Here is a 142723-nt window from a genome sequence, read left to right on the forward strand (position 1 = left end):
AACCGAATATAGGTTCATATTTCTTGATTTTTTTTTAAGTACGCTGTTCATATCTGTCCAATAGACTAACATATGATCGTGTTTTTGTCCATAGAAGGCAGTGCATCCCCATAATCATGAGGGCATACTATATATTAGTATCAATAATATTTGGGAAATCTTTTTTTTGAAATCATACTGTACCTTTAGGAATACATTATGTATGGTCATTTAGACCTTTGACCAAAGTGGGTTTCATGTTCAAAGAAAGATGTTAGAACTATCATTTTTATTTGACCTTTATTTATTTAACCAGGAAAACCAGTTGAGAACATGTTCTCATTTACAACTGCGACCTGGCCAATAATGACCAATAACTGCGACCCTGGATAATCGTTATGACACAAGTATCCATATGATATTTAGATGGCACATGATCTGTGTAGGTTATATGTAAATCCAAGTTTTAGATAAAAAGAGGTGTCATCTCAGGCATGTTAGACTTGCAAATGCTGACAGTAACTGACAGGACTCAAAAGGGACTAGTGCACTGATCAATCATCCTACTCTCTGTGATCCAACATCAATGTAAAGAAACTCAATTGGACATCAATGAGGGAGATTAGAAACCAGACCATAGCTGGCTCTTTGATGTTAACTGTGGATAAACTACATGTAACAATGAACTCTAAATGGAAGAGTATGTATAAAACACAACAACTTGAATGAAGTGATCTGTCTCCCAGTGGCAGTTTAATGTTTAATGAATGGGATTATATGGTTAACATAGTAATTTATGTGTTTACATTGTCTTGCCAATTGCAGTATCCTACAATGTAACATTTTACATACTGTGAAAGAAAAACACATGACATCCTTGCATGTGAAACCTGACATCATTACACGAACACAGTCAGACAGGAGAAAGAGTGTCAGGCCTGTGCTACAAGGATTCATTATTACTACTGAGTACTGTAGTTTCAAGGCTCAACCTCTGAGAAAATATTACTCTTCAATGTCAATTTACTTCACCTGACTTCCTCTGCCGGCTGTGAATGATTTGGACAAACATTCCCTTAACAAGACTCACGTCATCACTCAGCTTCCCTGTCTGCATGCACTGAAAGTTTACTATTCTAGAGTTTTGGGCTTTAACCCAGAAATGACCTTATTCTCATAAAGATGACCTACATGAAATACAGAAATAAAATGTGCATCTTGTGCAATATGCTACCATCAGGGTCAATCTCGTTAAACTGAATAATCAAAATACAGGGAGTCTTTTTTCCTGATGAGATGCCTCTGCACCAATCTATCAGTCATACATAGTCTGTTTGTGTGGCAAATTGAGAGACATCACTGGTCAGCATCAGCATTCCTCCCTGACAAAGAACAGCATTGACATGTTTTTTTTTAAGTCATTGACTCCTCTAAGATTCATTCAGCTAGGCTAACCAAGGCTTCTACCTGACCTGATCCAGCTAAGTGTAACGCTAAAATATTTACTCTTGTCTGAGATGAAGACCGGAGCTGACAGCTTTTCCAATGGGAGTAAGAAACTCTACAATAAGGAGGGAGGGTTCATGTAACAGAGATATTTTTAGTGTTTACTATTGGGTTTAATTTGTGAAAATTATAGCCACTTGGGGTTATTGAGAAGACGTGACTTATTAAACCTGGACCTTGAAAACAATCTTAATGCCTGAAGAATAGCTTACATCCTGTCAGTGTGTCTCACACTAGTAATATATATGTAATAGCTCAGTAATGATAGTATTTTTCTCATGTTTTCAGCTCTACAAATCAATGCCGGTGACTTAATCATAATTTATCTTCAATTCGTCACCATACAAGGAATGTGAATATTATATGAGTATCGCATCAAGTATGCATTGAAAAGCAGCTCAAATTGCCAGACCGCTTACATAATGATTTGACTTATCAAAGATTCAATGTGCCTACCTACTATCTGTCTTGTGTAGTGCAAGCTATGGGCAGTAGGAGGCAATACACATGCCCAAAAATGATAATACTTCCACAGCCATTACATAACATTCCATGCTTTAGGGAACACCTATAGATGTGCTAAGTCTAATAAAGGCACCAGACAAAGTCAGTCACAAAGATAAGGCTGTGACTTACATTGGAGTGCCCAATTAGCATAAACAGCAACAGAATAGGGGCACCATTTCATGCTAGGTTAATAGGCCACACCAGGGACGGACATTTTGTGCCCTCCTGGGAGGACTCTCCATAAATGGAAGGGATCCGCTGGCAGGGAAATGAGTGTCCCATCTACTCTGCCATTGACTGCCAACCTTGCTCCCACCCTATATATTGTATGCCATGTCACCCGAGGTAACGCAGTGTCCAGTTCCTGATACTATCTGTACACTACATATCTCAATGGAATTAATTAAGTTGACCACAGAAGACTAGGTTTCTTCCTTGTGTCTCAAGTCAGGTAGGAAAATGATCCAGTCAGGGCTGTACTTCCTCTGTATTGACTACTGAGATGCCATGCCATTCTGTCTGTGGAGCTCTGATGACGAACCTCATCCCTGCACCCTGTCGAAATTAAATGAAGCCTCACCTTTCCGCCTCAGTGGCTCTGTGCTTTTTGCTACTCTGGAAAGGCCAATTGGAGAGCCCACTTCCCTTCCCACTCCAAAGCATAATTAAAACAGAGAGAGAAGACGGAGAGTAAAACCACTCTGATGCATAATTACAGTGTTTTTTGTTCATAATTAGCAGAGTGGGTAATCCATTCAGACGTGCTCACTGAGTTATCTCGCACGCCTCGTCCCTTCCCCCATCTCCCCCCTCCCCTTTTTAAAAAGAGATTTGACGTTAGCTTCGGTTGGAGAGCGGGAACGCGGTAAGCATATAATCTCTCTCACTCACTCCCCCTGTTCCTGCTGAAGCACAAACGAAAATCGTCTGACTGAGCCCTCCTCTAAGACATGAGCTGAGAGAGTGAAGCCATCATCTCAGATACTGAAGTGCAAGCCTGAATATGTCTTTCTCTCTTTCTCTCTCTCTCTCTCTCTCTCTCTCTCTCTCTCTCTCTCTCTCTCTCTCGCTCTCTCTCTCTCTCTCTCGGGCTGTGTCTCGCTCCACACTGAGGCTCTGTAGCCTGTATATGTGACTACAGTGGGGTGAAGGGCTCCCAAGTGGCGCAGCGGTCTAAGGCACTACACCTTGGTTTGAATCCAGGCAGTTTTACAACCGGTTGTGATTGGGAGTCCCATAGTGAGGTGCACAATTGGTCCAGCGTCGTCCGGGTTTGGCTGGTGTGGGCAGATAAGAATTTGTTCTTAACTGACTTGCCTAGTTAAATAAAAAATGTAAAAAGTTTGCCTTGCTGATGCCTCTCCTTTGTTTCACTGTAATCAACAACAAAGGGTATCCTTGGGGAGGGGGGAGGGGCTGCCTATTAGTACAGTGTGAGTTAATCTGCTGTGCCTTCTATTATGACACAAATACAATTACAATGCACCCTGAATCTGTATAGATCCCATCGTATTTCACTGTCCCCTAAAGCCATAGGGTCTACTCTAAACCATGGTGTTTATGAGTCACTTCTTTATATTAGTCAATCCACTATTTCTGGAGGCCTGATATTCTCTGTGTTCAAGACAACTGGGGTGAAAATGATAGTATACTCATATGAGTATAAGATGACTGCAATTTAGAATGAACATCTTATGCAATTCACTTCAACCTCTTTTTATACCATCCTTATGTAACTGGCCTACAATATGCCTTCATTTGAATAATAACATATAGGGGGTAGATGAGCCATGCCACAGCCTGTATAATACATATAAACATTTGCATTTATTTCAAATGATCCAGACGTCTCATAGATGTTTTTTATTACAGTCTCAAAATAACTTTTGAGGAAGATATTAGTTTAAAAAAATAATCATTAAAAGAATCTCCAATTTAATTGTCCACTGTATTTTTAAGTTATTTAAGAACGGATTTTTATTTGAGAATTGTCAGTACGTGACACATTTAGGTAGACGGAAGTTTAACGCAGGTGAGTACTGTATGCGTTTGAGGGGTGTGGTTTCAGACTACCTGTGACAGGTCAAGTTACCTGGTACATTCTAAACACCGGCGTGCTCTTCCGATAGTGGTTACGTATATCAAGAGAAAGCAGATCAACTTCACAAATGACATCCTATGGTTGATGATTTAAACGTGCACAAATTCCCTCCGAATTTCGAGTAGGTGTTTATCATATTTAGGCATCGAGCAAAATGGGGCTTCCAAGTGTCAGGACCTCCCAGCTGCATCAATCCTGCCTGTGAATCCGGACGAAGCAGAATCGTAAGTTACCTGTTTGTTTCCCTGTCTCAATGCTATTGATGATTTTTGACGATAACATAGTTTAAACGTTCGAGTGGGCCTATTAAAATATAAAATTACATGTTATTTCATTCAAGTTTTGTTTGGCGAGAGACAAAGTGGGTCATTAACAAAACATTCAACATTTCGTCAATGTTATTACTATATCCAAGAACATGGGTGGTGTTTATCTCCGGAAGTACCAACTTGTAGGCCTAGAGTGCAATTTCCACGTAAATTGTTTTCAACGGGAACTGTTACTGTCTGTCTGGCAGCTGTGTTATACAGTATGCATGACTCATTGTTACAGGTGGATTCCCTGTCATGCCTTGAGGTTATTTTTTTTGAAGGATGTGGCATCAATAGTCTTACTGTTAGACTTACAACTTATAGTGGAACCAAATGCTCCTCAACCATCTTAAGTTTCACTGAAAAATTGTGTTCTTTTCACAAGGTAGAAAGCACTTTTTACCCAACAAAATGCACTTCACTTTTCAGGGCCAATGTCTAAAAACCTAGTAATGCCAATGAATGAACCAAGTTTGTATAGGCCTAATGGGAATGACTGTGTCTTCACAGCCCTTTGACAGTCAGTTTTTCATCAGTGACCAGTAATTAGATAAAATGATTCTGCTCTTTTGAGCAGTGCTTGACCAGAAGAACTTGGTGTCAGCTAATTAACTACTGAATCAGTCAGCAACATCCCTTGGACAAGTGCCAGGCCCGGGCTCAGAAGGCTGACAACGGGCTGTGAAACCCAACTCATGAGTTTGTGAGCAGTCATGAATCAGGATATCTTGGAAAGCTATCTAATTTACTATTCCTGACCAGAGATAAAGGGTGTAAGGACAATAAACAGAATGAGAATCGCAGGCCTTTCTCATGTCGGTATTGATATGATACCCTCGTCATTCAAGGTTACAAATCGTAGTCACACAATGTCCCCTCTTCAGGGGCTCAGGTCCTCAAGAATAGCGTCTGGCAGTAGAGTATCCCTCCAAGCTCACTACGAAGAGTGAGAGGGAAAATAGACAGGAAAAGGATTTCTGAACTGGATTAAAGGTCAGATTTATTTACCTGATGCTCTCCTATTAGCAACATTTACTGTATAACAGGAAATTCTCAATGTTGTGATTATTTTTCATTCCATCCAGACATCCGTTTTGATGAAGTCTATCTGTCCTTCTATGCCCCGCTTGCAGACTTCCATCGCAGGCCTCTAAATTGTTTCCCAAAAGGTTGTTTGTGTGTTTGTTGGCATTCATTCCAGTCAATTTCCGTTTCATTTATTAGCTTGCTCTCTTAGTTATTTAGCCAAACACATTTAATTCTGTTCATTTCCCCTGATAATGTCGAATAAAGGAATTGTAGAACACAAGGAACATTGTAAGCCACTGAGTCTAATTGAGTGAGTCCTCTAACCCTCTAAGTATATATATATATATATTGTGTGTGTGGATGCTCACCCTAAAGAGAGGTGCGGTCACTAATGGAGGAATGTGTTCTGCATTTGGACAAAGATGACCCCACAAAGCCATTGTACTCTACAGTGCTGGGCTCTCTTATTTTTTTTTCTTCTCTCTTAGCAATAGTATAGCCACGATATCCAGAGCACCAGTTTCCCATGCCTGATCAAGCACTACATTTTAGATACACCCCTCATTAAAGAGATTGTATTTGACACCAAGGATAATCTGTGTAACCTAAAGTGTACTTGGCCACACAATCTCTGCCTGTTCCCAGCCCAGCCTCTTGTTCCTTTGTGTTCACATAATTTCTCTGTTTTCTGTCCTTTGTTGTCTTGTACTCATCACCTACTTTAGGCCTGTATACACTATACAGACACTTGAAATCTACAGACTGAGGTATTGCTGTTGGAAACGTCTAGTCGGATTTCACCAACGTAGCATTGTATTCCAAACACACCTTTTTAGTTAATATTAGTAAGAAATGCTTGGTAATTTTAGCAGCCTATGAAAGATGAGAGCTTTTGTAGTGTATTTGATGTTTACCCATGTTTTTATTAGAGTGCAGTAGTGGTGCAAAGTAATATTTGTCTTTCAGTCACTGAGGGCATTGTCCCAGGGACTTGCGGCACACATCTTGCCAGAGTGTTGTCTCGATACTACAGTACACAACTCACTCACTCTATCATGATTTCTCCTATCTGTACCTCTCGGTCTTTCAATCTGTTCTCTCTCTCAATTCTTCTGCTTCGCCCTCCATTTTGTCTCCGCCATTTCTTTCTCTGTCTCCCTCAATTTAAGCAGAGCCTAGTTAATGGTGAAAGAAAGTTTCCATCCAGGGTCACCAGATCTCTCCTGGCCCGGACCTGCTCCGTTTCTCCCCCACAACTGACCGTGTTAAGTGTTCTGATCTTGGATCAGTTTGGGGTGACTGATGGGGGAGTTTCTCTCCCTGGCTGCGTCTATCTCTGTGCAGATAGTGGGATAGATCAGGTGTCCCAGGCCTGTCTTTCGCACTCCATCCGGACAGCAGAAAGGCACATTTGTTCACTTTGAGTCTTTTGTGCTCCCGAGACAATGGCCGCAGTCTCTGGTCCATGGGGGGGTGAGGGGAGAGAGTTTGAGGGGGATGGGTAGGGAGCAGCAGAAGACGTGAAGCCACGCTCCATTTTTCTCTCCTCCTCGCTGGCTGTCCCGCCAACCTGTCACTGGAAACACAGATGTCCCCTACGGCTGCTGCTCCTGACTCTGCCCGTGTTGTGGCACAGAAAGGAGTGGGCAGGCACGCTGCAAAACATAGACGGGTACTGTGGACGTGTCAATGGGCACGCTAAATGTTGGGATGAGAATAGATGTAGGTGTTTTGTAAAGATGTCATTATTTCAGCTATGGTGACATGCACAGTTGTCACTCTTCACAATTAGTTATGTTTCCCATGGCTCTGTGTGCTTGCTATTTGTTTCATTTTGCGTACTGTGCCTGGTCCCTTTGATTGGATTGCCCTCAAGAGTTGTCGAAATACTGAACTAGTTGGCATGGACTAAAAAGTGCTGCAGTTAAGGTTTGTTGAGCAAGACTAACTACGTGGTCACTGGAGGTGCTGTAGATCCCATCTAATACTATCCAGGCAGATAAATGTGATTCATGCAGCGGTGTGGTGCCTCGGTCTGTTCAGCCCTGAGCCTCTGCTCCAGGCATTGGACCTGCATACCAATAACGTTTTGTTTTTTTTCACCATCAGAAGAGGAGGAGAGGAGCTGCCTGCCCACACCCAGACAAAGAATGACTTGTCCCAGCTGCCTATAAATGTTTAGTGTCCACCGCAAATCAGACGGCTAAAGGGATGCAATTGCCAATTATTGTCCCCGGACACTGTCCCACTAGACGCAGGCCTGGGCAACTCCAGGCCTCAGGGGGTCTGATTGGTGTCACACTTTTGCCCCAGCTAACACACCTGACTCCAATAATCAACTAATCATGATCTTCAGTTAAAAATGCAATTAGTTTAAATCAGGTGTGTTTGCTAGGGATGGAGGAAAAGTGACACCAATCAGGCACGTGAGGACTGGAATTGCCCAGGCCTGCTAGAGCATGTAGCCAGGAGTACGTGAGCTGGAGGTTGAGTCAATGTTAGGCAAATGACAGTTAATACGTTCTGTCAAGGACTGAATAGCAGACTGACTCCATAGGTTAACAATCCTCTTTTCCCTGGTAATGTTCCCGCTCCCGGCCTGTCCGTCAGGTGATCCAGGATGCTACCAGTGTCAGCTGACGAAGCATTCATCAAGGCAAGGAAATGTCAACTGGCCACTCACACTTTAATGGCTGTGTTGACGATGTCATTATTTTTCGTTTGTCTCGTACAGCAGCAGGGCTCGTCTGGGCCATAATTGGCTGATGACGTCAGCAGCTCACCTTTTGTCTGAGCAGGAGAGTTTTAGTTTTTTCTTCCATAGCAGACAAGCAGTTTCACTGTTTGTTTTTATTCAGCTCCGTCTCACTTATTAAAATGCGGGTATTGTTATGGAAAACTACCAAGATGCACCTGCTTTGCTCCACCCCTACCCCGACAGAAAAATGACGCATGCACATTGTGGGCGTAAGCTGGCATTAGTTTACTTGTCATATCCCTATTCATGTGTTCATGGGCAAGTTGTTGCTCTAATCTGTGCTGAAATGGTGACTTGATATCCAGTCTCTTTGGACTGCACTATATACTATATACACTGCTGGCCTTTGCCATACTCTAAAGAGCAAGGTTTAACAGAGTAAATGTACTGTCATTGAGAAGTAGCCTATTGGGACAGTATCATCACCTGCAGCCAGTGAAGCCCCCTGTCCTTTGTGCTGTCTAGGGGGGGACTGAAACCTACCCAACCCTCTCTCTCTCTCTCTCTCTCTCTCTCTCTCTCTCTCTCTCTCTCTCTCTCGCTCTCTCTCTCTCTCCCCGTCCCAGCCTGCAGAAATTACATGAGTGCCCTTTCGAAGCTGTGACATCTGCAGGTTCCATTATTGGGTGAGTTCCCCTAACAGTAATAAAACTGCTTTCGATTTTCAACTCCACCGCCTCGAGGTCCAATCCAGTGACTCTGTGCCCTCTTGTGATGGAGCAGTCAGCCACACACGCTTATGAATGTTGAGATCTGACTGACGCTGCTCTCTCATGAGTAAAAAGAAAAGGACGTTTCATGTTCTTCATATTTAACTAATGGCTGGCTAGCAGCCATTTTGAAAGCCCTGCTTTCTCTTCTATCTGAATATGAAGAGGAGAAGATGGCTGTTGATAAATCTGTGTCTTGTTGGTAGTGTTATTCCCTGTCTCGTTAGTCTAAGGGCAGAGGTCAATCTCAGGCCGGTCGGTGCTGCAGCAGTCAGTCTGCTGTGCTGGATTATCAAGTGTGACATTAGCCCAGAGGGGTTCGTTGACTTGCCGATGATTAACAATAGGCCCTCGGTAGCAGAGTAGCCGACCTTCCATGGCGCATTCAGCAGGTAAGGGACCGGGGGAAATCTATTTGGCATTTTCTTCTGCCAGGGCCAGAGTGGTGCCCTCATAACTCTTCTGGGCACAAATGTGAAGTGATTTATTGGCCTCCAAGGCTGAGGGAATTCTTAAAGAGCCTACAGGCTACTTCCACTGTCTGGATGTGTATTTAACTCTGCATTAAAAAAAATAACTGCCATGGAAAAGAACACTCCTGTGTTAACTTGTGAAGTTTTGAGTCTCCAGGGCATCTCAATTAAGTTGTTTACGGGACTTTTGATTGACAACACTAGTAATGTGAGCAGATTGGGTTGGCATAACTCCATGGTAACCATGTGAACCTTGTGCCCCCTCTTTGCTGTCTCAGTGAGATAAGCACTAATTACATTGGGGTGATAAAATCATCCCCTTTTTTTGATGTGGTCCTTAACTGTATCACACATGATGATAGCTGTTATCAGACTCCACCCGCAGCCTGGCCTCACATCTGCCCTGCATAAAGTTTATCTTGGCAGTCTCTGTGACCTATGGACTTCAGTTTAGTCATTAGAGCTGTGGGCATGCCACTCTCAAAGGTTGGCTGAAATGGAAAGTATCTCGCGGCTTTGTGCCACACAAATGAACCAACCCGAGAACTACATAAGAAGTTTGCCAAGAGTTCCAACTTGATCGTGGAATCTGTGCTTTGACTAAAGAACTTCTGCAATCCGGAATGTTCCTCAGGAGGATATGAAAGGAATATTAAGTGTAGATATTTGGGTCGATGGACTGTCACAGGTGGGATTGTAGATTGCCAGTGACGTGTACGTGTATTGGAAACATCCTCCACACTGTTCTACTTACCCAGAAAGTAACTGTCATTCCTTTTCGCATATCGACATGCCTTCCGCCCTGAAGCATGGCAACATGGAATTACTTTTTAATGAATGACAATGAGAAGACTGCATCAAAAAATATCCTCGGGAGCTAATGAATGGAACATCTCTTACTCTAAATCAGTGGTATGCAAACTTTTTTAATAGGGACTTAAGTCTGTACATTTTTACATTGACAAATAACCTTCAATTCAATACATCAAAATGAAAAGAAACCAATAAATACAAATATTATCTTTCTCAAAAACATTTGTATATTGTCCCATACAATATGTACTCTTAAGTCTTTGTTTAGTTTTTGGCGACCCCACTGAAGTCCCCCTGACCTTACTAGGGGTCAACACCCCAAAATTCAATGCCACTGCTCTAAATGGAATTTAGATCAACTGAAAAGATCAGCAAAAAGACTGTTTATCAAAGATCTGACCGCCTCAGAAACCTGTGCCCACTCTGAAACGTTATCTGACAGGTTGCTGCCCAGTGTGCTGTCCAGTCACTGAATAAAAGTGAAGGAAAGAGAGAAACTATACTGTAGAGATGACAAACAACCAGGATTAAACGGACGGGATCAGACAAGTGCATGTTTCAGATGAGTTTAATTACACACGCTCAGCTTTTGTTGTAGGATTTTTCTAAAGGCAGGCAGTAATGGATAATGTTATTATCAATGGGACCAAAAGACTACTCTGTTATAATTTCCTATTCAACATTCTGTTTTCAGCTCCTAACCCCCTTTAGAATGGTCTGAAGTGTGGAACTGCTGAGTCATAATTCATAAGAGGGATTGCTACTGCAAAACGATTAGATGGCCCAGAAAATAACCGATTGGCCATTCGGGTAGTTGCCTCACTTTGGGAGAGGCATTCAGCTACTCGCCATCTGCGCTGTCTCTCTCAATTCCTGGGCAGTCATTCAGAACTCTATTTGTAATGACTTGTATGAATAACCCATCAGGGTGAACTCAGGTACTCACCCAACACTGAGTGTACTCAAAGACCCCCCCCCCCCCCCCCCCCATGATAGTTTTTTCAAAGAGGGCACCTTTAGAGTGCATTGAAAGCATGTAGGTTCCATCTGATAACATACTATAGACATTATGTTACTGTGAAAAATTCACTCAACGTAATTCATTTGGAAGTATGTGTTAATTGTCACCTCATTTCGGAGTGTTGTAATGCAGTGACACTTTCGCACGCAAAACAGGTGGAGTCACCCAGGTGACAGGTGGAGCCCAAGATGCCTGTGGGGGTGCCACTCCCAGCCGGTAGTCATGGATACCATTGTCCCTGCACCACAAGAAGTGACACAATGTCGGAAGAGGATGAACGTGGAGTCGCTACCCAGTCTGTGAACAGTCCCTTGGGATTGGACCTGATCCTAGAACACACTGAGCCCCTACTTTCCGAATACCACTTCCTGCCTCTACTAGAGATCAATGAGGAGCCCCAAGACCGTCTGCCACTGGGAACCTGCTTGATCCAAGATGGAAGCCCGTCTCTGGATGGATGTGTCCAGTGAGTGTTTCCCAACTCAAGACATTTGTTTTCTCTTCTGACCCCAATGTGGTTTTCTCAAGTGTATTTGCTGATTGAAGGATTAAGACCTAATTAATGTGGACAGTTAATTAATGGATAGTAGATTATATTGATCAACTGTAGTGAACCACACTACTCTAATTAATGTGCTTTTCCATTTACCAGTCTGGCCTTTGTTTGTTTATGTATCTCGCAAAGGTTAGAAAGAAAATGGGTGCTATGGCATGAGTTCATGAAGGAGTACTCCTCTCTCAGCGATTGGCTTCAATTGGCTGAGAAGGCTGCCGACTCCCCCAGATCTGCCCATGTGCTCTTTGTCACTGCCAAGGAGGAGCTCGAGAAGTTTGAGGTAGGAGACCAGATCTGACCATCTACAGCCCCATGTTGGTGTTTATGTCCTCAGTAATTGCGTAGACACACTGTCATTGTTATTACAGATTTAATAGAGATGATATTTCAGAACTGTTTCGTTCACCTGTATAATAGAACAAGTATCTTTCTACTGTTCGATCTAAACCCCCAGTTGTTGTGCACTCCCCTACCAGAGCCTGAAGACCCAGGCTGGGGCTCGGCTGGTGCAGCTAGACAGTCTGACTCTTAGGAACAGGACCTTGACCAGGCTCTTTGATGGGGCCATGCGGTCACGCCTGGTGGGCATGGCCAGGGACTGTGGTCAGCGCTGGGACCGCCTACATGGGACCATTGAGAGTGTTTGCCGCAGACTCAAGGTAAGAGGTGCAAGATGCCCCTTCTTCCATCACACAGATGTCTAAGGCAGGGGGACGTTTTCTTTTTTGAGCTACATCTGATTCCTCCCAAATGTATTCAGATGCCAGCATTGCTCGGAGGACTAGACTATTATTCTGTATCTATATTGCTATACCTCCACCTCTCTTCGCTTACAATGTTTTATTTCCCCTCTCTTCACGTGCTCTTTCCTACCCCGTCTCCTCCTACCCTGTCTCCTAGCACCGTGTGTCCCAGCGGGAGGAGTTTGAGGGCCAGAGGGAGGAGATGGCTGTGTGGCTTGCTGACATGGACCTTAGGCTGACCGAGGTGGAACACTTCTCTGGAAGGGACACCTGTGACAAGATGTGGGAGCTGCAGGTAAAGGACATGGCCTAGGACTGTACTGGACAGGACTGACCAGCCAAGTAATCTGACCAAGCAATCAGTGGTCCTCACTTTTGCCTAACATAATTTTGCATCTGCTTTACCTGGTAATTTATCTGTAATTCCCATTAACTGTCCCTGACTTGCCTGATACGCTTCTACCTGATTCCAGTACCCATTCTTACGGCCCTTCCCCTAGTAAATGTCTCCTCCCTGATTGGCTGTGTGTGTGTTTGGCCTCAGAGCTTCCAGGGGGCGGTGGGGGAGACTGCGGGGCGTCTGAACGGTCTCCTGGAGCGGGGCGAGGCGCTGATCCAGAAGAGCGAGCCAGAGGACGCCCAAGACATCGAGGCGGGGCTGCAGGAGCTGCTGCTCTACTGTGCCCACGTATTTGAGGGAGTGGGACGTCTGCACACACGCCTGCTCAGCATGAGACTGGTAGGCTTCGCTAAACCTGTATCTTTAAGTGCACCAGCCACTCTAAGGCCCTGCTTTTCTGCACAATTTCTTCTCTTCTTCTAAGCTTCTGTCCACTGTTCTGAAAGGCCTATATGGGTTAAAGGAAGCTAGTGAAGGAAGGAGAGGGGATTTGGGGTTGTGGAATATGCCCATGTTCTCTTTTGGCTCTGATCAGCTGTTCCAGGCCAAACTGAGAACAACTCTACCATTAGTGTGTTTTTATAGCATCCTGTAGTAGTTCTCTTCCATTTATACGTCCTCCTTTCCTCCCTCCATCTTTCCTATGTCAGGTGTATGAGGATGACTGGGTACTGACTCAAGCCTCTGACTCCGGCTGTCCGTCTGAGGTCCTGTTGGAGCAGGATGGTGTTTTTGAGAAGAGCAGCGCCCCAGACCTGCAGAACCCCCCCAACCTAGACCACATGGTGCTAGAGTGGGACCCCTCCGTCGACATCGGGGGCCCCGTCTCCCAATCAGACGCCGACTTGTCATATTTCAGCGCCAACACAGGTAGGCGATTTTAAATAATTGACTATGGATTAAAATAAAAGTTAATGACGCCGATGGAATAATCCACTTGTTCTATCCTCATCCATTGGGATGCCATGAGAACATTTTTAAATGATTAACGCTGTCATTGTTTGCTTGGCACCAGATTTGAGGTGTGCTTGTTTCATTCAAACAGATCGAGAAAAGCCACTGGCCAGAGATGGTGTAAAGAGGCGGAGTTACCTCGGCTCCATAGGCTCTCAGTCTGATATAAATTACAGAGCAGCAGAGGAAATGGTGAGTAGACCGAGCTCCTCCTACTGATCTTTATTCTGGCTCTTCGCTCGACCGCTGTTCCCTTAGGCTCAGAGGCACACGCAGGTCAACATGTTTCTGCAATATTATCAGGAATGTAAACTTGTGTTCAACCGGCAAAGGAATTTGAATAATGCATTGGACAGTTTATACTGAAGTATGTGTGAAACGCATGATCCATTGAAATGACACACAATGTTGTTCTTCACTTCGATTAACAAGGAGTTATTGTGTGTGTGTGTGTGTGTGAGGAAAAAGCTATCTTAGCTCTTTTTTTATTTTATTTTTTAAGATAAGCCTAAAGCCAATACTTCCATTATCATCGGTGTCAGTACAGAGAAGTTTTGTTTTGCTGGTGCGACTAATAATACTGATTGTGTTGAACACCAAACCCATTGGATTTAATAGTGGAAGATGCAGAAATGTAGGACTGATTTTAGCATCTGATTTAAGCCAGAAATATAAAGACTTCAAAGACTCCTCCAGGGTTTTTGCATATTAAAACCAAAACTCTCAATGAAATGTGTTAGTTCATTCCAGGTAAAATGTACACAATCTATCCTCAATTGTGGCTGGTGTTTCCAGAGGCCGGAGAGGAGGTTTGAGTATGCAGGCCCAGTGGTGTTCTCACCTCCCACGATCCAGAGTGTCAGAGATGGCAAACATCTACTCTCTGGCCACTGGACGACCTCCATGCCCGACGGACCCTCCCAGGAGCCTGTGAACTTTGACCCTGATCGCATCAGCGCCTGGCTGGGACAGACGCACGGACACACCGTCCCCTCTATAGCCCCCTCGGTCCAACCGCACAGAGCCTGCTCCAAGGCTGTCCAGACCAACAGTACTTGGAAGGTACACCTTAAACCCAGTAAAACTCCTCTGCCTTTTAACAGACTGGTCCAGTGTCCCCTCTGAACCATAATATCTCCTCCAAATTAGAATGAATCATAGTCTCAGTTAATTGGTGACAACACTGTCTTAGACAGAAACCCTCTGATCCTTTGAGGACATTCAACATGGCCCACACCCAAAAAAGAACAGCCGGCGCAGTCTGAAACGGGTAAAGTTGGAGGAATGAGATGCTAGCAACAGTACCTTTCATTAAGCAGCATACTGCATCACATGAGCATCCTCTAGCTTTCTGGAATGGCTGAGAAATGTGCCCTGGAGCCTCCATAAGACTCCTGACCTTCCACACTGATTAGGTTCTACTTGTGGTCCAGAGAGGAGCGTGTACTGTACAGTGAGACATGCACACGAAGGTGTTTGGTTATATGCAGACCTGTTTGTTGGAAAAGGCTCACTTTTACTGCGAGAAGAGTCGACTTTAGGAATCGACTTTCCCATGCATTATTTGCAAAAATGCATGGAGAATTTAACGCAGGCGACACCACGAAAAAGTAAATATTCATAGAATCATGTCAATCGACAATTCAGTGTTTTTGTGTTATTGCATGCAGCTTTAAATGCATTGCCCCCTATTTTGGGTGTGTCACATCGTCTACAAAGTGTCTATTTTATACCTCGTCCTGCTCGTAAACAAATCAATAAGATGGTGATTTAGAAATGCATCGGTGTAGCAGAGGCTACGTTTTTAAGTGTCACAGAAACAGCCCAGGAATATTCCCCCCTTCTGTTTTTTGGGAGAGGGACCTTTTTTCTTTCTAATTAAGCTGTCTGAAGCCCAGCCTGATTAAAGCATTCTGTTTGTCAGAGGGGGGGGACGCGTCCGTAAGGAAGTGAATTGCTGTGCTGATGGAAAGCCTGATTTCACTGCAAAGCCTCAAACCTTGCGGAGGAACCATTTCCATTTCAAAGGGGCTCCTTTAATGTCTCTGCGCTCGAGGCTTAATTGGCTGCTTTACAGGGACGGCGGAGAGCTCTGGCGTTAACTGGCTTTTTAATGTCTGTCGTAATTGCAGGCGAGAACATAAAGACCAGACACACCATAGGCCACGAGCGTTAGTCAAAACCCAGTGAGAGGATAGAAGAAGAGCGGCGGACAAGGGGCTGATGGGTTGGTCCCATGAGAGAGGGGGGGGGGGGTGTGTGGCAACCTCATTGGACCGCATCTATAAGTTTCTTTTGATTTACAATTGGCCTTTGTTGCATAGAAACACTGTCATGTAGAATGAGTCTAGCCTGTGCCGTAACCCAAACTGCTTTGTTTATGTGTGACAGTGTGCTGGTTGCTCTGAGGGAAGCCACAGTCTCAGGTACATTCCTGTTCAGACACACCCCCAGGAGCTGTGTTTGACCCCCTACACCTTACAGTCATGTGACCTCCAGCTCAAGTCTGATAGGATGGCTTGTAGACTTCAGTTAAACCCACAGGTAACAGTATCACATCACATTGCATTGCTTGCTGTTTTGGGTTTTAGGCTGGGTTTCTGTACAGCACTTTGAGATATCAGCTGATGTATGAAGGGCTATATAAATAAATTTGATTTATTATTGCTGTAACTGTTAATGGCAGCTTGTAAGATCAAGTTAATTCATCTGTCTTCAAAATGTACAGCAATGTACTGAAGATGACAGGTTGTATGCAGATCACACTAGAAGTCAAAAAAAATATTATAATAATATCTTTGCCAGCTGCCTTGTAAAAAGTTGTGTAACCAAGCCTACAGTGCGGAGGCCAAAATTAATGCATCCCCTGTCGGGTTAAGTGTGTGTGTGTACACAATCCTTCTCTCTGTTGATTCCTCTTTCTCTGCCAGTCTCCAGAGGAAGAGCCGCACTGCAATGCCTCATGGGAGGTGGTCCATAGTGAGCAACGGTGAGTAAAGTCTTATTCACGTGGAAACTATGGCTGCCTTTAAACAGGCAGACCAATTCTGATCTTTTGCCCAATTTATTTATATTTTGCCCAATCAGAACTTTTGCCAATAATTGGGCGAAAGATCAGAATTAGTCTGCCTGCGTAAATGCAGCCTATATGTTTTAATATTCAATGCTTTGGTTCAATGTATATTACTGTACTTACTGTACTATCATATTTTTTTACTTATAAGCGTATTTGAGTGTATCTATATAATAACTTACATAACGACAACACTGCAAATACCTGTTGTGACATTTGATATTCCAATCAATACCAATTAGACAGTGATAGCAAATCTCACTCCTCCATGTGATTTATTGAAATTAAAAACGGCACACACTCCCAGTCCCCAAGGTCAATAACAACTCCTGGCTTAAACGATGCTGCGACTTAGAATTACAATCACGCTCCTTCTATCCACGCTCCTCCTGTAGGCCAGATGAGTGCCCTAACAGACAAACCAAGTTCCGCTTGTGGCCCCTGGGGGCCGTGTGGGTACTAAAGACTCTAAGGAGCCCAGTGTTCCTGGTCGTCCTGCTGGCTGTGTTCCTAGCCCTGCTGGTCTGGCCCACAACACTCCTCATGGACCCAGAGTGCCACCGCTCCAACTCCCTGGCCCGCTCCTTCCAACTGGCCCTGAGCTATGTCAATGGGCCCCCGCCAACCTGAGGGACAAAAGTGTCACAGAGGGGGCACAACACACCCCTGGTGAGCCTGGAACACACCTGATTCAGGGGTCGGACAGTCCCAGAATGCCTTTGCATTTCAGAGCCTTCCGTAATGCATTAACAAGGAGGCTGTATGAGAAAAGCGAGAAATTAAGAACTGTTGGGCCCAATCAAAAGGTTTGCTTGGTATTTATCTGAATCCCTCCACCAACCTGCTGGCAGAAGTGGCCCATGACTTAATGGGCCTGATTTGTAACGCTCTCTAATGGCATTCATAATGTGTCTTACTATGCCAGGGTAGCACTTTTGTTGATTGGTCTGTCATGATGGTTTTGTAACTTCTTTATGTGGGTGATTTATAATCTATATGGAAGACTTAACGGCAAATGCTTTGAGCATTTCTCTTTGGGCATTTGATGAGACAAAGTACACATTTATCTGCATTTCAATATTTATTATGTCAAACCTAAAGAGAGCTTTTGATTTATCCGGTTCTATCTGCATTTATGTCAAAATTGAGTTATTGACATAACCTTGTTCTGTTCAATGTTCTCTACCTATTTAGTACTTTAAATACCCCAATTTATGTTAAGTTCGAAAGAGTGCAAGATAACATTGCTGACGCCATTCAAACCAATGCAGGTTGAGGAACTTTTTAAAGCCAATTATCTCAGAATTATATTTTTGCAAATAGATCATTTTAGTCCCAAGCTCTCAATTTCTCATGGGATTTCTGCAAATGAATGATACTGAATGCCTGAGTTCGGATTTACTAGGGAGACGTGCGGAAATGCCCCATGTGTAAGTAATTTGTAGGTCAATGGGATAGGTGACCTGGCTAATGCACTTACAGTAGGATAAATTAGCAGTCATTTTGTACTGCTGCATGTGTGCGATCTTGTTTTGCATGTGTGAGGGTTGTTAGTTAGTATATACTCAATAAATGTATTTTACATATGCTGCGATGCCAAAGGGGTACAGCTGGAAACCAATCAGCCAAAAGCCAATGCATCTGAGGCCAGTGAAGACGGTGTAAGCCTCTAAACATAATGTATGTGTTATGTAATGGTTTATGGTCAGTGCTTCTATTTTTGACACAGTGGATGCAATCCTGGGTCTCATCTATACAATGTCAAAGTCTGATGTAAATAAAAAATGTAAAATGCATTTTTACTCCATAATATTATGAGGTACATGCACCTCATCTGGAAATGTTGAAATATGTCTGCCTTGTGCTTGTGTTTGTGGGGGAGTGATTGCACAGAGTTTTGATTCTTGTCCGTCCAGTGTGTATCAGCGTGGAAATGTTGCGAAATGTAACAAGTCAGATGCCTCCGCTTCTTGCATTAATGGAGGATTTTTAATCTTCCGCTTTATACAGTAGAGAGGATGTCTTTTTTTTTATGTGGAGTTCCAGATCTGTACATGCATCATGAAATAAAAGAACAGTGTGAGAACAGAGGGGTATAGATCTTTTTCTTCTCTGGAATGTGTGTGGAATGGTATGTCGTGTGATTCTGATTTCGCGATGGCTTGCAAGTATCTGGGCTAGTGGGTTAACTGAAAGGGGGTTTTGTACTGGCGCATGCAAAAAAAAAAAAAAATGCACCCAAGAATGTTTTAAATTCAATTAGTTCGCAAATAAGTTAATTTTGAAAGAATTTGCAGATGGCCTTTCAACACCATGGCTTGCCAGTGGAAATGGATTCTAACAGGGTCACTCAGTTCACCCATGCTAATAAGGCACATTGCAGTGTATTCAATCTGTTGTTTGTCCTGTTTTCCCAATGACTTGCGGAGAGGGAGTCGATTTATTGAGAGCGAATTGCCTGTTTGTGTGTGTTTGGCACAACTGTTAACAATACATTTTAGGATCTGCGTAGAGACTGAGGGGCATGGCGCACTAGATTGGACTCTGGACAGTGATATACTGCCGGGTATCTGGTGCCACCAGCCAAATGACTGTTTAAAAAAAACAACAACAGAACAACAGAACAAATAAATGCTGCCCTTTTCCCTTGAAGGACAAGCATTGCGGGCCCAGGGGAGAAACGGGTGTCTGCTCAGGCGGCTGAGTAAATGAGACTTATCCCCCGAGACATTCTGAGTAAACAGACCTTTCCAGCTGAGGCACTGACACGCTGATGTACCTCTTGCACAGCAAGTGTGCGTACTGTAAGAACCAGTGTGAAGAATGTCTGCTCTATTCCCCTGTATTCTGAATTCTCTAACTGTACAGTACTGGCCAATGTTTTTAGACCAATCTAGTCAAACCTGAGATGAAAGGGACTGTTTTTGTGTTTCGGTGTGGATCTGTTTCTCTGCAGCAAAGTGATTTGTTTTGCTATGTTCCTGCTAAAGCACCCGTAGTTAATTTCACAGGCTTGGAACCAAAAAAAATTATAAAACTATCCTGACTCACATTAGTTACCATCGCTAACTGAGCTCAGGCTGTCTATCGAGGTTTGGACTCCAGAAGGAGCCACCGACTTTGCAGAAGGAGCGAGTGCATTGATACCGACAGTACCACATCTCAGCGCTCAATAGGGGCCTTGCCTGAAGTTTTCCCACTACAAATCACACACCGCATCACCAAATACTTTGAGATTGTTTTTATCAGAAGTTAAAACCTTCCTCAACTTAAGAGAAGCAAAAAAAATGATAAGTTATTGTGAAGCTGATCTCTTACTGCCCTCTTGAACTAGGTAGCCAACAAAGCTCTAACAAGGAGGCCTTGTTAGCACTGTAAATAAAAACAAGTTCATTGAATTACAACACAAACCAAACCACAGAAGCCCTTGGGCTTTCTGATTGTAATCCTTTACTTTACTGCATCCTTTGCCTTGAATTTTATGGTTGAATTATCAGCAATAAAAGTAGCATATTAACTTTCATATTTAATATTTGTGTAGCCATATAAAATAATTATACATCTACATTTTTTTTATAGTATGAATCCAGAAAATCTACCTATATATCAGGACTGTGACCTGATATGGAGGGTAGTGAGCAAGTGTTGCTGGCTCACTTGGTTAGTCGTTATGATACTTAGTGAGAGTAACTCCTTAAGCCTGCTTTCTGTACTACACCAAGTGGGTTACAGCTAAGCTAATGAAAATGCCCAGCGTTGGAGGAATATGCACTTGTTTACCTCGTGAGATTTAGAGCACAGGGTTTACAGTTTCCCCATCTGTGGAAAGAGGTGTTTCACATCCACTAGGGTTGGCAGAGGGACTGACAAACAAAATGGTGTGTTTCACATTTGTGTAGCTCTGGCGTTCCCTAGATATTCTGTGACAGGTCCCCTCCCCTGTGTTACAATGGAGAAACCCATGGCCGGACCCTATCCTATCTATGCCCTCTGCCTAGCACTGGTGGGGGGAGATGATAATGAGATAGCATACAGCTAATCGACAGAATGGATCACCATTGGCCCAGCGGGAGGCTGGCACAACAACAACCGTGATTGAGATTGACAGGTTGGGCACACATAACCAGATTATAGAGAAATCCCTGGGAAGGCATCCCTTCAGGACAGGAGTGTTTCAGTATTGGGTGGCTATGACAGCTGCAACTCATAGGTCTCCCATGCATGAGCAGAGGCGTTGGCGTCGACTCCGCCGTGAGCAACACATGAACTAATCAGCACATCTTGAAAGGTCAACGTGCTGTGCTGTGTGTGGAAGTATCTAAATGCATTGTGAACACAGATTTGGGGAAAGTGCCCATAAATCACCTACAGGTGGGGATGGATGGACATGTGAAGACACAGTCATGGCATCCATTTTGGGGCGGATGAACTTTGAGCTTGCAGTTGGTTTAGGTATGGGATGATAGTCTATGGTTTACCCAATCGTTGGTTTGTTTGGTTATAGGATGGTTGATTGGGATGGTCTGGCAAACCACCTCCCTCATTTGCATAGCTAACCAGAGGCGTGTTCCATATTTGCCTCAGCAGTGAATCACAGTACATCAGCGAGTCCATCAGAGTCGCCATTGTCAAACAGTCATGTACTCCATTGCTTCCTCCCTGCTCTCGATGAGCACTGAATTCAGATGATAAGAAAGAAAGTAGACAGGAGAAAATAATGCGTTCCACCTATTTTCCTCCAGGGCAGAAAGTGCAACAAAAAAAAGCATGGTACCCTAGCCAGTCACGATCTGCTTCGGAGGAGAGTGTGGCTCAAACCTAATTACACAGATTAATGTCCCGTGGAAAGTGACATTACCTAAATGGACCCAAAAAAAGAGAGTGAGACTGCGCACATCAAAACCCCAACATTTTCGGTCTAAATGCTAATGGATGTCTCAAATCAGCCAGACTAAAATACACCGATATATCTTTGCGGTGCCTTGCTCTCTCCTGAGTCAGATAAGATTTTCAAGCACTCTTTAATTCCAGTGCACAGGCTACCTCAGGTGACAATGACTGTAAGCCCAGATGACTTCCCCCTCCCTATAGCCTCCACTCTGTTTGAATTCGTATTGAGAAATATTTGGGGCTGGCTGAGGCATGCATCAAAGCACAAGCATTGAAAAGTACCCCCTCCTCCCCCTCTCCCCCACCTCTCTCTTTAACTCTGACTCCTCCTCCATGGTCTTCCTATTCTTCGTCATTGTTTCTGCAGTCCACATTGATTAAATGGAAGGCTTAATCCATCTGTAACCCCACACATTTATAGACAGTGGCGTCGGCCTGTTGTAAATCTATGTGCAGTAAATGAAGTGGCTGCAGATGCAATTCGATTGGTTGCCTGCGCCTGTGTTTACGGCTGCGTGTCAGAGCACGTGCTGGTCATCAGGCTGCAGAAACCGGCTTCTTAAAATAAGACCTTGTCGCCCTGGACAAGAAAGCGGGAACTGGAATTGACAGGTAGTGTTGTGAGCCAGACACGGCCTTCAGCTGAGCCTGCCAGAGCTGAGGCACCCAACACCCCCACACACACACACTTGCTTCCTGACGCGCACAGCAGGCGTGCACGCTCAAATACACACACGCACACGCTGTTGCCAGGCGTTAGGGAGGCAGAGACAAACACCTTGTGAGCACTGCCTATGCCATTCACAACGCACTCGCAGCTTCACTTAAATGTGTTGACACTGAAATCCCTCCACTGCTTGGGGTACATTCGATTTTATGTTTCAGTCCCTGTAGAGGGACTCTGCTGCCTGCTGGTTGTGGTATGTCTGGGTCTGAGAGCAGACAGACATCCAATGCAGAATGCCAAAAACTAAAGCCATTAATATGACACTGTTCAAAGCTCCCATCCCTTGTAGGTTGGCACTTAATTCACACTGTCTGTGATGGTGGCAGGTAGCCTAGCGGTTAATAGCGCCACCGCCACCGCTATTAACCGCTAGGCTACCTGCTACCATCACAGACGGTAACCGAAAAGGTCAATGGTTCGAATCCCTGAGCCGACTAGATGAAAAATCTGTCGATGTCGCTCTTGAGCAAGGCACTTAACCCTAATTGCTCCTGTAAGTCATTCTGGATAAGAGTGTCTGCTAAATGACTGAAATGTAATGATGTATCTGAATGGGTGTTATTTATGATCAAGCCCTTGAATGACAAATATATCATTACCCTACACACACTTCAACAGAGCCGGCGAGAGCCTCTCCAGGCACAGACAGCTTTCCCTCTGCCTGTCTGTGACATCCAAATGACATTGGGCTTCACTCAGATAGCAGGTGAAAATAATGTATACTCTGATTGGATCAGCCAGTGGTGGAGGGGAAGGAATGATGAAATATTTCGGGCACCTTGGCTCCAGCCTGGTCAGAGGCATGGCAAAGCCAACCATTCTAGCTGATGATTCCACACAAAAGACAAACACCCCACTCTGGGGTTAATTGGCCACCCCCAAAAGAACAGCTAACTTAGGGTTACTGGGGAGAGCCCACTGTGTTGTTGTTGTTGAGGAAGCATGGATGGTCTGGGTAGACTAGAGTGTAGAAACTCCACTTAGTGTAACAGAGAGCCATCCATCCACCCTCCCAAGCTCAGCCCGCCAAATGATTTATTGAGCAGAACTTTGGTGACATTCTGAATTCCCGCTTCAGTTAATGTATGCACCTTTCTTAAACCCCTTGATGCACATGGAGCCATGCATGACACAGCTGCACTGTGGCCTCCTGTGCCCTTAACCATAAAACCGATGCCTAGCTGACTCAAAGCCAGCAGTGTAGCCTAACCTGCTCAGACAGACACGCTGGCATCCTCCACAAGGAAATTAAGGCTCAGGGAGCGAAAGAGACCAAGTCCTTGCAGATGCACTGTCTTATGAAATATTAATCACGCAGCAATGCTTTTCCAGTGCAGCACACAATTTACTCTATCAAGGGGACACATTTAGTCCAATATTAAAACTGAGAGGCACAGACAAATATGATGTTGGCATCCATATGTTGATGATGTAAAGAATATTTGCTGGTCTGTGGTGCAATGAGGAGCAACCAGACACTGCACTTGACACATTTATGAAATAGGTTATTCCAGTTACAAATAAGCACACACCCATTAAGAAAATGACTGTAAAAACAGTTAAATCCCCTTGGATTGATGAGGAATTTAAAAATGTTATGGTTGAGAGGGATGAGGTAAAAGGTATGGCAAATAAATCTGGCAGCCCAACTGATTGGCAAACGTACTGCAAATTAATAAATAATGTGACTAAGCTAAATAAAAATGTACTATACTATGAAACAAAGATAAATGATATAAAGAATGATAGTAAAAAGCTTTGGAGCACCTTAAATGAAATTTTGGGGAAAAAAGCCAACTCGGCTCCATCATTCATTGAATCAGATGGCTCAGTCATCACAAAACCCACTGATATTGCCAACTACTTTAATGACTTTTTCATTGGCAAGATAACATGCCAGCAACAAACGCTGACACTACACATCCAAGTACACTGCTCAAAAAAATAAAGGGAACACTTAAACAACACAATGTAACTCCAAGTCAATCACACTTCTGTGAAATCAAACTGTCCACTTAGGACGCAACACTGATTGACAATAAATTTCACATGCTGTTGTGCAAATGGAATAGACAACAGGTGGAAATTATAGGCAATTAGCAAGACACCCCCAATAAAGGAGTGGTTCAGCAGGTGGGGACCACAGACCACTTCTCAGTTCCTATGCTTCCTGGCTGATGTTTTGGTCACTTTTGAATGCTGGCGGTGCTTTCACTCTAGTGGTAGCATGAGACGGAGTCTACAACCCACACAAGTGGCTCAGGTGGTGCAGCTCATCCAGGATGGCACATCAATGCGTGCTGTGGCAAGAAAGTTTGCTGTGTCTGTCAGCGTAGTGTCCAGAGCATGGAGGCGCTACCAGGAGACAGGCCAGTACATCAGGAGACGTGGAGGAGGCCGTAGGAGGGCAACAACCCAGCAGCAGGACCGCTACCTCCGCCTTTGTGCAAGGAGGAGCAGGAGAAGCACTGCCAGAGCCCTGCAAAATGACCTCCAACAGGCCACAAATGTGCATGTGTCTGCTCAAACGGTCAGAAACAGACTCCATGAGGGTGGTATAAGGGCCCGATGTCCACAGGTGGGGGTTGTGCTTACAGCCCAACACCGTGCAGGACGTTTGGCATTTGCCAGAGAACACCAAGATTGGCAAATTCGCCACTGGCGCCCTGTGCTCTTCACAGAAGAAAGCAGGTTCACACTGAGCACATGTGACAGACGTGACAGAGTCTGGAGACGCCGTGGAGAACGTTCGGTGGGTCAGTCATGGTGTGGGGTGGCATTTCTTTGGGGGGCCGCACAGCCCTCCATGTGCTTGCCAGAGGTAGCCTGACTGCCATTAGGTACCGAGATGAGATCCTCAGACCCCTTGTGAGACCATATGCTGGTGCGTTTGGCCCTGGGTTCCTCCTAATGCAAGACAATGCTAGACCTCATGTGGCTGGAGTGTGTCAGCAGTTCCTGCAAGAGGAAGGCATTGATGCTATGGACTGGCCCGCCCGTTCCCCAGACCTGAATCCAATTGAGCACATCTGGGACATCATGTCTCGCTCCATCCACCAACGCCACGTTGTACCACAGACTGTCCAGGAGTTGGCGGATGCTTTAGTCCAGGCTGGGAGGAGATCCCTCAGGAGACCATCCACCACCTCATCAGGAGCATGCCCAGGCATTGTAGGGAGGTCATACAGGCACGTGGAGGCCACACACTCTACTGAGCCTCATTTTGACTTGTTTTAAGGACATTACATCAAAGTTGGATCAGCCTGTAGTGTGGTTTTCCACTTTAATTTTGAGTGTGACTCCAAATCCAGACCTCCATGGGTTGATAAATTGTATTTCCATTGATTATTTTTGTGTGATTTTGTTGTCAGCACATTCAACTATGTAAAGAAAAAAGTATTTAATAAGATTATTTCTTTCATTCAGATCTAGGATGTGTTGTTTAAGTGTTCCCTTTATTTTTTTGAGCAGTGTATATCTGACCAAATTATAAAAGACAAGAATTGTACTTTTGAATTCCGTGAAGTCAGTGTGGAAGAGGTGAAAAAATTATTGTTGTCTATCAACAATGACAAGCCACCAGGGTCTGCCAATCTGGATGGAAAATTACTGAGCATAATAGTGGACGATATTGCCACTCCTATTTGCCACATCTTCAATTTAAGCCTACTAGAAAGTGTGTTACCTCAGGCCTGGAGGGAAGTCATTCCGCTACCCAAGAATAGTAAAGCCCCCTTTACTGGCTCAAATAGCCGACCAATCAGCCTGTTACTAACCCTTAGTAAAGAAAAAATGGTGTTTGACCAGATGCTATTTCACAGTAAACAAATTGACAACAGACTTTCAGCACGCATGTAGGGAAGGATACTCAACAAGCATGGCACTTACACAAACGACTGAGGATTGGCTAAGAGAAATTGATGATATGATTGTGGGGCCTGTTTTGTTAGAATTCAGAGCAGCTTTTGACATTATCGATCATAGTCTGCAGCTGGAAAAAATGTATGTGTTATAGCAGGGGGTGCTTTACACCCCCTGCTATAACGTGGATAAAGAGTTACTTGTCTAACAGAACACAGAGGGTGGTCTTTAATGGAAGCCTCTCAAACATAATCCAGATAGAAGCAGGAATTCCCCAGAGTAGCTGTTTAGGCCCCTTGCTTTTAAAAATCTTTACGAACGACATGCCACTGGCTTTGAGTGAGGCCAGTGTGTCTATGTATGCGGATGACTCAACACTATACATGTCAGCTACTACAGCGGCTGAAAAGACTGCAACACTTAACAAAGAGCTGCGGTTAGTTTTGGAATGGGTAGCAAGGAATAAGTTAGTCCTAAATATTTCCAAAATGAAAAGCATTGTATTTGGGACAAATCATTCACTAAACCCTAAACCTCAACTACATCTCGTAATGTGTAAATTGAGCAAGTTGAGGTGACTAAACTGCTTGGAGTAATCCTGGATTGTAAACTGTCATGGTCAAAACATATTGATACAACAGTAGCTAAGATGGGGAGAAGTCTGTCCATAATAAAGCGTTGCTCTGCCTTCTTAACAACACTATCAACAAGGCAGGTCCTACAGGCCCTGGTTTTGTCGCACCTGGTCCACTGTTCAGTCGTGTGGTCAGGTGCCACAAAGAGGGACTTGGGAAAATTGCAGTTGGCTCAGAACAGGGCAGCACAGCTGGCCCTTAAAAGTACATGGAGAGCTAACATTAATGACATGCATGTCAATCTCTCCTGGATCAAAGTGGAGGAGAGACTGACTTCCTCATTACTTGTTTTTGTAAGAGGTGTTGATAAGCTGAAAGGTCTGTTTAAAATACTAGCACACAGCTCGGACACCCATGCATATCCAACAAGACATGCCACCAGAGGTCTCTTCACTGTCCCCAAGTCCAGAACAGACTATGGGAGGCGCAAAGTACTACATAGAGCCATGACTACATGGGACTCTATTCCACATCAGGTAACTGATGCAAGCAGTAGAATCAGATTCAAAAATAAGGTAAAAATACACCTTATGGAACAGTGGGGACTGTGAAGTAACAAAAACATAGGCACAGACACATGCATACACACACATGATAACATACGCACTATACACACACGTACATATCGATTTTGCATTGTAGATATGTCGTAGTGGAGTATGGGCCTGAGGGCACACACTTAGTGTGTTGTGAATTCTGTAATGAATGTATTGTAATGTTGTTTTTTTTAATTGTAGGACTGCCTTAATTTTGCCAGACCCCAGGAAGAGTAGCTGCTGCCTTGACAGCAGCTAATGGGGATCCATAATAAATACAAATACAGACTGCCTGAGCACACAGCATAATGTTCCGCTGCATCCTCCCTCTGCTCTGGCGCCCCAGGCCCACTGATGGAATATTTGTGATAGGCTATTTCTCTCCATACACCTTCATTTGTCTTCTGTTTTGCAGTCTCACTGTATGGCAAGCACACGGCCACTCGGCTCTCCAACATGGCTGACTCACTGAATAATGCTGCTTGGTGAGATGAAGGCTGTCACATAGTGTGGAATCAAGAGATGGTTTCCAGAAGAGAAAAAAGATGCTGTAATAAAAGGGATTTTCCTCTGTGTATTTCATTGGTGGCGGACACTGTGTTAGATTAAATACACTGACATTTCAATGGACAGTCAATTGGTGGGCAGTCCAGGTGTCAATTCTTCTTCATGTGCTTGAAAGGTCATTGTTGCCAAGTCACATGAGTTCAAGACAACGATTCAAAGCAACGGGCTTTAAATCGCACCGTTTTACACAAATCAAATGCAAGTGGCTCTGAGCTCTGACTGGGCAAATTACTGAGGGAAACAATTTCCGACCCGTACTCTAACCCTCTTAGTGGTGGGGGTGGGGTGATATCCATGGTTGCTAAGGGCAACGGGGTGAGATAGATGGTGTGCATTTGCGGAGCGCAGCTGCGCGTCTGTTAATACCCACGCGACCCTCACGTCCCCGCGCAATTCTCAACACTGGGTTGGCTGCTTCAAGGCATGAGGATGCGAGCGGGGATTTAGTTTCAGTGTCTTTTACCGTCTGGAGCTGTTTATTACCTTTCTCCCGCACACAGAAACGGATTTAGACACACGAAACAAGGTTTGTAGATATTATTCGTATTTTTTTTTTCCTGTAGCCTATTATAGTGTTTGTTAAATGCGATATTAAATGCATATAATGATTAACTTCTGTGATTTCCATTTACCTTTTAATTAACCTTTATAGTCATACAATATGGCTATTGTTGATGAAACTTGGATGGGGAGCTCATCTTGGGTTTTGTTGGAGGATCTCAACGTTAAGGGACTGTGAACAGGCTGTTGATACGTGCTCGCTCTACGCATATCAACTCTGGGTACATACGATAGCCTACATAAATTAAATGTTTGTCTTTTTCTGGCATTGCTTCGTTTCGATAACCATTTGTTTGGGAAGACAATTGTGCGCTCAAAAACAATGTAATTTGGTGCCATGAGTCCCTGAGGCTCCTCATTCAATCAACCTCCACGCCATTCGCTAGACTGCCCCCCCACACATAAGACAGACTGCCCCCTCACACATTATAATTAAACGCATTCAAGTGTGAATTTAAACCGGGCCAAGTAGGACCTCAATTCCAACATACAAATGAATCTCTCATGAGAAGGAAAAGCTGGCGCTTGGGATGGAGGTTTCGAGAATGTGTAGTCTAGTCTCAGCTTCACCACAACAGACAAGCGCTGCATTTGTTGGGAATTTGGCGCTTGAGTTGTTTTCCTCTGAGGATTTCATATTATATTAATCACGTCTGTATTGCTTCAAGAATTCTCTTAATGTAATATCGCCTCATTCATCGAGAAGATGACTATACATAATTTTTTCTCGACATTACTTTTGCGTATGATGATGCGTTTACGCGTTATAACGCGGCCCAGCTTTCTCAATAGGCAAGCCCATCTATTGTTCGGAATGCGTCTTGGCAGCAACTTGGAAACCATTTATGTTGTTGTGGTTTAATTAACAGGTTGAATTCCCTTACATAAGCTATATAGCTCAAACATTTCGAGAGGAAACTATCAGTAAAAACATTTCGATAGACTCTTATTTTAGGCTAGCCTACACAAAATGGGGGGGGGGGGGGAGATTTGTGAATCACGTTAGCAATGCAAATGAGCGTTTGAAAAGGACGGGCACCTGCTGTCTCGAGTATTTGCATTGGCTTTTTCACCAGTGGGTCGTGAACAACATTAGCGTGAGCAACAATAGTGGAATCGGTGGTTCGCCTTCAAAATAGAAGTCCCCCCATTGAAACCTATTCAAGTTCGACTACATATATAGATAGCCGTGGGAAGTAGACTTGGAAAGTCATCTCCCAAGTTAGTTTATTATGCGCAATACGAGCTAATATTTGTGTGAACTCTACATAATTGGGTTCTGTGGGTGTCACTGAGTAGGCTGATACCCCATTTCATGGGTACACAATCCATAGGGTAGGCTGTAGAGTGCATTATGAATATTCAATACGCATAATAGACTAGTTAAATAAGGGTTTAAAAAAAAATAGGAGGTGATTTTCCACGGTCAAAGTCCCACAATAAGAGCTAAGATGCTAATATGTATGTAAACTCTACAGAGTTATGTTCTGTGGGTGTCACTGAGTAGGCAGATACCCCGTTTCATGGGTGCACAATCCATAGGTTGTACAGTACAGTGTATATGGCGGTCGGTGCCATTTAAGATGAGGGTGGATGATTTTTTTGTAGCGTGGCCTTATTTATATTACAGCATATTGGATGACTGTCATTCATATTCCATTCACCCAGCTCAATGTAACATCAATAGGTTTAGCCTACTATACGATACTCAACTTTTCCCTGTACCCTACAACCTAGTCTATGAATGAAAGTTTACAATGTAGGTGCACAGCTGGTCTAGGGTGTAATCAATAGTCCAACAGTTACAAATTAGTTTCTATTGGACAAATTCAGATATGTTTATCCCAGTTTCCTTCCATTTGCTTCTGTTGAAGAAACGTTTTTTCAACAGAATCGGCAGAATAAATACACCCTTGATCACACGGAAACACAGATCACTTTCATAGAAGCGACGTCAAAACATCATGATTACTTTGCTCGCTGTATACGGTTCCTTCGGAAAGTATTCAGACCCCTTGACTTTTTCCACATTTTGTTACATTACAGACTTATTCTAAAATTGGTTAAATATACTTTTTATCTCAGCAATCTGCACACAATACCCCATAACGACAAAGCGAAAACAGGTTTTTAGATGTTTTAGAAAATGTATTAAAAATAAAAAACAGAAATACCTTATTTACATAAGTATTCAGACCCTTTGCTATGAGACTCGAAATTGAGCTCAGCTGCATCCTGTTTCTATTGATCATCCTTGAGATGTTTCTACAACTTCATTGGAGTCCACCTGTGATAAATTCAATTGATTGGACATAATTTGGAAAGGCACACACACCTGTCTATATAAAGTCCCACAGTTGACAGTGCATGTCAGAGCAAAAACCAAGGCATGAGGTCTAAGGGATTGTCCGTAGAGCTCCGAGACAGGATTGTGTCAAGACACAGATCTGGGGAAGGGTACCAAAAAATGTCTGCATCATTGAAGGTCCCCAAGAACACAGAGGCCTCCATCATTCTTAAATGGAAGAAGTTTGGAACTACCAAGACTCTTCCTGGAGCGGGCCGCCTGGCCAAACTGAGCAATCGGGGAAGAAGGGCCTTGGTCAGGGAGGTGACAAAGAACCCAATGGTCACTCAGACAGAGCTCTAGAGTTTCTCTGTGGAGATGGGAGAACCTTCCAGAAGGACAACCATCTCTGCAGCACTCCACCAATCAGGCCTTTATGGTAGAGTGACCAGACGGAAGCCACTCCTCAGTAAAAGGCTTATGACAGCCCACTTGGAGTTTGTCAAAAGGCACCTAAAGACTCTCAGACCATGAGAAACAAGATTCGATGCTCTGACGAAAGCGAGATGTAACTCTTTGGCATGAATGCAAAGCGTCACGTCTGGAGGAAACCAGGCACCATCCCTACAGTGAAGCATGGTGGTGGCAGCATCTTACTGTGGGGATGTTTTTGAGTGGCGGGGACTGGAAGACTAGTCAGGATCGAGTCAAAGATGAACAGAGCAAAGTACAGAGAGATCCTTGATGAAAACCTGCTCCAGAGCACTCAGGACTTCAGACTGGGGCGAAGGTTCACCTTCCAACAGGACAACAAACCTAAGCACATAGCCAAGACGTCGCAGGAGTGGCTTCGGGACAGGTCTTAATGACCTTGAGGGACCCGGACTTGAACCCGATCAAACATCTCTATAGAGACCTGAAAATAGATGTGCAGCAATGCTCCCCATCCAACCTGACAGAGCTTGAGAGGATCTGCAGAGAGGAATGGGAGAAACTCCCCAAATACAGGTCCCGTGTGGCTCAGTTGGTAGAGCATGGTGTTTGCAACGCCAGGGTTGTGGGTTCGATTCCCACGGGGGACCAGTACGGAGAAAAAATGTATGAAATGTATGCATTCACTACTGTAAGTCGCTCTGGATAAGAGCGTCTGCTAAATGACTAAAATGTAAAAAATGTACAGGTGTGCCAAGCTTGTAGCGTCATACCCAAGAAGCTGTAATCACTGCCAAAGGTGCTTCAACAAAGTACTGAGTAAAGGGTCTAAATACTTATGTAAATGTGATATTTCAGTTTTGTGTTTTTAATACATTTGCAAACATTTCTAAAAACCTGATTTTGCTTTGTCATTATGGGGTATTGTGTGTAGATTGATGAGGGGGAAAAGTGTTTTCATCAATTTTAGAATAAGGCTGTAATGTAACAAAATGTGGAAAAGGTCAAGGGGACTGAATACTTTCCCAATGCACTGTATATAATTCCTCCTCACCTTTCCTTCACTTGTAGACTTCAGTGCACAACACATCAGCTGTCTTTGACCAGGCGAAAAAACCTTTCCAAGCCAAACCTTCATATCATGACTGCTAACCGCTACACACAGTCTACATCGTTGTCACCATATTACCTAACATGTAGTCAACATAGCTACGAGAACTAACGTGTTTGTAAACCTGCTACAATCATGCAGTACAGTCATTAAGCAGTTTAGCAGTTTCACCGGTGGGCCCGGTGGCAATAAATAAATTAAACCAAAAGCTTACCTTGACTTGGAAGAGTTTCAGTGTTGGATAACCATGGCCAGCTAGCAAACATAGCATCCCTCTCTGTTTGAGCCAGGTTTTGAATAGGTTAAACTAGCTAGCTGTAATTACTAGCTAAGTGAAAGTTGAAAAAATACAACCAAATGTAGCTAGCTAGCTCTCGCTCTCTCTCTCACTGGCTTCTCCTTAATTTTGGAATCAATTAATTTGTTCAAAACTATTAAATTATTGTCTTTCTCTCCAATTGAGTCAACTACTCACCACCTTGTATACACTGCAGTGCTAGCTAGCTGTAGCTTATGCTTGCAATACTAGATTCATTCTCTGATCCTTTGATTGGGTGGACAACATGTCAGTTCATGCTGCAAGAGCTCTGATAGGTTGGAGGACGTCCTCCGGAACTTGTCATAATTACTGTGTAAGTCTATGGAAGGGGGTGAGAACAGTCAGCCTCCTAGGTTTTGTATTGTAGTCAATGTACCCAGAGGAGGACAGAAGCTGTCCTCCGGCTACACAATGGCACTACCCTACAGAGTGCTGCTTTTCTACTGAAGAACTTCATTGTAAAATTGTGTTTTAATCAACTATTTGGTCACGTGAATATATGTAGTATAGTTTTATCTAAAAATCCTAACTTTTTTCACTATTTTTATTTTTATGAAATTTACTGAGGATGGTCCTCCCCTTCCTCCACTGAAGTAGCAGTGGTGGGAAAAGTACTCAGTTGTCAAACTTGAGTAAAATTCCTTATATTAAGGAAACCATTCGGCACAAATGTTTTATTTATTATCGGACAGACAAGGGCTTACTCCAACACCCAGACATAATTTACAATCACAGTATTTGTATTTAGTGAGTCCGCCAGATCGGAGGCAATATGGATGACAACACGTAAAATAGTAAAGTAAAGTATAAATACCCCCAAAATTACTTAAGTAGTAGTTCAAATATGTTTTTTCTTACATACTTTACACCACTGTTATAAGTAGGCTATGCAGTGCAATTTCAATATATGTATATATTTTTTTTGGGGGGGGGGGCTGCAAATTAATAATTGCATTTTTGTTTACTTTATATAACAACATTCCTAATAATAAAAACATTATCTAGTCCAACTGTAGAATCATTCCACATTTCTTTATCCGTTTGCTTCATTTTCAATGGGGGACTTTTATTTTGAATGGGAACCGCCGATGCCACTATTGTTGCTCACGTTAATGTTGTTCACGACACACTGGTGGCACCCCCAACCCCCTTCCTCATTAGAATGATCTTCTCTTTCGGCAGCGCATGATTGGAGCTCACAGCAAAACTCAATCGCAGGGGCTTCTAAACCCCCTCGGGCTCACTGCTGGTTTAACGTAACAAAGGGGGAAGAGTGCTCAGATGAAAACGGGACAAAAAGGCTAAAGCGCGCGATTGTCCTTGTGGCAGGACATGTAAGCGTGGTCTCCACACCCTCCACAGACGCTCGTTCCTTTTCACGCAGTAGTATCCTAACTCGGAAATCCGATTAAAATGTGTTATTGGCATCGTGCTCCTCTCAAAATACAAAACAATTGTATTACAATGTATGTTACTATACTCATTTTACGTCACATGCATCCACAGGGTCCTTTTGATGAATCGAATATTCCAAAGTATGTGACTAGCTTACATCAGAAGGTGCCCCTCTGGTGTTTTAGAGACTAAATAGATTCGTTCAAATTCTCAGCTGGGTGATTTAGAGAAATCTGTACTAATCTATAAAAATAGTATAACCATGGATGACATAGCTATGTTACAAAATAACCCACTGCCGACTGGAAAACAAGGTCAGCACTCCACAGCACATGATGGGAGATAAAGGGGTTGTCTCTGGTTGAAAGGGGGGAGGGGGGGGGACTCAAGTCTATAGAAAATCATTGCCAGAGAAAATAGGGCATTTGCTACTTTCTGTTTTGCCTATAACCTTTATTGATGTTACGATGCAATTATAAAAAAATTCCCTGATAAACATTATCAAGGTGGCTTTTTATGTCTATAAATGTTAAAATTAGCTATGCCTTGTGTAGATTTTCGTAAAATAAAATACAAGATTTCCAAGCTTTTTCTTTGTCATTGTCCTTTATGGAGATTTGCTTTAGATGTTCTATTTTTCACTCGCCTCTGCTGTCATTGCACGTTATTGTTCAACCTTACTAGGATGTCAGCTTGTTTTTCCTGGATACTAAAGCCCAGACAAATCTCTTCAAATGGTGCTGAATTGTAAACAAAACCACAGATCCTATTTTCTAAACAGCAATGCTCTCTAGCATCTAGGTGACAGGAGTCAGACCCTTGTGGCAACATGAGATTATCTGGAGCACGTTATGCCATGTGTTTATTTCCCTACGACTGCTCTGGGCCATACATGTCACTTCCTCATTCTTCAAAATGGCCATCACCTCTCACATAGCATTTGACACGTTACATTATGTTGGTCTGTGCTTGGATGCATTGGCTTTAAAACCCTTTGAGCAGGCCTTTGCTGTTGTAGAGATGCACTGTGTATTCCATCAGCTCTGTCTGGAGTATCCAAGACTAAGTAATGGACTGTCTGTGTTGTTGATTTATACATTTAATCCCTTCTCATTTAATTTCCACCAGGTTCGTGGCCATCATTCTCACTACTGAATATGATGCAGAGGCCCTCCTCTCCAAAGGGAAGTTGGATGGGAATACTGCCATACGTTTCAGCTCGTGATCAATGAACTCAGTCCATTCAATCACAAAAGGAACTAACCTGAACTACTGAAGCAAAAGAGGGGATATAACGACACAGACATCTTTTTGAGGATATGGCGGCGACAGATGCATGTTCAGCGCCTGTACAGGAAGATGGCACCACCACCACCGAGACTAAAACAGAGGTGGAGCCCACAAACTCAGAGATTGTCACAGAGGCTGTCACGGAGGCTGTCACGGAGGATGTCACGTCTCCACCCGAAGAGGCACATCCTGCATCAGAGACCAAACAGAGCACAGAGCAGCCGGCCGATGGCAAAGCTAAACAGGCCTCTGAGAATATTTTCTCTTCCTTCCTGAATAAGAGTGGGCTGGGAAAAGTCATGGGAGGGAAGAAGAAGAAGGAGCAGAGCGCAGAGGCTGTGGAGGCTAATGGAGAGGGCAACACAGAGCAGAAAAAGGCCTCTGACCAAGCAGATGAGCCGGCAGCCAATGGCACAGAGGCAGTGGCTGAGGACCAGGCCATTGAGAAAGCTCCAGAGAACCAGGTGAAGGTCCGATCCAAATCCTTGGACAGGTTAGAGGACCCTGAGGCCCTCAATGCCACAGTGGACCAACTGGAAGATGCCCCGGCAGCAGAAGGGTCAGAGAAGCCAGCGACCAAACACATTAAACGCTGGCATTCCTTTAAGAAGCTTATGGCCCAGAAGAGTCACAAGAAGAGCACAGAAGAGTCTAAGGAGGCTGAAGGTAGCGAGGGTGCATCTGGGGGCACTCCTGGCGACACAAGTACACTGGACTCCAAGGCTTCAGAATCCAGTGGCCAGAAACGGTGGAAACTGAAAAGGTCATGGACATTCCAGGGGCTGAAAAGAGACCCGTCAGTCGTAGGCATCAGCAAAGCCGCTACGGGTGAGAAGGCGGAAGGTGAGGAAAATGCCACAGAGAACGATGAAGCGGCTGCGCCTGAAACAGACGAAGCCAAGGCGCAGGTAGACGGCAAAACACAGGAGAAGACAAACACAGACGGAGAGGAGGAAAAGGGAGCCACCGCCGCCCCACACAAATCAATGAACCAACACGCAGATGAGATCTGGACCTCCTTCAAGAAACGTGTGATCCCCAAGTCCAAGCGGTCAGCAGACATGGTGGCTGCCAGCGGGGGGGAGGAAGGTGCTGCCGCATCTGAACCGGCCGAGCAGACGGAAGAGGCAGGCAAAGAGCAGGCCAAGTCGGCCAAGGCCAAGCGAACACACTTTAACCGTGCCGTTTCGCTGAAAAACTTCATCATGCGAAAGGGGAAGAGCACCAGCGTGGACCAGGGAGACGGAGCTCCGAAGGAGGGTAAGGAGGTGGCAGATGGGGAGGCGAAGGACACAGAGGACGCGGCTGCCCCAGCTGGCACGTCTGACAGTCAGCAGGCGGCAGACGGGGAGGCGAAAGACACAGAGGACGCGGCTGCCCCAGCTGGCACGTCTGATAGTCAGCAGGGAGAAGCTGACGCTGCCCAGGGCGAGAGCAACGACAAAGGAGAGGCTCAGGTGGCCAATGAGCACACAGTCGCCGACGGAGAGGCAAAGGAGCCCGCAACGAGCACACCGTCTGGTCCTGAGCCAGAGAAGGCCAACTCAGCTGAGCCCGCAGCACCGGCAGAGCCTGCGGCAGAAGTGAAAACCAACGGTGAGAATGGTTGCTCGAACGGCACGCCCGAAGAAGACGCCATACACAATCATGAAACGACCCTAAAAAAGGACGGACCAACAGACGAGGCCAAACAAGAAAACACCAACTCGTCGATGGACACCAAGATCCTAAACCTCGGCACAGGAAATGCAGTAGCCCAAAGCGGTGAGTTTGCAGCAGAAATAGACTGTGGTGATGATCTCCAGCAAAATGGAGCTAACATGATGACAGAGGGCAAATTAGAACTAGGGACTAGCTTTGAGTTAGAGGCCGGGGGGGAGGGACCTTCTCAAAATGGAGGGTCCCATTCTGAGTCAGGGGAGACCAACGCTGAGCCACATGACCAAGAGGAAGCGCGGAAGAGGATGCTCTATGAAGCTGCTGCATCCATCATACAGACAGTTATGTCAGCGGCCACTGAACAGTTAGAAAATGAGAAGAACTTCCTGGACAATGGTCTAACGTGTTCTCATTCTGCCAATAATGGGAATTACCCCAGATTTCGTCATTGAGCTTTTACTCATTGAGCAGGTTTCCCCCCAGTTATGGTGCTGGGTGAAGCTTTAAGTGGAAGCGTAGTGTAGATATGTGATACTGAAATCTATTCACCTACTTTGATGCAACACGCTGAAATCCCTTTAAGAACACTCAATTTTGCAGTAGGTAACATGAAGCATGTAAATAGTCAGCAAAAGAACCACTGAACTTAAGGATTACTCATAGGTATCCATGTCACCGCACACAATAGAAAGGTCACTGTGTATAACAGGGCCTCTTCAATATTCTAGGGAAAGTGGGTCAACTGACATCAATAATGTTTTGTCAATCAAAGGATTAGAAGTATAGTAAAAAAATAAAAGTGTCACTTGGGCTGTCTAGGAACAAGATGAAGCACCTTTCTCCCTGAGGTACCAGTTTATCGATGAAAGTAGTTTTTACCTCACATGTTTGATTCACAGTCTTCAGTCAGGGACCATGTCTACAATATTGTTATTTACCCTATGGAGTAAGTAGAATATGCTGTGAATCTGTGTCCAATAGTCTTGAGTAATACTAACACTTAAAACCTAAGATTATCTGTCAGCACCTTGTCTGCTACTAATTAAACGTTTTCTTTGAATGTTATGATTTAAATATATATTTTAATATATTCAATCTTTTCTGTTATCATTCACCAGAAAAAAAGGCGGGAAACGTGTGACGACACACAAAGAGGATTAGATCTGCATGGGATTCGTTCAGCGAGGAGCTTTGACCCCCCCTCCCCCCCCCCCCTCCCCCCAAAACTGGAATAATCACATGTTTACGCCACAATTCACCATGGTGAGAGCAATGCAATCCATATAGATGAAAAGATACTCCAAAGCAATAATTCAGTCATCAATCAGTGCAGTTCTTGCTTACCATTCCATGATCAATGTAAATGTTTTGCTTGTCCTCTACTAGTGAGATTATATATTGTCAAAAAAAGGAAAACGTTACATCCTTGTCAAATGTTCATCTCTATGATCTCTCATTCCAGAATAAAAAAAAAGACTTAGTTTTATATCAATTGCCATTTTATTTGTAGTTTTGTCAATAGATATTTCAGTGCACCCGAGAACACATTTGAAATGATTGCCCTACAGACTGCCCCCCCCCCCAATGTGGATTAATGTGTTCTAATCTCTTTCTGTGTTAATGTTTTTAGACTGTTGTGTACATGAATAAACCACCATAAAATATTAGGTCAAAATGTTTTTTTTTTTTCTAAACACATCTCACTGTAAAGCAGATTGATCTGCCGTATTGATATATTTTGTTGATGAATGATGTCACATGTTCGCTAGCAAATTGTCAAAAACTAGAACAATAAAGATGAAACTCGAACAACTAAAGAACCTTAATTGTGGAGGCTATTTATGCATAGAATGTTGATGTACAATAAATGGCTGCTTACATATGCTTAGGAAGGCATTATGTAAATGCTATTGGTCATTCATCTCTATTATGATAATCCTACATCCTTTTACCTAATAGCAGATTTGTACATTATGTATTAGCTGGAGTACTTCAATTTCACATTGAATAGCGTCAAGTGATGTGCTCACTCAGAGTAAATTACTTGTTTCAGAAAGTCATGTCTGCTAGTCTGTCACTGCCCTGGCAGTTGAGGGACATGTCTCTTACCGTTCTGTAAATGCGCTTGTTACAGCACTATCCATGAAATCACCACCATACTGTTGTCTGTAAAAACTAAATCTCTGGGATTAAGTTATTAGAGAGATGACAGACAGAGCATATTATAACAGATATTAATCCAAGATAATAGCTACATGTTATGTGACGTTATTGGCTAGCTAAACATACACGGAATGTGCATAAAATGATAACTTCCAGTGACAGACAAATACAGGGTGGCATCATTGACATGGGATGTTACCCACAAGCCACAGCCATCCAAGGAATGTAGACCTCGTTCACCTAAAGGTGTTCATGACATGGATCATTACATTCCGGTTCTGCCAAATGACAAATCAATCAATCAGGACAAATAAAGGTGATATTGTTGTTTTCATATGCGTGTTAGCGGTTCATTTATTAACAAACAAAAGCTCACAATATGACTTAAAGGTATTTTTGGCAATATAACAACTAATACAAAGTGGCAGCTGTAAGGAAAACACCATCATTATTGGATGTGTTGACCAGATAGTTGGTTGTTATCAGTGGGAACAGACATAATAAAACAGTCCTGCAGTGATGCTGCCCTGCCCTCAGCCAAGTCCACTGTGTATTGACTATGTCTGGAGAATTACCCCGCTTAGATAAGTCCCTCTTTAAAAGGCTGCTGTATGAGAAACAGAACAGTGAGATGTCACTAATGGGCATTTTTGTAGAGGAACGAAAGAAAAGGGTGAACCAGGGACTGTAGTGTAGTGTGTGTAACAGTGAGAGAGAAAAAGAGACAGACAGTCAAAGAGATCAAAAGAATGAGTGTGTGTGGGGAGAGTTGTAAGGGATATTGTGCTGCATATTGGAGGAAGAACATTGCGGAAATCACATTCTGCACTTTAGCTACGTAAACAGTGAAAGGCAAGATACCATTTGTAGTAAAGAATCTAAAAAAAATGATAATAAAAACATCCATGAAAATATAAATAAAAAGGCATACAAAAAAAAGAAAGAAAAGTAGTCTGCTCATTACGTCATAGTTTATCCCATCGTATTTACAACCGCTGCTTACAAAGCTCATAAGGAAGGATAACAATATCCTTCATACACAGACGTAGGGTTGTCCAACGTGCTGCACTGTCTCTGTCTGCAGTACGCATCGTCTCCCTGCGTCTATTCCATTTTGGACATCTCAAATTTGGTTGTTATGGTCTCCTGTGGGGGAAATAACGGCATAGTTGGAATGACTTTCCAAAAGGGACAGGAGTGTTATCTTGTCATCTTCTCTAAAATATGAAATAATAATCATCGGAAAATATCCCTTGCATCGATAGTCCTACTAGCTTTATTTGATGTGGGGGTGAAGAAAAAGCAAGACAGAAAAAGCTCCACCAAAATACCACCCTTCCGCAACCTCTCATTGTTCAAGCCAGAAAGAAAACAGGGTGGAGGTATAAACAGGCTGATGTAAACATGACGAGCTACTGCTCTTTAATAAGCATGGAGCTGGCACCCCCTGCAGTTCACACCAGGAATAACACCTTGTCTTACCTCATCAGAGTCCAGTAGAGGTGGGAGTGCACTGGGACAGAAAGGAAAACATGTTCGATTCATTTACGTCGTCTTCTCATCAGAAAATCAACTATCCTTTCTGTGCTTGTTTCACACATCGTCATAGAATGTAAACAGATTTCATAACTTGAGCGTTTCAATGTAATTACTATGTAATAACCACCATGAAATACATTTCTAGTCAAAGTGATTAGACTATCACTGTCAATAATGGTTAATGTTACTAACATTTCTGCAACTTCAATTTGTTTGCACTTACACATCTGCCATTGAAGAGGGGATATTCTCTTCGACCCATTTCAGATCCTCATCCTGGGGGAGGGAAAAAAGCATTTCCTATCACCAAGACAACTTTCTCTGAGACATAAAATGTCATTTATATCCTGTATTCTTAGCATGGGTGGTACCCTGTGGTATGGAGAAGGCCCTTACCACTTTGTTGGGCTTGGCTGTTCCATTTGTCTCGGACTTCAGACCCCTCATCTTCACCCCCTCTGGGAAGTACACAAAATTAGGACAGGATCAGAATCACAGATTACTGTTGCCGAGTCAAATTGCGTTCTATCCAAAATGGTTGCTGGGGGAGAAAACCAAGGTACATTCATCCCATAGACTATCAATACACTATGGAAGTGTCACAACTAGGCCAAAGAGCTCTAGCTAAGTATCAAGCCATAGAGTATGATACTGTATTTCCTCCTCCAATTAACCATACGCAGCACCAACTTGTGTTCCTATGAGTGAAACACCAAAACAGCCTAATACAGCAGTGACCCTTACCAAATGTATCGTTCATCAGCTGTTCCTTTTCCTCGTCGTCACTCTCATCGTCCCCTAGGGGGCTGAAGGCATATCTAAGGGGAACAGGACATGACATCACAGATCAGGGGCATGTTCAACAGGACACAACGTTGTTGGAACGTTCAGATAGAAATATGCTACGTAGAACAAACATTCTTCTCTGACATACAGAATAAGGAATCACGTCGGCTCTATTCATGGGATTCCTATTGGCAACGTTCGACAACATGGTCCACTTCGGCTCAACTCCATCTCAATTCATTACAGTTGATTTGGACATCGGATTTCTCCATACGACTGCAATTTTATGTCCTGAACTGAACCTAACTTTGCCACAGATGTCTCTGGCGACATACTGAAGGATCCTAGCCAGTGCCTCAATCCCTAGATTCGAAATCAAACACGACTTTGGTTTGTGACAGGGTTGAGAGGATCTTGGCCGTGTGTTGATTTGTTGAACTGTTTAGCTGTGACCTCTAACCTCTGGTTGTTGGCCGAAGGCCTCCACAGGAACATGATGACCAGAAGGATGGTGGAGAAGAGGAACCGCCAGAAGGCATCTTCTATCCACAGCTCCTTCCAGTCCTAGAGAGATAAGCAGAGAGAGTGAATAAGAGAGAGACAGGAAGAGAAAGATGATCTTCCGAATGCCAAATACCAGTTCACTAGAGGTCAACTGTGTGTATGTATGCTAGCCTCTCGGATTTGGTCTACCAACGAGGTCCAGAGGGCCGCACAGGAAATTGGTTACATTTCCACCCTGTCAAAATGTGTGAGAAAATATCCTTTTCGATGCTCCCTGACTGTCTAGCTTTCATTTCAGTGATTGTTAGCGAGCTGGACAAAGTCAAGAAACTTTATGAATGTACGTCCATTATCCTTTCTACCCAGTTTCGATTTTAGACATTTTTAAGTATATTTAGTTTGATTGTTATTTTTAGTGAAGCCGCACGCGGGCTGGATGTGGGCCGTATGTCGGACACCCGTGGCTTATTAAGTAACGTAGTAAACAAACACTACTCACCGACTGGCACTTTGAAAACTTGAAGGTCTTTGTCGTCCAGATAATGAAAATGACTGAGGCTGCAGAGTAAAACAGTGACAGGCCAAATATATTAGTGAATGCTTGTAATCATGGGCACACCCGGGGGTATAGTACATAATGCAGGAAATGTCTCTGTTAAGTGGTTGCAGTAGCACAGCCGCAGACAGCTCCTTACCAATAACGGCGAATATGAGGGTGTTGGTAAAGTGGCGATACAAGGAGAGCTTGACCACGTTTCTTCGGAGGCGAAGGAGCTTCATGGTCTGGGCCAGGCTGATAAAGATGTGATTGGCTGTCAAGGACTCCAACATAACCCCAGGACACACCCCACTAACAAACAGCCCACCTTTGAAATACAATTCTCAACAGAAACAGTTTACCCAATAATACCAGTCTTCTCTCATTGACTGTCAACACAACCAACACAGAAGAGTTTGCCTACCTTGTCAACTGAGCTGATATACCCTAACGTAACCCCAAGCTAATCGGGTTGTAAGGGTGTAAGTGTCTGAGGATAGTCAGCCATTATCTCATTACTCAGGAGGAGTTGAGCTCCCCTCTGCCCTCTATAGCCAGGTTAAGCACAGCTGGAAAAACCTGCTATGGTCTTAGTCATCACTATACTAACTGGTTTTCTGGCTAACTAACTGAATCCACTAAAACACTGTTCTGTCAAACTGCAGGAGAAAATGATCGTCGGTGAGAATAAAATAATACATTTGTCAAAAGTCAGCAGTGCCTCCGAGCTCTTCTAAATGAAGTTATTGATAGCCTTGATATGTGGCCCTGTAATTAAAAATGTCATTAATCCAAGGGACTATGGCTCCCTCTGATGTCTAAATGATTCTTTGTGAGGCGCAGCATATTTTCTGGAAATATTCCCTTCTGGGTTATTCCCTTCTTTGATACAAAGGCAGGCGAAAATAGAAGGAGAAGGGCTAAAACCAACTACCACCAAGGCACTGGCGCACACAGGGATTACAAGAAGTGAGAGTGCTGGGAGAGGAAGGCAGAGGGGGAGGGAGAGTTGTGCAGAGAGGTACAGTACAGGATATCCACCAGCAGAGGGTAGTGTCGAGCACAGCCAAAGGAATGGCAGCCAGCAGCACCAGATCATCTTCAGCCTGAAAGGGACAGAGAGGGGAACGGAAACACACAGCGGGGCAGCAGGAAAGGAGGGAGTGACAGAGGGAGGGATCACCATCACATACTCTTCAGGCAGCCATGCAGATAGATAAACACCAAAAAGGTGTAGAACCAAACTGCCACTCAAAGAGGGTTGGAATAAAACTGGTTTGATCAATTATGAGAGACACTGGTTAAAGGGAGGAGGATATCGGAGTAAGCTTAGAAACACAACTCAATACAAGCATGCCCAGAGAAAGGAGGGGAAAAAAAGAGTGTGAAAAAAAGAGCTCTTAATACTGACAGACTATCTACGTACAGTGACTACTAGACTAACACGCTGACTGGCAGACAGGCAGACTGATGCATACAGTGACTACTAGACTAACACGCTGACTGGCAGACAGGCAGACTGATGCATACAGTGACTACTAGACTAACACGCTGACTGGCAGACAGGCAGACTGATGCATACAGTGACTACTAGACTAACACGCTGACTGGCAGACAGGCAGACTGATGCATACAGTGACTACTAGACTAACACGCTGACTGGCAGACAGGCAGACTGATGCATACAGTGACTACTAGACTAACACGCTGACTGGCAGACAGGCAGACTGATGCATACAGTGACTACTAGACTAACACGCTGACTGGCAGACAGGCAGACTGATGCATACAGTGACTACTAGACTAACACGCTGACTGGCAGACAGGCAGACTGATGCATACAGTGACTACTAGACTAACACGCTGACTGGCAGACAGGCAGACTGATGCATACAGTGACTACTAGACTAACACGCTGACTGGCAGACAGGCAGACTGATGCATACAGTGACTACTAGACTAACACGCTGACTGGCAGACAGGCAGACTGATGGCCTGATGTCTGACCACTCCAAAAGGATATCCACCACACAACGCACGAGTCAGTGAGCGCCAGAACAATGTCACACAGTAGTCTGCTACTGCCCCCTTGACCCTGTGAGAAAGACAGGCAAACACTGACAGTGGAATGACAATACTACTACTACTACTACACACAAGATTCCTGGCATCCTTTGACCAAAGATGAAGATATTCAACAATGGGCATCATGGCATTGTTTGGTTTAGCTCCATATCGAAAACTTACCAACATGGTTGAAGAGTCTAGTTACAGCTAGTGCAGGTGGACTATATATTTTGGGGGAATACTGAGGTAGCATATTGATCAGAAAGGAGAGAGACCAGACTTACCGAATTGACCCTCAGGATTCCCTCGACAATGGAGAATACAAGGTAGAGCAGTCCCACCCCAACCACCCTGTGTAACAATGCACCAAGCCTTGGCCTAGGGAGAGAGAACGAGAGAGACAGGCAGGCAGGCAGAGAGAGAGCGAGAGACAGACAGAAATAGACAGCGAGAGAGAAAGAGAGAGGGAGCGAGAGAGAGAATTGGCAATAGAGTTTAACACTCTCCATTGTCTTCTTGACCTGTTATGAAGGGACTGACTCACTTGACAATTCCATAACCAAGACTGGCGATGATGACGAGCACACGGGCCAGGGTCCTCTTCACTGCTGATAGGACCTCCGCAAACACTACTGCCCCCTGGACTGTTGGGAAGACACGGAACACAAGTAATGCTTATTAAAAGAGTACTACAGCACTTTTGGCACCACATTAGGATCTACTGCGTCTTACCCAATTCCAACCATGCCCACCAGGAGGATTTAGCTAGAAAACCATAGATGTGTGCTTAGGTATGTCCATGAAAAATGTGCACTTAAACCACACATAGACTCCCTTAAAAGGCCCAGTACAGACAAATATGTTTTTTTTCTACCCGTACAGAAAAACCCTGTACGGGTGTGTCTCTCTGCCTCCTGACCTGAGAGGCCATCGTAGCGGATGCTCTGGAACTCGGCGTAGTACACGGCCTTCTCCAGCATGCCCAGGAAGATGACCCCGCCGATCCAGAACTGGATCCTGAGCAGCTCTCGCCAGTAGCAGGCTGACAGGCCCAACCACAGAAGGCCCAGCAACACATAGATGATACACATCACCATGTAGAACTGCAAAAGGGGATAGTTAGGTGAGCTGGCAAGGAACTAGAGAGTCTGTATTGTCTGATAAGCTATGTTCTACAGGACCACAGCTTAGATGCTATGTATCATACTACATGTAATGAAGCTGTAATATAGAGTGTTTTCCATGTAGACAACTTATCATGGCAGAATTGACTTACGATCATAAGAGGCCATTCTGAAGCTGAGATGTAGTCATGGGGTCCTTTCATACTGACTTGCACTGCAGGGGGGTGAAGAACATAACAGTAATAATAGCCTATTAGCTAATGTAGTTTTGATGTATTGGACTCATGTGAGTGGTGGAGATCCTTACGTTGGATGTCCCAGTTCTGTGTTGGGACAGAGTCAGTGGCGGCGCTGCTCTTCTGCTTGATCTCTTGGATGTGGACGATGAACATGTAAGGGCCATCATCCCAGGTCTGGGCCACTGCATCAAATTTCTGGGATGCAAACTGCTGAGGACCCAAAAAACGTGACTTTTTTTTTGTTGCACTGAAACATGCCAAAAAATTCCCTGCTCGGGGGAAATGCAGGTTTTAACTAATTAAACAACAAAGAATATTATCTACATGATCAGTCTCTGTGTGTAAAATAAAAAAAAGTGGTTAATGTGAACCTAACTCACAGCTAAAAAATGTAAAGAAAGCAATCCAATGTTATTTGTTGTCTAGACTTTACTGCAAATGACACTCAAGTCGTGAGAAAAAACAATACACTAATATTGCAGTTAGCCATGACAGCCTTTATAATAGAAGGCTTGTGACCCCACATCTAAATATTGCACTTGGGAAAAAAATATTTTAATGTAGAAATAGAATGAAACAAACAGGTATTCTATTTTTGCTCTATTATAGTGGCCACTATAGACATCGATCAAGTGCACAAGGCTACATGTGTGCAAAAATAACATTTACTGAGTAAAAAAAAGTATAATCCTCCCTCACTTTCTCACACACACACACACACACACACACACACACACACACACACACACACACACGCTACTGTCATGTTCAACACAACATAAACAATATCTTTGGGCTACACTGCATATTTTTACATTGTACACTTTCTGACTGTGGACATCTGTTCTACAATGTGCCAGCTAAGGTGAGAAAGAGGGAAAGTGTGGTGTTCCTTTCACCTCTATAGTGGCATCCAGCTAAAGAGCCCAGCTACACTTGATCCCTGAATCCACTTGTTTAACAAGCAACGCCACATTTACACCTAATTCTCTCATTCTGAAAATTATCCACATTCTGTAGAGGGAAAACATTAGTTGATAGATAGTGGTTAGTTCGTTAGCTAGTTACTAGTTAACATTTCCCACATTTACCAGGGTCCAGTAAGCAACTAACGCGTTATAACTTGAGGAACGGCAAAGAGTGGTGTACCAGTTAATACTACAGCGAATTGGTTAGGTTACTAATGTTAGCTAGCTAACGTTAATTGTCTGACTTTATTAGCAAGCACATTTTCACACCATAAACTCAATTATTTGATCAGATAATGTTGCTCAACATTTCTCTGGCTAGCTAACGGAGAACTCGATCTAGCTAGCAAGATACTTAACAATGATAATACTTGTTCCACCACACCTTCTCCCTCACCTCAAAACGTTCCAAATGCCAGTTGTTTTTCAGTTACAGCTCATGAAGTACTGCTTCATCACCTTCTCACCCCTGTCTCCGTGGTCAGGCTTCTCACCTAAAGTTACCTCTTCGTTATCGTTCAGGGGACGCGCTGCTCTAACTTGCAAACGGACTTTCCACAGTGCGCCCTGATGCTGTAACTAGTAAATTGGTTGTCTCGTCTTTCTTCAGTCGGGTGCTGCGCTGCATTCTGTTGTTATGTGAACGATTGGCTGAGCCTTGGATACAGCCAGTACTGCTCCAAACGCGCATCACTCGTTCGCTTACAGCCAGTAGTGATCCAACACCACCCCCCCACACAAAACTTTTCTCATCGGATCTACACGAACCACGTAAGTCACATATTTTGGATTCAAAACTGCGAATTTCGCCAAAAGGTGACTAGTTTGCATCCCTGAAAGTGGTGCTGGGGAGTTTAGGAGCATAGAGTAACATGATAGGATCTCTATGTCTTGGAGAAACAGGCAGATGAGTCAAAGAACATTAGGAAATAGCTAGCTGAACAAATGTTTTCCCTGCGGTACAAGAAATGAAGTAAGACAATGAAAGAAAGTGTGTACGTGTATCAATATCCAGGCACACTGTTTGTTTAGCCAACAGGTATGTAAGCCATACATATCTGGCTCTTACGGGACAAGGAAACACTCACCACTTCTTTCTTTGCAGCGGGGGCTGGGGCGTTCCCTGTGGCCACAGTTGCCTCTACTTTGACTGAGGCATTTTTCTCAAGTGCCTAAAAGAGATCAAATATAGTGATTCACCTGAAATGGAAGCCTTTTGCTAGACTGGGAAATCACAGCACCCACTTGCCTTATTCAAATGCATCTACAGTACATTTTCATACATGTTGTATATATTTCATTATGATATCAGATTGTGTTTGAATTGTGGATTTACCTCCTTTGGATCCTCATTGCTCCTTTTCCTCACCTCTTGGTCCTTGTCAGTGACAGGCTAAAACCGGGGGATACAGAGACAGTCATTCAAATGACACCTTGGTGAATTACTGTGTTACTATATGCACCTGCATGCTCTATTTGTATGCAAAACCTGTCTTGTTTTAGCCCACTGACCTGTTCGTGAACTGGTTCAGTAAGCCTAGTCGGCTCCTCAAATTTGTTGAGAGAGAACTGTTACAGAAAACAAAGCAGAGTAGCAACCATTAGACAATGATACGCCATGAACACCTCCATAACATAGCCTCGCCATGAGCGGCATTGTATACGAAAATACTTACTCAGAATTACAAACCCTTCCTAATGATCAGTTACAAGCTGCTATATTCAGGTCACACTTTAGTGAACAAACAAACTCAGGAAGACAACATGAAAGAGTGAGGTGGAACATATAATGAGGTTGTGGTATTTGCAGTATGCTTTTTCCCACACTTTATTTCACTGTACTGATTCCACTGGCTCTACCTGCCATTTAATAGGAAGTTAGCTACTAGTGAAGTGCTGTTATTTAGAAACAAAGAAGTAACGCATAGGACATTAATGTGTTAATCTCACAAAACCAGACATGTAGCTCTGAATATTGCATTATGTAGCATTGCTGTAGTCTGGCTTTACTATGTAAATAAAATGTTACCATGTAAATGCTGGGATATTTCTGTAAGGTACTGTAAAATAATGTGCCACCATGCTTTCTTATGAGACCCTCCATTGCCACATACTGTACCTCAATGTGGGTCATGGTCTGTTTGCACTCAATGGCAGGGTACTGATGGAACACATAGAACCCACTTCCTCCTTCCTGTTTCACATCTGTCATCCTGAAGTAGCTCCCTGCCTGCAGAGGCTGCAAATCAAACAGGTATGATAAACTTAATAAGTATTTGCACAAACCACACTGTCTATGCAGTCATAAAACAAATCATAAAACATGAATGACACCGTGCCCCCACTATCAAGACACTATTGGCGGTTGTTAAAAGGAAAAGCTGGAGAGTTTATGGAATACAACAGGTACAGTTAGTCCAGCTTGAAATAGCCCATTCAGAGTGCAGTTAGTTTCCAAATGAGAGAGAGGAACTCACGTCGAGACCGAACACCTCGTCGAAGCAGCGGGAGCTCCTTAGGTACCAGGAGATGTTGAGTTTTACCGGAGGGTCACAGTGTTCCGTCAACCCTGAAACAGTAGACATGTTATGAAAACAACTTAGTCACAGAGCTCTCACCAGATCTGTTCCTGTCTGAGGGCCAGAGTCAGGGCCAGAGGCTACTACTTCCTCCCCCAACAGGTTTTCCCATGCTCTTACTGTATACACAATAAAGTAGCGTATTGTATACAGTAATGCTATCATACAAATATCCTGCACTGACAGAATACCATCCTACAATACTAGTCATAGGAAGGGGCAATCATGTTCCTGCAATATGATATTCTATAAGATTCAGTAAATAACTGAGTTTTATCCTAACTTGCAGAACATAAGCGAGGTTATGGCCTACTTACATTTCAGCTGAATGCCAGTATTGTTAAACATTGTCTTGGTGAAGAGGAAAAAGCTCTGCTTCTTTGTAGTTTCCTGTAACACAAGCGGTGACAAAATGTCAAACATCTGAGTACTGCAACATTTAGATAGTCAATATTCTGATTAAAAAACCTGTTGTGTTTTAAATGAGCTGAACAAAATAACTGAATAGTTCATTAAGATATGTAGGTAGGCGTGATGGTGTGCCAATATGTAATATTTGCCCAGGGGCAAGTAGTCTATGAATCAATGGATCGGATCACTTATTAATACTTGTATTGACTAGTTACAACACCAAATTGACTAACACCGACAACACCATATTGACTAACACCGATACGGATCATTTGGCCGGCCTAATCAAGTGAGAATGATACAGTGTTACATTGTTTATAATACAGTGGGCGCGGTTACAATGTTATATTGGTGTAATCACCAGAACGGTGCATGGTACGTAAAACTGAGGCAAGTGTTGTCTCAATTCCTTCCGTATATTGCGACAGTATATCAACTGTTGAAATAGTTTAACCTGGCTGAACTAAACAATGTTCTTAAACAAGATATCATAGCGTATCTAGGCTACAGATAATGCTTTGATAGCATGATATTATACGCACAAGACAACTTACACTGTTGACGTTCAAGGTCCATTTACCCGGCTCTGACACTGCATTTAACGGGCGTGTAAAGTGAATACAAATTAATAAGAATAGCACTTTTGTCAAGTCCCATTTCAATAACCCTGTTTTCATGGCGCTCGCCATTTGTACCAGGAAGCAGCCACACGACAACGTCGCTCCTGCTCCTGCTTCCTGATTCGGTCCTTGGTCTGACATAACCATGTAGGCGGTCTTCCGTTGACACCAAACGGAAGACCACTTCTTCAAACGTTTCCCCTCGTTTCAGACATCTACATTGTATGGAAAAATTCCATTCTAGCTAACATTTAATATGGCATGAAATCCTACATGAAAAATGTTTGTAAAACAGCATCAGTTAATGCACTGAACATTAGGCCGATGTACCCTCATTTCATCATTATGTTAAATCTATGTGAATCAAACATAATAAAAGTGTCCTTAAAATGTTCAGAATAAGTCTCATCCGTAATATCATCAATAGGGAAATGATAGTCATTCTTGACATCGCGCTACGGGTTATAGGACCCGAGAGTCATTCCCGACCTGTTTCTCCCGATGGTGCGCACTTCTCTACTGCGCAGGGGTGTGGAGTGATGATGCATTGAAAAAATAACTCCTTGCAAAACAGTTTTTTGTACCCAATAGGAGTGCCATCACGTCAGTCTCTGCCGACTTCAGCGAAGCATTTGGTCCCTGTAAGTATTCTTCTCAATTTAAGGCAATCAGATTTCCTTCATACGTTTATCTGACTGTTTCACGTTTGTTTGTTTTGACTTCTTCGTCACTTTTGACATCTGCTGCTGAGGTTATACTGTTTGTGCTGCTTGCCAATACAGGCCAGTGAGAAAAGTTTTCAGAGGGAACACCAAAACCAATAGCATATTTATTTCAGCCGGACATACTGTATTATATTTTGCTTTCTCTGTTGTCGCCTTTTTGTTTAATCGATCAGATGTTTGATGATCGAACTCTTATCATTTTTTTCTCTCTTGACTTTTGTAGATTTTCCCCGCTGTTCCTCATCAAGATGTTTCTGGCCAAAAAACTCATTGGTGGCATCCTGGATGTTGTGAGGTAGGCACAACAGGTTCTGTCGGCACTAACAAAACTCGTTTTGACACACACACCCCCACACACACAGTCATCACACTGACTTCATTCATGACTTTGCACACAGTTTTTCTTAAATACAAATGGGTCCTTGTATTCTCCAACAGCAACATCGACCCCAGTCAATTTGTGCCATCAGATCCTGTGAGTAAAACCTTTTAGCACCTATTTTCTTTCATAACAAGTTAAGAACATCATAGTGTTATGAACGTTTTAGAAGTAAACACTACTCTTTTGAACAAATTAGCCACAGCTCTTGGTGTGTGTTGGCTTGCATGCCAGACTGCAGTGAAGTGGGATGTGTGTCAGTGCTAACAGAACCTGGTCTGTGTTTGTGTCCTAGCCCCCACCACGCAGACCTCTGGCCTACGCAGAGCAGAATGAAAATGACGAGGAGAGACAGTTTCGCAAGGTGTTCCAGCAACTCGCTGGGGATGTAAGTACTTATTGTTTTTCAACATGTGTCCTTCTACTACTCTCATATCTATTCACATCTGAACCTACTGCCCTTTCCTATCCTGTTCAGAGAACAGGCCAGATAAGTCAAGTCGACAATGCCTCTCATGCTTGTTTCTAACTGAGTCATTGAGAGATATTCATCTTAGGCTTTTGGCCATCAAATACAGTGCTTTACGTGTGTCATTGTATAATTAGGCCTCTTGTTGAATGTTTTAAAGAGGCTGTTTCATTATGTGGATTTCCACAAGGACAACACACAGTTGTTAAAATAATTGACATTAACCCACCGTTAGTGGTTTAGTGAATCATCTTTTGAAGTAGGCGCAGCCAAATATCCATGGCATGGATGGTATTTCATTTATTGGCTGATGGTACGCTGGCACAATCAGTGAAACCCTGTATCCCAGTTAAGTCTTGTTTGCATTCCAAACCCTTCCCTCCACCCATTCACCCTGCTTCATCTGGAGCCAGTCTTCAGAATGTGATTCATCCAGCTATCCAGACGTGGTGAATTTGAGGCTTCAACTGTGCTGTCTGTCATGCACTGCTGCCAACCAATAGAAGCCTTTTGGAAGAGTACAGTAAAGAGCTCCGGTTGGCTTAAATCATTGATTCCAGCCCATTGGTTATGGTGATTTAAGCCCAGGGCTCCACAGACAATCCCCTTCTCTACAGCTATGCTCACAACGATTCACTGCTGTTGGATCAGACAGTGGTGGAGTTCTGTTGACAACCCAACCCTGGTTTATTCCACGGACAGGAAGCTGGACTGGTTCCTTCTATGTGCCTCCTACCATTGTCTGACAGGGCAGCTCTCCTGCCTGGTTAGTTTTGTGTGGGGGTGTAGATTGTGTGAATAATAGATAGGGGTGGATACATGTTCTACTGGTATAGTCAGCTGGTAACGATTGACTTTAAATTGATGACTAGCTGACCTCATTGAGGCCTTACTCATAAGGGGAGGGAACACAAGATGCATATGGAATGAAACCTAAAAACATACTGTACCTGCTGCAAATGTATCTGCCAATGTTATGAAGTTGTTACCATCACTTTGGTTGTTCTGATATGTCACGTAAACACACAAATACAGAGAGAACTATGTATTTGGTCCATGATTGGACCCATAAAACACCTGTGGAAATTACTTATAATTTATTACTTCATGATAAAAATCTGTCGTTCTGCCCCTGAACAAGGCAGTTAACCTACTGTTCCTAGGCCATCATTGTAAATAAGAATTTGTTCTTAACTGACTTGCCTAGTTAAATAAAGGTAAAATGAAAAATAACCAAAAAACAAGTTGTTTCAGTGTCCTTTTGTGAGCTGAGTTGTGACCCAAATACATGTAGGCATATACAGTGTATGAAGATTTACTTGTGTATCTGTGTATTATAGGACATGGAGGTGAGCCCCACTGAACTGATGAACATCCTCAACAGGATCATTGGCAAATGTGAGTCCTATTCTTACACACACACCATGCTTGTGTCTACAGTACACTTGTCATTGTATTCTTTATAGTATTTATACCTCTGTGTGCATGTACCTTTTTGTTCGACAGCATGTCTATGCATGCCTTTTTGTATCTATGTGCTCTCTGTATGTACACACACACATTTTACTCATATCTAGATACCTGTTGCACATAATGGAGTCTAAGCACAAGACTGGTTCCATGGAATGGTTTACTTTGTTGTATTGAAGCAGTGGTCTGTGTTAATTTCAGGTAGTGACCTGAAGACTGACGGCTTTAGCATCGAGTCATGCAGGGGCATGGTGGCTGTCATGGACGTATCCTTCCACATCAATGTTTGTATTAGGATGGAGGACTACACTATACTGTCAGAGTAGTTGATATTACGTTTTACCTTAACCCTGAGGACACAGAGCGACAGCACAGGAAAGCTAGGTTTCCATGAGTTCAAGTTTTTATGGAACAACATCAAGAAATGGCAGGTGAATTTCAGTTCTCTTGTTCCATTTTTTGACAATCGGCACTGTATTAACAATTGTGTTAAATCATGGGCATTTTTGTGAAACGTTTGCCTTGAATTACAAATGATTTACATGTATTTGCAAGGCATTCATATAACACCCCATACAACTTCCAATAGTCCTCTTACTCCACTACTGTAAGAATGTTGTTTTATAAAGGTCACGTTAATACTCTTAATAAAAGGTGCTGCCAACTTTGACCTCTGCGGTGTAACCTTATTTCCGCTCTGTTGCAGGGCATCTACATATCAAGTGACGCAGACTGCTCAGGGGTCATCTCCTCACGAGAGCTGTCCGCTGCCTTCAAATCTGCATGTGGGCTTAGAAATCATGACAACCGGAACATGGAATTGCATATTTCTTTATCATAAGGGCTTTATAACATCAAATAGCTGATGAAAGCTAGCTTTTTTCCCCCTGCATATGTGTTTGGTCTCATTGGCGTCTCTCTCCTGTTATGTCCGTGTGCAGGCTTCCCTCTCAACGACCAACTATTCCAGTTGATTGTCCGCAGGTACAGTGACGAACAGGGCAACATGGACTTTGACAACTTCATTGGGTGCTTGGTCAGACTGGACGCCATGTGTCGTAAGTGAATCCTCAATACTCCCCTGCTCAGTCCGATTATGTTCTTGTTTTCAGACTATTTACTTTTCATTACCCTTCAGTAATAGTGTTTTGTGCATTTCCAGGAGCCTTCAAGACTCTGGACAAAGATAATAATGGAAGGATCAAAGTCAACATCCAGGAGGTATATTAGTTTTCACTATTTCCTCTGCATTTAAACGGTGTGTTTAGGTTTAGGGACCATTTTTAAGATTAATGACTGGATATATGCACTGAAATTAAACCTAAATAACCACACCTCTTATTGTGTTTTGCTTTCTCCCCAGTGGCTTCAGTTGACCATGCACTCATAAAGCATCAGGGAAAGCCTACAAAAAGTCTGCATTCATTTGTTCATTCATTCATCTCTCTCTCTCATTAAGATTTTTATTTCAAAGTACCATTGTTATTATTGTTTGCAGACATTCGTGTCGGTCAGTCATGAATGTTAATTACATTAATCACTAGATGGCAGCATTTGCAGCAACACCGGGAAAGCACAAATCTACTTTCTCTCCATTAGGCCAAATGGGAAAAAAATATATAGAAAGGTAGTTCAGTTTTGTTTTCCTTTTTTTCTGGCAACATATTTTTGGTCAAACATTCCATACTGCTATGTAATATATATATATTCTAGTGCTCAATAAAGGGACAATATTATGCAATACTTGTAGCCGTCTCCTTACCATTTCTACATTTTCTGCTTTTGCTTATTAAAGAATTGACCTCTCATATGTTTGAAGATTACTTGAATCTTTTTGTTGTATTGTGGTTATTTGACTGATTTTTGAAAACCAGGTCAATAATAAAGTTGATTGTTATTCAGTTATCAAGGACAACAACCACCCGAGCCACTGCCTGTTCCCTCCACTACCACCCAGAAGGCGAGGTCAGTACAGGTGCATCAAAGCTGGGACTTAAACAGCTTCTATCAAGGTCATCAGACTGTTAAACAGCCATCACTAACACAGAGAGGCTGCTGCCTACATACAGACTTGAAATCATTGGCCACTTTAATAAATGTATCACTAGTAACTTTAATGTTTACATATCTTGCATCACTGATCTCATATGTATATACTGTATTTTATTGCATCTTGCCTATGCCACTATCATTGCACATCTAAATATTTATATATTCTTATTCCATTCCTTAGGTATGTATTAGGTAGTTGTGGAATTGTTAGATATTGCTGCACTGTCAGAACTAAAACCACAACCATTTCACTACACTCGCAATAACATCTGCTAACCACGTGTGTGTGACCAAAACATTTGAGTTATTCATCAGCACCACTCTTGACTTCCACCTCTGCCGACTAATAGCCAAATCTTGGCTGCCTGTTAACTTAATTTACACACTGCATGGGAAAAAAGGAAAAGCACAGTGAACAGCGACTGATGATGTGAGAGCAACGAGAGAGCGGCTGTTCAAGGAAAGGGCCACGAATTGGGTGAGCAGATGGTGATCGGGGCATGTCATCGACTGGGGACAGAGCGGACCTTGAAAGACCATAAATCTCAACAATGATGCTGAGGGACCGGGTCGATCAATGAACAAACAGGTGACGGATGTGCTCTGTTCATAAAGATTGGTGGGCAAAGTCGAGGCAAACCCGACCACTCATAAGTTAAATTCCCCTCTAAACTTACCTTTAACTGGGTTTATCACTTTATAGATGTAGGCTTAAGTTTTGAGTGCTAATTCTAAGCTTGACCCACCGCATCAACACTGTTAATCTATTTATAGTGAACAAAAATATAAACGCAACATGCGACACTTTCAACGATTGTACTGAGTTACAGTTCATATAAGGAAATCAGTCAATTGAAATTAAATCATTAGGCTGGGCAGAGGCACAGCCATGGATGGGACTGGGAGGGCATGGGCACAGCCATGGATGGAACTGGGAGGGCATAGGCCCACCCATCGGATGGACATACTGCCAAATTCTCTAAAATGACGTTGGAGGCGGCTTATGGTAGAGAAATTAACATTTAATTCTCTGTCAACAGCTCTGGTGGACATTCCTGCAGTCAGCATTCCAATTGCACCCTCCTTTAACTTGAGATATCTATTGCATTGTGTTGTGTGACAAAAGGCACATTTTAAAGTGGCCTTTTTTATTGTTCCCAGCACAAGATACACAAGTGTAATGATCATGCTGTTTAATCAGCTTCTTGATATGCCACACCTGTCCGGTGGATGGATTATCTTGGCAAAAGAGAAATGCTCACTTACAGGGATGTGAACAAATCTGTGCACACAATTTCTGAGAAATAAGCTTTTTGTGTATATGTAACATTTCTGGGATCTTTTATTTAAGCTCATGAAACGTGGGACCAACACTTTACATGTTGCATTAATATTTTTGCTCAGTATATTTGATTATGATATCAGAGGGTGTTTGAGTTGTTGATTTACCTCCTCGGTGCTTCTTTCCTCATCCCAGAGACAGTCATTCAAATGACACCTTGGTGAATTACTGTGTTACTATACGCACACGCATGCTCTATTGTCAACTTCTCTAACAAAAACAGATCTGTATCTAATTTTTAATAAAAGATTAATGTATATAGAAGGATTTGTATGCAAAACCTGTCTTGCTTTAGCCCACTGACCTGTTCGTGAACTGGCTCAGTAAGCCTAGTCGGCTCCTCAAATTTGTTGAGAGAGAACTGTTACAGAAAACAAAGCAGAGTAGCAACCATTAGACAATGATATGCCATGAACACCTCCATAACATAGCCTCGCCATGAGCGGCATTGTATACGAAAATACTTACTCAGAATTACAAACCCTTCCTAATGATCAGTTACAAGCTGCTATATTCAGGTCACACTTTAGTGAACAAACAAACTCAGGAAGACAACATGAAAGAGTGAGGTGGAACATATAATGAGGTTGTGGTATTTGCAGTATGCTTTTTCCCACACTTTATTTCACTGTACTGATTCCACTGGCTCTACCTGCCATTTAATAGGAAGTTAGCTACTAGTGAAGTGCTGTTATTTAGAAACAAAGAAGTAACGCATAGGACATTAATGTGTTAATCTCACAAAACCAGACATGTAGCTCTGAATATTGCATTATGTAGCATTGCTGTAGTCTGGCTTTACTATGTAAATAAAATGTTACCATGTAAATGCTGGGATATTTCTGTAAGGTACTGTAAAATAATGTGCCACCATGCTTTCTTATGAGACCCTCTATTGCCACATACTGTACCTCAATGAGGGTCATGGTCAGTTTGCACTCAATGGCAGGGTACTGATAGAACACATAGAACCCACTTCCTCCTTCATGTTTCATAGCTGTCATCCTGAAGTAGCTCCCTGCCTGCAGAGGCTGCAAATCAAACAGGTATGATAAACTTAATAAGTATTTGCACAAACCACACTGTCTATGCAGTCATAAAACAAATCATAAAACATGAATGACACCGCGCCCCCCATCAAGACACTATTGCCGGTTGTTAAATTGAGAACATGAAACTAGCTGAAAAAAGGAAAACATGAATGACACTTCGCTCCCTATCGAGACCCAAAATCTTTCATTGCCTGTTGTTAAATTGACAACAAGGAACTAGCTAAAAAAAGGGAAATGCTGGAGTTTATGGAATACAACAGGTACAGTGTGAATGACCAGCTTGAAATAGCCCATTCAGAGTGCAGTTAGTTTCAAAATGAGAGAGGAACTCACGTCGAGACCGAACACCTCGTCGAAGCAGCGGGAGCTCCTTAGGTACCAGGAGATGTTGAGTTTTACCGGAGGGTCACAGTGTTCCGTCAACCCTGAAACAGTAGACATGTTATGAAAACAACTTAGTCACAGAGCTCTCACCAGATCTGTTCCTGTCTGAGGGCCAGAGTCAGGGCCAGAGGCTACTACTTCCTCCCCCAACAGGTTTTCCCATGCTCTTACTGTATACACAATAAAGTAGCGTATTGTATACAGTAATGCTATCATACAAATATCCTGCACTGACAGAATACCATCCTACAATACTAGTCATAGGAAGGGGCAATCATGTTCCTGCAATATGATATTCTAATAAGGAATATAGCTAGACATGAGGGCAGGTGGGCTATGAATGAATGGATTAGATTACTTGTATTGTTTAGACGTGAAACACAACCCCATTGCAAAACCCGATATGGTACAAGAATAAGGATACTTTGGCAGGCCTAATCAAGACAGAACGATAGTGTTACATTGTTTATAATATAGTGGAAGCTGTTACATTGTTGTTACAGACCTTTCCAGAATGGTGCATAGGGCGTAAAACTAAAGAAAGGCAAATGTTGTCTCAATGCCACCTTCTGTAGATTGCGACAGCATATCAACTATTGAAATAGATTAATCTGGCTAAATCAAGAATGTTCTAAACGAGCTCTAAGTATATGCCGATTATGTTTTGGTAGCCCATGATGATACGCACAAGACACTGTTGACGTTTAAGATCCATTTCCCCGGCTCTGACACTGCATGTAACCGGCGTGTAAAGTTAATTAAAACGAATAAAAATAGCACTTTTGTCAAGTGCCCCGTCATTTAATTAAACTCAAGGAAAGAAAGAAGAAGTTGATGGATGCAAAATGCTACGACAAGAGACATCGGGTGAGAGACCTTTCCAGACTGTCACCAGGAGACAATGTGTGGATCACTGAAGCAAAAGCACAGGGCTCAGTGACATCTGCACATCGCATTCCCCGCTATTACCTTATCAGCAGGCCACAAGGCACCCTCAGTATGCCTGCTTCAAAGACCAACTGTAAAAACAGCCAACAGTTGTAACTACCTTAGGAGGACATGCCTACCCTTCCCAGGCAGACTCAGGTGTCTACCTCTATGTACTGTCAGGTCACACCTGCCTCTGTGAGAACGAGATCAGGCAGAGAAGTGATAAAACCAGAGACTTGATTTTTGAGTGACTGAAAGTAACTTGTATAAAAGTTTATAGTGCTGGGGACAGTTCAAGAGAAATAGTTTGCTTTAAATGTTCACTTGATACTGAGCTTTAGTTAAAAAGCCAGACTTGGAACAGGCCTGTTTTACATGGGCAGAATAACCCCTTATGACCTCCTGAGACAAAGGTAGACTACCCTTTGTTGTCCAGAAAGGGAGATGTGGTTTAATGTTGAGCAGTAACATAGGGAGCAAGGAGGTCACGGGGTGAAGGCGGGAACCTATAAGGATGTTTTAGCCAGCATGTGTGTTCAATAAAAGCCTTTTATCACTTTATATTAAACAGTATAAACGTACAGAAGTAGTCCGTGTCTTCGTAAAGTAACCTACACTGTAGGCCTAATGTTCAGTGATTTACTTATGCTATTTAACAAACAAAAAATGTCATGCGATTTCATGCCCTAATAAATGTTAGTTAGAATGGCATTTTTCCATTCAGACTATAGACCTATTTGCCTAGCCTACAAATTGCATGGAATGTTGATGTCTGGAACGAGGGAAAGCGTTTGAAAAAGAAGAAGCTAGACTGTGTGAACTTTAATTTTCGTTCCCCAGTTGAAAACGTTTTCTCCCGTTTGGTGTCCACAGAAGACCGCCTACGTGATGACGTCAGACCAAGGACCCAAGCAGGAGGGTGGTCACTAGTTAACACAGCCACAAAGTCATAATTATGTCTAAACTGTAGAAACAGGAGGGGGTTATCTTCTTAAAATCTGATTTGAAACCTAACCCTGACTTTAACAACACTTCCAACATTATGCCTAACCCTAACCTTACGTTAGGACAAAACATACATTTTTATTTTCATAAATGTTTACGATATAGCCCGTTTTAAATTTGTGGCTGTGGTAACTAGTGTCAACCAAGCAGGAGCGCTTGGTACAAATGGCGAGCGCCATTGAAACAGTGTTAACTCTCCTGAGGTCTGGAAGTACTGGTTCCAATGTAGCTGGAAAGGTAGTGTTAGGTTCTGAATATCAGAGTAAGAACTCGACGGACACTATGAAAGTTTAAACCAAGTTAATTCATCCCAAAGGATGGAACAGCTGAACAGACAAAGACATGGTTCTACCAGTGGTGGTATATATACCCCAATTTGGGGTGGAGTCTCCTTCTTGCTAAACATTACATCTTTATTGCTAGGCAGGAAATTAAGTAATAAGGAAAATAAACTGTTACTTCTCCCTTAATGTGATGTGACCTCGACCCCATCCATCACTAATCCATGGCTTTCTCCCCTTATCAGTGCCTGCCACATGTGATCATTTTTCCTACACTCAGTACATTCCAAGCTTAATTGCACCCACCATTTACCTTCCTCCTACAGATAACCATTCACTTCTGGTGTAAACCCTCTAGACCATAGCACTCAATGTTTCAATGGGATACCTGATAATTAACACTATTCCAAGTTTTAGGAGTCAGAACCCAGAATCAATCAGTAGGTAAGGTAGTGTGCGTAGGCGATGCCCCATAAGAAGTTCTGCTGAACTGTATCAGAGGTGTGGATCTGTAGGCGAGCAATGCCAGATATGGATCAGCAGCCTTCCTCAGCAGGTTTTTGACCGTCTGAAAGGCTCGTTCAGCCTCCCCGTTGCTCTGGGGAAACCGAGGTGCTGCTCCCTGAGCTCCCTCAGATAGTGACCACTCGCAGGTAAGTTCTCCATTAGTGTCAACATAGATGTCTGTATCCTCCATCAGTTCCCCATCTGTTTTTATAATGCACACCAGATGTGCATTGAAGACTGCAAAAAAATGGCATAAAAACTTGTAACAGGTTATAGTGTATTACAGTGCAATAATTGTATCCTTTTATCCTTAATGAACATTTCAGACAGTGAGTGATCACCACGAGGTAGCCAAGCGTTACATTAAACTAACATTGCTTCTGTAACCATTCCCTTCAGTAAACATTCAAATCATTGATTCTTAAGATTTAATTTCGGAAGTTTATATAGTCGGGTGGCAGACACACACACACACACACACACACACAGTCCTACTTGGCCTCTGCTTAATAAATTATCCTATGGATGTGGAACCTGACGGCTGCTTTTTTGACAATGGTCAGCCTTTTCATGGATGGGAGTAAGCTTTAAAAATATATATATATATATATATATATTTTTAAATAAGCTTGTCCTCATCCAGAGGGGCCTGGATAGGGTCCTGGGTGGGTGGTGTTGATGGTTGACCCTCCGATGCCTTCCTTGCTACAAGGACCCCATTTCTCGAAAAGAGTCATTGGTTTCTGGGGTGGGACTCGTCTCTTGACAGAGGCTTGTGGCTCAGAACTGGGAGGGAGCACTGAGTTGCTTGTGGTTGACCACGTCCCTCACCATCACTATCCTCACTCTGATGCTGCGGCTTCTCCACCGCTCCTCCTCCTCCTGCCGCTGCTCCTATTTCTCCTCCTCCTGCCGCTGCTACTCCTGCTTCTCCTCTTCCGTGCTTCTACACCTGCATTGCTTGCTGTTTGGGGTTTTAGGCTGGGTTTCTGTACAGCACTTTGAGATATCAGCGGATGTAAGAAGGGCTTTATAAATACATTTGATTTGATTCCTGTTGCTGCCAATGCTGCTCCTCCTCTCCCTGCCACTGCTACTCTTACTTGCTCCCCTAACCCCTTCAGCAATGTTGGAAGTGGTCTGGCGGGACTCAAGGAAGGGGTTGAGGAAACTCATGACAGCCATGAAGCGCCATGACTGGTGTTGCACTGTGGCACAGCAATCTAAGAAAAATATCACTGTTGGTGCTGACAGTCGACGCAGCAGTTCGTTTCTGTACCATCTTCCAAACCTGAGCGGTTCTGCACAACAGGTATGCAAAGTGTTTTTTTCTGACAACATTGGGCTACCACCCCAAAAATGACAGGCTGATTGTCACGATGATGGGCAAGTCAATCACCACCAAACTGATTCCACCAAAGGATCAGAGGGGAAAGAAAGTGTCAGCGAGCAAATTGAACATGAATCCAATCCTGCAACACATTGAGTCCTTCCATCCCCAAACCAGCCACTACAGACGAGAGCATGCCCCACGTCGCCTCTACCTCCCTAGTTACGTCAAGATTCGGTTCATGCATAATGACTACAAGGAGAAGAACAAAGATGCCAGCTGCGGTTACGAAATCTATCGCAAGGCGGTAAAGGGAAGGAACATCAGCTTTGTGAAGCTTGGAGAGGAGGAGTGCGAGCTCTGTTTGGTGCAGGGTCATCATCTGAAGATGGAGCACAGGGAGAATGAGGCCATGGAAACCCAAGCCTGCCAAGACAACAGCCATGCGGTACCTGAATTCACCATCACCAACTGCATGCGATGTAGGAAATATGAGGAACATAAGAAGTCTGCAGGGCAGAGCAGAAGCCACTATCAGGCTGATGCTGTCACGCTCTGACCTATGAGAGCTGTTTTTTTCTTTGGTTAGTTAGGTCAGGGTGTGATATGGGTGGGCAGTCTGTTTTGTTCTTGTTTTTCTATTTCTAGGTTGAGTTTTGGATGAGCTCCAATTAGAGGCAGCTGGTTCGTGTTGTCTCTAATTGGAGATCATATTTAAGTTGGGGTTTGTCTATGGGGTTTTGTGGGTAGTTGTTTTCCATTTTGTGAGTATCGCCTGACGGAACTGTTGGCTGTCGTTTTGTTGTTTTTGGTATAAGTGTTATCATTAAAGTAAATATGAGCACTCTACACGCCGCACCTTGGTCCCCATTATACGACCCACGTTACAGATGCACAGAAAGATTGGCCTGAGGACTGGTCTGTGAGGAGTGTTAATATGCAAAAAGTCATCATGCTCCCTCGCATGCCAGGTGTGAAAACAGCATTGTTCACAAGAATCGTTGTCATGAGACATTCGCCAACATTGGAAAGAAGTCTCAAAAGAAGAAAACAATCTCAGTGGTATGGCATGAAGGAATAGCTGGTCGGAGGGCAGAGGAGATTACTTCATCTTACGTAACAGCACTGGAGAGGTAGAGATGTGGATAACTGCACTTCAACAAAAAAAGCAGGTGCCTCCTAATATCACTGGTGAGTGTTGTCAATGCTGACTCAACTTTGATGGAGGACATCACCCACAAGTTCTTCGAGCCAGGACACACCTTCATGAGTGCAGACAGTTTCCACCATGGCGTGGAACAGGAAATTAAAGCTTGACCTGGAGGTGTAGTGTACGACTACGGCAAGGTGGAGGTGGTAGAAATGAAAAAGGAAAACATCCTGCCATGGAAAGCTGGCCATTCCATTGTCAAGCTGAAGAAGGCAGCAGCACCAAAGCTAGCAGAGATGGCTGAGATCCAGTTGAGGCGTGGATCCAGGAGGCTCGTCTACAAAGTCTCCCATGAAGAAAAGGACTTCACAGAGCATGAATTTATCATGTAGAAAGTCACTCTAGAGACACCCTCGACACTACGTACACAGGATAGAAGAGTCCAAGAAGATGGACATAATCACCAAGCTGTGTCCTCTGATGCCTGCCAAGGCAGTTCTGGAATGCCTTGGCTGTGAACAGCATTGCTGAGGATGAGGAGTGATATGGAAGAGCACTGAAGAAGTTTTACTTAAAAATGAAATGTAACTACTCAGCATTTTATCAATTGTAGCTAAATGTCATTTGGGTCCTCTTATGAATATGTAAATAAGTATTTAAAAAAATATATATATATATATTTTATTTTTGCATTTTCCAATTAAGAACATTCAAAACAAAAGTGAAAATATGTTAGACAACAAAGGACAAAGTGACGGTAACAGACGAGCGTAATAAAAAATATATATACGGGCATACATAATACATAAAAAATATACATGATACATAAATCATAATAAAATAAATATTAATAATAATAATAATAATGAGACATTGATTCATATGGTCACCTGCTGTAAGCTACATATTATACATTACGTGTGAAACATTATATAAGAATTATATAGAGATTCAATCAATGTGGTGTGGGGGGAGATTCTCCATATAGTCAATAAAAGGTTGCCAAATTTTGTAAAATGTCTTTAACTTATTCCTCAAGCAGTAAGTGATTTTCTCCAGTGGGATACAACTATTAACTTCCGATAGCCACATTGCCACTGGTAGGGGGGAATCCGATTTCCATTTCAAGGCAATACATTTCTTGGCAATCGCTAGCAATATTTCTGTTAGCTTTATAGTATGACTTTGCCTAAGATTGGTGTTAGTATAGTTACCCAGTAGGCAGACCTCGGGGTCTAAAGGGAATGCAACCCCGTGGATTGAGGATATGGTATCTCATACCCCCTGCCAGAAACCGTGTAGTTTTGAACACTGCCAAGTGGAATGGAGGAATGTTCCTTCATCTGAGCCACATCTAAAACATAGGGAGGAGATATCAGGATTGAACTTGTGCAGTCTAGATGGGGTGATATAGAGCTGATGGAGGAAATTAAACTGGATCAATCTGTATCTGGAGTTCAATGTGGATGTAACACCATCCCTGCATAGGTCACTCCATAGGCCCTCATCAAGATCAATACCCAGATCTTTTTCCCATCTAAGTCGGGGTTTATCTAGCTCAGGCAGTGTTAGTACTGACATTAGAGCATCGTAAACACGGGAAATGGTCTTGAATAGTGGTTGGTCTGCATGGCAGAATTGTTCAATAGGTGACATCTTAGGTAGGTTCCATTGTCCCTTGAGAGTCACCCTAATAAAGTCTCGTAGTTGTAGGTAGCTAAAGAAGTCCCTGTTAGACAAGTGGTATTTCTGTTTCAGCTGTTCAAAAAACATAAGAACTCCCTCCTCATAACAGTGTTCCAGAAGAGTGATCCCCTTATCAGACCATGGTCTAAAGTTACTATTCTGGAAAAACATAGGGATCAATCTATTGTTCCATAAAGGGGTTTTAGGGGAGAGAAAGCCCCCTCGTCCGAACAGCTCATGCAGTTTACACCATGCCAGGACAGAATGTATGATTAAAGGGTTGTCTGTGATGGTTTTTATAGATTTTCTGTCCCATTTGTAAAACAATTCTGCCCCCGTGTCATCATTCATCTCAAGCTTTTCAATGTTCAACCATGAGGGGGAGGGACCATTGTCAAACCTCTGAGCCAGAAACCTAGACTGAGCAGCCCAGTAGTACATTCTAAAATTGGGGAGGTTTAAGCCCCCTTGACCGTAATCCAGGGTCAGTTTGTCCAGGCTAACCCTCGGGGTTTTGCCATGCCAGATAAACCGTCTGGTCAGCTTGTCAAGAGAGGAAAAGAATGCTGCGGGCACAGGGATAGGGAGAGATTGAAACAAATATAGAAATCTGGGCAGGATATTCATTTTAATCACATTGATTCTACCCAGTAGGGTGAGAGGCAAGTCCATCCACCTACACAGGTCACCCTCCACCTTCTGCAACAAGCCGGCCAGATTGAGTTTATAGAGGTTGTTCAGGTTACCATCCACCATTATGCCCAAATATGTGAAGCCCAGAGGCGACCATCAAAAAGGAAACTTGTGCTTGATGGTATGATGGTCAAAGACAGACAGCGGTAAGATTTCGCTTTTATCGAAGTTAACCTTATATCCAGAGAAAGAGCTATAACACTGTAGTAGGATCTGCAAGTGAGAGAGGGAGTGTTCTGGGTTTGTTAGAAATAAGATAAGGTCGTCCGCAAAGAGTGATAGTTTATGGGTATGGGGGCCCACCTCAAAGCCATGTATGTCCGGGCACGATCTAATAGCCTCAGCCAACGGTTCGATGGCGAGGGCAAAGAGGTGGGGGCTAATTGGGCAACCTTGTCTGTTCCCCCTATAGAGAGGGAAAGAGGAGGAAGTAATCCCATTGGTAGCAATCCTAGCTTTAGGAGATTTGTAGAGTGATTTTATCAAATTTACAAAAACGGTACCTAAACCAAACTTTTCCAAGACGCGAAAGAGGTATGGCCATTCAACCCTATCAAAGGCCTTTTCAGCGTCGAGGGAGACTGCGACACTAGGTATTTTGTTTTTGTTAGCAAGGTGAATTATATCAAAGAACCTTCTGAGATTATTGGAGGACAGTCTATTAATTATGAAGCCAGTCTGATCTGGGTTGACCAACAGGGGAAGACATGACTCCAGTCTCTTAGATAGCATCTTGGTGACCAGTTTACAATCTGTGTTAAGGAGAGAGATTGGTCTATAGGAGGCGCACTTTAGCGGGTTTTTCCCTTTCTTGTGGATTACAGTAATCACTGCTTGAGAGAAAGACTCTGGAAAGCAGTTGTCTTCCCCGGCTTTTTTAAGTACCTCCATGAGGTAGGGGACCAACAGCTCCCTAAATTCTTTATAGAACTCTGGAGGGAAGCCATCCTCCCCAGGAGATTTATTAGAAGGTAAGGATTTAATGGCTTCCACCAATTCAGGAACAGAGAAGTTTTCACTCAGGCGCTCTCTGTCTTCCTCTGACAGGCATGGGAGGTTGAGAGAGGAGAGAAAGGAGTCGATCTCCGACAGATCATCGCTTGATTGGGAAGTGTAGAGGTCTTCATAGTATTTCTTAAAGGTATTATTAATTTCGGTAGGGTCGAAAGATATCTCATTAGTAAGGGTTTCTATAGCATTAATTGTCCTCTTACTTTCCTCTGCTTTCAGTTGCCATGCCAGTACTTTGTGAGCTTTCTCTCCAAGCTCGTAATAACGCTGTTTTGATTTAGTGATGGCCCTCTCAGCTTGATATGTGTTCAGAATATTATATTTCAGTTTTTTATTTACCAAAAGCCTATATAGATCTTTAGTCGGGCCTCTTTGGTAGGTTTTCTCCAGCTCAGAGATTTCAGATTCAAGGACATTCAGTTCCGCACCGTATTTTCTCTTCAACCCTTTAGTATAGGAAATGATCTGTCCCCTCAGATAGGCTTTCAATGTGTCCCAAAGAATGAAACTGTCAGGAGCGGAGGGTTTGTTTGTCAAAGTAAAAATATTGATCTGCTCTTTGATAAATGCACAAAATTCTGGTTGCTTTAGGAGTGTAGGATTTAGTCTCCATCTATATGCTCCGTTTACCTTGTTAGGAATGGAGATTAATAATACCAGAGGAGAATGGTCGCTAAGCAATCTGGGGAGATACTCGATATCTAACACTCTATGAAACAGTTGGGTCGATAGTAAAAAATTATCTATGCGTGTGTGTGTCTTGTGTGGGTGTGAATAAAAAGAGTAGTCCCTATCCTGTGGGTGCAACTATCTCCAGATGTCTAGTAAATTAAGATCTTTCATGAATGACATGGTGAGCTTGGCGGCTTTGGTAAGAAGGGAGGGTTTATCCGAGGACCTATCAAGGACTGTATCTAAACAAAAATGTAGATCTCCTCCAACCAGTAGCCATCCTGGTGGTGCTTGAGCGACCTGAAGGAAGACATTCTGTATAAACATATGGTCATCGAAGTTAGGAGCATAAATATTCAGCAGGGTCCAAGACTCTGAAAACATATGCCCCTGCACCAAAACAAACCTGCCCGAGGGATCAGAGATGGTGTTGTTGACGCAGAAGGGGATGTGTCTACTTATCAAAATTGCAGTTCCTCTTGCTTTGGAGTTAAAAGAGGACGCAAAAACTTGTCCTACCCATTCCCTCTTCAATTTCTTGTGTTCGCTGGCTGTAAGATGTGTTTCTTGTAGAAACACAATATCGGCCTTTAATTTCTTAAGGTATGTATAGACTCTTTTCCTTTTAATCGGGCTGTTAAGGCCTTTTACGTTGAATGTGACATATTTTAGTGGATTAAGCATAGGTTGGGTTTGAAATATGTAACCGAATGGAAATCTCTCATATGTAAATAGTCAGGAAATGTTTCAACTTTGGTTTGAACACAGAAGTGACCTATGTGCCTCTTTAGGAAGGAAACAACAATAAACATGGAAAAAAAGGGGGGAAAAAACCCACCCACCCCGATTGTCAGACTAAAACAACAATCCCAACAATCAAACATGAATACACTTGTAGAGATACGTTGCTGCTCGCTTTCCACCTTACTCTTACTAGCTAAACCTTGGCGTAAACTAAAACCTGCGAGCTCTCTAAATTGAAAACAAACATTGTGAATAGGCATTTATGGCTGAATAATTACTGCCCACGGTAAGGGCTGCTTGAGTCTCTTTTCGGGAGAGGAGAAACATAAATGGGGGGGAAGCGGTGGGCCTAAACCCACTTATTGCTTCGTCCAGTGGATATTGACTAAACCAAAATATAGTCTCCTGTAAATGTAATAGAACTCACCCCGGGGAAAAACGGTTAGTTGAAAATGTACAAATCAATTATAGCGACCGGATAGCGGGGTAGACGGATCAGATATCAGCAGATCAGTCCAGATAAGAGAAAACAAACAGATTGGATCTTATCCCCCAGAGAGACCGTTTTTCAGTCGCGGTTCGGTTCTTTGAGGAAAGTGAATACTTCTCCCGGTGTGTTGAAGATATGGCATCGGCCTTTGTACTGAACTTTCATCCGCGCAGGGTGGATGAGGTAGCCGGTGATGTTCTTCTCCTTCAGTGCTTTGGCGGCAGGTCTGAACTGCTTGTGACGTCTGGCGAGATCGGCACTCATATCCGGGAAAAGGCTGACCCTCTTGCCATCGAAGGTGATGTCCCCTTTGGCTCTTGCGAGTTGCAGTATCTTCTCTCTGTCTTGGAAACGGAGGAACCTGACCAGAACGGCACGTGGGGGCTCCTCTGGCCGGGGTTTCGGCGCTGATGTTCTGTGGGCGCGTTCGATTTCCAGCGGCTTGGTGAAGTTGATTATGCCTAGGACATCCGGGATCCATTGAGTGAAGAAGCGAACCGGGTCACGGCCCTCGCTGTCCTCTTTCAATCCCACCACACGGATATTACTGCGTCTGCTCTGGTTCTCCATCTGGTCTACTTTGTTTTTGAGGTAGGCATTATCCTTCTGCAGTTCTATCAGAACCTGGTCATGTCGAGCGACGGTGTCCTCAACTGTGCTAATGCGCATCTCGGCCTCAGTCGTTCTCAGAAGGAGATCATTCATGGAGGATTTCAGGTCGTCGATGGAAGAATGGAGTTCAGCCGATTTCTTGTCAGTTTTCATAGATAGCCCTTTGTTACCATCCTGAATTTCCCGGAGGAGAGTAGCCAGCATGTCTTGCGAGGCTGCCGAAAGCAATAGTCTGGAACCGTCGTCTGAGATATGAGGGCTAATGCTAAACTTGCTAGCTGTGGCGTTATCGTTGTCTTGGGATTCAACGACGTTTTGGTCGTCCTTCTTGCCTCTCGGTCGGAGGTCCATGGCTCTTTGGGAAGGTAAGTATTTGACAATTTATCAGCCGATGTTAGAATATTGTTTCAACGTTGTTATTTAGGTAATAATAGGATCAATTTCAAGAGCTCGGTTTGTCAACGTCTGTTCAGCTCCGCTGCATCACGTGTCTCCGTAAATAAGTTAAAAATGTATTCTTAAAGCTGTTATTTATTCATTCATAAGTATAATTTGATTTATTTGTAAAAAATGTATTAGCAATCTCATGGTCATTTTTTATAATTTGTATTACCCTACGTCATACTTCTATCATGTTCCATCATTATATACTGCTCAAAAAAATAAAGGGAACACTTAAACAACACATCCTAGATGTGAATGAAAAAAATAATCTTATTAAATACTTTTTTCTTTACATAGTTGAATGTGCTGACAACAAAATCACACAAAAATAATCAATGGAAATCCAATTTATCAACCCATGGAGGTCTGGATTTGGAATCACACTCAAAATTAAAGTGGAAAACCACACTACAGGCTGATCCAACTTTGATTTAATGTCCTTAAAACAAGTCAAAATGAGGCTCAGTAGTGTGTGTGGCCTCCACGTGCCTGTATGACCTCCCTACAATGTCTGGGCATGCTCCTGATGAGGTGGCGGATGGTCTCCTGAGGGATCTCCTCCCAGACCTGGACTAAAGCATCCGCCAACTCCTGGACAGTCTGTGGTGCAATGTGGCGTTGGTGGATGGAGCGAGACATGATGTCCCAGATGTGCTCAATTGGATTCAGGTCTGGGGAACGGGCGGGCCAGTCCATAGCATCAATGCCTTCCTCTTGCAGGAACTGCTGACACACTCCAGCCACATGAGGTCTAGCATTGTCTTGCATTAGGAGGAACCCAGGGCCAACCGCACCAGCATATGGTCTCACAAGGGGTCTGAGGATCTCATCTCGGTACCTAATGGCAGTCAGGCTACCTCTGGCGAGCACATGGAGGGCTGTGCGGCCCCCCAAAGAAATGCCACCCCACACCATGACTGACCCACCGCCAAACCGGTCATGCTGGAGGATATTGCAGGCAGCAGAACGTTCTCCATGCCGTCTCCAGACTCTGTCACGTCTGTCACGTGCTCAGTGTGAACCTGCTTTCATCTGTGAAGAGCACAGGGCGCCAGTGGTGAATTTGCCAATCTTGGTGTTCTCTGGCAAATGCCAAACATCCTGCACGGTGTTGGACTGTAAGCACAACCCCCACCTGTGGACGTCAGGCCCTCATACCACCCTCATGGAGTCTGTTTCTGACCGTTTGAGCAGACACATGCACATTTGTGGCCTGCTGGAGGTCATTTTGCAGGGCTCTGGCAGTGCTTCTCCTGCTCCTCCTTGCACAAAGGCGGAGGTAGCGGTCCTGCTGCTGGGTTGTTGCCCTCCTACGGCCTCCTCCACGTCTCCTGATGTACTGGCCTGTCTCTTGGTAGTGCCTCCATACTCTGGACACTACGCTGACAGACAGCAAACCTTCTTGCCACAGCTCGCATTGATGTGCCATCCTGGATGAGCTGCACCACCTGAGCCACTTGTGTGGGTTGTAGACTCCGTCTCATGCTACCACTAGAGTGAAAGCACCGCCAGCATTCAAAAGTGACCAAAACATCAGCCAGGAAGCATAGGAACTGAGAAGTGGTCTGTGGTCCCCACCTGCAGAACCACTCCTTTATTGGGGGTGTCTTGCTAATTGCCTATAATTTCCACCTGTTGTCTATTCCATTTGCACAACAGCATGTGAAATTTATTGTCAATCAGTGTTGCTTCCTAAGTGGACAGTTTGATTTCACAGAAGTGTGATTGACTTGGAGTTACATTGTGTTGTTTAAGTGTTCCCTTTATTTTTTTGAGCAGTGTATATTACAAGACAGGTAATCATTTCATGTAATTCAAACTATTGCAGTGCTGCTTTTCACATTTTTTTCGTATAACAAGACATTGGCTACTTGTCAAACACAGTATGTAATGTGACTGACGCAGAACATACATCTCTATGTAAATGCAACTGGTATCTTAGTGGAAGACACACAAAGGATGCCGTTTCAACTCTTTTACACTGTCAGTAATTACACTGCTCTTGTATTAATAGCGTAAATGAGAATTATAGTAAACTAACTAATGAAAATGGCAGATACTGCTCTTTGCTTTGGTATTACCCTGCAATTTATAACATATCATGCCAAGGAAGAAGGCAGTAACTGCCGTTTAAGGGTCAAAGGTCATGTCAGAGGTCAGGGTCAACATGAATAAAAAAATGTACTCATAGTAAGGCAACAGATCATTACATCTCCAATGATCTCTCTAGAACTCATTTGGCTGGACAATTAAAAAACTTTGAAGCCATTTTCTCAGGTCCACTCTATGAGCAGTTACTGCCTTTTTGCTTGGGAGGGCAGTATGAAGAACAATTAAACAATTTTGTTAGTTTTCTAACAAGATCATAATTTTCATGTCCTTTGCACATTAACTAAGCCACGCCTCGAATGAGGTCAGAAGAGCGTGTCAGTGTGATGGAACCACCCTTTTAGACCAGAGTGCTTTAAATGACTAAGAATTAACATACCAGACCAGCAGACTTGAAGCATGAGCTAACCATTACAAATGGTTGAATCTCCAAGACCAGAAAGCGTGCAGCCATGGTCCACACGTTGAAATGGTTGGAAACTCTGAAACTCTTAGCCTCAACACGATGCGAAGAAGATAAAGACTAGACCTTAACATTGCCAGTCTGCAGCTGGGCAGTAAAAGTGGTCCTAGAACTTTGACTAAAGACAACCATTGGTACAACTGAAGACTTGTTCTATTTCAACCCTCCACTACAAGACCAGGACAACTATGAAGAAAGAAATTGTGGCCTCTGGATGTAAGGCTTTGGTTGTGCACCATCGAGCCATTCCCCATAGAAGGATCGATTGGTTTCAACAGAGAGACGACGAACAAAGACATCTACACGTAAATACATTACATTTCTTACCCAAACGGGTTCTTGAGCAAAGTATTACTACTTTGAGGGTAGTTTCCAAATGTACGATAAGTTTAACCCTTTGTCTCTCCCTCTCTTTATCTACCCTACCCTCTCCAAATGTGTAATAAGCCATCATATCTTGTCAGTCCACTAGGGAATTCTGTCTCATGTAAGTGTGTAGGTGTATTCTGTGTTATTATTAGTTAGTAAATAACTATTTAAATACATTAGTGTAGTACTGGATAATCATTAAAGGCTGGGGTTCTTTCGGATTCAAGAAGTCTGCAACGTTCAGAATGAGACTGATATGAGATAATGATTAATAAGTGACTGTTATCGATAGAGAAAAATCTTTTAGAGTTGAATTCGGGAGATTGTAACTCTATAAAACAACTTAATCTGTGGTGCCCCAAAATCCTAATAAGTGTTAAGATTAATTTAATATGGTAACAATTAAACATAGTTTGTTATTTATCAAATCAACTGTCATCACATTAATGAAAGTATGTCACGACAGCACCATAAAATTCGATTACTTTCTACTCAATCCATAGGCTTCATTGATGCCATTCAGAGTGTCTTGAAGTCAATGAAACCGGCTATGCTAGCTGGGGTTTATAGCTAGCCAGCTAGCTAATATTGACATATTTAATATTGACATAAACGTTATGTTATTTTATGAAACCCACCAGGGACACCAACAACTTGCAGACTTGTTTACGCTGCTGTGCGTTTTTGTTGCCGATCTTACTTTGATACCTGACGGTTTTTTACTTTTTCATTACCGTATATTTTTACTTTTTCCCTCACTCAACTTTTTTCCTCACTCAACTTTTTTCATTCATCCCCGGAGGTTTTATCTGGACATGGTTCGTCAGGACTTCAAACAGCCGAAGCTAAGTAACATTAACATGATGCCTTCTAATTGCAGTCGTTGTACTTATAATATACAGGAGAACGATCGCCTTACGGCAAGGATAGCTGTGCTGCAAGCCCAGCTTCAGACGCGATCGTTAGGCAAGGGTAATTTCAGTGTAGGAAAGGATGAAACAGCGTCTGTGCCACCAGTAAGTACAGATAGTAACGTTAGTATAAACCCCCTCGCACGGTCCCCGCAGCCGGACATCTTTCTCATGGCTTCTGGAGGGAAACGCTGTAGGAATGCTCAACCGGTGTCGCTTATTCAGCCGACAGAAACTTTCAACCGGTTCTCCCCATTAAGCGAGTCGGAGTCGGAGGCCGAGACTTCTCTGGTCTCTACTCCTCCCGTTGTGGGGTCTGAGACGCCGACGGCTCCCACCATTAGCTCTGACAAATTGAAAACCCTAGTCATTGGCGACTCCATTACCCGCAGTATTAGACTTAAAACTAATCATCCAGCGATCATACACTGTTTACCAGGGGGCAGGGCTACCGACGTTAAGGCTAATCTAAAGACGGTGCTGGCTAAAGCTAAAACTGGCGAGTGTAGAGAGTATAGAGATATTGTTATCCACGTCGGCACCAACGATGTTAGGATGAAACAGTCAGAGGTCACCAAGCGCAACATAGCTTCAGCGTGTAAATCAGCTAGAAAGATGTGTCGGCATCGATTAATTGTCTCTGGCCCCCTCCCAGTTAGGGGGAGTGATGAGCTCTACAGCAGAGTCTCACAACTCAATCGCTGGTTGAAAACTGTTTTCTGCCCCTCCCAAAAGATAGAATTTGTAGATAATTGGCCCTCTTTCTGGGACTCACCCACAAACAGGACCAAGCCTGGCCTGTTGAGGAGTGACGGACTCCATCCTAGCTGGAGGGGTGCTCTCATCTTATCTACGAACATAGACAGGGCTCTAACTCCTCTAGCTCCACAATGAAATAGGGTGCAGGCCAGGCAGCAGGCTGTTAGCCAGCCTGCCAGCTTAGTGGAGTCTGCCACTAGCACAGTCAGTGTAGTCAGCTCAGCTTCCCCCATTGAGACCGTGTCTGTGCCTCGATCTAGGTTGGGCAAAATTAAAAATGGCGGTGTTCGCTTTAGCAATCTCACTAGTATAAAGACCTCCTCCATTCCTGCCATTATTGAAAGAGATTGTGATACCTCACATCTCAAAATTGGGTTACTTAATGTTAGATCCCTCACTTCCAAGGCAGTTATAGTCAATGAACTAATCACTGATAATAATCTTGATGTGATTGGCCTGACTGAAACATGGCTTAAGCCTGATGAATTTACTGTGTTAAATGAGGCCTCACCCCCAGGTTACATTAGTGACCATACCCCCCGTGCATCCGGCAAAGGCGGAGGTGTTGCTAACATTTACGATAGCAAATTTCAATTTACAAAAAAAAAAACAACAATGACGTTTTCGTCTTTTGAGCTTCTAGTCATGAAATCTATGCAGCCTACTCACTCACTTTTTATAGCTACTGTTTATAGGCCTCCTGGGCCATATGCAGTGTTCCTCACTGAGTTCCCTGAATTCCTATCGGATCTTGTAGTCATAGCAGATAATATTCTAATTTTTGGTGACTTTAACATTCACATGGAAAAGTCCACAGACCCACTCCAAAAGGCTTTCGGAGCCATCATCGACTCAGTGGGTTTTGTCCAACATGTCTCTGGACCTACTCACTGCCACAGTCATACTCTGGACCTAGTTTTGTCCCATGGAATAAATGTTGTGGATCTAAATGTTTTTCCTCATAATCCTGGACTATCGGACCACCATTTTATTACGTTTGCAATTGCAACAAATAATCTGCTCAGACCCCAACCAAGGAGCATTAAAAGTCGTGCTATAAATTCTCAGACAACCCAAAGATTCCTTGATGCCCTTCCAGACTGCCTCTGCCTACCCAAGGACGTCAGAGGACAAAAATCAGTTAACCACCTAACCGAGGAACTCAATTTAACCTTGCGCAATACCCTAGATGCAGTTGCACCCCTAAAAACTAAAAACATCTGTCATAAGAAACTAGCTCCCTGGTATACAGAAAATACACGAGCTCTGAAGCAAGCTTCCAGAAAATTGGAACGGAAATGGCGCCACACCAAACTGGAAGTCTTCCGACTAGCTTGGAAAGACAGTACCGTGCAGTATCGAAGAGCCCTTACTGCTGCTCGATCATCCTATTTTTCCAACTTAATTGAGGAAAATAAGAACAATCCGAAATTTCTTTTTGATACTGTCGCAAAGCTAACTAAAAAGCAGCCTTCGCAAATGGAGGATGGCTTTCACTTCAGCAGTAATAAATTTATGAACTTCTTTGAGGAAAAGATCATGATCATTAGAAAGCAAATTACAGACTCCTCTTTAAATCTGGGTATTCCTCCAAAGCTCCATTGTCCTGAGTCTGCACAACTCTGCCAGGACCTAGGATCAAGGGAGATACTAAAGTGTTTTAGTACTATATCTCTTGACGCAATGATGAAAATAATCATGGCCTCCAAACCCTCAAGCTGCATACTGGACCCTATTCCAACTAAACTACTGAAAGAGCTGCTTCCTGTGCTTGGCCCTCCTATGTTGAACATAATAAACGGCTCTCTATCCACCGGATGTGTACCAAGCTCACTAAAAGTGGCAGTAATAAAGCCTCTCTTGAAAAAGCCGAATCTTGATCCAGAAATTATAAAAAACTATCGGCCTATATCGAATCTTCCATTCCTCTCCAAAATTTTAGAAAAAGCTGTTGCACAGCAACTGACTGCCTTCCTGAAGACAAACAATGTATACGAAACGCTTCAGTCTGGTTTTAGACCCCATCATAGCACTGAGACTGCACTTGTGAAGGTGGTAAATGACCTTTTAATGACGTCAGACCGAGGCTCTGCATCTGTCCTCGTGCTCCTAGATCTTAGTGCCGCTTTTGATACCATAGATCACCACATTCTTTTGGAGAGATTGGAAACCCAAATTGGTCTACATGGACAAGTTCTGGCCTGGTTTAGATCTTATCTGTCGGAAAGATATCAGTTTGTCTCTGTGAATGGTTTGTCCTCTGACAAATCAATTGTAAATTTCGGTGTTCCTCAAGGTTCCGTTTTAGGACCACTATTGTTTTCACTATATATTTTACCTCTTGGGGATGTCATTCGAAAACATAATGTTAAATTTCACTGCTATGCAGACGACACACAGCTGTACATTTCAATGAAACATGGTGAAGCCCCAAAATTGCCCTCGCTAGAAGCCTGTGTTTCAGACATAAAGAAGTGGATGGCTGCAAACTTTCTACTTTTAAACTCGGACAAAACAGAGATGCTTGTTCTAGGTCCCAAGAAACAAAGAGATCTTCTGTTGAATCTGACAATTAATCTGGATGGTTGTACAGTCGTCTCAAATAAAACTGTGAAGGACCTCGGCGTTACTCTGGACCCTGATCTCTCTTTTGAAGAACATATCAAGACTGTTTCAAGGACAGCTTTTTTCCATCTACGTAACATTGCAAAAATCAGAAATTTTCTGTCCAAAAATGACGCAGAAAAATTAATCCATGCTTTTGTTACTTCTAGGCTGGACTACTGCAATGCTCTACTTTCCGGCTACCCGGATAAAGCACTAAATAAACTTCAGTTAGTGCTAAATACGGCTGCTAGAATCCTGACTAGAACCAAAAAATTTGATCATATTACTCCAGTGTTAGCCTCCCTACACTGGCTTCCTGTTAAGGCAAGGGCTGATTTCAAGGTTTTACTGCTAACCTACAAAGCATTACATGGGCTTGCTCCTACCTATCTTTCCGATTTGGTCCTGCCGTACATACCTACACGTACGCTACGGTCACAAGACGCAGGCCTCCTAATTGTCCCTAGAATTTCTAAGCAAACGGCTGGAGGTAGGGCTTTCTCCTATAGAGCTCCATTTTTATGGAATGGTCTGCCTACAAATGTGAGAGACGCAGACTCAGTCTCAACCTTTAAGTCTTTACTGAAGACTTATCTCTTCAGTAGGTCCTATGATTAAGTATAGTCTGGCCCAGGAGTGTGAAGGTGAACGGAAAGGCTGGAGCAACGAACCGCCCTTGCTGTCTCTGCCTTGCCGGTTCCCCTCTTTCCACTGGGATTCTCTGCCTCTAACCCTTTTACAGAGGCTGAGTCACTGGCCTACTGGTGTTCTTCCATGCCGTCCATGGGAGGGGTGCGTCACTTGAGTGGGTTGAGTCACTGACGTGGTCTTCCTGTCTGGGTTGGCGCCCCCCCCCCCCCCCCCCTTGGGTTGTGCCATGGCGGAGATCGTTGTGGGCTATACTCGGCCTTGTCTTAGGACGGTAAGTTGGTGGTTGGAGACATCCCTCTAGTGGTGTGGGGGCTGTGCTTTGGCAAAGTGGGTGGGGTTATATCCTGCCTGTTTGGCCCTGTCCGGGGGTATCATCGGATGGGGCCACAGTGTCTTCTGATCCCTCCTGTCTCAGCCTCCAGTATTTATGCTGCAGTAGTTTATGTGTCGGGGGGCTAGGGTCAGTCTGTTACATCTGGAGTATTTCTCTTGTCTTATCCGGTGTCCTGTGTGTATTTAAATATGCTCTCTCTAATTCTCTCTTTCTCTCTTTCTGTCTTTCTCTCGGAGGACCTGAGCCCTAGGACCATGCCTCAGGACTACCTGGTATGATGACTCCTTGCTGTCCCCAGTCCACCTGGCCGTGCTGCTGCTCCAGTTTCAACTGTTCTGCCTGCGGCTATGGAACCCTGACCTGTTCACCGGACGTGCTTGTTGCACCCTCGACAACTACTATGATTATTATTATTTGACCATGCTGGTCATTTATGAACATTTTAACATTTTAACATTTTGACCATGTTCTGTTTTAATATCCACCCTGCACAGCCAGAAGAGGACTGGCCACCCCTCATAGCCTGGTTCCTCTCTAGGTTTCTTCCTAGGTTTTTGGCCTTTCTAGGGAGTTTTTCCTAGGGAGTTTTTCCTAGCCACCGTGCTTCTTTCACATGCTTTGCTTGCTGTTTGGGGTTTTAGGCTGGGTTTCTGTACAGCACTTTGAGAATATCAGCTGATGTACGAAGGGCTATATAAAAATAAATTTGATTTTGAAATTTGATTTGATTCTGCCACATTCCTCCACGCTGCATTTTTTGGTGTGTGTCTCTACATAACAAGGGTGACAGAGTTCTGGGAACCCCATCACAGCAATAATCAATTTCTCCTCCACTGTTCTTGTTAAATCTAGTGATGGACATGTGGAAACAACAGAACGTTGATTGATGGAACTAAACTTTATATTTTTGATAGAACGGAATAAATTCTAGAAGGACCCCTACAACAACCCCTGTGGTAGGTCATCGCCCAGTTTTAGCTAGATGATTTACATCCAGTTTCACAACAAGACAGCCTGGTTTGCTGATTCTCAAGAGTCCCTAAAACATTATTAAACAACATTAATTAAAATGTCTAACTCATGTCAAAACACCCATAAAGCTACCTAGCTAGTTAGCTAGTCAACTAGCTGGTTAAATAGCGATTTTTGTAAATGTATTTTATGACCAAAAAATATGCATAATCGTTTCTCTACATTAACTAACATATTCCTCTCAATCAGAATTGTTTTGGCATGATTCGCTATGACGTTATAATTACTTATAGAGGTCGACCGATTATGATTTTTCAACGCCGATACCGATTATTGGAAGACCCCCCAAAAAAAACGCTACCGATTAATCGGCCGATTTTTATTTTTATTTATTTGTAATAATGACTTAACACTTAACACTTATTTTAAGTTAATATAATACATAAATAAAATCAATTTAGCCTCAAATAAATAATGAAACATGTTCAATTTGGTTTAAATAATGCAAAAACAAAGTGTTGAAGAAAGTAAAAGTGCATTATGTGCCATGTAAGAAAGCTAACGTTTAAGTTCCTTGCTCAGAACATGAGAACATATGAAAGCTGGTGGTTCCTTTTAACATGAGTCTTCAATATTCCCAGGTAAGAAGTTTTAGGTTGTAGTTATTATAGGACTATTTCTCACTATACGATTTGTATTTCATATACCTTTGACTATTGGATGTTCTTATTGGCACTTTACTATTGCCAGTGTAACAGTATAGCTTCCGTCCCTCTCCTCGCTCCTACCTGGGCTTGAACCAGGAACACACCGACAACAGCCACCCTCGAAGCAGCGTTACCCATGTAGAGGAAGGGAAACAACTACTCCAAGTCTCAGAGCAAGTGACGTTTGAAACACTATTAGCGCGCACCCGCTAACTAGCTAGCCATTTCACATCGGTTACACCAGCCTAATCTTGGGAGTTGATAGGCTTGAAATCATAAACAGCGCAATGCATTGCGAAGAGCTGCTGGCAAAACGCAGTAAACTGCTGTTTGAATGAATGCTTACGAGCCTGCTGCTGCCTACCATCGCTCAGTCAGACTGCTCTATCAAATTATAGACTTAATTATAACATAATAACACACAGAAATACGAGCCTTAGGTCATTAATATGGTCGAATCCGGAAACTATCACATTTATTCTTTGAGTGGAATACGGAACCGTTCCGTATTTTATCTAACGGGTGGCATCCATAAGTCTAAATATTCCTGTTACATCGCACAAGCTACAATGTTATTTCATAGTTACGTAAAATTCTGGCAAATTAGTTCGCAACCAGCCAGGCGGCCCAAACTGTTGCATATACCCTGATTCTGCGTGCAAGGAACGCAAGAGATCTAACACAATTTCACCTGGTTAATATTGCCTGCTAACCTGGATTTCTTTTAGCTAAATATGCAGGTTAAAAAATATATTGTATTGATTTTAAGAAAGGCTTTGATGTTTATGGTTAGGTACAGTCGTGCAACGATTGTGCTTTTTTCCGCAAATGCGCTTTTGTTAAATCCTCCCCCGTTTGGCGAAGTCGGCTGTCTTTGTTAGGAGGAAATAGTCTTCACAGTTCGCAACGAGCCAGGCGGCCCAAACTGCTGCATATACCCTAACTCTGTTTGCAAGAGAAGTGACACATTTTCCCTAGTTAAAATAAATTCATGTTAGCAGGCAATATTAACTAAATATGCAGGTTTAAAAATATATACTTGTGTATTGATTTTAAGAAAGACATTGATGTTTATGGTTAGGTACACGTCGGAGCAAAGAGAGTCCTTTTTCGCGAATGTGCACCACATCGATTATATGCAACGCAGGACAGGCTAGATAAACTAGTAATATCAACCATGTGTAGTTAACTAGTGATTATGATTGATTGATTGTTTTTTATAAGATAAGTTTAATGCTACCTAGCAACTTACCTTGGCTTCTTACTGCATTTGCGTAACAGGCAGGCTCCTCGTGGAGTGCAACATAAAGCAGGTGGTTAGAGCGTTGGACTAGTTAACGTAAGGTTGCATCCCCAAGCTGACAAGGTAAAAATCTGTCATTCTGCCCCTGAACAAGGCAGTTAACCCACCGTTCCTAGGCCGTCATTGAAAATAAGAATGTGTTCTTAACTGACTTGCCTAGTTAAATAAAAGGTCCAAAAATATATAATAATGTTTTTCGCCAAATCGGTGGCCAAAAATACCGATTACCGATTGTTATGAAAACTTGAAATCGGCCCTAATTAATCGGCTATTTCGATTAATCGGTCGACCTCTAATTACTTACAGTTCTTCAATCCTAGTATTTTTGTCCGACATCTTTGCTGAAGAAAGTCTCCAGTGTTGAGTCTCATAGTGTCAAATTTGTCATAGGGTCGCCGCTGGTGATTTGCATGAAGTTGGGAAATGTTTAACTTTTTGTCCTCCTCCCACGCCACCTTCGCACCGCCCAAAGGTCCCCGGCCTCTCCGCTTCTCACCGCTTTCCTTCCATTGAAAATGAATGGGAAGCTGTGTTTTACCGTGTTCTAGTGCGCTGTGAAATAATGCTCTCTCAACACACACACACACACACCCTCCTCCGGCCCTCCCCACCAATCACTCATATGGGGGGTGATAAGTGACAGAATTAAGTCTCATGAAGCTACTGATACCTCTCACCAAGTCACCTAACGTCTTCCTAGCGCCATAAATTAACATGGACTGTCAAAGGAGACAAGTTTTTTTTCTAAGGCGTCAAACTGCCGACGCATTCACGTCATGTGACACGTCATGTGGACATAATGTGGCACTGACGTCACGTGTCGGTTTGCTTGCAAGTTTATGAAAGCTCTTACCATGAACGTCTCAAAAATGTCTACATGTGTTACGTGTTAGTTTAAGTGTCTGTTAAGTCTATTATCAAAGATCTCACCATGTACATGATTTTGTACAAAATATTTTCATTGCCCGAGTTATCTAATCAATTTCATTTGTCGATTTAGCTAAAATAGGCATATCACCCCAATACAAAAATTATTAGGCTAGTTGATATCACAGCCAGCCACCATTACTGTGTAGATATGCCTATTTCTCACATCAATACAGACACAAGAGCTTCTTTGTTGGTGGTAGTCCTATTAAGAAAAAAAAGAGGTAGCCTAGGTCTCTAGTGGCGCAATCAAAACAACTCGGAACTCGGCAATCGCTGACTTCTGACTTCAGTGCGTTCAAGACAACTGGGAACTCGGGGGGGAAAAACGAGCTCAGACTAGGATTTTTTGGGGTTTGAACGGTCATCCAACTCGGAATTCCAATTCAGAAACTCTGGCATCTTTCTCTGACCTGAAAATCACTGCTGTCATGATTTGACCCCGTTTTTCCCTAGAGTTCCCAGTTTAACAGACAATCACTGTCACCATGCAATCCTTAGACTATACATTTCTGTGATGTCTTATGGTTAAAAGCAGGGCTCGAATTGAGGGGGTATGTGAAGATATAGGCCTAACCCTTGTTATAGAGACAGTAAAAAAGCATATGCTACCGCTTATTTGCTTAGCCTTAGAAAAAACGACGGTCCAGATTATATAAAGCGATCTAGGCTATAACAATGATTAACTCCACTATTATTTCCACATAGTCTAATAGCCTATCGAAGGTCTTGCTTAGCCTCAACATCACAGGAAAATTTTGTTGGTTTATTAAATGCTCCGCAATTTAGAATTGGATTGAAACAGGCTATTCATTTTAGTGCAGTTGCATTGTTACGCATAACCTTAGCCTAAACAGAACCCAAAACACCCCAGCCTGTTTTGATCACAGATCATGAAGCCTGAACAGTTCAGTTTTTTGTAATTGATTTAGCCCACAATCGCCTACAGATTTGATTCACACGAAGACCTATATTTAATCTGAATTTGACAAACAATAGCCTGACTAGGATCCTTACTAGGATCCTGACTCTTCCGGGTTAGAGTCCCGTTCCTTGAAAGCGGCAGCTCTAGCCTTTAGCTCAGTGCGGATGCTGCCTGTAATCCATGGTTTCTGGTTGGGGTATGTACGTACAGTCACTGTGGGGAACTGTAGTATAAAAAATGTGTGATTGACTTAGTGTTTGTCTATTGCTATTTTTGCATAACGTACTTTATCCCTGAAACTCCACCTAAAATGGCGCCGAAGCAGACGTTTTACGTGCCCCCAACCGATTGTGTTTTTTTTGTTAGTTTATCTGCGATGTTTATAACTTAATTTTTTTTTAACTGTTTTTGTACATAATGTTGCCGCTACCGTCTCTTATAACCGAAAATAACTTCTAGACATCAGGACTGCGATTACTCACCACGGACTAGCAGAATCCTTTTTCTTCTTTCATGACTCTGATGAGGCCTAGGCGGAGGATATAAGGCTGGCTCCCTCGGGAACAGGCCCGACCCCAGTGATCTGCGTGAAGAGGAGAAAGAGAGGCCGGAGGGCGGGCTGCCTTCTGAGGAGTAGGAGGCGATCTATTAAACCCCCACTCCCCTCAATTCTGCTTTGGACAATAAAATGGATGAGTTATTGGGAAGATTAAACTAACAACGAGACATTAAAAACTGTAACATCTTATGCTTCACAGAATAGGGTGGCGGTCTATGTATTTTTGTAAACAACGACTGGTGCAGATATCTAAGGAAGTCTTGAGCCATTGCTCACCTGAGGTAGTTTCTCATGATAAGCTACAGACCACATTACCTACCGAGAGAGTTTTCGTCTATATTCTTTGTAGCTGTTTACATACCACCACAGTTAGACACATGTTATCTTTTGTTTGCATGTGAGCATGTCTTTCTTTTGTCGGTCCTGTCAATGTTCAGTGATCACACATGCCTCAGCACACAAAGGTTACTTTGCCAGCTTGCAAATGTGTGCTAAAAGTGGGGATGTTTCATAGTATTTTTAGAATATCTTAACTCCCCACCACCAATGAACAATTTTTTAACATTTTTTTTTTACAGAAAACCACAGAACCACCACTGCAATATAGGCCTACACTCAGATAAAAAGGTGCAACCTAAAAGGATTCTTCCACTGTCCCCATAGGAGATCCCTTTTTAGTTCCAGGTAGAGCCCCTTCTGTGTCTAGGTAGAACCCTTTTGGGCTCCATTCCACAGAGGGTTCTACATAGAACCAAATAGACCTTTGAAGGTTTTTGTTAACTTCTGCTCAGACTTAAATAGCAGTGTTCCAAGAACCTCCACCAGGGGTGACTGTAGTCTCCTCAAACAGACAAAAAGAAGACACGAGGGCACCTCACACTCATTTTAGATCCCAACGGGTCTTTATTTTCATACTATATGCCCTCACTCTCATCACTATCTCCATTTGCCATCTTCTAATGTCTTTTCTTGGAACTCCATCCATACACACACACACAAAAAACACACACACACACACACTACTGTAGCATCTTGTTTACATTTACCACATTTTAGGCGTTCAGCTTTGGCCCTGGATGGATAATGTTGCAATGAGATGGGCACAGAGGTATGTATGTACAGTCCTCTTCAGTGTGGCGGGAAATTAATTGAACAGGAGAAGAGGATGTGGTTGCTTGTGGAGGGAGTGCTGTGTGGGTGATAGGTAGAACAGCTACAATGACGCTGATTGGTTGCTCTGACTCATCACTTCTTGACTAAAATAAATGTAGATTTAGAAATTAGTTCAACCTTGCCATAGTTCAACAGCTGAAAAGCCTTCGTTAACATACTTCCAGAGATAGGCAGAGTTGCAAAGAAAAGCCATATCTTAGACTAGCCAATCAAAATAAAATATTAAGATGGGCAAAAGAACACAGACACTGGACAGAGGAACTCTGCCTAGAAGGCCAGCATCCCGGAGTCGCCTCTTCACTGTTGACGTTGAGACTGGTGTTTTGCGGTTACTATTTAATGAAGCTGCCAGTTGAGGACTTGTGAGGCGTCTGTTTCTCAAACTAGACACTCTAATGTACTTGTCCTCTTGCTCAGTTGTGCACTGGGGCCTCCCACTCCTCTTTGTATTATGGTTAGAGCCCGTTTATGCTGTTCTGTGAAGGGAGTAGTACACAGCGTTGTACAAGATCTTCAGTTTCTTGGCAATTTCTCGCATGGAATAGCCTTCATTTCTCAGAACAAGAATAGACTGACGAGTTTCAGAAGAAAGTTCTTTGTTTCTGGCCATTTTGAGCCTGTAATCGAACCCAGAAATGCTGATTCTCCAGATACTCAACTCGTCTAAAGAAGGACAGTTTTATTGCTTCTTTAACACGGCAACTGGTTTGATACATTCACCTCTGAAGGTAAATAATGTACACTACCATTCAAAAGTTTGGGGTCACTTAGAAATGTCCTTGTTTAAAAAAATGAAATAAAAAATTCACATTTTTTGTCCATTAAAATAACATAAAATTGATCAGAAATACAGTGTAGACATTGTTAATGTTGTAAATGACTAATGAAGCTGGAAACGCCTGATTTTTAATGGAATATCTACATAGGAGTACAGAGACCAATTATCAGCAACCATCACTCCTGTGTTCCAATGGCACGTTGTGTTAGCTAATCCAAGTTTATCATTTTAAAAGGCTAATTGATCATTAGAAAACCCTTTTGCAATTATGTTAGCACAGCTGAAAACTGTTGTACTGATTAAAAGTGTTTTGTTGTTGTGCACTCTCCTCAAGCATGGTATTTTTTCACTGTAATAGCTACTGTAAATTGGACAGTGTAGTGAGATTAACAAGAATGTAAGCTTTCTGCCCATATCAGACATGTCTATGTGATGAGAATTTTTCTTGTTACTTACAACTTTATCCTAATCACAATAGCGCTCGTTAGCTCAACCGTCCCGTGGGGTGGGACACCAATCCCATAGTAGAGGTTAAGATGTGTCTGTTACTTGAACTCTGTGAAGCATTTATTTAGGCTGCAGTTTCTGAGGCTGGTAACTCTAATGAACTTATCCTCTGCAGCAGAGGTAACTCTGGGTCTTTCTTTCCTGTGGCGGTCCTCATGAGAGTCAGTTTCATCATAGCCCTTGATGGTTTTTGTGACTGCACTTGAAGAAACTTTCCAAGTTCTTGAAATTTTCCGGATTGACTGACGTTCATGTCTTAAAGTAATGATGGATTGTCATTTCTCTTTGCTTATTTGAGCTGTTCTTGCCATAATATGGTATTTTACCAAATAGGGCTATCTTCTGTATATCATCCCTACCCTGTCACAATACAACTGATTGGCTCAAATGCATTCAGAAGGAAAGAAATTCCATAAATTTACTTTTAACACCTGTTAATTTAAATGCATTCCAGGTGACTACCTCATGAAGCTGGTTTAGAGAATGGCAAAAGTGTGCAAAGCTGTCATCAAGGCAAAGGGTGGCTACTTAGAAGAATCTCAAATATAAAATATATTTTGACTTCTAAAAACAGTTTTTTTGGTTACTACATGATTCCATATGTGTTATTTCATAGTTTTGATGTCTTCACTGTTATTCTACAATGTAGAAAATGGTTTAAAAAAAACAAAAAGAAAGAAAAACCCTTGAATGAGTACGTGTGTCCAAACTTTTGACTGGTACTGTATGTGTTTGGTCTCATTGGCTTTTCTCTCCTGTTATGTCCGTGTGCAGGCTTCCCTCTCAACGACCAGCTCTTCCAGTTGATCATTCGCAGGTACAGTGACGAACAGGGCAACATGGACTTTGACAACTTCATTGGGTGCTTGGTCAGACTGGACGCCATGTGTCGTAAGTGAATCCTCAATACTCCCCTGCTCAGTCCGATTATGTTCTTGTTTTCAGACTATTTAAGTTTTCATTACCCTTCAGTAATAGTGTTTTGTGCATTTCCAGGAGCCTTCAAGACTCTGGACAAAGATGATAATGGAAGGATCAAAGTCAACATTCAGGACGTAAATTATTTTTCACTATTTCCTCTGCATTTAAATGGTGTGTTTAGGTTTAGGGACCATTTTTAAGATTAATGACTGGATATATGCACTGAAATTAAACCTAAATAACCACACCTCTTATTGTGTTTTGCTTTCTCCCCAGTGGCTTCAGTTGACCATGCACTCATAAAGCATCAGGGAAAGCCTACAAAAAGTCTGCATTCATTTGTTCATTCATTCATCTCTCTCTCTCATTAAGATTTTTATTTCAAAGTACCATTGTTATTATTGTTTGCAGACATTCATACGTCGTTCAGTCATGAATGTTAATTACATTTATCACTAGATGGCAGCATTTGCAGCAACACCAGGAAAGCACAAATCTACTTTCTCTCCATTAGGCCAAATGAAAAAAATATAGAAAGGTAGTTCAGTTTTGTGTTTTCCTTTTTTTCATCTCTCTCTCTCTCTCATTTAAAATGTGTATTTCATATTATTATTGTTTACAGATGTTCATACGTCATTCATTTGTAACAAAGCTAATCTGAGAACAAGGTTACCTAAATTCTACCAGCATATCGATTGCAGTACACGGGCGAGTAACACACTCGACCACTGCTACTCTAACTTCCGTGATGCATACAAGGCCCTCCCCTGCCCTCCTTTTGGAAAATCTGTCCATGACTCCATCTTGTTGCTCCCCTCCTATAGGCAGAAACTAAAACAGGAATCGCCCGTGCTTAGGTCTAGCCAACGCTGGTTTGACCAATCGTATTCCACGCTTGAAGATTGCTTCGATCACGTGGACTGGGATATGTTCCGGGTAGTGTGGTGGCTAATTTCCGCATTACCAAATGAGGAGTTACAAACACACCAGTCCGAGTTAAACTACATCTTTAATACTTAATTAAGCTACTTTTGCAAAAGTTCTTGACCCCACTAATGCATTCTCTCGAATGAACCAGGAAGGTGATTACAGAATTGCTACAGGGATCTTTTATAGCAACGATACCCCCTTCAACGTACATTGACAAACCACAGATACTTAGTAACAGTTCACAAAGGTTAAGTTTTGTATGACAGATATCAATAAAACACATCAGACAGTAACTGCTATGTCAACAGGATTAATGGTATAGCCCAGTATCTGGTCTCCTTAGAACCGTCCCTCCCTGGTACAGTATTGAACAGAACTATTTCATCCAATGGCATATATCAATTGTCAACTCTAGATACTCCCATCTCAAGCAAACCCCCTCTTTACCCCACTCCTGGACAGGCTCACTGGGGGGAGTGTTCCTCTAGGCCATATATTATCACAGGATAAGTGTGAGATCTAAGAGAGGACATACAAGGGTCCATTTACTGCCATAATCCTCCCCACAATAAAGAAAAGGAGGGAGTGACTTGCTCACAGACATTGTGGAGACAAGTCATTGGTTCCCCATTAATCACGCATCCCTTCACATGGTTTAAGAAATAGGTAAAGACACATTCCCATGACGACAAGTCTGACCTCTCCCCTCTCTGGGCCCCAAGTGTCTGAGCCCCAGCTAAGGTAGACATGCAACTGAAAAGACACCAGAGTCCAATGGACACTTTCTAATGACAAGTACCTCAAATAAGCATATTATACTAATAAAACATCTTAATTATCTATGTTACCCAACTAATTCTGATTCATCCACGACAGTAGCCTCAGACAATAACTTTGACGTATATGCTGATTCGGTGAGCGAGTTTATAAGGAAGTGTATAGGAGATGTTGTACCCACTGTGACTATTAAAACCTTCCCTAACCAGAAACCGTGGATTGATGGCAGCATTCGCGCAAAATTGAAAGCACGTACCACCGCATTTAATTATGGCAAGGCAACTGGAAAAATGGCAGAATACAAACAGTGTAGTTATTCCCTCTGTAAGGCAATCAAACAAGCAAAGCATCAGTATAGATACAAAGTGGAGTCGCAATTCAACGGCTCAAACACGAGACATATGTGGCAGGGTCTACAGACAATCACGGATTACAAAAAGAAAACCAGCCCCGTCGCGGACATCAACATCTTGCTCCCAGACAAATTAAACAACTTCTTTGCACGCTTTGAGGACAATACAGTGCCACCGACACGGCCCGCTACCAAAGACTGTGGGCTCTCCTCAGTGGCTGACGTGAGTAAAGCATTTAAACGTGTTAACCATCGCAAGGCTGCCGGGCCCAGATGGCGTCCCTTGCCGCGTCCTCAGAGCATGCGGAGACCAGCTGGCTGGTGTGTTTACCAGCCAATCTCTCCCTATCCCAGTTTGCTGTCCCCACATGCTTCAAGATGGTCACCATTGTTTCTGTTCCCAAGAAAGCAAAGGGAACTGAACTAAATGACTATCACCCCGTAGCAATCACTTCTTCATGAAGTGATATCACCTCCACCCTACCTGTCACGCTAGACCCACTCCAATTTGCTTACCGCCCCAATAGATCCACAGACAATGCAATCGCCATCACACTGCACACTGCCCTATCCCATCTGGACGAGAGGAATACCTATGTAAGAATGCTGTTCATTGACTACAGCTCAGCATTCAACACCATAGTACCCTCCAAACTCATCATTAAGCTTGAGACCCTGGGTCTCGACCCCGCCCTGTGCAACTGGGTCCTGGACTTCCTGACGGGCCGCCCCCAGGTGGTAAAGGTAGGAAACAACATCTCCAGTCCGCTGATCCTCAACACTGGGGCCCCAGAATGTTTAAATATCTCGCATTACTCATCTCATATCTATATACTGTATCCTTCACTATCTATTCTTTACTATCTATTGCATCTTCGCCGCTCTGTCACTGCTCATCCATATATTTTGCACGAATATATCCTCATCCCATTCCTTTACTAGATTGTGTGTATTAGGTTTTGTGGAATTGTTAGATATTACCTGTTAGATACTGCTACACTGTCAGATCTAGAAGCATAAGTATTTCGCTACACTCACAGTAACATCTGCTAACCATGTGTATGTGACCAATAAGATTTGATTTGATTTGAATGTTAATTGAATTCGTCACTAGATGGCAGAATTGCAGCAACACAAGGAAAACACAAATCTACTTTCTCTCCAACTGGCCAACCTCAACTCCCTTTTTAGATTTCAAATACTTTAAAGTTTTGTGTTTTCCTTTTTCTCCGGCAACACACTTTTGGTCAAACATTCCATACTGCTATGTAATGTAATATATAAATGATAGTGCTCAATATTGGTGTAATATTACCTAATACTTAAAGCTGTCATTTATTATAATTTAATTAAAGAAATGTTCTCTCATATGTTTGTAAATAACTTTAATATTTCTGTTTTATTGTACCTATTTGATTGACTTTTACAAACCAAGTCAATAATAAAGCTGATTGTTATTATTCATCAGTACCACTCTTGACTTCCACCTCGGCCGACTAATTGCCAAATCTTGGCTGCCTGTTAACTTAATTTACACACTGCATGGGAAAAAAGGAGAATGAGACTGAAGAACCGCGGCTGATGATTTGCACAGGTACCAGGGCCGTTTCCAGAGCAACTGTTCAAAAGGGCGTTATCGAAGAAGAAGGATTTGGAACAGAGCCAAGAGAATAAGAGAGTCCCTTGTCGGGGTGTAAAGTCGTAGACAGAGCCACCAATTGGATGAGCGGATGGTAATCAGGGCGTGTCATCGGACTTACCTCCGGGCAGAGCCGACTTGGAAGGAAGGAACAAAAACCTCCGAGATGATGCTGAGGGACCTTGTAGATCAATGAATAAACAGGTGACGGATGTTCCAGTGGATTGTTGGGCAAATTCGAGGCCAACACGACCTCTCATTTAAGTTAAAGGTAAAGTTACAGGTTTGTTTAACTGTGTTTATCACTTTATAGACGTAGGCCTAAGTTTTGCGTGATTTCTATATTATAATATAGGCTATGTGGAGGCTAATATTGACCCATCGCATTGACACTGTTTAGCTATTTATTTATAGCCTAAAATAGTTACAAAAATGTATGGCAAAATCTATTGTTTGATAAAGGTTAAGTTATATTGAAAATCTAAAATATCAGTATCTAGTATTGATGTAAACAAACATGCAGGTTACTTGATATTATGGAAACATTACAGTTATAGGTCTTGCACAAGACAATGTGCTGAATCCTCCCATGCCTTGTAGCTGAACCCCTTCCTGTTATCAATGCTCTTCCTGAAAAAAACTGGTTTTGAAAACATAATATTCTCTTATTAGTGTTTTAGTGTAGGAGGTAGATTATTTTTCTAGTGGGGATGTACAATGAATGGTATTTACTCATCAGTGGTAATTACTGTGGCATAGCATTTTCAATGCGCCCTCCACCCGGCAGTCCTCTTCAGTGGGTAACCATGATCCATGATAGCATGACCTGTTTTCTGACGTGACCAATCATCTCTGCCCTTTTCAGGGGCCATGCAGGTTGACATTTACAGCAGGTTAACGTTAGATGAATATATTGCTCTGAGCATGTTGGCAAACAAACATACACTTTGTGATCAGAATCAGACACTGTATGATACTTTCACAAGTTTGTCAGCTGTTGAATTTGAGGGAAATCAAATATTCAGATGTCCCTTCTGATAGGTTAAGCATTGGTTATGTAATGTACAGTCGTGGCCAAAAGTTTTAAATGACACATTAATTTCCACAAAGTTTGCTGCTTCAGTGTCTTTAGATATTTTTGTCAGATGTTACTATGGAATACTGAAGTATAATTACACGCATTTCATAAGTGTCAAAGGCTTTTATTGACAATTACATGAAGTTGATGCAAATAGTCAATAGTTGCAGCGTTGACCCTTCTTTTTCAAGACCTCTGCAATCCACCCTGGCATGCTGTCAATTAACTTCTGGGCCACATCCTGACTGATGGCAGCCCATTCTTGCATAATCAATGCTTGGAGTTTGTCAGAATTTGTGGGTTTTTCTTTGTCCACCCGCCTCTTAAGGATTGACCACAAGTACTCAATGGGATTGTTCGTCACCAAACTGTTCCTGGATGGTTGGGAGAAGTTGCTCTCGGAGGATGTGTTGGTACCATTCTTTATTCATGGCTGTGTTCTTAGGCAAAATTGTGAGTGAGCCCACTCCCTTGGCTGAGAAGCAACCCCACACATGAATGGTCTCAGGATGCTTTACTGTTGGCATGACACAGGACTGATGGTAGCGCTCACCTTGTCTTCTCCGGACAAGCTTTTTTCCGGATGCCCCCAACAATCGGAAAGGGGATTCGTCAGAGAAAATTACTTTACCCCAGTCCTCAGCAGTCCAATCCATGTACCTTTTGCAGAATATCAGTCTGTCCCCTACGTTCAGTAGGGCTACACAGCACAGTACCAAAAACAAAATCCCACAAACTAAAGGTTGAAAAAAGGCTGCCTAAGTATGATCCCCAATCAGAGACAATGATAGACTATTTGCCTATGATTGGGAACCATACCTGGGCCAACAAAGAAATAGAAAAACTAGAATGCCCACCCAAATCACACCCTGACCTAACCAAATAGAGAAATGAAAAGGCTCTCTAAGGTCAGGGCGTGACACTCAGTTTATAGAGCATGGCTAGGAGTCTCCTTTGGTGTTGGTTACAGGCGAATGGTGGGTGGGGATGGTGGGTGGTATGACAACTTGCACTTCATCAAGCAACTGTGCACTCATGGAAGATAATAATACACGCTACACTGGTCAATTATGAACATTTGAACATCTTGGCCATGTTCTGTTATAATCTCCACCCGGCACAGCCAGAAGAGGACTAGCCACCCCTCATAGCCTGGTTCCTCTCTAGGTTTCTTCCTAGGTTTTGGCCTTTCTAGGGAGTTTTTCCTAGCCACCGTGCTTCTAAACCTGCATTACTTGCTGTTTGGGGTTTTAGGCTGGGTTTCTGTACAGTACTTTGAGATATCAGCTGATGTAAGAAGGGCTATATAAATACATTTGATTTGATACACTACCAATGAATCAGCTTTTTAAAAGGCATCAAAAGCGTGCCCTCCCCATGGTACCAATTTCCCCATGGCTAAGCTATGAATCAGTGTGCTTGTCTCATTTCAATCCTTCTCTTTTATTCATTCGTTGAAAGTGTAATGAGGACACGCTAACTTTACACATTGTGCTGTTGTCTGTCCCAAGAATGTTTGTACCATGGTCTTTACCGCTACCATGTTGTGCTGCTGCCATGTTGTGTTGCTACCATGTTGTTGTCATGTTTTGCTGCCATGCTATGTTGTTGTCTTAGGTCTCTCTTTATGTAGTGTTGTGGTGGCTCTCTTGTTGTGATGTGTGTTTTGTCATATATTTCAATTTTTAATCCCAGCCCCCGTCCCGCAGGAGGCTTTTTGCCCTTTGGTAAGCCATCATTGTAAATAAGAATTTGATCTTAACTGACTTGCCTAGTTAAATAAAGGTTAAATAAAAAAATAACTACCTCTGCTTGTCATATAACTGTGCTGCTTGCGACTGTGACTTTTTTCTTTTATATTCGTTAATTTCTTCTATTTAAGCATACAAAAACAGGCACGTTACACACAATACTTCACAGCTTATTTAATAGAGTAAGTTCTGTGTCTGAAAAATAGGCAACCCTGTTATGTCTCCTTCATGAGTTGTGGAAATGGCTGTCATTACCATCAATGACGTGATGCGTAGGTGGTGCAGTAGGAGTGCAACAGGAAGCCTTTGGTTAAGATGTTGCTCTCATTCTCATCTGTCTATCTGGTACAGCAGATACCGTTCTCATTGAATCATGGCAGGAGACGGGGACTCTGCATTGAGATAAAAGAGCTCTGGTTTTTCTTTGGCAATTAAGTTCTCAAAGTCTCATTCCAGGTGTGACTCCCCAGAAAACCAGCTTTTCCTGTGGGTCTCCTTATACTACAACTTCTAGCCGTCATCATATATACAGTACGTGTTGCAATCTTTGCAGCCCTTCATTCCCAGACAAAACATACTGTTGTTACTTCTGGTTGTCTCTTTTCTTTCCTTCGGTCTTTCTTCCTCCCCCACCTCTCTCACTCTTTTTCTCCCTCCATTTCTTTCTCTCCCTCTCCACTTGCCTTTCAGCGTGTTGCCTGGGTGAGGCAGGTGGTGATTAATGATAATTATAAGGATGCTGCTCCATGGCGCACTGTCAACTCCCTCACAACAGAATGGAAGGAGTGTAGGTGGGATGCATGTAGGTGTGAGGGTCTGAGGAACAAGAGAGGTTTTGTGAAATGAGCAGTAATTATGTTAAGCAATGAATGGAATATGATCTGAAAGGATAGGCAGTAGAGGCACAGAGTCGAGTGGGGATGAGAGGGGTGAGGAGAAAACAAGCAGGGTAGAAAATTCACTAATCAAACTGACATGCCAGGTGAAAATGTTCAGGTTTTCAGAACTATGGGTCTCCAATTGCGCACGACAGAAAGACTGTGTAGCCACAGAGTTGAACCAACAGGCCATGTTGAAATCATGATTGATCCCATCTGTCCTTAATAGTATTGTTCCATGTCCTCAAGCTCACTCAAAGAGCAATGGGTAATTTAGAGGGCAAATTTCATTCAGTTAATGGCATTCCCTTCCTGAGTCAATGTTAAACCACATCACTGGGTGTAAGGTTACCATGTCAGAATTTCTGGATGATACTGCCTAGATTTTCTATTTACTGCACTCTGTACTGTTGCACTGTTTTCATTGTCTTAACCAGGACTGTTGTCAAAGCCACCTGATGCACTAGCCTTGCGTCTTGGGAAAGAGGCTACTGAGCAAACCAGACTGTGCTGTCCTCCCGCGGCTGCTGTAGATGTCAGGAAGGATGGCTGCCGACACACCCGTGAGGACAGAGCATGAGGAGCTGCAGAGGAGGGCCAACCAGGTGACAGATGAGGTAATGTCACATATTGTCTAAAGAGCACAAACTTATTTAACTTTGAAATATCAACAACAGAAGATTCAGTTGAACTTTTAAGATCAATACACAATGTCCCCATAGCCGTTGGCTGTTGACCATTGGCCCCCACAATAAAGGGTAAATCATGCCAGGAGCTATAGAAAAGGTTACATGCCATACCCGGGCATTGTTTTGAGTTGGAACATTCAGAGATTACACAGTGACATCACCCTAAGCCTCTCTCCCAGAGGGTTTCCCCTTGGGTAAAGGTTACTTACTGCACATCACAGCCATTTCCCAGTCCCATTACCTCAGCATCAGGAAATACCTTGGAGAAAGTCCCCAGCTATCTATACAAACACATTCTTGGCACACAGACCACTGAAATGAGTCTGTTTGTTTTATAGCCTAAGCCTTGTTGTGTGGAAATATAACAGGTCATTAGATCAGTACAGGATGTTTCAATCTCCATAGCAGTTCTATGAAAAACAGGGGAAGGGGCAGAAGTCAATGAGATGATGTCACAGTGTGTCTTCTAAGATTGATTATAGATGGAAATACTTTCACTGAGAGAATAGTGTTGTAATTTGTTTACTGTTCCATATTTGGGCAATACAAATACTGGTGTAGCTATAAAGACAGAGCCCTAAGACAGTGCAACATGTATAGTATTAAAGATGACTCGCACTGAGTGACCTTGATTAGTGCCTTTCATCTGTGGAAGTGGACAGTTTTTCAGCCTCGCCCTCAGGATTTGAAATGTTTTTAGTCCTGTATCTAAGGTAACTAAATCCTCGAATGGTGTCCTGTCTCTCTGTCCCTCATCATCCAGTCCCTGGAGAGTACCCGTCGTATGATGCAGCTAGTAGAGGAGGTATGTGAGTCTCTGCACCTGTCACTCACTCTGCCTCTGTTGACCAAGCCCTAATAATGACACGTCGTCGTCGTCGTCATTATAATCACATCATCTCTGGTTGATTTTTTTTTTTGGGGGGGGCTGCCTATTGATAATGAACTACATTTTAACTGAAGAGTCTTCATTTGATTAAGTTGAAATGCAAAATCATGAACAGCAACATTATGGTGAATCTAATGCCATTTCTGATCTCAACAGAGCAAAGATTCAGGAATCCGGGCCCTGGTCATGCTGGACGAACAAGGAGGTAATGGAATGGATGTTATTTAATCGTTTTCTCTCATTGGAAGATGTGGACATAACATCAATGTCAATCGTACAACCTTCGATGGTCCTTGTTCTTGTATATTTATCCATAAGTGAGTGCTCGTGTTTTTGTCAGTATACTAGATGTGTGTAAGCTATGTGTGTGTGTTTGCTTTTGTGTGCATGTACTGTATGTGTGTGTTCCCTCCTGTGTCTCTCCTATCCACCCTGCCCATGCTCCCCACCTTCCCCATATGGGCAGAGCAACTGGACCGCATCGATGAGGGGATGGATCAAATCAACAAGGATATGAAAGAGGCTGAGAAAAACCTAACTGACATGGCCAAATGTTGTGGCCTGTGCGTCTGGCCCTGCATCAAGTAGGTCTGGCCTGCTCTGAGGACATCTGTCATCTGTGTGTCACCTGAGTGCCCGCCAGGCCAACTGGCAACTAGACCGTCTGTCTGTCCATCCATCCTCTGCTCCAGGTCATGATTTATTTTGTTTTGTGTTTTGCTCCATTGTGAGATTGGGTGACTAGAAGTCTGCACCAACGTTAACCACAGGAAAATGATGGTCATGTCCCAAAATATGTGTGTTTTACAAACGGTACATCTTCTACCCACACAATACCAGGCATTTTATGGACTTGTGCGGACCATTATTAAATAATTTGTGTCCTGTTCTCAGTTTTGGAGTTTGCACCATATTTGCGCAATTGCATTATACACTGCTCAAAAAAATAAAGGGAACACTTAAACAACACAATGTAACTCCAAGTCAATCACACTTCTGTGAAATCAAACTGTCCACTTAGGAAGCAACACTGATTGACAATAAATTTCACATGCTGTTGTGCAAATGGAATAGACAACAGGTGGAAATTATAGGCAATTAGCAAGACACCCCCAATAAAGGAGTGGTTCTGCAGGTGGGGACCACAAACCACTTCTCAGTTCCTATGCTTCCTGGCTGATGTTTTGGTCACTTTTGAATGCTGGCGGTGCTTTCACTCTAGTGGTAGCATGAGACGGAGTCTACAACCCACACAAGTGGCTCAGGTAGTGCAGCTCATCCAGGATGGCACATCAATGCAAGCTGTGGCAAGAAGGTTTGCTGTGTCTGTCAGCGTAGTGTCCAGAGCATGGAGGCGCTACCAGGAGACAGGCCAGTACATCAGGAGACGTGGAGGAGGCCGTAGGAGGGCAACAACCCAGCAGCAGGACCGCTACCTCCGCCTTTGTGCAAGGAGGAGCACTGCCAGAGCCCTGCACAATGACCACCAGCAGGCCACAAATATGCATGTGTCTGCTCAAACGGTCAAAAACAGACTCCATGAGGGTGGTATGATGGCCCGACGTCCACAGGTGGGGGTTGTGCTTACAGCCCAACACCGTGCAGGACGTTTGGCATTTGCCAGAGAACACCAAGATTGGGAAATTCGCCACTGGCGCCCTGTGCTCTTCACAGATGAAAGCAGGTTCACACTGAGCATGTGACAGACGTGACAGAGTCTAGAGACGCCGTGGAGAACATTCTGCTGCCTGCAACATCCTCCAGCATGACCGGTTTGGCGGTGGGTCAGTCATGGTGTGGGGTGGCATTTCTTTGGGGGGCCGCACAGCCCTCGATGTGCTCGCCAGAGGTAGCCTGACTGCCATTAGGTACCGAGATGAGATCCTCAGACCCCTTGTGAGACCATATGCTGGTGCGGTTGGCCCTGGGTTCCTCCTAATGCAAGACAATTATAGACCTCATGTGGCTGGAGTGTGTCAGCAGTTCCTGCAAGAGGAAGGCATTGATGCTATGGACTGGCCCGCCCGTTCCCCAGACCTGAATCCAATTGAGTACATCTGGGATATCATGTCTCGCTCCATCCACCAACGCCACGTTGCACCACAGACTGTCCAGGAGTTGGCGGATGCTTTAGTCCAGGTCTGGGAGGAGATCCCTCAGGAGACCATCCGCCACCTCATCAGGAGCATGCCCAGGCGTTGTAGGGAGGTCATACAGGCACGTGGAGGTCACACACACTACTGAGCCTCATTTTGACTTGTTTTAAGGACATTACATCAAAGTTGGATCAGCCTGTAGTGTGGTTTTCCACTTTAATTTTGAGTGTGACTCCAAATCCAGACCTCCATGGGTTGATAAATTGGATTTCCATTGATTATTTTTGTGTGATTTTGTTGTCAGCACATTCAACTATGTAAAGAAAAAAGTATTTAATAAGATTATTTCATTCATTCAGATCTAGGATGTGTTATTTTAGTGTTCCCTTTATTTTTTTGAGCAGTATATTTGACCGCCGGCTTTTGTCAGTTGGGGGCTTTGGTGATAGAACAGTTTTGTGTAATATTACGTTCTCCCTCATTCTCCCCACTTTCCTCCACCTCTCCCATTCCTACCCTTCCCTCACGTTTTGCATTGTCCAGAGCAACTGGAACGGATTGAGGAGGGCCTGGACCAGATCAACTCGGATATGAAGGAGGCTGAGAAGAACCTCACAGACCTGGGCCAATGCTGCGGTCTGTGTTCCTGTGATAAGTAGGTGGTGGGAGGGGTCATGAGCGTCAGGAGCAGATTGGGAATACATTGTTCCTTCCTCAAGTATTAATGCGCATGTTGGTGTGCCAGTCTTTACACTTTGTTTGCCAGTTGCCACGCATCAGACTCCTACTCGCTTTCCTTCCTTCACATGCCAGGGCTTAGATCAGGAATTTTGTTTATTTCATGCAGGTGACCCTTTGTTGTACTCTGAGTTAAAACAATGTACTGTGATATGAAGCTCTGTGTGTATGGCTGTGTGATGTGCTCTATCCTGTCTGACTCTGCCTCTGCATAGGCTGAAGGACTTTGAGGAGAGTGGGGCCTATAAGAAGGTGTGGGGGAACAACCAGGATGGGGTGGTGTCTGGCCAGCCGTCCTCACGCGTCATGGATGAGAGAGAGCAGATGATCATGAGCGGAGGCTACATATGCAAGTAATAATGGTCAAAGGCATGACAAACCCAATAGCAAGGCAACCAATCCCAACCAATGGAATATACTCAAAGACGTGCACGTGCCATCACAATTCCCAAGAGAACGACAGCTTATTATTGTTGTACACACACAGTATATATCACACCATTATGGATATGGGCTAATAATTCCTGGGTTTCTTTGCATAGAAAAGTCTTGGGCGGGCTGCCTAAGCCTTTTTTTGGGACGCTAATTCCAAACAGTGTAAAGACAAAAACAATGAATTCAGGAGTATTGATTTTGTTGTAATGTTTGAGCATAAGAACACAAAAATGTGCTTTAAATCTGCTAAATTTCTCTCAGCTCCATGGAAAAATGTGTATAATTGCTGGAAAGTGGCTTTAAAAACCCAAAATCCTTTCCGCCACCAAGATAGCCTAATAACAATTCTTGACCAGGGCCTTGACCGATAGGCTGACCAAAGCTACTTTTTGATGCAGAAAAAACTCTGAACTGTCTGCCTGCAGTCTGCACATATTTTTTTGGTTGACAAATATTTTCTGATGAATCTGGCCATTGCATTGATTTGAGATAATCCAGCTATGCCCAAAACAGGTTTGAATCCCTACAACTACTACTTTCTCATTTACTGTATAGCTTCAATGACTATGTACATAACAGAGGCTGTGTCGTGGCAGCCAGGGGATATTTACTCTTGTTTATAACACATTGACATGTAGAACCAGTCACCGGTCATGTTCTGCAGGAGTACCTGGCCAAACAGAGGACATTTATAAAAACCCAGCGCACCTCCCTGGATGCAGGGAGAATACTCCTTGCAAAAACAACAATGTACCGTAAACTTCTGTTAAATGTACAAACTGACGACTGCAAATTATACTTTCTGTTGATGTGTTTTCTCTTTATAAATATCTGTCTGTCTGTCTGTCTGTCTGTCTGTCTGTCTGTCTATCAGGGTGACAAATGATGCACGCGAAGATGAGATGGAGGAGAATCTGGGACATGTAGGCAGCATCATAGGCAACCTGAAGAGCATGGCACTGGACATGGGCAATGAGATCGACACGCAGAATGTCCAGATTGACCGCATTCAGGGCAAGGTCAGTCCTATAGTACCTGCCATGCAGCCATTTATTCAATAACAATAGATGATCAATTCTGTATTGAACATTAATCTAATGTGTTGTTTCTACAGGCCATTCACAATGTATACCGCATTGATGCTGCCAATCAGAAAGCTAACAATCTAATGAAAAGATAAAGAGGAAGATTGTCCTTCTCTGCTGTGTGATCTTATCTACTCCCTGTCTGTCTTTCTGTGCCAATATGCATCCAGTGACCATCCACCCACATAGAAAACCTGCCAAATGATTGTGTATGCCGTATCATAAAGCCGGAGCAGCAGGGTACACATCATTATTCATACCTGGCTCTAGATTTATCCTAGCCTGTTTTCCAGTCTGTGCCACATGACAAAGAAGAGTACAAGGAGTGGAATGCTACCGAGACTTGTACCCAGATAGCCTGGAGACCACACTGCTGCCATCTGTTGGCTAGATTGTTTTCTAAAAACTAGATGCACATCCTCTCTTCTCTTTCACCATCCTCCCTTATCCTTCCTCCGTCGATGCAGAATGGAGCACCAGTGGAATTGGGTTGCTATGCCTATTGTCAACAGGAAGACTAAAGTAAATAGGAAGGAATCAATATTCTGTGTCTGCTTTGCTTTTAACACTTGAATGAAGTTTGCCTGTCAATGATGACTATAGTTTTTAAAAGGCACTTTATAGCTCAGTTTTCATTTTTATTTAACTCAACAGTTGCATGATGGTCAACACATTCTCCCATGTAGGCTGTGTTGAGATTGTGAACTGGACTTAACATCTACATGTGTCTAGCAATTGATATGTTTTAGTTTTGGTTAGACTATATTAGCGCTTCAAAATAGCTGATGTCGAACTTGGTTTCCATCACACAATTTCCTAATTGTCATAACATCAAGTAGACTCACATCCCCTTCCCCCTATTACATTCCTCTGACGTTGTGGTGTTCAACTATATAATTCATACAATTTTGTATACAAGATAAATATGGACTTATATTGTAATTCTGTATATAAAATATTAAAATGCATAATTATTTATGTTAACGCATGTATGTTTTTGTTACATAGCTAGCTACGGTTAATTTGAGAGTAAAGAAACGGAGGTCATAGACCGCGTGGCCTAATGGATAAGGCGTCTGACTTCGAATCAGAAGATTGAGGGTTCGAGTCCCTTCGTGGTCGGTTAATTTCGCAGGTCTTACTTATTGAAACAGGTTCCCACTGTGATTACATAGTTAACGTGTCATGTTTCTTGTAGCCAAGAAAATGTAGCATCTCTGACATGTAACGCATAGTTTGTTTTAGATTGACTAGTGTACGATTTACGCTCCTGTACGCTATTTTCTTATAATTAAGTAGCCTACTATTTAAATCCTTCGTGTGTTTTAGTAGCAACATGACTTGGTTGAGAAATGTCCCCACAGGTTGTGTACTCGTTCAACCAATGTACGTTATTCTGTAACAATAGTAGCAGTGATTGATCCACGTTGAACTGTAACGTGGCCATTCCTGGCATCGTACCAAATTCCTATTCTGGTAAGATTTCGTACATGTTGCGCTCGTGGCCGCCGTGGGTCATGGAAAAAGCGCGATCAGAGTCTGCGCAACTCAGCGTTCTTCTCGTCTGTGCGAAGTTTATGAAGCGACACTGCAAGAGAAAAGAAAAACATTCGTCAATATTGGTAATGCCTACTATATCCAATGTAACACAACTTCACATTTGTTATTGTTAATTGCTAAGCTAGTTAAAGTGTTTGTTTATATATATATATATATATATATATATATATATAAACAATCTGCAAACAAACGCGGACGACCTAGCTAGCCATCCAACCAGCTAACGTTAGCTAGCTAGCGACCGACATTAGCCAACGTTCCTTCAAAATGTTAGCTACTATAGTTAGGCAGAATGCATAGAACGCTCGCAATTGTCTTATCAGTTTATCTCTAACACATTGGTAAAAATCTGCGTTCGTTTTCTAATTTGTATTTTGTCCCCTTCGTTGCATGGCAGGATGCACGTTTACCGTGGTTGAAAACACTGGCCTTCGACGTTGTTCCGCAAAATAGCTACTGTAGTTGGTTAGGAGGGGGCTCAACAAAGAACCAGGAAGCATAATGCTCATTGGCCTAGCAAGAGAGTGTGAGATTGAAGCTACTAATTATACAAATGGTTAATTTAAAGACAAATACCCACATTTAATTCCCATGCAGAGTTGTATTTTTATTTTTTACAATGAACTGTTGTCAGGTATTCTCGTCAATAGTAAATCATGGTGTCCTCACTACATTTTTTTTTATATAAAGTGATTGATCCATAACAGAAGTATTGTTTTAGGCACACTTAGGGATGGATCCCTGGAATACCCATTGATTACTGCATATTATTTTCCCACAGAATAAAATCTCCCCCAAAACATTCTATATGCCATTTAGCAGATGCTTTTATCCATAGAAACTTAGTCATGTGTGCATACATTTTACAAAGGCATGGCCCTGGGAGTCAAACCCACAACCCTGGCGTTGCAAGCACCTTGCTCTACCAACTGAGCTACACAGTCTCTTATAACCATAATGTCTTTACACAGGGATTCCTATCAGTGGAGTGCACTGAGGTTTACATTTTGTTCTCCTGCAGGCTGGCAGTGCCAGGGTGCCCTCACAGGTATAGGTGGCTATCTCTTGGGTGTGTAAACAGGCCTAGGGGTGCAACATGAATTTCAAATTCACCTATAGCGAAATAGAGGAACTTGGGGGCAACTTGCCCATGAAGAAAAGGAAGTCACGCTTCACCTTCGATGAAGTCCATCTGCTGCTGTCTGAGGTCAAAAGAAACAGGCACATCCTCGTAAGTAAGTACCTCCACTCAGTGTGTACTGTGTGCACAAATTACATGGATTTGATCATTTACGAAGTTTATGCATGGTATTATGTGAGGCCTTTGGTCATGATCAGCATGAAGCACTCAATAGACATATGTTCACTTTGCATTTGTTTGTCTCTTTTATTCTCTGCTTGCCTTTTATTCCTTGGAGTGCAATTATCTGCATTTGTCACCGCCACAGGCAAGTTCAACCAAGGCGCCTCGTCAGACCTGAGGAAGCGAACATGGGCGGACATTGCGATTTGCATCAACAAAATCAGCGAGTGCCAAAGGGAGGTCATGGAGATCGTCAAGAAGTGGGCGGACCTAAAGTGCGACGCCAAGCGCAGGATGGTGGCCATGCGAGGGCCTAATGGTGTCCGTATCTCCCAGAACATGTCGCCGGTGGAGAAAATGGTCCACGAAATACTAGCCACGTCCCCTCCGAACAAGGCCACCATGGGCAGTATGAATCATGAACCTGAGGAGAATGACTTTGGTGACATGTCAGAGATGTTGACTCGCTCCTCTGGCACTTCTAATGGTATGGCTGGCCTTCATCATATGGGTATGCCTGGCACCAGCCCCCATGCCATGGGCTCGTCTATGTCACCTTTCTCAACTCAAGATAAAGATATTGGCATGTTTTCTCGGATTCCATTTGGCCGTGAGTCTTTCCTGTATTCAGAACAACATTTCTCCTCTTCTCTTCGCACTCAACACAATATGTTGTATTGATTTTTATCATCTCCCTTGTCATATTTTTTATTTATTTTTTGTCCTTTTAGGGGATCCTTCTCAGTCGTCTCATGATTTTTCATTCATGACACCAGTCGATGAAGGTAAAACTCTTTTCTCTCTCGCTTTATTGTTGGTAAATGTGTTTGCACCCATGTTTCTGTGTGTATCACATTGTTTGTGTATTACCCATAGACAACAGTCTGGGATTTGAGGACCTAGAAGAGGAGCCGCGGCACATGGGCTCCTTCCGCCCCCCTGCTGAGCCTCGTCGCACCTACTCCAGATTCGCCACCTCTTCCACCGCTGTGTCTTCCTCCATGGCTACTTCCTCGTCCTCCCTCCCAGCTCCCTCTTCCTTTCTCCCTGCTCCTCCCTCCTCTTCTACCTCTCCAGGGTCAGTCATGGGGCAGCGCGCAATCCGGAAGCAGCTAGCCCACAGTGCTTCCCTCAGTCTCAAGGAGCAGCAGGCCACTACTGCCCTGCTAGGGGCCGTGTCGGGGTCTCTGGGGGCCCTGGCCCAGTCTGTGCAGCAGCTGGTGGAGTCGCAGCAGGAGTTTGTACGCGACTCCCTGGAGATGCAGCGAGAGACTGTGAGCGTCCTGCGAGACTTCTCTACCAATGCCCTGGCTCTCCTGCGGGACAAGGTCAACGGCCACCCGCCTTCTTAACTCCCAGTTCACCTACAGAACCCAACACAACATACACACGGACCCAACCTGTGAAGTGCTTGCCCGTGGACTGAGATCATGTCATTAATACTGTTTGCGGATTCACCTTGAGAATGAGTATGCTGCCACTAGTATAGAGTACTGAATAGCAGGAAGCCAAAATAAAATTATGAATATCTTTATATACTGGAGATGAGCTTTCTAACTAGTGACTGTTTTGTGATACTTTTGATGATAAAGAGCAATGCATCCACGTGTCATGGTTCCAGAACTATGGTAAATACAATTTTTTTCCCCTGAATGGAACAAGAGTGGACATTGCAAGGATGTCTGTCAAAGAAAAACTTGTGCAATACTCTAAAAAATATTTTCAAGGGTAAGCGAACTGTTTATCTGAGCCGGTTTTGTTTTACATGGCCTCATTTGTATGTTTCCTCTAACAAGTATGCAAAGACTGGTCATCCACACACTTCAAGCATAACCAGCCACATTTCTAGATTAATTTGGGTCAAATCGATTAGATTACAAAAAAAAGCAGCATATGTGGAAAGTATGAATGAGTTTTCGTCTGCCAACCTCTCATATTACTATCCGAAGGTTAGGTGGTTTGGTTTTTAAACTGGTAATAAATCCCACTACAACTACGAGACGACTAAATAGAAACTGGCCATATTTGTAGCATTTGCACTTCAATTTAATGTATTTTCATTTTATATTGAGTTTAAATTATATTGAGTGTCCAACTTTTTAGGAACGTTTTGAGAATGTTTTAGATATATTTTGTCAATGCTGAATAAATGTTTTTATGAAAAACTAACCTTTTCACTGAACTTCAATTAACTTTTGTTCTTCCAGACTGAATGATTTTTTAAAACATTCTCTAGACAACTGTACTGTAACATGTAATATGTGACTCCTTCAACCAAATCTTGAGAATAAAACAACCTGTTTTGAACTTATTTGTTCCTGGAGGCAGTGAATGAATGTATGGGTTGTGATCAGTCAGTTCCCAAGCTAAACCAGGCTACAGCTTTAAGACTCAGTAAATGACAGCATTGAAACATGATCTTAGGTTTTAATAAATGATAGGACTCTCGGCTCATCATACAAGGTGCTGTCTGAAGAACGTCAACACAACGCATCTGTGAAAGGCCCAAGATAACACAGGCATTCTGTTCACAGTTGTATTTCTTTTCTTTTACATTCTGCCCTCTGGATCCAGCTATCTGGCCATGATTCCTGAATAGTAAGTAGTGATGAGTTGTGAGTGACAATGGTGTTGTAGTATTATTTGTACGGTTGTCGAAGCATGATGTGACATGTTCAAGTAGGCTATTGTCTTGGATAACATTGTAGCTACATTTAAAGGCCCCTTTAGGTTTGTGGGACAATAAAAGCTCTCTGAATTTGGGACACTTTTTCCCACTTAGGGCAATGGATGTGGTGCAATGGGAGTCAACCCAAACAAATGTTTTATTTTGTTGCTTTGGAAAAGCACAAAGAAACTCTTCGGCCCTCGATAACTTGGCCGAACCAACCAATACTAAAAAGATGGGAGGCCGGCAGCTGTGTGTGTGTGTGTGTTTCTGCAGAGCGTGTATGTAATAACAATAGTGCATCTTCCATTTATCAATGGTGTGTTTCTTAATCCTACTTGATGATATATAATCAACCTAAATAATAATGTAATGTATTCCTCAGCGACTACCTGTTCAAACTTCTTCTTATTGGAGACTCTGGTGTCGGCAAGTCTTGCCTGCTCTTGCGGTTTGCGGTAGGCAAAGCTTTTCACTACACTCGCAATAACATCTGCCAAACGTGTATGTGACCAATAATAATTGTATTTGATTGTGTTAAAACAGAATACACACAATCCTTTGTGTTGTCCCATATGTCAAGGAGTCTAGAGTAAACAGAAAACGAAGGCCATTTCCTTTGTGGAAAGGACACTGCAAAACGTCATCCAACCCAGTAATTAATCACTTTTGAAAGGTTTGTTCAGCCATTCTCCCATTGTAAATAATAACACTGCTCAGTTGTCTCTACACCTCAGGATGACACCTACACAGAGAGCTACATCAGCACAATTGGGGTCGACTTTAAGATCAGAACCATTGAAATGGATGGGAAGACTGTCAAACTACAAATTGTAAGTACATGTTTATAAGACAAACTGTATAGCTCTGTAAAATGTATAGTTGTACATTTTGGTAATGGGGATGTGGTAAGGCTTGTTTGTAATTTCTGTTTGATCTCTCTGCTAGTGGGACACAGCCGGACAAGAGAGGTTCCGGACCATCACATCCAGCTACTACAGAGGAGCACATGGGATCATCATTGTGTATGATGTCACTGATCAGGTAATGCAGTGTATTTGAACTCCCCCTCTCTATGGGTTGGATTGACCATATTGCATCAAAATATACTGGAGTTAGAGATAAAACTATATGTACGAGATTTCAACTATTTTGCCAGGAGTCCTTTAACAACGTGAAGCAGTGGTTGGAGGAGATTGACCGCTATGCGTGTGAAAATGTCTCCAAATTGCTTGTGGGAAACAAGTGTGACTTGGTCTCTAAAAAGGTAGTGGACTCTGCCACTGGTCAAGTAAGTGTCTGTTCTCACTCATAAAATGCTTGTGCCACCAATACACAATCGATTCTTCATTAACTACAAATCACTGTTAATGATAGATAGACATGCTAATCACACGTTATTGTGCTTTTGTTCTGGTGTGTCGTGATAAATGTCATACAATTCTGCTCTCTCTCTTTCTTGGTACAATTGCTTCAGAAATTTGCTTCATCCCTAAAGATTCCATTCCTGGAGACCAGTGCGAAGAATGCTGATAATGTAGAGAAATCATTTTTAACCATGGCCTCTGAAATACAGAAGCGTGTTGGAAGTGATGGTGTTCAAAGTGAGGCTGCTAAAGTGGGTAACAAGATAAACAGTGCACCACTTTGGCCCGGGGGGAAAGACGAGGCTGCTACAGAGGAAGGGAATTCTTGTTGCTAGTGCCATACACAAACTACAGCATATGAGAATCAATGAGTTTGGACACTATATGCATTTCCTTTTGTTTTGTTCAGAGATGGTAATTGATCCTTGTGTGAACAGCTATGCAATAGTTATGCGGTAGCCTGTTCCAACAGTGCAGAGAATGTGACCTGCTGAAAGGCACCCTTTGAATTAGTCTGGGTACCAGTCTATGTAACATTCCACTCCTTGTGTTATTTTCCAAAGAGTGTTGGCAAGGAGTGGAATGTAATAGCTGAACAGCGACAGCAACCATGCTATCTTTGAATGGCCTGGGTATCGGACATGTGGCAAAAAAACAACAGTTGATTTACCCATGTGGGGATCCAGGATAGGTGAATGTTTGCTTGATGTTTTGAAATTGTAAGGTGAATTTAGGGTGTAATTTTATCTGTAACATTTGTGAAGAACTGATTGTTTTGGTTACCATCGGTGGTCAAGAAGTTTTTTTTTCTTATGTTAAACACTTTTGGATTAATGTTTGTTGTTTAAGGATGACAGTAAATTATATATTTGTGTCTTAATTTGTTTTCCTGATTGCTTTTATGCATAATGCACTGTTGTTCCATAATGAATGCACTGTTGTTGCATGAAACTTGAAACTTGTTAATGTATATGAACAATTTGATCAACTGAACACTTAATAAAATAATATGATGAGTAATGTGTAGTGTCCACAAATAGAGTGGTGCACAGGTACAACTGTGGCAGGTCACTCTGGTACCGTCGGTGCAACCGTAGAAATAGAATAATTCTCGTCCTGCGGGTGCAACACACACAATTTGAAGCAGATGCTGTGTGTTGTTATGGCTACCCTCTAGTGGTCATTAATATTAGATATAGAAAAGCAAAATAACCAACATGAAAGGATGAAATTATGATAATGATTGTTGCTATGCTCTATGAAAATCATAATTTATTACATCATAGGGGCCTAAAAGTTTAACATTTGAAAGACAAATCAGTGCAAACTAAGTTTGCCATGTCTTATAAAATACCAAATGAATTTTATACAATTTAGACTGTTCGAAGTTGTGTGTATTAGGCTACAGTAAAAACCTACAGGGCAGGTGATATATTTTTAACATACTTTGGGCATTGCCATCAGTAATGATGGACATTTTGGGGTGCATTCGAAGGTCAATGAAATCTTTGTTTCGATTGGAGAAAAGCTGTAAGTACCGCCCTATTTTGTTCCACATGACCTTTAACGATTTTTATTGCACCTTATGGATGTTGCTCAGAGCAACATAAGCCAATCAGGCGCCTTTGTCCTTTTCACTCGCGCTATGGTCACCGGCTCTTTCCCATTCAAGATGTCGGCGACGTCGATGTTCCCCATGTGTGTCCGGGCGAGTAGGGGCCTCCTCACGCTCAGGAACTGGAGCAGACGTGGTTCAACCCCTGCAGTGGTGGACTTGATTCGGGCACTTTCCACGGAGAAGCCAACAGGAGAGGGCAGTGCTACAGGTGGACTCGCTCAAGCAATCTTGCAAGAGAGGCTTAAGCAGCAACAGAAGAGTCAGGTGAGTCAAGCAGGCTAGGTGACGTTAACTGACATTCCCCCTGCCTGGTTGGGTAATGTTAGCTAGACAGCCACAATTTTATCATCCAAGGCTACAGAAAAACCAAAGAGACATTCAATAAATCAGCTGGTTTGGTTTTCATGTTGTCATTTCCAGTTTGTTGAACCTCCGGGTCTCTCACGACATTTTTCCATTTACACCCTATTATGTGGCTGAATATATGAACTCGTCCGATTAGCACGTTGAGCTAGGCTAGTCTGTCATCCAGGTCAGTGCAATCCAGGTTCCTTGACCATACCCTAACCCTTAGCTAATCCATTTGCATTTCACCTTCAATTGGGTAGTGACGTCTGGAGGATCCCAGATAGCACGGACCCTGTCAGTCAGTCAGCTAGCTAGCCTAGTGTCTTTGCTACTCGCCGGAATAATTCGCTAGTTAGCTAGCTGCATATCTTTTATCAATTGCCAGTGAGTTAGTGTTACGTAACTTGTTAGCTTACTTTCACATGTCACACACCGAGGCATATTCCAGGAGATGTACTAGCCAGCCAGCTACCAAGGAGGTAGTGGATTCATCCCCTAGCCAAGTAGATAACTAGCTTTACCTAGATATCCAGCTAGCTAGCACTTATACTCCCACCGTCTTATTTATTTATTTACACGTCAAGGCTAACATTACATTATATATATGGTAACATTATCTGTCAAGGTTTTTCTAGATTTTTGAAGGTCAGGTAGACCCTCCGCCCCCAATGCATTTCCTGCAGACGCTCATTAATCTTATTGTCACAGTTTAATAACAGTGCAGGATATTTTACTTTAAATTGAATCCCAATCTTTTGAATCTATGACCCCTGTCTTACATCACTGAGTTAGTTTTTTATTGATTTGGCACTACCTATCTGTGTGTGTGTGCACCTGATCTCATTTCCCTTTAAAATACTTAAATTCCTTATTTTCCAAGCTATTCTGTATTATAGCTATGTATTCCCAATATAATGTCAAGCTGACTTGTGTGAGGAAGTAAAAAGGAATCAGATCTGGCTATTTGCTTTGACAGGGCCAGCCCCCTCCAGAAGGGGATGGGGACTCGGAGCAGAAGCGGGACCAGGGAGAGGACAAGAAACAGAAGGAGAACACAGCCTATGCCAAGAAGATGGTGATGCGGTTAGCAGGCCTGATGGGGATAGGTGGTGCGGTCGGCATGGTGTACGTATTTGGTGAGTCCGCCTGTTCCCTCCACTCTGTCAGAGCAGCAGCGTGTCAAGGGCTGACACTGAACCAGCAGCCATAGTGAAGGTCATGCTGAAGATAGTGGAGTGATTTGGGACCCCCTCTCCTTGCTCGGTGGAATATTTGTCAAAAGGAATGGTTGAATGTTTCACGAGTCTCTCTTTTCTGAAACGCTTGACACTGCGGTGCCATATGCTTTTCAGAAGTCATTTGAATTGTGAATGCATGGCATCTGATGCATGTAATGCAATAAATGTGCATGTTTTTTCAAAGAAAATAGATGTGTAATATTATCATAAGTAATGTTTTTCTCCCTGTCTACAGGTAGCAATTCAGTGGATGAACAAGGAAACACGGTATGTTTTAATGAAAACATGTTTCGGTGCTTGTGGTTTATTGCCTTGTAGGACCAATTATTGAAAGTAGAGGTGAAAGATTGCCAGATGAATTTCTGTAAAACTTCTAAGCAGACTGGCTTGTGCCAGTGGGTTTTAAAGTGTGCAAAATGAAAGGTGGTTACTTCAAGTGACACTCATCACACTTCTCTGGTAGATCCCATGTAGCTCGTTAATTGGTTCAAGCTAGTGCTTGCGGTGTGAATTGTTTCCCACAAGGCACATCAGGGACGAGAGGTGTGAGTCTGGGAAGGTGGCTGCTTCAAAGAGCACACTTCTTTAAACTTTCAGGTGTGGTCCTGTTGTCCACTTCAAAGGGCACACTTGTCAGCTTACTGTAAATAGTCTGCTAACTGCCATGGGTTGAAGGTATGGGGTTGGGAAGGTGGGCATTTGAAAAAGCACACTTCTCTCACTTCAAAGGGCACACTTGTTAGGCTGCTGTGAGTGGAGTGTGCCAGGCCTCTGCGTGCTGGATCCCACACTTGTTCCCCTCAGACTGGAGAAGCTGTGTTCATTTGAGGTGATTGGTTGTCACTGTGAGAAAAGGAGCTAGATCCTGTTCTCATCTCAATGGCTTCCTGTCAGGTACCAGAGGAGCCTAATGTCTGGAACACCTTTCCAAGGCTCAGCCTTCATGATGTGAATTGTCGATCTCTGAGTGAATGATGTCCATTTACTCAACACTTTTTGAATGAAAACCTTATTATAGTACATGAGATGACTGGCTACTTACCTAATATTAAGGTTTTTTTGTGCTTACAGCAATGTATCACAATTTTACTATAAGTTACACCCATAATAAGAGGGTAAAATATAATCCAAAAGCCACCAAAGGAGCCTGTCGCAAGGTGAACATGCTGTAGTTGGCTGAGATGATTCTTGTGGTCACTGTGTATTTTTCAGTGGCATTTGTTTAGCCAGGTTGTGTGGAATGAGAACAGGATTGGGGGCAACGTCCTCCGAAGGGCACATGTCTCAGGTAACTGTGATATTTGCAAGGGGTTAGAGCTGTGGGTTTGGGAACATGGACACTTCTTTTGGCTCACTACATCACCAAGACCCTAGTTTGGTCTTTCATACTTAAATACCTGTGGCCACATCAAAGGGCACATTTCTCAGGCTGCTGTGATTTGAGGGATGTAGGCCTTACGTGATGTGTGGCCTTCTGCCACAGGTTAGAGGTGAGGGTTTGGGAAGGTGTGCACTTGAAAAAGCACACTTATCTTACTTCAAAGGGCACACTTGTCAGGCTGCTGTGAGTGGAGTGTGCCAGGCCTCTGCGTGCTGGATCCCACACTTGTTCCCCTCAGACTGGAGGAGCTGTGTCAGTTGGCGGTCTTTGGGTGTCACTGTGAGAAAAGGAGCTGGACCCTGTTCTCATCTCTATGGCTTCCTCTCAGGAACCAGAAGAGCCTAACGTGAACGTCTGGCCTACCTGTCCAATGGAATAGTCCTAAGGTAGATTAAGACAGTTGCATACCAAGGCAATCTTGTACATCAGCATATTTGGGCGTTGCATTCATCAGTAGGTTCTAAGGCTGATCATGGTAGTGAACTTGACTAGTCATCTACCCTTGAGTTTCTGTGGGGAGGAAATGGGGTGTTCATTCTGCCTGTGTGACATCAGTAGCTCTACAGCCAAGTCTTAGGTTGTGGTCGCTTTGGATTTGGTCCTGTTTGGCCAGATGATATCCTGGTCTTTGGTTCTACAGCTCTGGCACACTTCCTCATGAAGTGTTGCCCATCATGTCCTGCCTTAAGTGAGACTAAGTCACCAAAGGGCACACTTCTCAGGAGATTGTGGTCTGTGTCAGTGGGAATAGGGCACTTCAAAGAGCACACTTATTTCACTTCTGATGCCCTGCTGTTCACTTTACAGTTGAAGCTTGTTCCCACTTAAAAGGCACACTTGTTAGGCTGCTGTGAGTTGTGGCCCTCTGCCAGTGGTTAGAGCTCTGGGTTTGGAACTTTGGGTAGGTGGGCACTTAAAAGAGTACACTTCTCACCCATCACCCACTTCAAAGGGCACTTGTGGGCACACTTGTTAGGCTGCTGTGAGTGGAGTGTGCCAGGCCTCTGCGTGCTGGATCCCACACTTGTTCCCCTCAGACTGGAGAAGCTGTGTTCATTTGAGGTGTTTGGGTGTCACTGTGAGAAAAGGAGCTAGATCCTGTTCTCATCTCTATGGCTTCCTGTCAGGTACCAGAGGAGCCTAATGTCTGGAACACCTGTCCGATGTTAGAGTGCAAAGGCTAGATTAATGCAGCTACATTTCAAGGCCAGACTTGTACAACAGCATATTTTTGTCTTTCAATTAATGCAGTTGCCTCAAGGTTCTAAGGCTGAACATGCTAGTAAAAGCATGACTAGTCATCTACACTGAGTTTCTGGGGGGATAAAATAAGGAGGTACTCATTTTTGCACTGAGTGACATCAGTATCTCTAAAGCCTTCTCGTCGGTCAAGTAGAATTTCGATTGGGTTCTGTTTGGCTCCCTTTTTCCCCTGTTCAAATTAGATTAAACTATTATCCTGGAATATGAGAACAATTTTGTCATTCCAGGGCAGTGGTCACCAACCGGTCATTCACGTTCTTCAAGGCATTCCTTGTATAAAATAAATAAGTAAAAATGATTAGGATCCCTGTTAGTCGAGGCCAATGACCAGAGTGTCAAATACAGCAAAGAGCTGCTGTTTTAATGAGCGAGTTCATGTCTAAGTTTTTATTCAGCACTGTCAACACTGTTTTTGTTCAACACTATTACAAAACATAAAAGTGTTTGACCCTACTACAAGGGTAGCTCGTCGTGTCTTTTAATATCGAGGAATATTTCACTTTCTCCGGTCATAGGAACGTGAATTTGTGCATGAGGCTGATGTGGTGCGATTCGAGTTTCGCCATCAGGTGGAAGACGGTGTCCCCTCTCTCTGGTCAGTCTACCTCTGCTTAGACTAATGCCATGTTCAAAACAACTGGGAAGTCGCAAATCTCCCACTTCAGTGCATTCAAGACAACTGGGTACTCCGGGGAAAAAACAAGATCCGACTGGGGGAAAATCTTTTGGAACGGTCATCAACCTTGGAATTTCAAGTTTGAAACTCACGTCTTTCTAGAGCTCTGACTTTCCGACCTGAAGATCACAGACGTCCTGATTTGACCTAGGATTTTTTTATTTTTAAGAGTTCCCAGTTGTCTTGAAAGCACCATGACCATCAGCTGCAGGTACCATCAGTCCAGCAAATTATTTGCTGATTTCAATTTATCCTCAGCTGTGCCTCGCAAGTGCTACACCAACTAATCTACTTTATCAAAGCTTGAGTTTTGAAATATAATATGGTCTAAAATGAACAATATTGGTAGGCCAGGCATATAGCCACTATGCTGCAATGTATTAGGCCTACTGCACAAATCTCATGCCTACAGAACTGTTTTTATTAGGTTCATGTTAAGTCATGTTTAAAAAAAAAAAAAATATATATATATATATATATAATTCTGAGCAGTAGATCTCTGCTTGCTTTTTGATTGCAAAAGTGATCATGACTTGGTGACCACAGCTCTAGAGGTTGGACTAGGTTGTGCTGCATTTCCATAACAGATGAGTGCATTTTGGAACTTGGTAGTGACAACCAATTCTCATTCATTTCACTAGCTAGAGCAACATCTCTTATAATGGGATTTGCCCCTCACCAGTGTGTTGCTGTGAGGGTCTATGTTCTCATGCATCCATATTGTACACGGCTATCAGTGTGGGAACTATTTTCATCTCTCAGAGCAATGAGTGGCCACCTCTGTTTGGTGGAGTTCCCATGGCCATCCTGTAGCTGGTTTGGGAACAGGGCCTGCCCCTGATCTCCCGGGCCTCTGCCCCATTGTTGTGTCGAGGTGTGAATTACCCCTAAATGAGCATTCGCACACCTCGTACCCTGTCAACTTCCTCTGAAAGTCCAATTTGGAAGACCCAAGTCTTGTTATAAGTTAATTCACTGCTCTGTGTTATAAGAAGTGGTTCTTGAGAGCGATGTTTTGCCCATTAAACCAATCTGTTCTAGCAAGATTGTGTTTTATAGTTCCATATTTAGCTTTTTGAGATTAACCATGACTATCATGCAATTAAATTAATTAGGAAAATTATATGAGACAGGGCACTGAAATAAGATCAATTAATTCATTATTTTTTTCATGAATTTCAACACATTTCCTGAACCCTGACTAGCTTACGTGACACTATTGGTTTAGGAAAGGAGACCGGAGATGCTGGACACTGTACTAGACAATACCGACATAGGGGTTGATACGACTCAGTCATTTACCTGCCTGCCTTTTCTAAGGATAAGCTTATCTCCGACTGAGATGTCTAGTGTTTTCTAAGAGGATAGCACCCGATTCCAAGGTTGTCTGCCAGCAAAGTACATCTTAAGGGCTCTACATAGTCTACGCAAACGGCGCTGAAGGAGATCCGTTTCCGTCGCATTCCAAAAATTCTGTCAGCAGCCAACCTTGGAATCTGGGGGCGAGCCTCTTAAAACAACTCTAGGCCTATTTCATTCTCCTTAAAGAGCCACACTGGCCCATCCCCTTACCTTTGCCCTAATATACAGGTTTATCTGGCACATTATGAAACTAATCTGATAGGCAGTGTGCTTTATCAGCCGTTATCTTTTGTTAATTTAACCTTTATTTAACTAGGCGAGTCACTTAAGAACACATTCTTATTTACCAAAAGGCCTCCTGCGAGGACGGGGGCCTGGGATTAAAATAAATAACTAAATACAATATAAATATAGGACAAAACACATCACAACAAGAGAGACAACACAACACACGAGACCTAAGACAACATAGCAAGGCAGCAACACATGACAACACAGCTTGGTCACAACACAACAACATGGTACAAACATTATTGGGCACAGTCAACAGCACAAAGGTCAAGAAGGTAGAGACAACAATACATCACACAAAGCAGCCACAACTGTCTGTCTGTGATTGAGTCTTTGGAAGAAGAGAGAAACTGTCCAGTTTGAGTGTTTTTGTTGCAGCTCGTTCCAGTCGCTAGCTGCAGCGAACTGAGAAGAGCGACCCAGGGATGTGTGTGCTTTGGGGACATTTAACAGAATGTGACTGGCAGAACGGATGTTGTATGTGGAGGATGAGGGCTGCAGTAGATGAGGGTTGTAGTAGATATCTCAGATAAGGGGGAGTGAGGTCTAAGAGGGTTTTCTAAACAAGTATCAACCAGTGGGTCTTGCAACGGGAATAAAGAGATACCAGTTTACAGAGGAGAATAGAGCGCTGTGATGTGTCCTATAAGGAGCGTTGGTGGCAAATCTGATGGCCGAATGGTAAAGAACATCTAGCCGCTCGAGAGCACCCTTACCTGCCGATCTATAAATTACTTCTCCGTAATCTAGCATGGGTAGGATGGTCATCTGAATCAGGGTTAGTTTGGCAGCTGGGGTGAAAGAGGAGCGATTACGATAGAGGAAACCAAGTCTAGATTTAACTTTATTCTGCAGCTTTGATATGTGCTGAGAGGACAGTGCACCGTCTAGCCATACTCCCAAGTACTTCTATGAGGTCCTCAAGGTCTAAACCCTCAGAGGTAGTAATGACACCTGTGGGAGAGGGGCATTCTTCTTACAAAACCACATGACCTTTGTTTTGGAGGTGTTCAAAACAAGGTAAAGGGCAGAGAAAGCTTGTTCGACACTTAGAAAGCCTTGTTGTAGAGCATTTAACACAAAATCCTGGGAGGGGCCAGCTGAGTATAAGACTGTATCATCTGCATATAAATGGATGAGAGAAATTCCTACTGCCTAAGCTATGTTGGTGATGTAAATTGAGAAGATCGGGGGGCCTAGGATTGAGCCTTGGGATACTCCCTTGGTGACAGGCTGTGGCTGAGACGGCAGATTTTCTGACTTTATACACTGCACTCTGAGGTGTAGTTAGCAAACCAGGGCGAAGACCCCTCAGACACCAATACTCCTTAGCCGGCCCACAAGAATGGAATAGTCTACCGTATCAAAAGCTTTGCCAAGTCAATACAAATAGCAGCACGACATTGCTTAGAATCAAGGGCAATGGTGACATCATTGAGGACCTTTAAGGTTGCAGTGAAGCGTCCATAACCTGAGAGGAAACCAGATTGCATACCAGAGATTACTATAGACATAAGAAAGCCAGTCAGATGATTATTGACATGTTTTTCCAACACTTTTGATAAACGGGGCAGAATAGAAATTGGCCTATAACAGTTAGGATAGGCTTGATCTCCCCTTTAAATAAAGGACGAACTGTGGCTGCCTTCCAAGCAATGGGAACCTCCCCAGAAAGGAGAGGGGCTTGGCGATGGTAGGGGCAGCAACCTTAAAGAAAGGGTCTAAACCATCTGACCCAGATGTTTTTTTGGGGTCAAGTTTAAGGAGCTCCTTTAGCACCTCAGACTCAGTGACTTCCTGCAAGGAGGAACTTTGTAGCGGGGCAGGGGAAAAGAGGGAGAAGCATCGGGGATAGTCGCATTAGAAGGGGTGGGAGATGAGGAAATGTTGGATGGGCAAGGAGGCATGGCTGAGACCAATAGGAATCCTGACTTAATAAAGTGCTGATTTAAAGAGCTCAGCCATGTGCTTCTTGTCAGTATCAACCACATCAACATTAAGGGACATGGGGTCCTAGCCAGGCCAAACCCTAACCCAGATGACGCTGGGCCAATTGTGCGCAGCCCGATCACGGCCAGTTGTGATAGACTGGAATCGAACCAGGGTCTGTAGTGACAGCTCTAGCACTGAATCTGTGCTAGATGTGTCGGCCTACCCCAACGCAGTAATGACCATCACAGTGAACTGTCACTGATCAAATGATCTACGTTATATAAGGAAAGTTCATAACCATGCACAGGCAGCAGAGAGCGTAGTTGAGCAGTGTCTCTTCAACCACTGCAACACACTCAGGACAGCCTTGATAGGGAGGGAGGGGTGTTGAGGGGGATGAAACAGCTCCAGCCTACCCCCTCGGTTCCCATGTAGTGGCCCAAGCGTGCAGCATGTGGTGTCCCACTCGGCCCCCGGCTGGCTCTCTCTGTCTGCCTTCCTGCCTGTCTTGGGCAGGCAGACCCCCAGGTGGGCCGGGCCAGGGACCTGCTGGCAGATGCAGCTGAATATTCATCAGCTGAGAGATGAATTGGTGGGCTGGTGAGAGTGTCACCGCGAGGGAGGGGCCAGGTCTAACACGTAGGCATGACAGCACGTAATGCACAGAGACAAGCAACAGGGCTCCTGAGTGGGGCAGCGGTCTAAGGCACTGAATCTCAGTGCTAGAGGTGTCACTACAGACCCTGGTTTGATTCCAGGCTGTATCACAACCGGCCATGATCGGGCGGCACACAGTTGGCCCAGCGTCGTCCGGGTTAGGCCGTCCATTGTAAATAAGAATTTGTTCTTAACGGACTTGCCTAGTTAAATAAAAAAAATATATACTGGACACTACGACACAGTGCACAATGCCTGGACAGCCCAGCATCTGTGTGGAGAGTAGAACGTGAGTGGCTCCCTCGACCATTTGCGCTGAGAAATCAACCTGCGTCTGAATCTATTTGCCTAGCCCTGGTGTTGATGCATAGAGAGATGAAATGCTAACTAACCTGGAAGGCTATCGACTTCAATAAAGGAATATTCTGTAGTATTTGAGAGGTATCGTGGCTATTTGGACCTAAACACCAACAGCTGAATTGGCTGACACTGACATTTGAACGTCAACACAACCACAAAATGTCACGTTATTTACCTTGTGCATTAGGCCATAGTGTAATTCATGTCAAGTTCTGTCAACAGTACCATCTGACACTGACCTGGCATACACAAGCCTGTGAAGTGGACTATTTCTCACCTTCCTTCTGTCTTTTACAGATTCCAGATGAGTTTGATAACGGTGAGTTGTTTTCCTTTTTTGTTTCCTCAACGACTGAGTCCCTATGGTATTTTGGAGAGGTTTTCTTTTCTCAAAGTTGAGTTAGCTTAGAGAAGTGTTTTATTAATGCCCCCTTGGTCTCCGAGGCTTTTGGCACACCTCTGCCTTCCCATAAATCTGGTCCTGGGCTGTAAATGGATCTCGATTCACATAACTGATGTAATCTTTTATAGCTGATGCAAAGGCTACGTAAACATGGAATAACAAGGTTCAGACAGCTGTTGGTGGTTAACTTGTGAAGTCTTCGCCTCATTTAGGTTCACCTTAGATTTCTCAATAAAAAGGAGTGATGTTGAGGTGCTGTTTGTTTGCACCCTCAGGCAGACCTCTAGCATTCTAATACCTAACATATCCATACCACTTTTACAACTTGACCACCCATTCACTGACAGTGGTCCAGATGAGCCCCGGCTTGCCTGTTCTGCCGTCAGCCCCATATGCCTCTCAGTCATCCCTATAAACTGCCAGGCTGACAACCTGGTGAAAAGGGCCTCATGATCAGACCGACACAGGAAATTGGCCATTTGATTGTTTCTCTCCATTTTTAATTTAATAGTATTAAAACCCATTGGTTTCCCCAATAGATTTGTAGTCCTAGCTGTGTGTGTTTCATTGGTATTTTGATTGACATCCTCTCTCTCCCCTCTGAGTGCACGTTTGGCCAGTGTGGAGCTCAGAGGGAATGTGTAGTGTTCTCCTAGGACTGGCTCTGCTGTTGAAATGACAGAGCAGGGGGACTGAGTCGCGAGGTGCCTCCCCTCCCTGCTTCAAAGCTATGCTAATGCCGGGGACAGCTGTGGCCCTTTCCAGAAGTGTTGATTTTATAAACGCATAACAATCACCCTGTTATACCAATAATTGCTTCATTAATTCTTCACGCTGTCACGCTCCCCAAAGTCCTGTCTCTATCTGGCACTGCTGCTCCATCCCTTTATTTCCGTCAGTGTCCAGAGTGCTGCTTCGGCTGCTGCTGTTATTGGCCAGCCCTGATGCACCCACAGTGTTCAATACCCCTAATGAAGGCCATTGATGGTCTAAGGGGCCCACGGGGGAGCGTAGAGGGAGCATTTGAGCCCCCTGCCCACGCGCCCCTCCACCCCAAGTGGCAGAAGGCTAGTGGAGGGGATTGGGGTGGGGGGCAGCCTGGACGCCTCTGCTGGATGGGTCCTCAGGGACCTGGGGCGACGAGGTCAGGCGTGCTCGCCAGATCTGTGTCGCCATGCCAAGTGATGGTATTCAGAGCCAGGGGCGTTATGCTGAGGAGGAGCGTTGGACGCTGTGGTGGTGATGACCTCCCCAAAGACCATGCTGTTGAGGTCACACTGGGGTGTAACAAGTGCAGGACTGCTTTTAAAGTACTCACTGAGGTTGGAAGTTGTTGCTTTCTAGTGTGTACTGTGGGTCTATTAAACGGTCTTGATGCAGTATGGAATCAATCAGTACACACACACCAGATGTTTTAGAGGGAGAGAAAATGCATTTCTCTTCAAGCACTATTATTAGGCTTAAATAACTGACTTGTAATTTTTGGAGGCGTATCAAGATTTGGAAGACATCTCTTTCGGTCCATTTTATCACATCATTCATCGTCCCATGTGTCCCAGTTAGTATCCTGCAGCTAGGATCCTCAGAGCCGGTATTTGGCTTTGAGTTGATGAGGGGCCGTTCTGTACGACCTCCATGTTTGCTCACTCTGACAGACTTACAGCCCCTAGGAGGATAGAGACCACCAGTGCTCCAAACAAACACCTACCGGCCCAACCAATAGCCTATGTCCCTGAACAGATACTCTAATAGAGCCCCACCGCAAAGAGAAACAAACAAACTAACCAATCCAGCCTGCCTCCTACACCTACCGGCCCAACCAATAGCCTATGTCCCTGAACAGATACTCTAATAGAGCCCCACCGCAAAGAGCGAGGTCGGCCGACTGTTTGTCACGGCCCAAGAAAGAAGCGATTGACAGCGCGGGCCATAAAAGAAAAGCAAGAGCCCCCCCCCCCCCCCCCCCCCAAAAAAATAAAACAGAACAGGGAGAAGAAAGGCAATTGAGTAATAATGGCCTTAAGCAAACTAGCGGAGCATATGCCCCCCCGGTCGTGGATTAAAGGAGGCCTTTGTTGTGTCCGGAGGCACGGCCATCGATCTTTCTCGCCCTTCCTCCTTTCCTCCCTTGTTCCCTCCCTACTTCTTGCCTGTTTAAATGGACATCCCTTCCGAGAGCAACGTAGCCTTTCCACTGGCCGCAATGGCCTCCCTCTCTTACACTGGCAAACAAGGTTAGGACAAGAGGCAGCCTGACCAGAGTGCTGCTTGTCAAAGCCTTCTTTTCTGGGAGCCTTTGTTTTTTTAGTTTGTAACGGTCTTCCTTTCAGAGTCGATGTCAGTCCCAACTGTTTTTGCCATAATGGGAGTTAATGTGATCACAGTCATAGTGACATCCAACAGTTACCAATGGAGAAAATGGAATGCCTATGTCCCTGACTATATGGCTAGATCCTTTGCCCCTTAGAGGTAGCTTCCCCACCTCTCACATCATTGGAGGACCCACTGTGGCCTGGCTGACACATTAATCTCGTCACCATCCTTTACCTGTCATCCTCCTTTCAATCTCATCCCACCACTACCAACCCCCAGCCCCTTTTATTACCATAAAAGCGTGCCTTGATCCATCCTATCCTCACAGTGACTCTGAGGCACAAACACAGGGGCACGCGCACAGACACGAACGTATTACACATTTTGTGCACACGTACTCGCATGCATACACACTCCTCGGCAACCCCCGTCCCTCTCCAGGGGGTTGTAACGATCACCACCCACCCCCAGCCTGGCTTGGCTCTGCTTTCCCAGGGGAGAGGTTTGTCAACAGGGCCGGTCACAGTCCCACGCTCTCTGGAAGAGTATGTTCCGCCCAGGCCTTATAAAACACACATACGCAGGCAGGCCGGAGGGGTAGGGGGTGTTTCACCAGCTCACCCACTCCCAGGCCTGCTATTACTCGGCTGGGGGACCCAGAGGGGCCTGCCTGGTTATACACACTGTCCGGATGCTATAGGCCCATAGAGAGCCACTCCATCTCTCTCACTCCGTCTCTGTCCCAAAGGACTACACATCCCAGAGGCCCCTGGCTGCATGCTTTAGCTGAGTGGAGAACTAGCCTAGGAGCATCTGCCATCAAATTGCTGAGATGTTATCTGTTGGGACCAATGCTGTGGTCCCCTACAGAGATGCCTTTCTTAAAGCGGCAATCAGCTGTAGAAACAATAAAGCGGTCTCCCTGGTTCGTTTAAAAAGCTGGAGAAATTGAACCACTCTCAAATTCAGCTATGGATGCGAGGACTAACCATCCATGATATTAAAATGATAGCCTCAAAACATAGTTTTAACCATGTTTTAGATTTTGTTTACAAACATTGGAGTAAAACAAGCTTATTTTAGATGCTGATGGGAAATGACTGAACTAAGCTCATGACGTATTTGTTATATTCTTCAATAATCAATGGGTATATATTAATTTGTCTAAATGTATACTGAACAAATATAAACGCAACGATTTCAGACTTTTACTGAGTTTCAGTTCATATGTGGAAATCAGTCAATTTTAAATAAATTCATTATGCCCTAATGTTTGGATTTCACATGACTGGGTAACACCCCCTGGGCTCCCGAGTGGTGCAGCGGTCTAAGGCACTGCATCTCCATGCTAGACGCGTCACTACAGACACCCTGGTTCGAATCCAGGCTGTATCACAACCGGCTGTGTTTGGAAGTCCCATAGGGTGGCGCAGAACTGGCCCAGCGTTGTCTGGGTTTGGCCAGTGTAGGTCGTCATTGTAAATAAGAATTCGTTCTTAACTGACTTGCCTAGTTAAATAAATAAAAATCTGTTGGTAACAGATACTTTAAAGAAATGGGCCCCAGGATCTCGTCACTGTATTTTTGTGCATTCAAATTGCCATTGATCAAATGCTATTGTGTTCTTGTCCATAGCTTATGCATGCCAATACCATAACCCCACTTGCCATCATGGGACACTCTGTTCACAACATTGACATCAGCAAACCGCTCGCCCACATGTGGTCTGCAGTTGTGAGGCCGGTTGGACATACTGCCAAATTCTCTAAAACGAAGTTGGAGGTGGCTTATGGCAGAGAAATTAACTTTCAATTCTCTAGAAACAGCTCTGGTGGACATTCCTGCAATCAGCATGCCAACTGCACGCTCCCTCAACTTGAGACATCTGTGGCATTGTGTTGTGTGACAAATGCACATTTTAGTGGCCTTTTATTGTCCCCAGTTCAAGGTGCACTTGTGTAATGATCATGCTGTCTAGTCAGCTTCTTGATATGCCACATCTGTCAGGTGGGTGGATTATCTTGGCAAAGGAGAAATGCTCACTAACAGGGATGTAAACAAATTTGTGCACCAAATTTCAGAGAAATAAGCTTTTTGTGTGTATGGAACATTTCTTTGATTAAAAAAAAAAAAAATGTCAGTACATGGGACCAACACTTTACATATTTTATATTTTGGTTCCGTGTATGTAGAAACTGCTGATTGCCCCCTTTTTAAAAATGTAATTCATTAGGACTACAGCTATGTACAGTCTACCAACACCGGAGTTGGCTTGAGATGCTCAATAACTCCTATGTCCTATACATGCATGCACCACAACTCCCCTTAGGCTCAGTGTTCAGTCTTGAGTATAGCGTGTTGAGAAACGATGCTCACTCCACACTGTTTATAGCTGATCTCTCTTACAGACGCACCGGTTATCCAGCAGTTGAGAAGGACGTTGAAGTATTTCCAAGACTACAGACAGGTGGGTGATGATAAACGAACACAAGACGGTTAAAACGGTCTTTGCCACTCCCGCTGTTCAATGTAACCTGATCAGTGGATTGCTCCACTCTACAGTTGGTAGTATGTGCTATGTGGCTGATCTAGTCAGCCTTTTCCTCCTGTGGCTGGTTCAGGGTGGTAGAATAGAAGGTCCTTGTCCACTAAACCCCTGGGTTAACCGCTGGATTGGGATATTTACACTGGGAGCCATGTTAGGCTGCTTGTCTGTCTTTACTGAAGCAGAGGCAGGTGCAGCCAGACTGCTTAGAGCAGGAAGGCCTCTCTGCATGGGCCTGCAGCTGCCGTTCAGTTAAACCCCCCCCCCACACACACACACACACACCCACACACCCACCCACCAAAATCCATCTCCCTCGTAGCGCTTTGATCTCTTCAATGGAGCGTGAACAGCCCCCTGTCTCCGTGTGTGTGTGTACACACGAACGCCCACCCTTTTTCCACCCTGCATATTGACAACACACACACCCTCTCCTCCCTGGTCTCTTGAACATGTCAGTTCTCTCTTCCACGCGTCCCATCTCCCTCTTGCAGCTGGTTCTTATAGGATTCTGGTTTTCTGGGGTTTGCAGTGATGAGGCCAGCTAAGAGCCAACCAACTAAATAAGGAAGTAGACCATCTTTTAACGCTCCTGCATTCCCACATAAGCAGCCAAATACAATCCCCTCCAATTTTACTCCTCCTGCGAGCCGGGAGTGATGGCCTCCGTGTGTTTTACTGCAACTTGCTTGTGACCATGTTGACATTAGACTAGACTTCAACTCTTAGGAAAAACACCCTTATGAAGGACCTCAAGTATTAAAGGGATAGGCCTCGTTCACCACAAAATACAAATTGCATACTTATTTTTTTTATTGGAGCTTGGCTGTTGTCAATTGACCCACATAGTTCTGATGTGCCACTTGTTCCTCCCACTGCAGAATCGTGTTTTTGTATAGTTGTGTGACGACGTCATATCTGTGCGTTCCCAGATGATCATTGAGCCCACAAGCCCCAAGCTGCTTCCTGACCCCCTGAGGGAGCCCTACTACCAGCCTCCCTACACTCTGGTCCTGGAGCTCACAGACGTCCTGCTGCACCCCGAGTGGTCGGTACGTACCTCTCACCCAGCACCTCACCCTGGCCTCCTGGTACCAGTGACTGGCTGGGTGACCTGGATGCCTTCTCTCAGTATAGCCAAGAACACAACAAGATAAAACATGTATCGTCTCATTCCTTGGGTTTGATTGTACATTAATCATTCATAAATAGAATCGTTTTTTTTATTTGTTTACTTAGGATTTTACCTCGGCCTCCCCCGTCCCTCTGTGTGTGGCGGGCGGCCATCTGGCCTGTGGGTCGCTGGGGGCCCACCACCTGTTTACCTCCACTATCTGTAAAGACCATCCCATTACCTGTGGCTTCCACCTGGCCCCCTCAAAGCCTGTCCCAACCCCTACTCTAACACCACCTGCCCCTCCTAGCTGAGACCCTCCTACCTGAGACACTACCTACTCGTCCTTACCTGAGTGGTATCATGCTCCCTCCCCCTATGACTCCCCCCACGAGTGGCGCGTGCATAGACAGGTGAGGTGTGGACGTAACCCGACACCAGCCCTCAGCAGTCAGCCACCTGGCGGCCCTGCACAGGCTTTGATTTCTGAAGAAAAGACTACAAGTGGCCCAGGAGGTCATCCAAACGCTTCATCTGCCATAAGCTGCTCCGTTTAGGCCGTGGAAAAAGCAAAAAATGTGTACCTGTGAATATACCACTTGATAACGTGACGACAAACTGAGTCAATCATTCACTGGGTATTTGTGGATTGGATAGTGGCTGTCAAAAGATGCTCTATAACATAATAAACTGATTTTTAAATGGATTATTCACTGACTATTTTTGTGGATAGCTTTCAGTGAGTATTCCAGCCATAATACACGTATCCCATTGTAGTTGGGAGTAGTTAGTATATCTTTAAGCATGTGAAGTGGACTGGTTTGTTCTCCCCACAGCTGGCTACAGGCTGGCGCTTCAAGAAGAGGCCAGGCATCGACTACCTGTTCCAGCAGCTAGCTCCTCTCTACGAGATAGTGATCTTTACTGCAGAAACAGGCATGGTGAGTGACATCACTCTGCAACACGAGGGTTTGAACGCTGTTCTGGCACGGGCCAATGACGACTTTTACAAGATCTTGTCACAGTGTTATTGTACCGTCATTGTTTCAAGTAAAACTTTGCAAGTCCTATGTTGACGCATAGTCTTCTTTGAGACAGAATTTCCCTTAAATCCCCCACTCACCCTTTTGTACCTTTTTCTGAACTTGTCTCGTGCCAATCAACACTGCAATTCTATAGGTGTCGCAACGGACAAATCATTAACTGCTACCATATGTCACATTTCAGTGAAGAAGCATTTTGGATTGGTTAAGGCGTAGACCTGCCTGCCTCACCTAACAGCCACCTGCCACAGCCTCCCTCCACCACAGCCAATCAGGGCCGCTCTTACCGCTGGGTGTAGCTTAGAGCGTTTGTTGTGACTGCACCTGTCACCACCTCGATTCCCCTGTAGACATTTGTTCTAATGGTCACCTCAAAACAAATCCATGACGTTTGAATGTGTTATGCCACTCCAAACTCTCACTGATTCTTGATCTCAAACAACATCCCTAGTGTTGTTGCGTTTTGACTTTTTGTTGTTTTGGCACCAATACGCCTCGCCCCTATTGTTTGTCCTAATAACCTACGTCTTGGCCGACAGGCGAATTCAGAATGGGTTTCCTTTTGGGCTCCAAAGGCCCCTTTTATTCATGCCGACATGTATATGCAAATGAGCCATGCTCCGCTCAAGGTCTAATTGGCCCCTTGTTTAGATGTGGACTGTTTTGTTTTCTCTCGGTGAAGGTCAGTGTTGTGTTGACCTGCAGCAGTGACTGCCAAGTCAAACTGAAGTCTGTCTGTAACGCTGCAGATCATTAACCCATCAAAGTTTCCTGTGCTTCACATTGGCACACGTATTCTCCACCTACCCACTGCATTAGTGCTGACTAAACCATATAGTACTATGAGAAGCTGTTACTTCAGATTTTCTAATGCGAAGAGATTTTAAGTGGGCTTTTATGAGTCGTAACCAGGAAGCTAGACCCCATGCAAAACAATCAAAGGTCTGACCCAATCCTCAGCCCAACTCTAGCCATGTAACCGATGGCCATCATGCATATGCAGAAGCATCTAGCATGTCAATGCTGTGAGGTTGTGATGTGATGCGGTTTCTCTCTCACCAGACGGCGTACCCTCTGATTGACAGCATCGATCCCCAGGGCTTTGTCATGTACCGCCTCTTCAGGGACGCCACGCGTTACGTGGAGGGACATCACGTCAAGGTAAACAAATCATCAGGCTGACATTCCACCATGGCCACCGTGTGTGTGTGTGTGTGTGTGTGTACACACAGTTTAATGTACACTGCATAAGCCTCCAATAACACAGCATTCTGTGAATTTAATGTTTTCCATATTTCTGAATTTAAAACAGAAATGTCATGTTAGTGTATAAAATCCATCATTGTTCAGACAAATGCCCTGTTTGTTTGATTTGCTTTAGTTTGGCTAGACCAGTGTATGCGCTTTCTCTCACTCTTTCACTGTCTCCGTTTCTTTGTTATCTAAGACTTTTCGTTGAGTTTAAGACTCTGAGACGTTGGTGTGCTCCTTTTCAACCCCGCTCCTCTTGGGCCAAGCCCCCAGCCCAGATCCCCCGGTGCTCCCCTTTCCACTGTGACCCAGTCGACACAATGGCGCCATACCCCCCGTGTCTCCACTGCATAGCCGCCTTCTGCTCCAGCATTGATTCTCCTATGCTCCGACTCCATCCCTCTTTCTTTCTCTCGTTCTCGCCCCCTGACAATAGGGGGGGTTCTCTCCCCCCCCCACCCCCCCTTCTGGGCCTCATTAACCTTATGCCTGCCTCTCTCCAACAGCCAGAGTCTGTCTCCATGCATGGCTGAAGTACAGCAGTGTTAATGACTTTGCTAAACTAAGTTAACCTAATTTGTCATCTGAGGGAACTTCTAACGCAATGCTTTCTAAGATGGCTGCTGTTGCTTTACTCCTATCCAGCATCTATTAAATTCTTGTATATTACTGGCTGTATCAGACCGTAACATGGATAGCCTACATCACCATGTTTCAGTGGAGTGCTTTTGTAATGCATGGGGAAACTTGGCCTGGTAGTGAAAGTGGTTATGGTCCCTACGTTGGCCTAGCTGTTGTGATGTGTATGGCTGACGTGGTGGGTAGGTTTTATAGGTATACCTTTTCTATGTGATGATGCATGGATATGGGTTATTCATCGGGGTCAGTTCTTTCCATGTTAATCACTCACTACTAAAACTCGTATTCATCGGGAAACATGAGTTGATGAGGGTAACCTGCTACCCCCTGCTATACAGAACTTGAATGTATTTATTTGGTGATTTTAGTCATCCTGATTCTAACGTTACATAGAGGATCTCCTCCTGTGTACTCACCTGAATTCACGTGTGTCCTGTCCTCATCCCCTTCCTTTGGTGACCTTCTGCCCATATCTGTCTCTCTTCACCCCCTCTCTCCTCCCCCTTCCTCTCCCCTTCTTCGCCTTCCATCTGGCCCTCTGAAGCGCAACAGGGAGGCAGAAAGAGAGTGAGGGAGCGAGAGAAAGGGAGGTCTGAATAGAGAGCCGAGTCCCCCGAGGCCCCAGGCGTCTGTCCAATGGTGAATTTCGATGGTGTTTTATTTTTTTTTTCCCCAAAAAAGTTTTCAAACAATGTGGAGTCACAGATGCAAGGTGCCAATAAAATCAGCGGGCCTATCTGACGACTCACATTATCGGCCGGTCTGTCTAATTAACTGTGATAGAACCAGGCTGTGGTAGAATCAGCCATTGATGTTGATGACAAGTCCAACTTTGAGGGAACCCTTGAAGACAGAGGGCAGTTAGTGGAGGGCACGACCTTCTGTCACAGGTGGACCAACTGGATGGAGTTGAAAGACTGAGTGCTCGACTGCCACACCAAATTAGCGTTTCAGTTTTTATTTTTTTATTTTAGTTCAAATTGTCATTCTGTTCTCCACGGGAGAGTCAGATTTAAGTTGTCATACTAGTGCAGTGTGTTTATCTGCACACCAAACATGTGGGTAGGGGTGTGTCACCCTGTGAGAGAGTGTGGGGGTAGGACACATGCCTACTCTGGCTTACAGCCTGTTGCTTTGTTAGGGGATCACAGAGCACGGCTGGCTGTGAAACTGGAGCCCTACAATGCCTTTAGAAAGTATTCATACCCCTTGACTTATTCCAAATGTTTTACAGCCTGAATTCAAAATGGTTTCAATTTTAAAAAAGAGCACTCATTTACACACACTGTCATTATGGGGATAAAGTGAAAACAAACATGTTTTTTTTTATTTATTGAAAAATGGAATACAGAAATGTATATTACCGGTCAAAAGTTTTGGTCCATCTACTCATTCAAGGGTTTTTATTTTATTTTTACTATTTTCTACATTGTAGAATAATAGTGTAGACATCAAAACTATAAAAACACATATGGAATCATGTAGTAACAAATATTTTTTGACATTCTTCAAATAGCCACTCTTTTCCTTGACGACAGCTTGGCATTCTCTCAACCAGCGTTATGAGGTACTCACCTGGAATGCATTTCAAGGAAAAAAACAACCGTTCTTTTGTAAACATTTTTGTACCATCTTTGAAATGCAAGAGAGGCCATAATGTATTTTTTTGGCCACTAGATGGCATCAGTGTATGTGCAAAGTTTTAGACTGATCCAATGAACCATTGCATTTCTGTTAAAAAAATTGTCAAGACTGCCCAAATGTGCCTAATTTGTTTATTAATAACTTTTCATGTTCAAAATTGTGCACTCTCCTCAAGCAATAGCATGGTATTCTTTCACTGTAATAGCTACACTAAATTGGACAGTGCAGTTAGATTAACAAGAATTTAAGCTTTCTGCCAATATCAGACATATCTATGTCCTGGGAAATGTTCTTGTTACTTACAACCTCATGCTAATCACATTAGCCTACGTTAGCTCAACCGTCCCGTGGAGGGGACAATGATCCCGAAGAAGTTGTGTTTCAGCCTATCAGTTGTGTTGTGACAAGGTAGGGGGGTATACAGAAATTAGCCCTATTTGGTAAAAGACCAAGTCCAAATTATGGCAAGAACAGCTCAAATAAGCAAAGAGAAAAAACAGTCAATCATTACTTTAAGACATGAAGGTCAGTCAATATGGAACATTTCAAGAACTTTGAAAGTTTCTTCAAGTGCAGTCACAAAAACCAAGCGCTATGATGAAACTGGCTCTCATGAGGACTGTCACAGGAATGCAAGACCCAGTTACCTCTGCTGCAGAGTATAAGTTCATTACAGTTACCAGCCTCAGAAATGCTTCACAGAGTTCAAGTAACAGACACATCTCAACATCAACTGTTCAGAGGAGACTTTGTGAATCAGGCCTTCGTGGTCGAATTGCTGCAAAGAAACCACTACTAAAGGACACCAATAAGAAGAGACTTGCTTGGGCCAAGAAACATGAGCCTTGGACATTAGACGGGTGGAAATTTGTCCTTTGGTCTGGTCCAAATTTGAGATTTTTGGTTCCAACCGCTGTGTCTTTGTCAGATGTGGTGTGGGTGAACGGATGATCTGCGCATGTGCATTTCCCACCGTAAAGCATGGAGGTGGTGGTGTTATAGTGTGAGCAGCAAAGTGCCCCCACACTGTCTGATTTATTTCGAATTCAAGGCACACTTAACCAGCATGGCTACCACAGCATTCTGCAGCGATACGCCGTCCCATCTGGTTTGGGCTTAGTGGGACTTTCATTTGTTTTTCAACAGGACAATGACCCAACAATCCTCCAGGCTGTGTAAGGGCTATTTGACCAAGGAGAAAGATGGAGTGATGCATCAGATGACCTGGCCTAAACAATCACATTCTTGTTCTGAAGCCATTCCAGTGTTACTTTGGCTGTATGCTTGGGGTCATTGTCCTGTTGGAACATAAATCTTTGCCCCAGTCTATGGTCGTTTGCAATCCGAAGCTGGTCCTCATCAAGGATTTTCCTGTATTTGTCTCCATCTATTGTTCCCTCTATCCTTATCAGTCGCCCCGTACCTGCCGCTGAAAAGCATCCCCATAGCATGATGATGCCACAACCATGCTTCACGGTAGGGAAGATGAGCTGTGTCTGGTTTTCTCCAGACATAGCGCTTTGCATTCAGACCATTTTTTGTGTCCTCAGATCACACTCTTTTGGCTTGTGATCTGTCTTTCACGTTCCTTTTTGCAAACTCCAGGTGTGTTGTCGTGCCTTTTTCTCAGGAGTGACTTCCATCTGGTCACTCTCCCAGATGAAGTGCTGTAGAGATTTGTCCTTCTGGCAGGTTCTCTCATCTCAGCCAAGGAACTCTGTAGTTCTGTCAGAGTGGTCATTGGTTCTTGGTCACCTCCCTGACCAAGGTCATTCTTGCCCAGTTGCTCAATTTAGTCAGACGGCCAGCTCTAGGCAGAGTCTGGGTAGTTCCATTTTATTTATTTTTTATTTCCCAATGATGGAGAACACTGCGCTCTTGGAAACTTTCAACACTCTAGATTTTTTTTTTTTGTTGTCTCTTTTATTTTTACCCTTCCCCAAATATATGCCTCGTCATCATTCTTTCTCTGAGATCCACATACAGTTCCTCAGACTTCATGGTCTAGTTTCTGCTCTAACATTGTCAACTGTGGGACCTTATATAGACAGGTGTGTTTCATTCTAAATCATGTCCAAACAATTGAATTGGCCACAGGTGGACTCCCAAATGTTAGCTACATATCAAGTGTGATCAAAGGAAATTGGATACACCTGAGCTCAATTTGGAGTGTCATAGCAAAGGGGTTTCTGGATTTCATTTTCAATACATTTGCAAAAATGTCTAAACATGTTTTCACTTTATCATTATGGGGAATTTTGTGTTGATGGGTGAGAAATACACATTTTGAATTTAGGCTGTAACTCACGTGGAATAAGTCAAGGGTTATGAATACTTTCTGAAGCACTGTATGCATCACACGGCCCACCAGCCCAACTCTCAACTACACATGTGCCAAACACACACTATATTTATCTGACTGAAATAGTAAGTTATCATAAAGGTTGACCAACTGTAAGCACAGACATCAATACATCACTCACAAACTTGTTACTGCACCTCACACAAGGGCTAATGTAGAAACGCACACAAGTCAATATACACACATCCACACACATTCTCTTGGGGATTAGGCCCTGTTTCAGAAGGAAGGCAGATGCCGATTATTTATTGAGAGTGCTGGTTCTTTCCTATACCTCTAGACACACACACACACACACACACACACACTGCGGGCACCTCCGGGGGATCCAGATAACCTCAGTGAGGTGGAGAGCGTCCCTCTCCATCTGCTCCCCAGGTCTACCACTGAAACTGACTGCACAGGGCAGGCCAGTGGAAGTGGGTTTGTTCTCCCCTCTACAAATGTGTGTACAGTGCATTCGGAAAGTATTCAGACCCCTTGACTTATTCCACATTTTTGTTGTTACAGCCTCATTCTAAAATGGATTAAATTGTTTATTTCCCTCATCAGACTACACACACTACCCCCATAATGACAAAGCGAAAACAGGTTTTTAGAAATTTTTGCAAAAGTATAAAAACTGACATTTACATAAGTATTCAGATCCTTTACTCAGTGCTTTGTTGAAGCACCCCCGATTACAGCCTCGAGTCTATTTGGGGAGTTTATCCCATTCTTCTCTGCAGATCCTCTCAATCTCTGTCAGTTTGAATGAGAAGCGTTGCTGCACAGTTATTTTCAGTTCTCCAGAGATGTTCAAGTCCGAGCTTTGGCTGGGTGACTCATGGACTTTCGGAGACTTGTCGCGAAGCCACTGCTGCATTGTCTTGGCTGTGTACTTATGGTCGTTGTGCTGTTGGAAGTTGAGCCTTCGCCCAAATCCGAGGTCCTGAACGCTCTTCATCAAGGATCTCTCTGTACTTTGCTCCGTTCATCTTTCCCTCGATCCTGACTAGTCTCCCAGTCCCTGCTGCTAAATAACATCCCCACAGCAAATGCTGCCACCACCATGCTTCATCGTAGGGATAGTGCCAGGTTTCCTCCAGACGTGATGCTTGGCATTCAGGCCAAAGAGTTAAATCTTGGTTTCATCAGACAAGAGAATCTTGTTTATGGTCAGTCCTTTAGCTGCCTTTTGGCAAACTCTAACGGGCTGTCATGACTTTTACTGAGGAGTGGTTTCTGTCTGATTTGGTAGAGTATTGAAAGATGGTTGTCCTTCTGGAAGGTTCTCCCATCTCCACAGAGGAGCTCTGTCAGAGTGACCATCAGGTTCTTGGTCACCTCCCTGACCAAGGCCCTTCTACCCCTGATTGCTCAGTTTGGCCGGGCAGCCAGTTCTAGGAAGTCTTGGTGGTTCCAAACTTCTTCCATTTTAGAATGGAGGCCTCTGTGTTCTTGGGGACCTTCAATGTTGCAGAAATGTTTTTGGTACGCTTTCCCAGATCTGTGCCTCGAGACAATCCTGTCTCGGAGCTCTACGAACAGTTCCTTCGACCTCGTGGCTTGGTTTTTGCTCTGACATGCACTGTCAACTGTGGGACCTTTTTTTTTATATACACAGGTGTGTCGGCCTTTCCAAATCCTGTCCAATCAATTGAATTTATCACCAGTGGACACCAATTTGTAGAAACATTTCGAGACGATCAATGCAAACAGGATGCACCTGAGCTCAATTTCGAGTATCAAGGGTCTGAATGCTTATGTAAATAAGGTATTTGTTTATTTTTAATATATTTGCAAATATGTCTAAACCTGTTTCGCTTTGTCGTTATTGTGTGTAGATAGATTGATAGGGGGAAAAATGTTTTAGTAAATTTTAGAATAAGGCTGTAACGTAACACAGATTTTGGGGGGGGATAAACTCAAGGCGCCTGAATACTTTCCAAATGGCTTGCAATCACCTTTTTTCATCAATGAATGTAATGTTTGTATATGCAAACATTACATTTATTGATGAAAAAAGATGATTGCAAGCCATTTGTGTATTTCTTCCAATTGTCACAATTACCATAGATTTTTTTTTTAATCGAAACTTTAGATAAATTCCTTCAGAGAGTGTCTTGTAACTCAACTCTTCCACCCCCTGTAGGACGTGTCGTGTCTGAACCGGGACACTTCCAAGGTGATAGTGGTAGACTGTAAGAGGGAAGCCTTCAGCCTGCAGCCTTTCAATGGCATGGCTCTGACGAAATGGGACGGCAACTCAGAGGACCGAACACTCTATGACCTAGCTCATTTTCTCAAGAGTAAGTGTATGGTCAGTGTGTGTTGACCAACCTGTTCCATCCCAGACACGCTATTCATTCGTGTTTCTCTTTGGCAGCCATTGCTCTCAGTGGAGTGGATGACGTCCGCTCCGTCCTGGAGAACTATGCACTGGAAGATGACCCCGTAGAGGCCTTCAAACGCAGACAAGCGCAGTTAGCACAGGTACAGTCTAAACAAACCCAATGTATAGGAGCAATGGATGACAACTAACAAATACACTAACATTACCAATATTATTAACATAAGAGGAGTGTCCTCATCCTCAAACATGACATTTTCTGTAGGGAAAAACCTTTTCACTGTTGATAGCTTGATGCCCTTTCTGTTTTGCGAGAGCTTTGGAGCAATAGTCCATTGTACTGATCTAACTGTAGATTTTGTTTGTGTGGGGACAGGAAGAAGAACAGAGGTTGGCAGAGCTGACCAAGCAGAAGAAGCAGGGCATGTCCTTGGGCTCAATCGCCGGAAGGTTCTGGCGTTCCAAACAAGAGTGAGTGGCCCTCTCACTCGCACCCACCAATCGCAGCCCACCCCTCCAACAGTGTCAGGCCAAAAGGATGGCAGGCCACAGTCACTCGGCAGGGTGGGCGGCGGGTGTCTCTGGAGTGGGGGAGGAGAGACCATCCAGTCAGCTGGACTTTTGACTGTCGCAAGCATGTCTTTGGGGGGGATGAGCTGGAAAGGAGCAAGGCTCCAAAATAACATTCTCGTACCTCTGTCGCCAGCGACATCATCACTTCCTGGATGTCAGATGCTCTGGTGTTGGCACTGACGTATACAAAATGGTGCTGAGTGGTTAGACATTACTGATTGAACCGTTTCAGTCCACATTAGTTCATCCACTTCTACCCACCAGCCGGTCATACAGGGAACTGACCAGAGAACAGTGCTCTTATCTGCAACTCCCATGCACTTGGATTTGGTGCTCTGGAATGGAGTTTGATCAGCTTTGAACAACAGTGAATTATTTGTTTTGCTTAGTGCATATCTAAGAGTGAGCTGGTCAGGGTAAAGGATATTAATATTAAACATGTTGCACTCTGAGACGCTCTAAGCTTATCTCCACCAATGAGAAGTCATGCCTTGGACAGGTACTGCCGATGCCAACGGGACTTTGTGCAACAGAGGCTGGAGCTTGCGCTGTAGGAATGAGTGGGAGAGACATTTTCAGCAAATCAAGCCATGTGAAATTGGGCTGATGCCACTCATACTAAGTGAAAATGGATCGACATGTCTGAATATATGCTTGTTGAATGTTCTATTAGATTCATTTTGTGAACCATTCACAACGTCCCAAATAAAGAAAAAAATATGAAATCTAGCATCTTGTGTGATTTGGCACAAACAAACATGTCATGTGAACTACGTCAGTCAGGTGTTTTCATGGCAATATGTTGAATCTCCTCTAAATACCCTGGAATCTATACTGAACAAAAATATAAACGCAACATGTAAAGTGTTGGTCCCATGTTTCATGAGCTGAAATAAAAGATCCAATAAATGTTCCGTACGCACAAAAAGCTTTTCTCTCAAATTTTGTGCACAAATTTGTTTACATCCCTGTTGGTGAGCATTTATCCTTTGCCAAGATAATCCATCCACGTGACAGGTGTGGCATATCAAGAAGCTGATTAAACGGCATGATCATTACATAGGTGCACCTTGTGCTGGGGACAATAAAAGGACACAAATGTTTTGTCACAAAACACAATGCCGCAGATGTCTCATGTTTTGAGGGAGCGTTAAAATAGCATGCTGACTGCAGCAATGTCCAACAAAACTGTCGCCAGATAATTGAATGGTAATTTCTCTGTTATAAGCCGCCTCCAACATTGAGAATTTGGCAGTACGTCCAACCAAATGCAGGCCATGTGTAACCACGCCGGCCCAGGACCTCCCCATTCGGCTTTTTCACCTGCAGGTTTGTCCGAGGAGGGGGATGGGGGGTGCTGAGGAGGATTTCTGTCTGTAATAAAGCCTCCTATGAACTGTAACTCAGTAAAATCTTTGAAATTGTTACATTTATATTTTTGTTCAGTATAAAGAACATTACCATAGACACACTCCAAAGCTAGCTTGAAATGTCACTGATGGAGCCATCCATAATGTACCTTTTTGTATGGCCCAATCGGTTTGTATGTTGTCAAGGAGGGCAGTCGAGTGTCTTTCGAACCAGAGGATCACTGGTTTGAGCCCAGTATGGGGCAGTTGGACAGTGGAGGAAGCTAAACTGTTAGCAGCACACTTACATTGGATGATATAAGCCAAATAAAATCTGAGATATTTAATGCATTTACAACTGGTAGAAGACATTTCCAATCTCACTCTTGTTTGTGGAAGAGGTCATGGAAATGTTTAAACCACATTTCAATATTTTTTTAACCTTTAACTAGGCAAGTCAGTTAAGAACAAATATTTTTTTTTACAATGATGGCCAAACCCGGATGACACTGGGCCAATTGTGTGCCGCCCTATGGGACTCCCGATCATAGCCAATTGTGATACAACCCGGGAGCGAACCAGGGTCTGTAGTGACACCTTTAGCACTGAGATGCAGTGCCTTAGACCGCTGCGCCACTCGGGAGCCCGATATAGCTGCAGTACCAGTCAAAAGTTTGGACACACCTCATTCCAGGGTTTTTATTTTTACTATTTTCTACATTGTAGAAAAATAGTGAAGACATCAAAACTATGAAATAACACATATGGAATCATGTAGTAACCAAAAAAGGGTTAAACAAATAGAAATATATTTGAGATTCAAAGTAGCCACCCTTTGCCAAGATGGCAGCTTTGCACACTCTTGGCATTCTCTCATCCAACTTCATGAGGTAGTCACCTGGAATGCATTTCAATTAAAAGGTGTGCCTTGTTAATTTGTGGAATTTCTTTCCTTAATGCGTTGGAGCCTATCCGTTGTGTTGTGACAAGGTACTGTTGGTATCCAGAAGATGGCCCTATTTGGTAAAAGACCAAGTCCATATTATGGCAAGAACTGCTCAATTAAGCAAAGACAAATGACAGTCCATCATTACTTTAAAACATGTAGGTCAGTCAATCTGGAAAATTTCAAGAACTTCAAGTGCAGTCGCAAAAATGACCCAAAGCACACCTCCAGGCTGTGTAATGGCATTTTGACCAAAAAGGAGAGTGATGGAGTGCTGCATCAGATAACCTGGCCTCCACAATCACCCAACCTCAACACAGTTGAGATGGTTTGGGATGAGTTTGACTGCAGAGTGAAGATAAAGCAGCCAACAAGTGCTAAGCATATGTGGGAAGTCCTTCAAGACTGTTGGAAGAGCATTCCAGGTAACTACCTCTTGGAGCTGGTTGAGAGAATGCCAAGAGGGTGCAAAGGGTGGCTACTTTGAAGAATCTGAAAAATAAAATATATTTTGATTTAACACTTTTTTTTGGTTACTACACGATTCCATATGTGTTATTTCATAGTTATGTCTTAACTATTATTCTACAGTGTAGAAAATATTAAAATAAAGAAAAACCCTTGAATGAGTAGGTGTGTCCAAACGTTTCACTGGTACTGTATATGGCTCTGGTAAATTGGAAGAAAACTCCACAACATCGAACGTTTTTCAACCATAGGCCGGATTGAGTGAGTGTGCCTCTACCAACTCCTATTTACAGTTGTGGGTCAGACAATGGGCTGGAGGTAGTCAATGGCCATGTGCCAGAGCATCTCAAGTAGTACTTTAGTAAATGACAAATAAGGTCGTAATTGAGTATTGTGACGATTAACTCCTGACAAACACTATGAGCCTCTTCAGTATTTGGCACTAGGGTATTTGCAGTTTAAGCGCAGCTGATCTCGGCACAAATATTTGCAATACTAGATTAGGGCCGATCAATGCGCCTCGTCCTCTGGTGGATATTTATGTTGGGTTTTAAGGTGTCTAAAATCCTTCTTTATTTCTCTATTTGAGAATAATACTTATTTTAGCGAGGATTTAAAATATATTTGTTTTAGGGATTGGACGTCATTTGTGAAATCACTAAGCCTGAAGTCCCTGTTCTTGGATTATGCACAAACTAGGAGAAAATGTGTTCGTTTGACAAAATGTATTGTTTTATTGTATTATCAAAACATATTTGCTGTAACCTGTTGCTGTAACATAGCATTGCCCATAGTGTGGGCAATTTAATAGAACATTCATCAAGAGGGAAAAAAATTCGTTTGAATAGACTTTACAGAAACACATGACTTTGTGTGACGCCAATTGGAATACAGCTAGATGATAATGCCACCGTTTGAGAGTAAGGTGTGAAGGGAGCAGCATGTGATGGCTCAATTCACAAATGCCTGCAAATTGTGAGGTGTCGGGGCTTTTTGGTTCCCCCCTAGACAGACGAACACGTGCCAAAATACAAATGGGCACAGGCTTTCTTGTGAAAATGAGTGAGAGTTAATCTTTATTTTAATTTCATGGTTATTTACTTATATACTTAACGAAATATTGATTTAGTGTGCATATTTTAATAGAATAATATCTTAATAATTAGAATTATCAGAAGTAGGCTACTGGGTTGGAAGATAACGAAATTCGATTGAATGTGTCACATTTTAAATTGAATTACACTTTCCCATGCGTTATAGTTCAAGTAATAAAGAACTAGTACTACCAATCAAATGACTATAGTGACATATTGTTTTGTTGTTTACTAAGCATGTGACAAATACATTTTCATTTGAAGTGACAATTACGTAATGCACTAGGGATGTCATTTACATAGATCTGGACAAAAGTCGTTTTTTTTCTGTCTGCTTTAGTGAGGTACTTTTTATTACCAGCAGAGTTTGACCTTATTTGAGTAGGCTGGGATAAGTTGGGGGTAAGAAATGAATAGGCCTGTCCATGTGGCATGCAAAGGGCAATGTGCCATTTCATTTAGACCAAGCAAAATCTGCTCGTGGAAAGGTGCGACCAAACTCTACGAACATAAAGTGCCACCTTAAACTGCTATTTAATGAACATGCACGCGGCAGAAAGCCTGGGAATCGGCCTGTGGTGTTACACTTGACACCTCTACAGAATGAGCAAATTCACATTTATAGGCGCCCTATGCCTTCTGCCACCGAGTAACACCTCTCCAAATGTTCTCGCAGTGCGTCTTTCCGCTCCTCCAGGTTGTTCCCTCTTTTACTCCTCCCAGTTTTAGCACCACAGGTCAGACACACGCCACACTATGGCAAAAGCGACGAGTCCTACACCATTTGGACTTTGGGCACGTGTGGCGAGTTGAGTGGCAAGTGCTAGAACATTTGCCCAAAAGCTGTTCCTATATGGTTGAAGAAATAGCACAACATTTAGATGCAAATCGACCAAATATTTTTATTTCATAACATTAACATTTCTGACAAGCTCGTTCCATGGACATTATGCATGCTAAATACTTGTTAAATGCGTGCTGTCATGTCCTGTCGAATATCTGCCTCTGCAAACATAGGCAAATTACAATTATGCACATATTCGATCGTGCCATCTGGCCATCGACTTATTTTACCATTCTTTCTCCCTTCGTCGAATTCCTCTCATGACAAGTCACGCGCGACACCTGCGTAGGCCTTTCCCTAACAATTGTATCTGATATTCATTTGCATAATACTAGTGCTTGACTTGGGATGGAAGAAGTGCAGGAGCTGTCTTTTTCCAAGTCGGTCCATTTGTTCACCGAAATTCACTAACGACATTATGGTATAGAATCCTCTGATTATTTACATTTACATTTTAGTCATTTAGCAGACGCTCTTATCCAGAGCGACTTACAAATTATTCACTGTTAACGGTTTATACACATGTTCCATGACCTCCATGGCTTTCAACCAAATTTCCATGACTATTATTATAGCCTACATGAAAAAGTAAGCATTTTTGACACTGGAAAGCTGCTGTGTCTGATCCCATGTAGACCTATCACCTCCTGCCGTTGTGTCCTTGATCAAGGCACTTAGTCCCCCACATAGAACTGCACATGTTGTTAACCTGTGGTCAACCCGCCATCTGGAGAGCTCCTGGGTGTGCAGGATTTTTCAACATTAATGTAGGCTATTGGGAATCAAGGTATCTATCTAGACATGTTTATGTATAAGGCTCAAATACTCATGTTGCAGGGGAGATCTATGCACAGCAAGTTATTTGTCCATTAGGCTATTCTTAGAATATGTTTAACGTTTCCGCAATTGCATGGCTACTGTTTCATCTTGGGAATCCCAGCTTTTCAACGGTGCAGATGTATTTAGGCTCAACAGTGCTGGTGGAAAGGTAACAACAAAATGAACACTTTAATTAGCTATAGTTAACTACCGAGAACTGCTACAAGTTATGTTTTGATTTTATTATTTTTTTATTTGATTGATCATATTTAAAAGTGTGCTTTTATGAATTACATTAATGACAATTATAAAACTAATTTCCATGACTTTTCATGACCTTACAAACCCTCAGTTGTCAATTTGTAACAGCGCATCATGCCATTCATGCTGGCACATTTTCAATCTGCGCAATCTTGAATAGCCTATACTCAGTCACTCACACATGCACAGACTAGCGGCAAATAAACTTGAAACAAAGCGGAATCAGGAAATGAATATCCATCCTTCATTGCTATTCAATGAAGATCCCGCCTTCATTCTGCATTGATCAACCTTTTTTGCCTCGGTGTGTGAATCTGCCAGAAATAGGCTACTTTGTTTTTATAGAAGAGCCAGTACGCAATTCCACCAAAAATGGAAGTGCCGGTACGGCGTTCCGGACAGCTTCCGCCCAAGTCAAGCACTGCATAATACCATGCTTCTACGCACGCACACCGCCTTCTCTGTAACAAAATCAACGAGTGTCAAGAATTGGGCGCAATTTTTCCGACTATAGTGTTTGAAGCATTTGACTATAGCTCCCATGAGAGCGTAAATACGCAAAACAAAATGTGCATTGGATGTTACGTATGCTGTCATTGTTTCAGGCAATTATCTGCTTTCACTGACTCAAATGTGTATTGGATAGAAGGCTTAGTGCCATGGACCTAATAAAAAGGTCATTGTTGACATTCATATCCTATCAAAAGTGTCATAACACAACATGCTGTCGTATTAAAACCACACAACTTGCATTGTTGTTTTGGTTAAAGCAATCTCATACAAAGGATGCGGACGGAACGTCCGGTTGTGGACACGCATGATGGCAACTTTTATTGTTTACAGAGAACAGTTCATATTTATTTATCCGGTCTTTTGTCCCGAGTTGGAACTCAAGCCGCGAAAGCACCCAATCTGGATAATTATCCAACAAAATAATCACAATAGAGGTTCATCTGTACCCTCTTTTTTTATAATTTTTTTGTGACGCGGTTCAGCCGAAGCGTGCCTGGGGTAGTCAGGGCCAGCCGAGGCACGCGCGGCCCTCATTAGCATTACAATAGACGAGCGCCGAAGATGAGCAACAGTTTGCAAAGCTGCCCATTGTCTCTGTAGATCCCCGCAACAGCAAGCACACGCAGTCTACTGACACACATTAGATTGTAGGCTGCAGATAATGTCGCTGTCGTGTGGACTTCAGATTTATGGTTCTTTTTGTTATTCCTTTACGTTTTTAATTACGCCTTTAAATGTTCATTGTCATTTTTTATTTCTTTATTTAACCTTTATTTAACTAGGCAGTACAGCGTCAACAAGGAAATGTTCTAGGCTGAAGCTATTAGACTACACTCCCTTCATCTGATTATTTAGTAGTTATTCCATTGCAATAGCCTTCCTTCAGAGGTTTGGATAGAACGAACGACCGGGCAACTGTTCATGTTTTCACAGAGAGAATAGGCGGACACAATCCACTTGACTGGAAGCCACTCGAGGGCCATCGGCACCATTACAGAGATACATAAACAGACAGCCGTACCCAAAACGGTATATCACAGATTCTATATGCCTACCTGCTATGTGTAGTTGAAGCTGGAACAGTTACAATCAAATAATCACATTTTATTGGTCAAATACAATATATACAGTACCAGTCAAAAGTTTGGCCCCCATACTCATTCAAGGGTTTTTCTTTATTTTTTACAATTTTCTACATTGTAGAATAATAGTGAAGACATCAAAACTATGAAATTACACACATGGAATCATGTAGTAACCAAAAAAGTGTTAAACAAATAAAAAATATATTTGAGATTTGAGATTCTTCAAAGTAGTCACCCTTTACCTTGATGAAAGCTTTGCACACTCTTGGCATTCTGTCAACCAGCTTCATGAGGTAGTCACCTGAAATTAATTTAAATTAACAGGTGTGCCTTGTTAAAAGGTAATTTTGTGGAATTTCTTTCCTTAATGTGTTTGAGCCAATCAGTTGTGTTGTGACAAGGTAAGGGTGGTATACAGAAGATAGCCCTATTTGGTAAAAGACCAGGTCCATATTACGGCAAGAACAGCTCAAATAAGCAAAGAGAAATGACAGTCCATCATTACTTTAAGACATGAAGGTCAGTCAATCCAGAAAATGTCAAGAACTTGGAAAGTTTCTTCAAGTGCAATCGCAAAAACCATCAAGCGCTATGATGAAACTGGCTCTCATGAAGACCA

General features: G+C 43.3%; 8 protein-coding genes and 1 non-coding gene across 22 annotated transcripts; 8 read left to right on the forward strand and 1 right to left on the reverse strand.

Annotated features, from left to right (window-relative positions):
- Positions 1–4042: 4042 nt before the first annotated feature.
- Positions 4043–19022, forward strand: LOC106612688 (nesprin-2). Of its 5 annotated transcripts, none has more exons than XM_045724394.2 (13): positions 4044–4317; positions 8758–8817; positions 11364–11674; positions 11894–12044; positions 12219–12423; positions 12665–12802; positions 13052–13246; positions 13558–13777; positions 13953–14053; positions 14657–14923; positions 16253–16405; positions 16792–16850; positions 17330–19022. In XM_045724394.2, exons 4-13 carry the CDS (start codon positions 12001–12003, stop codon positions 17562–17564), a joined length of 1617 nt encoding a protein of 538 aa, XP_045580350.1. In that variant the 5' UTR covers positions 4044–4317; positions 8758–8817; positions 11364–11674; positions 11894–12000; the 3' UTR covers positions 17565–19022. The 5 variants fall into 5 exon arrangements, with proteins under 5 accessions (XP_014069575.1, XP_045580350.1, XP_014069572.1 ...); XM_014214097.3 differs by having other exon boundaries at positions 12241–12423; XM_014214100.3 differs by lacking the exon at positions 14657–14923 and having other exon boundaries at positions 4043–4317; positions 12241–12423.
- A 9502-nt stretch (positions 19023–28524) lies between these two features.
- Positions 28525–38871, forward strand: LOC106612686 (uncharacterized). Its single transcript, XM_014214094.3, has 3 exons — positions 28525–28676; positions 35384–37309; positions 38323–38871. Exons 2-3 carry the CDS (start codon positions 35575–35577, stop codon positions 38343–38345), a joined length of 1758 nt encoding a protein of 585 aa, XP_014069569.1. The 5' UTR covers positions 28525–28676; positions 35384–35574; the 3' UTR covers positions 38346–38871.
- Positions 38872–39689: 818 nt separating this feature from the next.
- Positions 39690–58659, reverse strand: zgc:162698 (Transmembrane protein 87A-like). 5 transcript variants are annotated; one of them, XM_082956179.1, is made up of 21 exons: positions 50677–51149; positions 50029–50101; positions 49610–49701; positions 49252–49371; positions 48645–48701; positions 48469–48525; positions 48221–48304; positions 46233–46371; positions 46078–46139; positions 45721–45904; positions 45346–45445; positions 45086–45179; positions 44756–44829; positions 42892–42998; positions 42696–42754; positions 42153–42256; positions 41651–41724; positions 41303–41364; positions 41130–41182; positions 40850–40880; positions 39690–40513 (listed from the first exon to the last, which is right to left on the reverse strand). In XM_082956179.1, exons 1-21 carry the CDS (start codon positions 50887–50889, stop codon positions 40472–40474), a joined length of 1881 nt encoding a protein of 626 aa, XP_082812305.1. In that variant the 5' UTR covers positions 50890–51149; the 3' UTR covers positions 39690–40471. The 5 variants fall into 5 exon arrangements, with proteins under 5 accessions (XP_082812305.1, XP_082812307.1, XP_082812304.1 ...); XM_082956181.1 differs by lacking the exon at positions 44756–44829 and adding an exon at positions 43770–43840 and having other exon boundaries at positions 46233–46374; XM_082956178.1 differs by having other exon boundaries at positions 46233–46374.
- Positions 51254–55526, forward strand: LOC106612687 (calpain small subunit 1). The gene is made up of 11 exons (XM_014214096.3): positions 51254–51383; positions 51691–51762; positions 51906–51942; positions 52142–52234; positions 53656–53713; positions 53987–54051; positions 54148–54216; positions 54492–54570; positions 54727–54843; positions 54948–55006; positions 55149–55526. The coding sequence occupies exons 2-11, from the start codon at positions 51716–51718 to the stop codon at positions 55173–55175; spliced, it is 651 nt and encodes a 216-aa protein (XP_014069571.1). The 5' UTR covers positions 51254–51383; positions 51691–51715; the 3' UTR covers positions 55176–55526.
- Positions 58660–94003: 35344 nt separating the features above from the next.
- Positions 94004–101466, forward strand: LOC123723669 (synaptosomal-associated protein 25). Its single transcript, XM_045724398.2, has 8 exons — positions 94004–94203; positions 94988–95167; positions 96003–96044; positions 96285–96333; positions 98768–98879; positions 99178–99315; positions 100272–100416; positions 100512–101466. The coding sequence occupies exons 2-8, from the start codon at positions 95084–95086 to the stop codon at positions 100575–100577; spliced, it is 636 nt and encodes a 211-aa protein (XP_045580354.1). The 5' UTR covers positions 94004–94203; positions 94988–95083; the 3' UTR covers positions 100578–101466.
- Positions 101467–101531: 65 nt separating this feature from the next.
- trnar-ucg (transfer RNA arginine (anticodon UCG)) lies at positions 101532–101604 on the forward strand. Its single transcript has one exon. It is a non-coding gene; the product is annotated as a tRNA-Arg (tRNA).
- Positions 101605–101634: 30 nt separating this feature from the next.
- On the forward strand, positions 101635–105652 carry LOC100194580 (zgc:113149-like). Of its 5 annotated transcripts, XM_045723241.2 has the most exons (6): positions 101635–102104; positions 102440–102568; positions 103064–103277; positions 103461–103955; positions 104077–104130; positions 104222–105652. In XM_045723241.2, the coding sequence occupies exons 3-6, from the start codon at positions 103139–103141 to the stop codon at positions 104695–104697; spliced, it is 1164 nt and encodes a 387-aa protein (XP_045579197.2). In that variant the 5' UTR covers positions 101635–102104; positions 102440–102568; positions 103064–103138; the 3' UTR covers positions 104698–105652.
- A 204-nt stretch (positions 105653–105856) lies between these two features.
- On the forward strand, positions 105857–108342 carry LOC106612530 (ras-related protein Rab-1A-like). The gene is made up of 6 exons (XM_045724399.2): positions 105857–105943; positions 106399–106471; positions 106751–106846; positions 106962–107057; positions 107173–107304; positions 107491–108342. Exons 1-6 carry the CDS (start codon positions 105930–105932, stop codon positions 107713–107715), a joined length of 636 nt encoding a protein of 211 aa, XP_045580355.1. The 5' UTR covers positions 105857–105929; the 3' UTR covers positions 107716–108342.
- A 653-nt stretch (positions 108343–108995) lies between these two features.
- On the forward strand, positions 108996–135450 carry timm50 (translocase of inner mitochondrial membrane 50 homolog (S. cerevisiae)). Of its 2 annotated transcripts, XM_014214089.3 has the most exons (11): positions 108996–109262; positions 110323–110482; positions 110820–110851; positions 118804–118825; positions 123631–123689; positions 124700–124819; positions 125718–125822; positions 126987–127085; positions 133955–134111; positions 134189–134295; positions 134529–135450. In XM_014214089.3, the coding sequence occupies exons 1-11, from the start codon at positions 109026–109028 to the stop codon at positions 134625–134627; spliced, it is 1197 nt and encodes a 398-aa protein (XP_014069564.1). In that variant the 5' UTR covers positions 108996–109025; the 3' UTR covers positions 134628–135450. The 2 variants fall into 2 exon arrangements, with proteins under 2 accessions (XP_014069564.1, XP_045580352.1); XM_045724396.2 differs by lacking the exon at positions 118804–118825.
- Positions 135451–142723: the final 7273 nt, after the last annotated feature.

Source organism: Salmo salar, chromosome 09 (genome assembly GCF_965601325.2).
Source record: "Salmo salar chromosome 09, fSalSal1, whole genome shotgun sequence".
NCBI lineage: Eukaryota > Metazoa > Chordata > Actinopteri > Salmoniformes > Salmonidae > Salmo > Salmo salar.

Coding starts and splice junctions, on each gene's coding strand:
- LOC106612688 (XM_014214097.3), top strand. CDS start 11,397: ATGCCTGTGGGGGTGCCACTCCCAGCCGGTAGTCATGGATACCATTGT. Junction 13,778..13,952: donor ATATTTCAGCGCCAACACAG/GTAGGCGATTTT, acceptor TCATTCAAACAG/ATCGAGAAAAGCCACTGGCC. Junction 16,406..16,791: donor GACTTCAGTTAAACCCACAG/GTAACAGTATCA, acceptor TTTCTCTGCCAG/TCTCCAGAGGAAGAGCCGCA.
- LOC106612686 (XM_014214094.3), top strand. CDS start 35,575: ATGGCGGCGACAGATGCATGTTCAGCGCCTGTACAGGAAGATGGCACC. Junction 37,310..38,322: donor AAATGCAGTAGCCCAAAGCG/GTGAGTTTGCAG, acceptor ATCATTCACCAG/AAAAAAAGGCGGGAAACGTG.
- zgc:162698 (XM_082956178.1), bottom strand. CDS start 50,889: ATGGTTATGTCAGACCAAGGACCGAATCAGGAAGCAGGAGCAGGAGCG. Junction 48,526..48,644: donor CTGAACCAGTTCACGAACAG/GTCAGTGGGCTA, acceptor CCCCGGTTTTAG/CCTGTCACTGACAAGGACCA. Junction 45,446..45,720: donor CCGCTACGATGGCCTCTCAG/GTCAGGAGGCAG, acceptor TCTTCCCAACAG/TCCAGGGGGCAGTAGTGTTT.
- LOC106612687 (XM_014214096.3), top strand. CDS start 51,716: ATGTTTCTGGCCAAAAAACTCATTGGTGGCATCCTGGATGTTGTGAG. Junction 52,235..53,655: donor TCCAGCAACTCGCTGGGGAT/GTAAGTACTTAT, acceptor TGTGTATTATAG/GACATGGAGGTGAGCCCCAC. Junction 54,571..54,726: donor CGCTGCCTTCAAATCTGCAT/GTGGGCTTAGAA, acceptor GTCCGTGTGCAG/GCTTCCCTCTCAACGACCAA.
- LOC123723669 (XM_045724398.2), top strand. CDS start 95,084: ATGTCAGGAAGGATGGCTGCCGACACACCCGTGAGGACAGAGCATGAG. Junction 96,045..96,284: donor TGATGCAGCTAGTAGAGGAG/GTATGTGAGTCT, acceptor TGATCTCAACAG/AGCAAAGATTCAGGAATCCG. Junction 98,880..99,177: donor GGTCTGTGTTCCTGTGATAA/GTAGGTGGTGGG, acceptor GCCTCTGCATAG/GCTGAAGGACTTTGAGGAGA.
- LOC100194580 (XM_045723241.2), top strand. CDS start 103,139: ATGAATTTCAAATTCACCTATAGCGAAATAGAGGAACTTGGGGGCAAC. Junction 103,956..104,076: donor TTCTCGGATTCCATTTGGCC/GTGAGTCTTTCC, acceptor TTGTCCTTTTAG/GGGATCCTTCTCAGTCGTCT. Junction 104,131..104,221: donor CATGACACCAGTCGATGAAG/GTAAAACTCTTT, acceptor TATTACCCATAG/ACAACAGTCTGGGATTTGAG.
- LOC106612530 (XM_045724399.2), top strand. Junction 106,847..106,961: donor AGACTGTCAAACTACAAATT/GTAAGTACATGT, acceptor TCTCTCTGCTAG/TGGGACACAGCCGGACAAGA. Junction 107,058..107,172: donor TGTATGATGTCACTGATCAG/GTAATGCAGTGT, acceptor CTATTTTGCCAG/GAGTCCTTTAACAACGTGAA.
- timm50 (XM_014214089.3), top strand. CDS start 109,026: ATGGTCACCGGCTCTTTCCCATTCAAGATGTCGGCGACGTCGATGTTC. Junction 110,852..118,803: donor TGGATGAACAAGGAAACACG/GTATGTTTTAAT, acceptor TGTCTTTTACAG/ATTCCAGATGAGTTTGATAA. Junction 124,820..125,717: donor TGCTGCACCCCGAGTGGTCG/GTACGTACCTCT, acceptor TTCTCCCCACAG/CTGGCTACAGGCTGGCGCTT.